The sequence below is a fragment of the Nothobranchius furzeri genome, chromosome 1 (assembly GCF_043380555.1).
Source record: "Nothobranchius furzeri strain GRZ-AD chromosome 1, NfurGRZ-RIMD1, whole genome shotgun sequence".
NCBI classification, from domain to species: Eukaryota; Metazoa; Chordata; class Actinopteri; order Cyprinodontiformes; family Nothobranchiidae; genus Nothobranchius; species Nothobranchius furzeri.
Genome location: NC_091741.1, coordinates 59,197,064 through 59,331,497, shown reverse-complemented (window position 1 = coordinate 59,331,497; position 134,434 = coordinate 59,197,064). Strand labels below are relative to the sequence as shown.

The 134,434-nt window shown below is 42.3% G+C and overlaps 11 protein-coding genes and 1 pseudogene across 16 annotated transcripts in view; 5 read left to right on the top strand and 7 right to left on the bottom strand.

The window, feature by feature from the left end:
- Positions 1 to 5,103, top strand: part of LOC107382977 (NXPE family member 3) — a 28,759-nt gene extending 23,656 nt beyond the window's left edge. For all 3 annotated transcript variants that reach the window (XM_015955366.3, XM_054739513.2, XM_070549385.1), the window contains exons 2-7: positions 1 to 102; positions 1,703 to 2,155; positions 2,316 to 2,611; positions 2,791 to 2,861; positions 3,018 to 3,215; positions 3,293 to 5,103. The exon at positions 1 to 102 is cut by the window's left edge. In XM_015955366.3, coding sequence (XP_015810852.3) covers positions 1 to 102; positions 1,703 to 2,155; positions 2,316 to 2,611; positions 2,791 to 2,861; positions 3,018 to 3,215; positions 3,293 to 3,846 — 1,674 coding nt within the window. In that variant the 3' untranslated portion in view covers positions 3,847 to 5,103. The remainder of the gene's footprint in view (positions 103 to 1,702; positions 2,156 to 2,315; positions 2,612 to 2,790; positions 2,862 to 3,017; positions 3,216 to 3,292) is intronic.
- A 793-nt stretch (positions 5,104 to 5,896) lies between these two features.
- LOC107388068 (fibrinogen-like protein 1) lies at positions 5,897 to 8,181 on the bottom strand. Of its 2 annotated transcripts, XM_015963431.3 has the most exons (7): positions 8,026 to 8,181; positions 7,891 to 7,956; positions 7,769 to 7,790; positions 7,586 to 7,671; positions 6,827 to 6,944; positions 6,500 to 6,685; positions 5,897 to 6,409 (listed from the first exon to the last, which is right to left on the bottom strand). In XM_015963431.3, exons 2-7 carry the CDS (start codon positions 7,948 to 7,950, stop codon positions 6,111 to 6,113), a joined length of 771 nt encoding a protein of 256 aa, XP_015818917.3. In that variant the 5' UTR covers positions 7,951 to 7,956; positions 8,026 to 8,181; the 3' UTR covers positions 5,897 to 6,110. The 2 variants fall into 2 exon arrangements, with proteins under 2 accessions (XP_015818917.3, XP_015818926.3); XM_015963440.3 differs by lacking the exon at positions 8,026 to 8,181 and having other exon boundaries at positions 7,891 to 7,976.
- A 12,767-nt stretch (positions 8,182 to 20,948) lies between these two features.
- On the bottom strand, positions 20,949 to 24,195 carry LOC107382276 (fibrinogen-like protein 1). Its single transcript, XM_054739514.2, has 7 exons — positions 23,617 to 24,195; positions 23,482 to 23,547; positions 23,360 to 23,378; positions 23,178 to 23,263; positions 21,814 to 21,931; positions 21,487 to 21,672; positions 20,949 to 21,396 (listed from the first exon to the last, which is right to left on the bottom strand). Exons 2-7 carry the CDS (start codon positions 23,539 to 23,541, stop codon positions 21,095 to 21,097), a joined length of 771 nt encoding a protein of 256 aa, XP_054595489.1. The 5' UTR covers positions 23,542 to 23,547; positions 23,617 to 24,195; the 3' UTR covers positions 20,949 to 21,094.
- A 2,396-nt stretch (positions 24,196 to 26,591) lies between these two features.
- On the bottom strand, positions 26,592 to 39,225 carry LOC107382985 (fibrinogen-like protein 1). The gene is made up of 7 exons (XM_015955379.3): positions 39,178 to 39,225; positions 39,047 to 39,103; positions 38,911 to 38,929; positions 38,574 to 38,659; positions 36,696 to 36,813; positions 29,133 to 29,318; positions 26,592 to 29,043 (listed from the first exon to the last, which is right to left on the bottom strand). The coding sequence occupies exons 2-7, from the start codon at positions 39,095 to 39,097 to the stop codon at positions 28,745 to 28,747; spliced, it is 759 nt and encodes a 252-aa protein (XP_015810865.2). The 5' UTR covers positions 39,098 to 39,103; positions 39,178 to 39,225; the 3' UTR covers positions 26,592 to 28,744.
- A 5,289-nt stretch (positions 39,226 to 44,514) lies between these two features.
- On the bottom strand, positions 44,515 to 48,863 carry LOC129160608 (fibrinogen-like protein 1). The gene is made up of 9 exons (XM_070553346.1): positions 48,688 to 48,863; positions 47,909 to 47,928; positions 47,384 to 47,445; positions 47,131 to 47,205; positions 46,453 to 46,471; positions 46,274 to 46,359; positions 45,928 to 46,045; positions 45,309 to 45,494; positions 44,515 to 45,228 (listed from the first exon to the last, which is right to left on the bottom strand). Exons 1-9 carry the CDS (start codon positions 48,861 to 48,863, stop codon positions 44,930 to 44,932), a joined length of 1,041 nt encoding a protein of 346 aa, XP_070409447.1. The 3' UTR covers positions 44,515 to 44,929.
- Positions 48,864 to 51,449: 2,586 nt separating this feature from the next.
- On the bottom strand, positions 51,450 to 55,335 carry LOC107382991 (angiopoietin-related protein 5). The gene is made up of 7 exons (XM_015955389.3): positions 55,003 to 55,335; positions 54,812 to 54,886; positions 54,695 to 54,722; positions 54,526 to 54,617; positions 54,073 to 54,190; positions 53,761 to 53,946; positions 51,450 to 52,436 (listed from the first exon to the last, which is right to left on the bottom strand). Exons 1-7 carry the CDS (start codon positions 55,006 to 55,008, stop codon positions 52,141 to 52,143), a joined length of 801 nt encoding a protein of 266 aa, XP_015810875.3. The 5' UTR covers positions 55,009 to 55,335; the 3' UTR covers positions 51,450 to 52,140.
- A 14,072-nt stretch (positions 55,336 to 69,407) lies between these two features.
- Positions 69,408 to 88,626, top strand: slc26a5 (solute carrier family 26 member 5). 2 transcript variants are annotated; one of them, XM_015955408.3, is made up of 18 exons: positions 69,408 to 69,546; positions 73,136 to 73,429; positions 76,083 to 76,222; positions 76,415 to 76,525; positions 81,725 to 81,903; positions 82,084 to 82,248; positions 82,332 to 82,567; positions 82,674 to 82,821; positions 83,438 to 83,551; positions 83,641 to 83,718; positions 83,822 to 83,917; positions 85,565 to 85,671; positions 85,778 to 85,847; positions 85,933 to 86,025; positions 86,226 to 86,330; positions 86,609 to 86,815; positions 86,921 to 86,975; positions 87,844 to 88,626. In XM_015955408.3, the coding sequence occupies exons 2-18, from the start codon at positions 73,269 to 73,271 to the stop codon at positions 87,960 to 87,962; spliced, it is 2,184 nt and encodes a 727-aa protein (XP_015810894.3). In that variant the 5' UTR covers positions 69,408 to 69,546; positions 73,136 to 73,268; the 3' UTR covers positions 87,963 to 88,626. The 2 variants fall into 2 exon arrangements, with proteins under 2 accessions (XP_015810894.3, XP_015810886.3); XM_015955400.3 differs by having other exon boundaries at positions 69,424 to 69,630.
- Positions 88,594 to 99,947, bottom strand: psmc2 (proteasome 26S subunit, ATPase 2). The gene is made up of 12 exons (XM_015955440.3): positions 99,771 to 99,947; positions 99,450 to 99,487; positions 99,261 to 99,342; positions 95,969 to 96,068; positions 95,309 to 95,440; positions 95,155 to 95,227; positions 94,990 to 95,085; positions 94,657 to 94,821; positions 94,492 to 94,579; positions 94,183 to 94,385; positions 93,980 to 94,076; positions 88,594 to 88,839 (listed from the first exon to the last, which is right to left on the bottom strand). The coding sequence occupies exons 1-12, from the start codon at positions 99,838 to 99,840 to the stop codon at positions 88,682 to 88,684; spliced, it is 1,302 nt and encodes a 433-aa protein (XP_015810926.1). The 5' UTR covers positions 99,841 to 99,947; the 3' UTR covers positions 88,594 to 88,681.
- A 210-nt stretch (positions 99,948 to 100,157) lies between these two features.
- On the top strand, positions 100,158 to 110,386 carry dnajc2 (DnaJ (Hsp40) homolog, subfamily C, member 2). The gene is made up of 16 exons (XM_015955417.3): positions 100,158 to 100,348; positions 101,780 to 101,970; positions 103,186 to 103,261; positions 103,348 to 103,446; positions 103,621 to 103,843; positions 103,938 to 104,003; positions 104,319 to 104,410; positions 104,499 to 104,620; positions 104,699 to 104,848; positions 104,930 to 105,018; positions 106,697 to 106,766; positions 106,846 to 107,024; positions 107,347 to 107,447; positions 108,113 to 108,223; positions 109,986 to 110,146; positions 110,230 to 110,386. Exons 1-16 carry the CDS (start codon positions 100,294 to 100,296, stop codon positions 110,296 to 110,298), a joined length of 1,854 nt encoding a protein of 617 aa, XP_015810903.1. The 5' UTR covers positions 100,158 to 100,293; the 3' UTR covers positions 110,299 to 110,386.
- pmpcb (peptidase, mitochondrial processing subunit beta) lies at positions 110,318 to 115,021 on the bottom strand. Its single transcript, XM_015955429.3, has 13 exons — positions 114,886 to 115,021; positions 113,896 to 114,018; positions 113,521 to 113,607; positions 113,308 to 113,437; positions 112,558 to 112,756; positions 112,403 to 112,482; positions 112,115 to 112,227; positions 111,426 to 111,569; positions 111,178 to 111,338; positions 111,007 to 111,092; positions 110,846 to 110,934; positions 110,671 to 110,746; positions 110,318 to 110,508 (listed from the first exon to the last, which is right to left on the bottom strand). The coding sequence occupies exons 1-13, from the start codon at positions 114,967 to 114,969 to the stop codon at positions 110,444 to 110,446; spliced, it is 1,437 nt and encodes a 478-aa protein (XP_015810915.3). The 5' UTR covers positions 114,970 to 115,021; the 3' UTR covers positions 110,318 to 110,443.
- Positions 115,022 to 115,117: 96 nt separating this feature from the next.
- Positions 115,118 to 117,805, top strand: phax (phosphorylated adaptor for RNA export). Of its 2 annotated transcripts, none has more exons than XM_054739516.2 (2): positions 115,118 to 115,222; positions 116,287 to 117,805. In XM_054739516.2, the coding sequence occupies exon 2, from the start codon at positions 116,299 to 116,301 to the stop codon at positions 117,514 to 117,516; it is 1,218 nt and encodes a 405-aa protein (XP_054595491.2). In that variant the 5' UTR covers positions 115,118 to 115,222; positions 116,287 to 116,298; the 3' UTR covers positions 117,517 to 117,805. The 2 variants fall into 2 exon arrangements, with proteins under 2 accessions (XP_054595491.2, XP_054595490.2); XM_054739515.2 differs by lacking the exon at positions 115,118 to 115,222 and adding an exon at positions 116,010 to 116,146.
- Positions 117,806 to 130,876: 13,071 nt separating this feature from the next.
- On the top strand, positions 130,877 to 134,019 carry LOC139068870 (uncharacterized; annotated as a pseudogene).
- The last annotated feature ends 415 nt before the right edge of the window (positions 134,020 to 134,434 follow it).

The following is a 134,434-nucleotide window of genomic DNA, read 5'->3' as shown; positions in this document are numbered from 1 at the left end:
ACTTGGAAATATGGTGCAGTCTACCTATTATTGGTGCTGGGTGTTTTAATCCTGTTGCAGCATAAAGAGTTGACTGAAATGAGGACCTTTATTCGACTAAAGGTAAGTGTCCATCACATTAATCATAACTGACCATGAATAAAATAAACTTTGAGCAAAACAGTAGCCACGTTTACATGCGCATATTTAATCAGATTGAACACCCAATCAGATCAAAAATTCTGCATGTAAACATGTCATTCGGAATAATCTGATCTGATTCGGCCCAATCGGATTGAAATTTCTATCCGATTGAGAGAGGTGGTTTATTCCGTTCATCATTCCGATTGACGTGCATGTACACAGCCATTCGGATTGTTGGGGTAAAATAATGTCCACTGTGCATGTGTGCAACAGCGAGCGGGCCTCTTCGCTGTCATTTGGACTGCCTGACTTTAAAAATGACGGCGTAATTAACGAGCGGCGGCTTTTAAATCCGATGACAAGCCGTCCCTGTTTCAGTAATATTTAATTCAGAACTTGCATTTTGTGGAAGTAAAATAAAAATCTGATTATTGCACAAATCATTCGACAAACATGTTCAAATCTGTACTGGAAACACGCAGGTTTATTGCAGGGGTCGCAGCGCACGGATCCCCGTTTCTGTCAGCTTTGAATGCAGCAGCTTCTGCAGCAGATGATGGAGACACGCTTGTAAAGAACACAGGATAATATGGGTTTTACAGACCTGATTGGTGGCTGATGTTGGGTAGGAAAACGTCCTCGGTGAAATACTCTGGACGACAGCAAAGTCCGTGTTAAAAGCACATTAACGCAGATGACCTGAGATGTGGTTCGTTAATGATGAACACAGGCTTCTAAACTTTCTGAACATCGTCTGTTATTTTGTTTGAGCAGATTTTTCTCAACAATTTCAGCTGATTGTCACATGTTATTAATAATAAGCCATAACAGAGCTCAGTAATAAAACATGAGTCTAACCCCCACCCCCCCACCCCTGCTCTGTGGCGCAGCGCAACAGCACAGCTGTCACTTCAGACCCGCGGACCAGCTTATCAAGAGGCAGAGACATAACCCTCCCTTATTTTAATCAACAATAAAATGCAGCAAAGCATATATCTGCAGTTAATTCACTGAAGAAAACGTAACTTCTATGAGCTAAATAAAAATATTAAATAGAATAAATGAATCAGGAAAGCAGGAAGAATTGTTATTTCTGTTTTTACATTTTTCATTTCGTTTCATGGCGTTTGTTTACAATTTTTCTTTCGGGAAAGGCAACTCTGTGCATGCTCGACCTGTTTAATCGGATTAAATGTTTGGTGCATATGTACGCGCGGCATGATCAGATCATTTCAGTTCATGTCCATGTGAACAGAGATTCGGAAATTCCGATCAACCAAGATTTCAATCGGATTGAGGAAATTTGGCACATGTCAACGTGGCTAGTAATTCAGTAAATCTTTTGTTAAGATCTCATTCCTTTCCACCCCAGCAGACACATTTTTACTTTTGTAAAGGGATGCACAATGTTTTATAAAACGATGAGCCCAAACATCTATTGTAACAACACAAAGTTTTATACTTAGGGTTAGGGTGGGTGGGTTAGGGTTATTAAATCCATTAATGGTCAGAATTTAGTATGTTTAGTTAAATATGTGACTTTGATTCTTGTTTTTTAATTCTCTCAACTTTTCTTTAGTTTGAAAGTAAAGTTGAGGCAACCCCTGTGTCAAAAGTAAAGAGCCCCCCGACTGTTTCCAATGACACTCACAGGCCTAGCAGTCCATGCTCCTTCCATCCACTAATCTCAAACAACGCTGTTGACCTTCTACAAGATTTAAAGTCGTGGCCCAAAACTCCACCTTTACCATCTCCCTTTTCCATGAATACAACCAGTGATCCCGCTCATAGCTACTTCACCGTTCTCCCGCGGAAAGGAGGTGGAAGTTGGCACACAGGAGAAGAACTGGAGGTCTTGATAAACATTAACGACTTTCATGGTAAGCCCAAGAAGACTGGAGGAGATGTCTTATTTGCTCGTCTGTACAGTCAAAAGCTCCATGCAGGTGTGGCAGGGCAAGTGGTTGATCATCTCAACGGTTCCTATTCTGCTTTCTTCTCTTTACTCTGGGAAGGAAGTGCACAAGTTGAGGTAATCCTAAATGATAGATGGAATTTAGCTAATAGATGATGTCTTTATGTCAAGTTAATTGTCCATCTGCAATAAATTATTAGACTTTATTTTTGATTGCAGACTCTAAAATCATGTCCGATGGTGAGTTTTACAGAAAATGTGTGTTCTGTCATCACAGGTGACCCTAGTTCACCCCAGCGAGGCAGTCACAGTGCTGCAAAAGCTAACCCAAGAGCAGCCTGACAGGATTTATTTCCAAAGCCTTTTCAGTTCAGGATCAGTCTCTCAAACTACCACCTGCAACGTGTGCCTCAATGCAACCCAGGAGAAAGTCTGCAATTACACTGACCTCAACACAGGTGAGCAGTGGTTCTGCTACAAGCCAAAGAACTTAGCCTGTGATACGAGGATGACCCATGCCAAAGGAGGATTCAAGCAAAAACTCACACCAATGGAGGAAAAACTCTTTCAAAGGCAAGTCCGATCTTCTTTCTTTGGAAAGCTTAACTAAGGATTCCGTGCACAGTTTTATAAATTAGGTCCCGGATCTTCATCCATTTCTTTGAGTAACTGTAATGTAATGTGAGTAATTGAACAGTTTGTTACTTTTATGATTTCTGAAAGGTTTTTGTTTTGTGTCTGCTTTGATTTAGGAACGTGAACATGAAAGTGTCCATTCCAGCTTTAGGACCTGCAAACATCACTGTGTTGCCAAAAATGAAAGGTAACATGTTTTTGCCGCCACCACTAAAATATAAAGCCATTGATCACTGGCACACACACACACACACACACACACACACACACACACACACACACACAGCTAAATGCCTAACCAAAACAAATCTATTAACATTTAAGCTGCCTTCTGATCAAACAGGAAGAAAAAACAAGACTCCAAAGAGTAGCCCATCTGGATATTACTACCAGGGTGAGTGGCAAGCATTGGCTGGCACGGTAGTGCAACATTTTAACAATTCCACAGCAATGAGCCAATGTCTGAAAGGGAAGGTGGTCCACCTGTATGGAGACTCCACCATCAGGCAGTGGTTTGAATACCTCAGTCACTCACTGCCAGGTAGGTGCCTTGCAGGAATGTCTGGCACCAGTCTGAATGGATCCATGCTGAATCGGTTCTCTTTGTTATTCTTTCAGATCTCAAAGAGTTTGAGCTGACATCATCAAGGCAAAATGGACCATTCATGGCTTTGAACTTTGCAGAGAACACCTTAGTGACATACCATTGCCATGGCCCTCCCATCCGTTTTGCCAGTGTCCCAGTTACTCAGCTGCGTTATGTTGCCAATGAACTGGACAGAGTCAATGGAGGCACCAACACTGTGGTTGTTCTTAGCATCTGGTCACACTTTAGCACTTTTCCTATTGAGGTTTACATCCGACGGATCCTGAGCATTAGGAAGGCAGTGATGCGGCTGCTGACTCGGGCTCCAGGAACACTGGTCGTCATCCGAACCGCAAATCCCAAACAACTATCTCTTTATGAGGCACTGACCAACAGTGACTGGTATTCACTGCAGCGTGATAAGGTTCTCAGGGCCATATTTAAAGGAGTAAATGTCAAACTGGTGGATGCCTGGGAGATGAGTCTGGCCCATGAGCTGCCACACAGCCTCCACCCACAACCTCCAATAATCAAGAATATGATTGATGTTCTTTTGTCCTACATATGTCCTGTAGCAAGAAAGTGATGGTGATGCATTCAGAACAGCATTTTAGGCCACAGAGATTTGGACAAGGTATACAGGTAACCACTGGTGCTTGATCACATGTTCTTATAGCTTAATATATGAGCATTAACAACAATGGCTTCATTGTTGTTGTCGGTAAATGTCACAACACACGTTTCTGAATACTCCTCACTGCACTAACCACATCACTTGTCAGCTGTTGTGTCTAGTGACTAAACCGGGGTTTTCTCTCAGGGTATTGTTCGGTTTAAACTCCATCAATGAGTGTTAGGAGAAAAATCTTTTCAGACACAGATTTTTTACAGAATTTCTTGATTTAGCAAAGGCCCAATTGGGGTATCTGCTGGTTTGGAATACTTTATTGGTGAATCTATTTCTTTTATTTTAATTTGTCTTTGCAGCAGGGGTGGAGTTAGAGGGTGCCTATTTGGGCTCAAGCCCCAAATATTTTCTGAAAAGCTCCAAAACTAAATTTGAAGGGTAAAAATAAAAATAACTCACATGCAGTACCAAAATCCACAAGAGATGGTGCATCAGCGTAGTCTGCATACAGCCTGCTGGAGTTACCCCCGAACAAGTCATGCTTTAGTAGCAGTCTGCAGGCTGCATCTGAGACAGGATGACGTGACACAAGTTTTGTTTTTGGGACTGAAAACCCACAAAATAATGAAAACATCAGCTGTGATTATTCTGGTTCGTGCATTTTATTTAAAATCTGTCAATAAAGTTGTGTTAGTAAGAAAACTAATGATAGCAATAATGAAGGTTTCATGGGGCGAATCCGCACAAGCTGGGATGATTATTATAAGAGTGAAAAGCTGATTCTCCCTGGGTGACTTAAGAAGTTAAAAAGAGCAAAATAACTGTAGAGGTACTAAATAAAAAAAATCTAATAAAATGACAAAAATACTTATTTGATTTTGTAAATGCATATATGGAAGATGTTTAATATTTTTTGTACTTTTTCATACTCTTCTCCCAATAAAATTAAATAAAGAAGGCTGTCTCTGAACTGTATTTAAAATGACAAAAGTAAATTTTAACTTGATGAAAATCATGAAATTTCTTAAATTGTGGTTAAACAGTAACATCTAAAAGACTAGCAAGGTGGGACCTATAAACTAATATTTAGTTGAACAGCATTTTGAGGGGATCACTCTAGCCAACTGTTTTCTGACTGAGTCAGACTTCTGCACCTGTTGTTGGGTGTTTTACCCATGTGATGAATGTACACATTAATAAAACCTTCAGATGCCAGATGTGTTTTTATGATGGTTTTATAATTTTTTTACTTTATGTAAATATTAGGACCAGCATCTTTGGATTGTCATCATGCCAGCAGCATATTCTGTTGCTGTACAATAATAACAAAGCTTTCAAATTCTAATGATTTTTGTTTAATTATATTTGAGCCTTTTTTATTTGTTTAATTTGAAGTCCCTAATTCTTTCTGGGACTGTTGTTATTTTTCTTTTTCACGAGATATTATTAAATATAAGGATTAATGTAATAAACATGGCTCAAATCTTAACATACTGTCCAAGACAGGTTTTTCTTTTCTCAGTACTGTATAGAAGCTAACATACTTCTATAAATATAACATAATTAGATGTATTTATATCATATCATTTAATAAGTGTAATCTGGTGCTTTAAAGTGGCAGTGTGTAGTTTCCTGCCGCTAGGGGGAAGTACATACATACATTTCAGGGTAGTTTTACACCACATCTTCCAAACTGTTGCTAGTTTTAAAAAAACAGTAAATGTTACCTGTGGAGCAGGAAGCATGCAACCATGGCGTGACTCCTCAGACTTTGATGGTTTTTCAGGTAAGTCCATGAGATAATGCAATGCAGATTCTAGTTTTCAGGCGCTGTACTTTCCAGATTTGCTCAGAGGCTTGCGCCTGTTGATATATTATGGCAATACAGCTTGGTCAAAAACATTTAATCTCTTCTCATTTCTGTTCTTTCACATATGTTTTGGAAAGATTTTAGCAGTTTTGTTATTAAATTTGTGTTTCTTTCTGCCTAAATGTTTTTGAACGTGGTAACGCAACTTCCGAAAGTCCTACGTCCAGCCAATCATCTAGTGTGATTCATTGACACTTTAGACCAACACAATAAACTTTTGAGGATATTTTCAATAGTTTTATTTTTGCTGGTGCTTCACAAAGTACAATTTTGCCTCAAAACATCTCAAATTCTGTGCTACAACTACGCACTTGGCTTTAAAAACAAACAAAAAGAAATATAAACCAACTCTTTACTCAGACTTGATCATCATTCTGGTGGACTTGGCTGAATAGGAATCTGGACCTCTCCAAGTCAGCCAGTGGAGGCCGGAAGACCATCCAACATTTTGACCATTAGGATGCCATTCACCGTTTAAACTAGCAGATCCACACTTGCTGTACCACCAACCACCACCGTCTATAGAGACACAATCCATTATAGCAATATCTCCAAAGATGCATGGTGAGCAGCCATCGTTGTCCCGGTCCACGGTACTGAAGCCATAACCGTTTTGGTCAATGCCTGGATAGGCGCCACGGATGGCATCACCTTTGTTCAGAAATAGAACCCATTTAGTTTACTGCTATCACAAAGACTTCCATCAGTTGTTATTTCTAAAAACTACATCATGTCCAGTACCTGCGGTTCCTCTGTATTCCCCAACCTTCAGCTTGTAGGCTGATTGCTCATCTCCAAGTTTAAAGTTCTTGTACTCAGCATAAGCATTGCCACCTTCAAAGTCCCACAGGTCCACTCTAAGTGTCCACCTCTTGGTTGTGCCCTTAGTCAGAAGATAAACCTTCTCCAGACCGAGCCAGTGGTCCTCTGACAAAAATTAAATAGAGATTCTTCATTTTATTTCCTTCTACTTTCTATCCAACTATGCAAGTACTAGTACTACTAATGTTAGCAGAATTGGTAATAATATTATTTTAACATTTGATGGTTTGAGTATTATTTACGTACTCATTGGGTTTCCAAATCCAGTTTTATATGCTGCCCAGTCTTTGTCAAAAGACAAGCTTGCTCCAGTGCGCATCTGAAACACAGTCCAGCCTCCATCTACTCGCATCTCACAGTACGCCTGAAAGGACGAGCAAAGGGGAAATGTACTATTGTAGTAACAATTATTGTGTTGTTTTATAAACTAGTAACTAAAGTAAAGGGAGGTCTTTAATCAGTAAAGTGGAAAGATCATGAACAGAGTTTGATAAACGATCTGCACTTGTAGCTCAATTCTGAGTTAGACGACTCCAAAGCTCTTTATAATACAGTCATTCATTCATTCATTCACACACTGATGGTGATAAGCTACATTGTAGTCTCATCTGTGCCGGGGCACACTGACAGAAACCAGGCTGAAGTACACAGGCACTACCGGTCCCTCCAACCACCAGCAGCAGGCAAGCTGGGTTAGGTGTTATAAAACTGTGTTTGCGTAAACTGACATTTTTGGGGACTTGAATATGTTTTTATTAACATCGTGACTGGTCTCAATGTGACTTGTTATCTGTTTGATGAAAACTAGTTTCTACAAACTGAGGTTGTTCAAACAGTTAAGGGGCTAAATATTTATACCTTTTGAGTCCCTCCAGGAAGTTGTGATGTTTTGCTCAGAAATAGAAATTTGACAGGTTTTACTGTGAGCAACAAGTAATGATCTGCAAAATCCTGGAGATACTGAGTCTGACTCTGTAAAAAGTTATGAACCTCTAAGTTAAATACCTTAAAGGGAGCACTGGCTCCAGCAGGCTGGATGTCATAAACACCGCTGTGTGCTCGTTGTGACTGTTTTCTAATCTGTGAGCAGTCTGTTTAAAAAAAACAGAGGAAGTTCAAAGTAGATTTTGATATATTACATTAAAAATTTGATCCGACTGAAAATGATATTTATAGCATGTTGCTTACCTTCAGGAAAAACTGCTCCCTGCTTTGTGAAGAAGTTAAGAAAACAGTTTAAATGTGACATTTATTCACTGTAAAAACACATTTTAACAACAGAAATAATCTAGAGATGTTCAGATATTTACCACTGAGACGTTCAGCAGAAGCATCGACACAAGGCCACAGTAGGTGAGAAGGATCCTCATTTTGACCTAAAGGAGAGTCATGTTAGCTGTTAAACCTGCAAAAACATCCAGAGTTAAGGGTCTTCACACACTTACCTGCTTGTGGGTTCAACCTTGTTTCCCAGAATGAGCTCCTGAGCAGAAGCAGCACCTTTTAAACCCTGACCAAACCGTCACACCTCAGAATAAATAAGTCAGTCCTGTCAGGTCAGACTGAGAAGCAATTCAACAACAGGCCATCCACAGTGTCCTCCCAGCCTCCCTTCTTCAAATGGGTTGTATAATAAAGTGTGACGAGTTTACTCACAAGAAACAGCAAAAACAGCATTCCAAGGCTAAAATGATACTTTATCACTCTAATGTTCATTCCTTTTGTGTTTATCTTTCTTCTGACACCGTCAGGTTTTAGTGTTTCTATTGTTATCTCAGTCCTCAGGCCAGTGTTTCTCATGTGTTACCAGGTTTAATGTGTTGTCCAATCTAACGCTGAGGTCAGAGATATGAATCTATAATCAGTGTAATGGTGGTTTTTCTGCATTATTTGACAGAATCATAGCTGATGGTGATGATCTGAACTCTTTTATTTAATATTTTCGTCAGCAGTGATATTCTGTTCTAGATCCAGTGGCTCCAGATTCCAGTATCTCACACAACAGTCCTTGGATGGTTGATTGTTTTAGGACATGTAACTTACATAATTTATCTAAAATGTTTTATTGTCTGTCTGTCTGTCTGTCTGTCTTGCCTAACTGGCAACTACATAGTGAAAATTAGGATCAGAAGACTGTCATTGTAAAACTGGAAGACCTGGTTCTCCTAAAGCAGTGTTTTTCAACCCTGGTCCTCAGCAACCCCCTTGTTGCCTCACAGCAAGGTCCTGGGCGCGCGTCCTGGGTTTGCATCCCGGTCTGAGGCCTTTTTGCGTGGGTTCCCTCTGGGTACTCCAGCTTCCTCCCACAGTCAAGAAACATGACCATCAGGTTAATTGATCTGGCTGGCTCTGTGTTGCCCTGCGATGGACTGGCAACCTGTCTGCCTGTTTGCCCATTGACTGCTGAAGATTGGTTCCAGCCCGGACACCCCCACCCCACCACCACCCCCGCCCCCCACCCCCGCGACACTGCATAAACACGCGGGTTCAGAAAATGAATGGATGGGTTTCTCTCCCATCAAAAATAGACTATCCGCTCAATTTTTAAAAGAAGAAAATACCCCATCATCACAAAACAATGCTGTTCTGTTTCCATATCTTTAGTTTTTAAAATCTATGATGTAATAAAACAAAACTCTTGGAACATACATCTCTGCCCTAACACAAAGTAGATACTGCCAGTAATGCCAGATGTGGCCTACAGAAGGCACTATTGCACCTTCCCATAGATTTTACCATTGCTAAAACAAAAAACAAACAAACAAACAAAAACCACAACCCCACCTAGATAAAAGGACAAGAAACTAAAGTACATGCAAGTTCACTCTATAAAAGGACAGACGTGGTTCCAAAAAAGGTGCAGAGTTTATTAAACAAAGGATAAGATCTCAGTAAAAAGAATAAAAGCTCTACTAAAATGTATTAAAACAAAATGCTAAAACTGCTTAAGTATCCAGGCTGAGGTTTGGGGACCAGTCAATAACTGAGAGACTGAACCCCAATAATGAAATAAAATCAAAGACAACCCAAACACTCTTGAACATTTATTCAGCCACCATCTGCAGCTTTCAAGCCTGCATGGGACACAGGAAACAGGAAATGACATACCTTTATTTTTTTTTACCAGTTACTAAAAATCTTTTATTTCCAAAAGTTTCCAGATGTTTTACAGTGCTTTTGTGAGTTTGAATCGTTCTGAAAGAATAGCGCATGAAAAATAGACTCAAAGCTTCAGCAACGCATTCCTAAATTTCTGGGACGGGTCCAAAATGTAAAACTTCATGCAACTCAATGTGGCAAATGGTAGTGCACTGAATATTTGTAGATCCTCCTTTTGCAGAAATAACAGCCTCTAACAATTCTCAGCTACCAGTAAGAGTCTGGATTCTGGTTGAAGGTATTTTGGACCATTCTTCTGTACAAAACATCTCTAGTTTATTCAGGTTTGATGGCTTCTGAGCATGGACAACTCTCTTTAATTCGCACCACAGATTTTCAATAATATTCAGGTCTGGGGACTGAGATGACCATTACAGAATGTTCTACTTGTTCCTCTGCATGAATGCCTTAGTAGATGTTGAGCAGTGTTTAGGGTCATTGTCTTGTTGAAAGATCTAGCCCTGGTGCAGCTTCAGCTTTGTCACTGATTCCTGGACATTGGTCTCCAGAATCTGCTGATATTGAGTGGAATCCATGCGTTCCTCAATTTTAACAAGATTCCCAGTCCCTGCACTGGCCAACAGCATGATGGAACCATCACCATGTTTTAACTGTAGGCAGCAGGTGTTATTCTTGAAATGCTGTCTTCTTTTTCCTCCATGGATAATGCTCCTTGTTATGCCCAAATAACTCAATTTTACTTTCACCAGTCCACACCACCTTATTCCAACATGAAGCTGGCTTGGACCCAGGGTCCAGACCAGGAAGCAGAGTCGTAGTTTAACACACCCCTCTGCAGCTTCTGTACTGTTACCCACCCACTACCCCATAGAGACAGTGTCCTGCCCACGGCCCAAATCACACAGATTAAATATCAGGCTTAATAAAGCAAATCATGGAAATCTCATAAATATTAGAGCAAATTCAACTGAGCAGAAAATTAGAAAAATTAAATGTGGGTAACTGAACATTAGCTCTATTTTTTCTAAGACTGTTAGTTAATGACTTGATTTGTGATAATCAGATTTCTTTGCTCTCTCTCAAAGAATCCTGGCTGCAGCAAGAGGACTGTGTTAGTTTAAATGAGTCGACTCCTTCTAATTATTAAAATCATATTGCTCGAAGTACAGGGCGAGGAGGAGTAGAAACCATTTTTCATTTGGACTTATTAATCAAGCCCTTACCAATTAATAGCTACAGTTCGTTTGAACATCTTATTCTTAGTTTTCCTAATCCAGATTGCAAAACTGTGAAACCACTCTTGTTTGTAGTTTTATATCATCCACCAGGCCCTTACTCTGAGTTTTTGAATCAGATCTCTGAATTTTTAATCTGATTTGGTGCTAAATACTGATAAGGTCATTGTAGTGGGGGATTTTAACATTCATATGGACGTTGAAAATGATAGCCTCAATGTAGCCTTTTGTTGAGAAGCAACATGTTTTCTTTAAACTAAAGAGTGTTCATGCAGGAATGCAATCTGTGTTAAACATGAATTTGTTTGTTAACCTCAGGAGGTGTCCTCTGTGGCAACCATTTTGAAACAGCTGCCTTTATATAGTGAAATGCCTGAGTGGACTGAGGTGATTGACCGACCTGAATTGGAGGGGGGGTCGGAGAGTATATAGGTGGACTGCTGGGTGTGGCAAGGGTTCTTTCTCTTTGAAAGTGACAGAGACTGGAAGAGAGTTGGATGGGTGGCCATTTTGAATAGTGCTGGGATTTTCTGATTTTGTTTTTTTTGGACCAGAGGATATTAAATTGGTTTTCCTTGTTTATCAACCAAGACATCATGTTTATTTTGTCCTCACTACACTTCATTGTGTAACACCTTTAGTAATATCTGGAACGCTTTGAACTGGCGTTAGAGATGACGTGGCATAGTTTTATACTTCGAATGTTATGGTTTATAGTCGAATGAAAAGTTGAAGGGTTACCAAACACCATCAAAACCACGCCTCCGTATGATCTGTCAGATTCTGATTGGATCAGTGAAAGTAATTTGTCATGTCTTTTAACGCTACGTGAAATCAGTCCTGTTGGAACATTTAAAGTCATAGTACCTTTATAATCTATAGGATTATAATAAAGTAATTAATATTTTGATTTCACAGATCGGTCACATCTTATATATTGACTAACACTTTGCTTGATTAGCTAATTAAAATAGAGTTATTTGAGTAATTAAAAGAAAAGAATCCATTCTTCATTCTTCTGTTGTCTCTGAGTGAATACGAAGCTGTTATCTAATCCCTGCATTAAAAAGTTCCAATCTTCTGGTTTAATTAACCTTACAGATCCATAAGGTGGATTTCATATTTCCTATGGAATCCGACGCCTTATGGCTTATTAAATAACATGTAATTTAATTCATTACAGAATGGTGAGCCTAGCCAGATATTTGTACATTTTGGACACTTCTTACTCATTTGGAGACATTTTTAGACAGTAAAACACTAAGGCCCTGTCCACACATAGCCGGGGATCTGCCAAAACGTAGATATTTTTCTACATTTTGGCCTGTCATCCACACGAAAACTGAGTTTTTTCACACCAAAACGGATCTTTTTAAAAACTCCGGCCAAAGTGAAGATCTGCGTTTTCTCCATTTTGGGTGTCTGCCTGTGGACAGACAAAACCGGAGTTTGAAGGTTCGCAACGTCACTTTCCGCGACAAAAAAATGCTGACATCACGTGTGCAACCTGTGTTTACACTAGCCGACAGCATGGATGCCCTCAGAGCTGCGCTCGTTTTATCAATTGTCCAAGCGCTTTTTGCTTGTTTGTTTTTGCAAGTGGAATTACTGCTCCCTGCGGAAGACCACAGACGAAGGACGAGGTTAAGAACGGGGGAAGTACTGCCGCCTACAGGTCTGGCATGTTCTTAACAACGTATTTATCCGGGTACGTGTGGACAGAGTTTTTATTTAAAACGAGGTGGTGTGGATGCAAGTTTTTGGAGGGGCGGATATTCGTTTAAAAAAAAACCCGGCTACGTGTGGACTAGGCCTAAAACTGATGTATCTGGTTGAAAACGGGACAATCTCGTACTGCGACTAGAGTGCAGCATGTCCATTTAAAACAAAAGGGGGGTAACACTGTTCACCTCCCACAAGGAGGCACTGATTCATCTCTCTTCATCTAAGTCTGGGTCATACACAGCCATTTTGATTCCATCTAAAGCCATTGGGGTTTCTAGCAACGAATGGATTTTTTCCTGCTGCCATCTGAAATGTAAATATATGTTTAAATATGTTTTTGGAGTGATTTGTGACACTGTGTGATAACTTGTGAAACAGAGATAGAGATCTCCACCGGGAGTTCGCTTCCAGATCGCCGATTTAAACGGTGATCAGACATGTATTGTCCCAACAGTCCATGACACTATGGAGAACAAACACATCACACTTATCACGTAAAAAAACGAGAAGAAAAAAAAACACTGCACCATACCATCACAGCCCAACCAAAAGATGTGAGGCCGGCAAAAGTGCAGCCCGTAAACATTTGGAAGTATACTGTGTACCCACAGCATGTTCTGTTCCGGGTAATAAGGCAAAGACTGTATGTAATAACAAAATGGTGTACCCAATGTATCATAAGTGAATACTTTAGGTTTTCTACAGTCACGCTTGGGTCTTTGAGTCACTCCATGGGCAGGTTCATCGAAAGAAGACATAAAAGGCGAGTGAGAAGAAGGAACCTCAAGACGCTGAACCTCAACATGACCAATGTCATCTTCGAATGGTTCCTCAACCTGACCAATGTCATCTTTGGACAGTTGGTCAGCTTCTGTAGCTCCAGGTTCTGCCCTCCTCAACTCGTCCACAGGCCCATTGTATTCCTGGTGGGCCGGTCCCGAGGTCTCAGCTGGCTGCAGAGAATCAGAGTTTGAATGCGGACAAGGAACCGGATAATACTCATTGTCCTCGTCGGAGTCGGCCTCTGGTGTCTCAGATGACCTGGCAGAGTTTGTTTGCTTTGGCTGAGACCGCAAGGAAGTTTTCAATGGCAAATAGTCGCATGGCAGTAAGAGATTTCGATGCAAAGTTCCAGACCTGCCTTTTCCCTTCTCAGGTTTCAGTTCATAAACAGGAATGTCTTTACTCACTTGATGGACAACTGCATGAATAACATCCTCCCAATGGTTTCTCAGTTTGTCTATCCCCCCACGTGGAGTCAAGTTCCTAACTAAAACGCGATCATGCATAAACCAGTTTATTCAGGGAGTCTGTCCAGTTACCCTTCTGTTTCTCAGTGAACGTTTTCAACATCTGAATCAAAGTCCGGTTAAATCGCTCAACTTGCCCGTTTCCCTGTGGGTGATAAGGGCTGGTTCTTGACCCTGTAACCCCAGTATTTCTGCAGTTGTGCAAAAAGCTGATTCTCAAACTCACCACCTTGGTCGTGGTGAATTCTCTGGGGAAACCCAAACTTCAAAGCATAGTCATTAAAGATTTTGTCTGCTGTCGTTTTACTAGACTTGTTTGTGGTGGCATAAGCCTGGGTAAAATGTGTGAAGTGGTCCACAATAAGTACATACTCATAGCCACCTCCTCTCTATCCCTTGGTGGCCCATTTCATTATGCTGTTCTTTTAACACAATCACTTTTGTGGTAGCACTAGTTGTCTTCTGTGTGTTGTCTACCCCCCCCCCCCCCCCCGTCACCAAAGCACAGTTTATCCCACTCCCTGAAAAGACACACAAGCTGTGGACACAGTTGCTTCAGCTCTGTACCTGAGAGTTTTTTCTCTTCCAAGTTGTATTTAATAAACTCTCCAATAATGGGATTAGTCTCCTGGTCTTGTTTGATTTGTCCTACAGTTAATGGAGCTATAGACATGTTCATTGACCCTGTGGCACATTCAACTGAAATACCCATAGACCAGGCTGCACTAACCTCATCCTGATGGTCGACAGCTTGTGTGGCTGCACCCCGAGCATCATTTGACATTTCTTTTGAACATTCATGTAAGTCTCCATGTCTAAAGGCATTCTAGACAGACTATCTGCATCGATGTTTTCTCCACCTGGACGGTACTTTACTGTAAAGTGGAAATCAGCAAGTTCTGTAACCCACCTACATCCTGTGGCATTCAGCTTAGCTGGTGACAGAACATAAGTTAGAGGGTTGTCACTAAAAGCGGAAAACAAGGGGGCATAGTACAAGTAATCACAAAATTTTTCCATGATTGACCATTTAAGAGCCAAGAATTCCAACTTGCCCGAATGTAAGTTATACATTTTCGGCTGCAGTTAGAGTTCTGGATCCATAAGCTATAACCCGAAGCTTGCCATTTTGCTTTTGATACAATACAGCTCCTAGCCCCTGGTTGGAGGCATCTGTATGTAAAAAAAAAAAAAAAGGGTTGTGTAAAGTCCGGAAAATCAAGAACAGGAGGCTTAACTAAACAGTCTATTAACTGTTCTAAGACTAACTGATGCTCTGCACTCCATCGAATAGGAGTACTCGAAGGCACACTGATGGTCTGTTGTTTTTTTCCTTTTTGAATGTGTTGTAAAGTCTCAGTCTGTGAAGGGAATTTAAGCAGGTCATACAATGGGCTAGCAATACAGGAGAAATCCTTAATGTATTGCCGGTAGTAGCTTAACAGTCCAACAGTTCTGGGCTGTTTACTTTTCAGAGCTTGTACTGCTACTGTGTCTGCTGGGTCTATTTTATTTCCCTCAGCAGAAACAATCCTACTGAGGCATCTTACCTCTGATTTGAAATTGTCAAATTTATGTGCTTTGAATTTTATGCCATGGTCTCTTAGTCAACATAATACTCTCCTGACATCCTCAACGTGTTCCTCAAAGGATCGAGTGAACACGAGAATGTCGTCAAGATAGGGAACACATATCTCGTCCTGCAGACCCTCCAGGCATTGCTCCATATTTCGCTGGAATGCAGCTGGTGTGTTCATTAGGCCAAAGGGAATCCTAATCCACTCGTACAGGCCCCAGGGGGTCATGAAGGCAGTTAGATGTCTACTATGTTTGGACATAAACCCCTGGTGATATGCCTTGCCTTGGTCCAGCAGGGAGAAGATGGTGTTACCCCCAAGTTGTCCATTGCATCCTATACTCGGGGTATTGGGTGCCGGTCAGGGTGTGTCTTACGGTTCAGCTCTCTATAATCAATGCATAAGCACAACAAACCATCTTTTTTTCTCACACAGACTACAGGGAATGAATAGGAGAACGTAGACATTTCCACCCATCCCTGTGCTATCAAGTCATGTAAGTAGTCCTTCATCTCCCTATACAAGGGCTTAGGTACAGACTGATATGTTTTTGAAACAGACTCTGTGTCCTTTAATAAGATGTCCATTTGCAAGCTCTCCACACATCCTATGTCATCATCTGTTAGTGAAAATGATGAACATTCCTCTCTTAACATCTGCTGAACAATATTTTTTTCATTTTCATCCAGATGAGACAAGTCAACAGGGGGGTCCCATTGTTCACTGGTGGTGCATTCTGTAGTATTCTGAACCAAAATCTTATTTACTGCATTAAACTGGATGTCTCTATTGAAAATGTCAGAAGGGTAGACAGACCCCACTGATTGCACAGATCCCACAAGGGTTCGCCCTGGCAATGAGATATCATGGCCGGCAGGGTTTTGTGCACTAAGAAAGGTCTTAGGGTGGACACCCCCCCCCATCCCCCCCCCCCCATCCCCCCCCCCCCCCCCCCCCCCCCCCCCCCCCGGAGACTAATGTCTCACAAAAGTCTAGGCCATCTGGCCACTGAGGGTTTTCACAAGGCTCAAAAATCAGAGCAATGTTGTCTTCAGATGCTTTAGTCTGCACCTTACGTTCAATAAGCGCTGAACTCTGGCTGGGCACAGTCACTTTGTTTGTTGTGTTTATGTTATACTCAAGATTTTGCCCCATAGTAACTGCTTTTATGAACGTTGCAGCTTTTTTTCTCTTCAGATGTGGGAAAACTAATGTCACTGCACTCAAAAGTTTATCTTTTTCCCCTGAGTAATTCCCATCTTTTGTATTTTCTGAAACCAAGTGCTCGATAACATTGAACCCTATTATTGGGCACTGCTGCTGGTTACCCTTAAGCACTAAAACAGGTATCAATAACTCAGTCATTAGCTAGAAGTTTGAATGGTATCTCAACCCAACCCACATATGGCATCTCAGTACCATTGGCTGCTTCGATCTGAAGGTGTTCAATTGAGCTGATAAGTTCGCTTACATCTCTCACTGGTACATCAGGTAAGTTAGTGTCTTTCCATAACTCATCTATAGCACAAACCTGTGAACCTGAGACCCAAAGTGCATCAACCCTTTTGTTACCTAAAATGCACTTAATAAGACACTTTCTCCCAACTAACTGCTTGACAGATGGTATTTTATTTTCTTTACCCCGTTTGGCTCTGACTGATTTTTGGGAGATCCCCTTACTCCTGTGATGAACTCTACCACAGGTGTAGGGTTTACATTTAAGTTTGTGTACGGCCCAGTGCTCCTCCTGGCATCTTCTGGAACAGTAAAAGGTACTCTTGCATGCAGAGCAACATTTTAAGTTCTGATTTGTGCTTTCTAAGGTATGATTATCACAACACTGGGACCTATCAGAGCCACTGGTCACCCCATGTCCCTTTGGAGTGACCCCTTCTAGTTTAAAGGCCTACCTCGAGTTGGTTTCACTGACCTCTGGGCTTTACAACTTGCCTGAAAATGCTCACTGCTGCCACATCTAAAACAGTGTGGACAAAATTCTTCACCCGCTTGGATGGAAGCATAACACCTGGGTTGGGGGCGAGGCACGTGGTAACGTTGAGGGGCGAAACGCTGTTGGAACTGGGCAGTGCCTCCCATTGGTGCAGGGCTGAGTGCTGGGTAGTATGGAGCCTGAAGAGCTGTTTGGGGGTGGAAGTGTTGAGCGGATAAGTCTGGTTGATATGAAGGATGAGGTGCAAAGGTGGGTGTTGAGTAGTGGTTCCCAGGCCCTCCGCTGGTGGGTTGCGTCATGGACTTCTGCATTGAGTCTCTGATTTGTGACACCTCAGCTCGCAGGTCTTTTAAGAGCACCATCTCGGATCACATCTCTTTAATCTCTGACAGCAAATCAGGAGACAGAGTAGCTGCGCTTTGCTTTTGGACAGCCTTTTTCTCCGCTTGAGCTGTGATGTCACTGAGGTACACAGCATTCACTGTGTTCACTCGTGGAAAAACAGTAGGTTTCCTCTTATATTGTCGTTCCTTTTCATTTGCACATGCTATATTCACTTTCTCCAACAAAACTTCATCTGAGATGGTGGTCTGGAGGAGGTAGGGCTGCATGTTACTCTTCACATTATCACTCTGCAGGCCTGTCAGGATGGTGTGCATAAATAAACTTTGAACCAAGGCAGGATTGTATTTGAGACTCGAATCAGCTTCTTGTAATGCAAAGAGTATCTTATGACGAAGGTCCATAACTCTCAAGAGGAAGTTTTGTGGGGTTTCCTTACTATTCCGAACTTCTGATGAAAGCTGCTTATATAGTTCAGTGGCTCATCTATCTTGGTAATGAGACCTAAGGATCCTCCGCAGGGCGGGGAGGGTTAAATCAAGCTTGCCATCGAGGTAACTTCTTAGCTGCAGCCCTGGTGTGATGGCACGTATCACCACATCAATTATTTCCTCTTCAGGGTAGCCTTTATTTAGTCCATTTTCAATTTGTCTGGCCAAACTGGAAAATATGAGTCTGTCCTTCTGTCCAGGTTCCCCTATTTGACCTGATATTTTAAAATCTTTGCGCCACATGAAATAATCTGATGGTGCAGCAGCCCAATTTTGCATTGGTGTGCTCTGTAAGGTCAATTTCCCACCGAAAAGCTGATGCATAGCTTCCTCTTTAGCTTGAAGTGTGGTCTGAAGTGTTTTTACTTTTTCCTGCAGACTGTCTCTCTCTTTATCCCCTTCACCTGCCAGGTCTGGCTCTGTCTTGGTACCTTCAATTAAGTCCTTTATACAGAGCAAATAGGACAGTTCCTCATCTTCCAGCTCAGCCAGCTCTGCTTTTTCCACTTGACTTATGATGAGCGTGATTAGCTGGCCTGCCAGTTGTTATTTTTTCAGTCCTAGCATTTGTAGATCACTGCATATTTTTAGCAGTTGTTGCATGTTAAGTTGGTACAAAGCACCTTTAATTTCTAGTTGTAACTCTTCCTGCTCAGACTTCATTTTCGTTGGAAGAGTCGGCATATAACAGTTCACTGTAGGTTTCTATCAGCTTTGTGGTACGGTGCTGCCCCCCCTTGGTGGGGAAATGGCGTACCAGAGATACAACCTGCTGAACTGGTCACAGAGTCACGGCGCACGTCGACAACACCTCTTCTGTCCTGGATTTGATGAGGGATATTCAGTTCGAGTTTCCACTCACAGTTGGCATAATTTCCTCTGACCGAATATCCCAGCGGTGCCTCCAAATGTTGGAGGCACCGCTGGTAATCTGAGAGAGGTAAGTGGTTGCTTGTGAGCTAAACTAAGAAACTGAGATGCAGCACATGTCTATGCTCCATTTTGTTTTATTCAAAAGAACCCAGGAACTTCTCTGCGCAGGCGCAAAATACAGCTTTTTGTCCAGCCAAAAGTAATCGATCACACAATCATCGAGCGCCCAGTACTCTGTGAGATAAACGGCAAAAATAACATGTATTTATACTTAAGTACTGTATTTCTCTATTCTATGCAATAACAACCATGACAACAATAATTATAAAATATTGTATGGCTCCTTTTTAACAGTATAAACTGGTCTCTTGAACATATACCTTTTTGTAGCCTATAATCTGTCACATGTGGAGTAACCAGGTAGGTAGGTTTTAACTGCAGCAAATCTGCAATGCCTGCCTCCAGAGGGTTAAATGGTCTCTCAGTCTAAGTTGGATTACTGAAATAAATTGACTTTTGCACCATATTCAAATTTAAAGAGTTTCACCCATAAAACATTGCAAGAAGCTAGTCTCCTCTTATTGGGATGTATTGGCTTCAGGAGGAAACGCCAAAGAGCGTTAACAATGCACTCATCCTTTGTTTAATGTCCTGAAATGTTGAAGTAAGTTTTAATCATCTGTTGGGTGCCTGTTTGACATTGTTACGGCTGCCAGCCTCGCCATTGGGATGCAGGAGCCAGGATCACCCAGCCCTGGTGATCAAGCCTGACACCGCCCCTCCTCCTCCTCTCTTCCAGGCTGCTGAGGAGCACAGCTGATCTGAATCCCACACCTGGGATAAAAAGGCTGTGCCTTCAGCAGTCTGGGAGGCAGCAGTGCAGGGGTTCTGCTGTCCTCCAGGCCTCAGTTTGGTTTCAACCCCTTTGGGGCCATTCCCATCTGTACCGGGTTGGCCCAGGCCGGGTAGCCCCAGTCGGCCCAAGCCTGGCCCGGTTGATTCCACACATCCTTGCCTTAAGCCCATGTGGGCTGATTCTACCCACCAATCAGATGCGTGCTCTAATGGAAGGTGTGAATTTGCTGTCAGCAGTGGGTGTGTTGGCCCTGGTCGGCCTGAAGCAGACCCCCTCAAGAAGAGGGCTGAGAATGAGCCTTGGTTGGCCCGGAAAAATACCAGGCCACCCAGATATGTAAACAACTTACGCTACCCGGCCCGGGCCGACCCGGTACAGATGGGAATGGACCATTAGTTTGAGATGAGTTAACTTTAAGGTTTTAACTCAGAGTTATGAGCTTTTAAAAGGGTGAAGCATTAGAGGGTCCAGAGGGATCTTTTGATGTTGTTGATTAAAAGGTTAACTTGGTTTGATGCAATTTTATTGACTCTGGTTTTAAACACTTTCTGTGTTGGTAAAACTTTTACAATAAGTTTTTACCAGGTGTTTTAAGTCAGATTGTTTTAGACTTTTATCAACTTGTGGATTTTAAAAACACCTTCTGTTTGATAGAACTTTTAATATAAGTTTTAACCAGGTGTTTTAATAGTTGGTAATTTGTGTAATTTTAACCTTTTTGAGAGTTTTTTTGTTTTGCATCATCTTAATGCTTGCCATGTGTTTGCTCTTGTTTTTAGAACATTTTACAACAATTAAAACCATTTTAACTCCACTGTCGTATTTCTTATGTTACCCCCTCCTTCACATTTTAACATCTCCTGTCGGGGACGTAACAGACATCAATAACTTTTACAGCTTGTCTGAGTATTGCTAGAACACTGGACACATTAGACCAACACAATAAACTTGAGGATATTTCCAAAAGTTTTATTTTTGCTGGTGCTTCACAAAGTACAATTTAGCCTCAAAACACCTCCGATTCTGTGCTACGATGTACTTGGCTTTAAAAACAAACAAAAAGAAATAACTCAATTCAATATCAAACTAAGTCATTACTCAGACTTGATCATCATTCTGGTGGACTTGGCTGAATAGGAATCTGGACCTCTCCACGTCAGCCAGTGGAGGCCGGAAGCCCATCCGATGTTTTGACCATTAGGATGCCATTCACCATTTAAACTAGCAGATCCACACTTGCTGTACCACCAACCACCACCGTCTATAGAGACACAATCCATTATAGCAATATCTCCAAACATGATGCACGGTGAGCAGCCGTCATTGTCCCGGTCCACGGTACTGAAGCCATAACCGTTTTGGTCAATGCCTGGATAGGCGCCACGGATGGCATCACCTTTGTTCAGAAATAGAACCCATTTAGTTTTCTGCTATCACAAAGACTTCCATCAGTTGTTATTTCTAAAAACTACATCATGTCCAGTACCTGCGGTTCCACTGTATTCCCCAACCTTCAGTTTGTAGGCTGATTGCTCATTTCCAAGTTTAAAGTTCTTGTACTCAGCATAAGCATTGCCACCTTCAAAGTCCCACAGGTCCACTCTCAGAGTCCACCTCTTGGTTGTGCCCTTAGTCAGAAGATAAACCTTCTCCAGACCGAGCCAGTGGTCCTCTGACAAAAATTAAATAGAGATTCTTCATTTTATTTCCTTCTACTTTCTATCCAACTATGCAAGTACTAGTACTACTAATGTTAGCAGAATTGGTAATAATATTATTTTAACATTTGATGGTTTGAGTATTATTTACATACTCATTGGGTTTCCAAATCCAGTTTTATATGCTGCCCAGTCTTTGTCAAAAGACAAGCTTGCTCCAGTGCGCATCTGAAACACAGTCCAGCCTCCATCTACTCGCATCTCACAGTACGCCTGAAAGGACGAGCAAAGGGGAAATGCACTATTGTAGTAACAATTATTGTGTTGTTTTATAAACTAGTAACTAAAGTAAAGGGAGGTCTTTAATCAGTAAAGTGGAAAGATCATGAACAGAGTTTGATAAACGATCTGCACTTGTAGCTCAATTCTGAGTCAGACGACTCCAAAACTCTTTATAATACAGTCATTCATTCATTCATTCACACACTGATGTGATAAGCTACATTGTAGTCCCATCTGTGCCGGGGCACACTGACAGAAACCAGGCTGAAGTACACAGGCACTACCGGTCCCTCCAACCACCATCAGCAGGCAAGCTGGGTTAGGTGTTATAAAACTGTGTTTGCGTAAACTGACATTTTTGGGGACTTGAATATGTTTTTATTAACATCGTGACTGGTCTCAATGTGACTTGTTATCTGTTTGATGAAAACTAGTTTCTACAAACTGAGGTTGTTCAAACAGTTAAGGGCAGGGGCGGCGTTAGGCCCGGCTACTTGGGCTGAAGCCCCGGATGTTTCATGAAAAGCCCCGGATCTAAATCGCGGAAGTAACATGCAGTACCAAAGTCCAACAGAGAGGGAGCAGCTGGCAGTAGTTTGTATACAGCCTGCCTGAGCCTCCACCACTGAAGAAGAAGCCCTTCAGCAGCTGGCTTCTTCTGCAGTGCCTGGTTTCTTCTACACTCTCTGAAACGCATGAGTGAAGATGGACATAAGGACGTTTTTAGACCAAAAGTACGGCGACAGAACCCCAGCTTTGATGAGACGGGTGTTGACTCAGGTTTTTGAGTCTTATTTGAAAATATTTGTTGTGCTGCTGGTTTGCCTAAAGTTAGCTTATCAGTTAAAGTTGTTGGAGAAAGAAAGGGAATATTTGCTATCATCTCACACTAAACACTAACAGGAACAATACTCTGACCTGAAAATGCTTAATATGTAGCATCAGATTAAAAATTATGAGGTGCAAGACAAATATATATGATGTTGACTAGTGCGTGTCACGTGTGTGTGTGTGTGCACGCGTGTGTGTTAAGCCCCGGATCTTCTTCAGTCCTAAATCCGCCCCTGGTTAAGGGGCTAAATATTTATACCTTTTGAGTCCCTCCAGGAAGTTGTGATGTTTTGCTCAGAAATAGAAATTTGACAGGTTTTTCTGTGAGCAACAAGTAATGATCTGCAAAATCCTGGAGATACTGAGTCTGACTCTGTAAAAAGTTATGAACCTCTAAGTTAAATACCTTAAAGGGAGCACTGGCTCCAGCAGGCTGGATGTCATAAACACCGCTGCGTGCTCGTTGTGACTGTTTTCTAATCTGTGAGCAGTCTGTTAAAAAAAACAGAGGAAGTTCAAAGTAGATTTTGATATATTACATTAAAAATTTGATCCGACTGAAAATGATAATTATAGCATGTGTCTTACCTTCAGGAATATCTGCTCCCTGATTTGTGAAGAAGTTAAGAAAACAGTTTAAATGTGACATTTATTCACTGTAAAAACACATTTTAACAACAGAAATAATCTAGAGATGTTCAGATATTTACCACTGAGACGTTCAGCAGAAGCATCGACACAAGGCCACAGTAGGTGAGAAGGATCCTCATTTTGACCTAAAGGAGAGTCATGTTAGCTGTTAAACCTGCAAAAACATCCAGAGTTAAGGGTCTTCACACACTTACCTGCTTGTGGGTTCAACCTTGTTTCCCAGAATGAGCTCCTGAGCAGAAGCAGCACCTTTTAAACCCTGACCAAACCGGCACACCTCAGAATAAATAAGTCAGTCCTGTCAGGTCAGACTGAGAAACAATTCAACAACAGGCCATCCACAGTGTCCTCCCAGCCTCCCTTCTTCAAATGGGTTGTATAATAAAGTGTGATGAGTTTACTCACTAGAAACAGCAAAAACAGCATTCCAATGCTAAAAATGATACTTTATCACTCTAATATTCATTCCTTTTGTGTTTGTCTGTCATCTGAAACAGACAGGTTTTAGTGTTTCTGTTGTTATCTCAGTCCTCAGGATCCTGTCCTGCATGCTTTCCATGTTTCTGCTTTAGCACACCTGATTCAACCATTTGTATTGCCTGCTCGGGAGCACATCAAGGGCTTCAAATGCCAGTTGATCACTCATTCAAGTCAGGAGTATTGCCGCAGGAAAACACTGGTGTTTGAAAAGGCAACATGGAAAACAATAGGCAGTCATGTTTCTCAATTGTTTCAGGGTTTAGGTTGTTGTCCAATCTAAGGTTGATTGTTTCCTCATTGAGGTCAGAGTGATACGTCATTAATCAGTCTAATGGTGGTTTTTCTGCATTATTTGACAGAAGCATAGCTGATGGCGCTGCCGTCGTTAGGTCCGTTTTAGGGGGGCTTCAGCCCCCCTAAAATAATCACAAGCCCCCCTATCATTTTGGTTTATTTTATTTTTTCAGTTAACTTTTTTTTATTTGTTCACATCTACATGCTCAACACAATCACGACACGTGTAGTTGGTACATGAGTTTTTTTTTGTCTGAAACAGAAATAATAATTAATGAATATAAAACTACACCGTCGCACACAGGAAGTATCAAGAAAGGACTTCCTCCCCTTAAGCCCGGCAGCTTTGTTGACAAGTCAGGGGCAGGGGTTATACAGCAAAACCTTTATATCGATGAGCAAACCCTGCTCAGCGCTCTTGTAAGTCACTCAACATCACATTAGGGTAAGACAGCAATAGCAGCACTCCGTTAATATTTCAAGGTTATAGTTCAGACGAGAGAGGAAAATGTTACCGCACCGACATGCTAATGCTAACTCCGCTAGCATGTTTACATGCCGCAAACCATAATGAAAAGCCGCGCCATAGTTAAATGGTCGGAAAACTCCCCTGAAGTGACGTGATTAACGAGCCAGCCAGTTCATTGAGTGACTTAGTGCCACCAACTTGAGCGTACAGTAATGAGTCTGCACAAACAGAACCTGCTCTGCGCTTGTGTGCAGGAGCTACAGCCCTCTGTGGGCTCAACTCTGTCTCTGCGCATGCAAATCTCCCTGCTCTCCTCAACAAGTAGCCTCTCCAACAGTCAATCACAGACAGTTCTGTTTTATCCAATCAAAGCATGTCTAGGAAATACTGCTTTACAGAAAAACACCCATTTAACAGCTAATTGAACTGCTTTCTGCTGCTGGTTAGCTACCAGTCACCATCCACTGCCTGCAAGATACTTTGTTGTAATTCATGTGTCATGATTAGAGTGACCATATTTGACTTCCAGAAAAGACACATTGCCCATTCCTAAAACTGTTAAATTGCACTATTTTCAGTTAAAGAGGACTTTTAATTTCAACATATAAAGTGTTTCTTTTCTGTTTGGTCAGACATAAATGATCCCTTGATGTGTAAAAAGAAGTGAACAGTGGAAATGTCCCAGGAAAAGAGGAGGGTTAATCAACCTAAGTAAATATAATTATATAAAGTCCTCTTTATCTGAAAAAAGTGCAATTTTCCTGGCAGTATTTCCTGGACATGCTTTGATTGCATAATGGAGAGCTGTCTGATTGGCTGACGGAGAGGCTACATTGCTATGTAAATTGCAAATTGAGCAACAACAGGGAGATTTGTGCAGGCAGAGACGGAGTTGAGCATGCAGAGAGAGGGCTGCATATGACTGCAGAGCAGGTTGTGCTCCTGCTGATTGATCAATGCACGCTCCAGTTGGTGGCACAAAAATCACTCCACACTACAAACCTGAATCAGAATATGGCCGAATGCGTATATTATTGACCATTTTTCTATATTATATATTTTTTCTATAATATATATATTATACTATAGGTACATATATGTATCTATAATATAGTAAACAGCCAGTTTTATAATGTCACATATATTCAAAAGCTACATCAAAACATATATTAAAACCTATATGTTTATATGAATTCTTTCCATGTGGGTTGTCAATTGCTTAATATTTCCTATGTTTACCTATGGGAAAGAAAGGAGATATTGTACTCATCTAACTTTAACATAAATTTTGGCAGCTTAATGTGACGTTATGGAAAATGCCATCATCATGAGCAACCAAACATAGGCTATATTAGGCTAACAGTTGTCCATATTCTGTACCATCTATCCACCAATGGCTGTTTCAATTATTGTGAGTGAAAACTAAATGGCATAGTAGCATTTTTTTTGGCATTAGAAATTGAAAATGTTTTTCAATGTGTTGGCTAGATGGATATACGAAGACTTTTTTAAGAGAGTGAGTGAGGAACAGGAGAGAGACCAGGTGGTTGATGCTGAGGAGATCTGCATGGTCAAGGTCAGTGATCTACAGCGACAACAGGGGCGAGCGCACCGTTATGAGCATTTACCTGAGCACAAAGTTCCCAAGCAAAATTGAACAGTTTTCTATTTAGGAGTGAACAGGTAAGAGACCTTGAGAAAAAAAACCTATAATAATCATGTGACCTGCAACCTTATGTCAAGTTGTATCTGTATAGTTGACTTTCTGTATTATAAGTTCTACTACTTGCTGGATATTTTCATATATACTGTTATTTTGTCTTGTAATAGTTAATTATATACTCCTTTATTCCATATCATAGCAGTGTTATTCATATATTAAAACTGTCAACTGCACACTTATTTGGCAGAATAAAAGTTTGACAATTATTCATTTGTTCTTTATTGTCACATTTCAGTAACATTTATAATTAAACAAGTTGTAATTAAACAAATTAAATAAATGACTACAACATTTCCCCCTGTTAAGTGCAGTAGACTGAAATGAATAGCTTTATTTGGAAATATAACATATCAAATTTTTAATGGACTTACATAAAATCTTTCTTCAACATAGACCCCACTAATTAACTGATTAAGTGTTATTTTTTATAAAAAGAAGAGAGAAAATGCACAAAAGTAGGAAAGGAAAGGAAAGTGATAAAATAATAGGTTTTGTTAGATTTTCTTCAGATAATGAATTAATTGACAAAGTTTTTGCAGGGTGTGACAAAAAACGTTCGAGGTCAAGCTCCTGGGGCTAAGCCCCCCCTATATCTCAATCCTAGTGACGTCCATGGCTGATGGTGATGCTTGGATGGTTGATTGTTTCAGGACATATAGTTAAAAGGCTTTGGGAATAAACTCACATGTGACCATGTTTGAGGAACTTATCTTCAAATATAAAAATGGACAATTTACTTTTCTCAACTCAAAAATTTTGTTTGCTACAGTGATCAGTCATGCATTTGTTCTCAAGGTCTGACTGAAACGACTTGCTTGCATTCTCTGAGAATAAAATCAGAATTATCAGGGTATTTTTTTATCCACATCCATTCCCTAATCTCTATCCACATTCCTCCCCTTCCTAGTGTTTCTTTACAATACTAAACCTTCAGGACATCTGTGTCAGTCTGATGAACATGAAAATGGTTTCATGCATGTCAAAATTCTCCTTAAAATCTAAAATGTTTTTTGTTTGTTTGTTTGTCTATCTTGCCTAATGGGCAGCTGTCATTGTAGAACTGGAAGACCTGGTAATCGTGTGACTTCGTGTGACATCTCATTAATCACACCTTACTGTTTGAAGTACAAACCAGGGAACTATTTTAAAAAGTATATTTAGTAAAATAAAAATGTAGAGCTCATCTGAAAACCATAAAATGTAAATTATTCATTTATACATGCCTTCCTGAACGGATCATCTAACTGATACAATCAGATGTGGCCTCTCCAGTTTTGAGGTAAATTCTTTGTCTTTGTTATTCTTAGGTGTGTTGGGTTTGCCTCAGGAGATTGTCCTTTGATGCTGAAATAGCACAACCTGTTCAACCTGATCGCCATGTTTGTGTCATCATAGAATTAGAGCTGGGTTTTTTGGGGGGGGGGAGGGGGGGGGGGTCTGACACTGAAAAGAGCAGATACAGGTGATACTTGAAAAATGTGAATTTTGTGCAAAAGCTAATTTATTTCAGGAATTCTACTTAAAATGAGTTACTAATGTGTGTGATAGACTCACTACATACAAGGTGAGATATTTCAAGTCTTTATTTGTTAACGATTTTGATAGTTATGGTTTACTGTTTATGAAAACCCCAAATTCAAAATCCCAGACAATTACCCGGCTTTTCCACTGGATGTGTAAGAAGCATATAATGTAATCTGCACTTGACTTTTATTTAGAAAGTTTCTGGATCTTTCTCAGTGCTTTTACGTTTGACTTCCTGTCTGGTCTAATCTGAAAAGCAGAGTTTCAATCATTCTGGAATTGATTGACTGGCAACATGTCCAGGATATCTCCTGCCTCTCGCCCAAAGACTTGTTGGATAAGGACATTAGCTTCACTCCTTTCTAGCACCACTTCCATGGATAAATTGTTGCGAATGAATGAATATTTGGGAGTAAAAAAGGTTTATGAACTTAAAAAGCAAAAATAAAAAAGTCTGACAATTTTCAAAAGTTTATGGAAATTTTTAAATATTTACAAATATTGATAAATTAAAGATAAGATGTCAAACCAACTCTTTGTGAACAATAATAACAAATCAAGCCAAATGAAAAAGATGATAGTGCAAGAAGCTAGCACACTCATTTGAGCATCTAAAGGTTGAAATTCTAATTAGTTCAATCAATTCTTTGTTTAATGTCTGCCTGAATCATTAAACACATTTTAATCATTTTTGGGTGCCTGTCTTAAGTACTTCTAGAGGTTTATGTCCAATAATTGTATTGTCATTGCTGTTTCATGAACTACAATCTTGCCCGCATACTCTTCTATATTTTTGCAGCAACATGTTTAAGACTGATGACATTCAACCAGTTCAGTACTCAGACCTGATCATCATCCTGGTGGCCTTGGCTGAATAACGAGCATGTTTCCAGGTTTCCCAGTGGAGGCCAGAAGACCACCCAATGTGTTCACCAAAATGATGCCATTCACCATTTAAACTAGCTGATCCACATTGGCTGTACCACCAACCACCACCCTCTGAAGAGACGCAATGTCGTATGGCAATGTTGTCAAAGATGCAAGGTGAGCAGCCGTCGTTGTCCCGGTCAAACGTGCTGAAGCCGTAACCGTTTTGGTCAATGCCTAGATGGGCACCACGGATGGCATCACCTTTGTGCAGAAAAAGAACCCATTTAGAATCCAGCTTTGAGAGAGACTTTGGTGTCTGTTATTTCAATGAACAATAAAATCTCCAGTACCTGCGGTTCCTCTGTATTTCCCAACTTGCAAGCTGTAGGCTGATTGCTCATCTCCAAGTCTGAAGTTCCTGTATTCAGCATAAGCATTGCCACCTTCAAAATCCCACAGGTCCACTCTCAGAGTCCACATCCTGGTTGTGTCCTTAGTCAGATTATAAACCTTCTCCAGACCTAGCCAGTGGTCCTCTGAGAACAGCAGAGCACAACCAATGAATAAAATTAAATGGTAATTGTTTAATCCCCTTTTGTAGATAAGTAAAGTGAGGAAAATGTATTTACATAGTGTATTTCAAGATAAAAAAAAGAAAACACAAGTTGCTTGAGAAAGAAATCAGGAGAGACAGAAATAAATAGAAATTGTTGAAAAAAAGAAGAGAAAAGACAGCCTGTACAGATAGCATTTGAAGGAGACCACTGAGTCCACTGATCAGCGTCCTGACACAAGATGAGTAGCAGAGGGTGGCCAAAGAAAAAGTCTTTTCATAGGTGGAAAAATACATAAGTAAAGTACACAAGCAAGGGTCTGTGCAGAAGTATCTTTAGTGCAGTGTTTGTGAAAACACGTCGGACATTACCGGCGTGTTTTAATATTGTCCGACAAAAACTTTTAAATCGTCGGACATTATGACCGACTTGCATCTTCTCTGATCTTGCCAAAATAAAATAAAACTCCTGAAAACCACAAATGAACTGTTGATAATTTGCTCTGAATCTGTAACACAGGCATTATTTTCAATAATCCATCAGAGATCGTCTCTGGTCTCTGCAGCAGCTGCCCGCAGGAGCGCTTCTTCCGAACATTTTAATAGATCTGCGCATGGCGGCGGTGCACTGGAAGCTTTAAGCAGCTGTATTACAAACTTTAGGCAACTTAAGATAATTTCTTTTTATTGTGATATTTGTGCTGAACTAAAATGTCAGACAGATTGACTCAACAGCAGTTTATTAGAGTGGTTTAACAAACAGCTGAGATAAACCCGCATCTCCAACCTTCAGTTTCACTCTTCAGCCTAAGTAGCACTGGCTACACCAATCACAATAACTCCGTATGAACCATTACAACTTTTAGAAACATTTTCATATCTTTTCTGATGCTTTGGCGTTTTACATTAATTTCTAATACTTATGTGATGATCTCTAATAATTTCTTGATAAATTCTGTAGATTTGTTATCTTAGCAGAGGAACTGTCTCATCCTCATTTTCAGGTGTGGCTCAAAAGTTTTCGCAAACACTAAGTGTGGGCAAGTCATTGTCAGACTCGAAGACTGGTTTCGGGAGTACGAGCTTTACTAGAGACTGCTGGCTGCAAGCGGTGCTGGAAAGGCTGACAGAAGGATGAGGTCTGAGTTAGACAGATGGAGGTTAAGCTTTATTAGCTTCTGAATACTCTGATCATGGAACACGGTGGAACGATGACTGAGTGAAGAGCCGGTGTGGCGTCTTCCATATATAGACATGGATGACGCAGGTGCAACGTGGAGGGAATCCCCGCGAGGGGCATGCTGGGTAATGTGGTCCGAGACAGAAGCCGGTCAGCTGGGAGAGCCCGGCCTGGGGGCTTGGACTCTGACAGGACCCCCGGTCCAGGGACGGCTCCCGAAGTCCCCGGGCCACCTCGGTGGGCCCAGAAGTCCGAGATGAGGGCAGGGTCCAAGATGGAGCGGGCCGGCTCCCAGGAGCGTTCCTCGGGGCCGTAGTCCGCCCAATCCACAAGGTACTGCCAACCCCGACCCCGGCGGCGAGCGTCCAGAATGCGCCGGACGGTGTAGATGGGCTCACCGTCGAGGAAGCGGGCCGGCGGAGGCGCTGGAGCCCGAGGCGGCAGGAGTGAGGATCCCACATAAGGCTTGAGCCGGGAGGTGTGGAAGGTGGGATGGACGCGAAGGCTTGTGGGCAGCCGCTGCCGGTACGTGTCCGGGTTGATGACCTTCTGCATGGGATAGGGTCCGAGGAACCGGGGAGCAAGCTTCCTGGAACTGGCACGGACCCGGAGGCCTGCCGTGGACACCCAGACCCTGTCCCCTGGAGCATAGGAGGGGCCCGGGCGGTGCCGGCGGAGGTGTTGGTGGGAGTAACGGGCGTTGGCCCGGGTGATGGAGGCCCGCGTCTTGATCCATGCATTCTTGCAGCGTCTCACCAGGGATTGAGCGGCCGGCACCGCAACTTCGGGTTCCTGGTGGGCAAAGACCGGAGGCTGGTAGCCATAGCAGACCTCGAAAGGGGACATCTGAGTGGCCGAGGAGGTGTGGAGATTATGAGACAGCTCTGCCCAGAGGAGGTACTTAGGCCACTGCGAGGGCTGGGTGAGACAAAGCAGCGGAGGTACCAGCCCAACTGTTGGTTTGCCCGCTCCGTTTGACCGTTGGTCTGTGGGTGGTAGCCCGAAGACAGGCTGACAGAAGCTCCCACTAGATGGCAGAAGGCTTTCCAGAAACGGGCCGTGAACTGGGGACCATGATCCGAGACCACGTCGACCGGGAACCCGTGGAGACGCACCACGTTCTCCAGAAACAGTTCTGCAGTGCGTCGGGCCGAGGGGAGGCCCGGGAGGGCGATAAAGTGAACAGCCTTGGAAAACCGGTCAGTGACCGTCAGGATGGTGTCGAGGTCGTTGACCGGCGGGAGACCCGTGACAAAGTCCAGCCCCATATGGGACCAGGGGCGGCTGGGCACCGGAAGAGGTCTGAGGGTGCCAACCGGAGCCTGTGTGGATGCCTTAGAGCGGGCGCAGACGTCACAGGCGCTCGTGAATTCCTTAACGTCCCTCTCCATATGTGGCCACCATAGAGCCCGTTTAAGGAACCTGAGAGTCCGAGAGAAGCCTGCATGACCAGACAGGCGTGATGAGTGGGCCCAGGCCAACGCCTCACTGCGACAGGCCGAGGGGACGTAGAGCCGACCGGCGGGGGGTCTCTGGCGGCGCTGGGTCACCCCGGAGGGCGTTTTGGATGGCGTCCTCCAACGGCCACCCAAGGTGGGCCACAAAACGGTGCTCCAGGAGGATGGGCGCCGGCTCGGACGTGGGCGCTGAATGGGTGAACTGGCGGGAGAGGGCGTCCGCCTTCTGGTTCTTTGTCCCGGGGCGATAGGCGAGATGGAACTCCTAGGGTTCGAAGAAGAGGGCCCAGCGTGCCTGGCAAGGATTTAACTGCTTGGCGGACCATATGTGGGTTAGGTTCTGGTGGTCAGTCCAGATGGTAAATGGCTGAGTGGTGCCCAGAAGCCACTGCCTCCATTCCTCCAACGCCCATTTTATGGCCAGCAGTTCACGATCCCCCACGCTGTACTGCTGCTGGGTGGTGGAGAACTTCCTGGATAAGTAGGTGCAGGGATGTAGCCTGTCGTCGGGGCCGCCTTGGGACAGGATGGCGCCGGCGCCGACATCCGAGGCGTCGACCTTGACCACAAAAGTGACTGCCTGGTCCGGGTGGCGCATGATAGGAGCCGATGTGAAACGAGCGACTAGGTAGTGGAAGGCTCGAACGGCGTCTGGGGTGAGCCGGAACGGTTGACCAGGAGGGCTCGGTCGGGTGAGAGAAGTGAGAGGTGCTACGATAGTGCTAAAGTCTTTGATAAATCGACGGTAGAAGTTGCAGAAACCCAGAAAGCTCTGCAGTTGCTTTAGGCTGGTAGGTAGGGGCCAGTCCTTAACCGCCTGGACTTTCTGAGGGTCCATGGTTAGACCTTGATCCGAAATCAGGTAGCCCAGGAATGAAACGGACCGCTGGTGGAAGGAGCACTTCTCGGGCTTGCAGAACAGGTTGTTGTCCAGGAGCCGGGTCAGGACATCGCGAACATGGTGGTGGTGTTCAGCCTCTGACTTGGAGTATATCAGGATGTCGTCCAGGTAGGCAAACACCCACCGTCCCAACATGTCACGGAGGACATCATTGATGAAGCGTTGGAAAACGGCGGGGCTATTGCACAGTCCGAAGGGCATAACCTGGTACTCCCAGTGACCGGTGGGGGTGATGAACGCCGTCTTCCACTCATCTCCAGCTTTGATACGGACCAGGTTGTAGGCGCTTCGGAGGTCCAGCTTGGTGAAAATCCGCGCCTGGGAGATGGCATCCAGGGCGGACGTGAGGAGCGGCAGAGGATGGCGATCTCTGACTGTGATCTTGTTCAGTCCTCTATGGTTGATAAAGGGGCGGAGATCACCCTCCTCTTTCCTCACAAAGAAGAAGCCTGCGGCACCTGGGGACGACGAGGGTCGGATGAAACCTGGCCGGAGGGCCTGGTCGATATAGTCCTCCATAGCTCTGGACTCGGCGGGGGAGAGAGAAAAAAGGCGCCCCCGGGGTGGACTGGTTCCTGGCTGGAGCTTGACCTCCATGTCGTATGGACGGTGAGGCGGCAGTGCGGTGGCTCGCTGCTTATCGAACACCACGGCCAGATCCCGATAGGGCGGTGGCAGATTGGGTGGCGCAGAACCGGAGCCACCTTCCGGGCAGTCAGGTCGAGGTGGAGGAGGAGAGAGGTGGGTCCGGCACTGGACCCCCCATTCCAGAAGGAGAGCTTGGGACCAGGAGATCCGTGTGTTGTGGAGGCGGAGCCAGGGAAACCCCAGGATTAGAGGAGAGGAGGGAGCACGTATAATCAGGAAATGGAGGGTCTCCCGGTGGCTCTGGACTGTCATCTGGAGAGACTGCGTTCGGTTCTGTACAGGGTAAGGCTGGAGGGGCCTGCCTTCCACCGTGGTCACTGGTACAACCCTCTCCAACGGGGTAGTGGGGATCCGTAGGCGTTCAGCCAGATCCACATCCATTAAATTGTCAGCGGCCCCCGAGTCCACCAGCGCGTGCATCTGGAGTGAGGTCTCGCCATATTGGAGGGTGAGGTGCAGAAGGAGCCGATTGGAAAGGGCAGGGGTTGGAGGTGACCCAGGCTGAGCAACCCCGAGACTCAGTGGGTTCCTTCGTTTCCCGAACGGAGGGGGCAGTTCATGCGTCTGTGGTCAGGGGAACCACAATAGGCGCAGAGGCCCTCGCACCACCGTCGCTGTCTCTCCTCCGGAGGAAGGTGGCCCAGTTGCATGGGCTCTTCAGTGGCAACGGGTCCGGGAGTAGGCGTGGGGGGACGAGGAAAAAGTCCAGGCGCCCTGGATGGGCGAATGAGAGTCTTGGGCCGAACCAAAACCCGCTGATCCATGCGCAACGCCAGATCCACAACTTCATCCAGGGTCTGGGGTAGCTCCTTTCCCGCCATCTCATCCCGGATGTAGGTGGCCAGTCCCTCCAAGAAGACGGCTTGAAGGGCAGAGTCATCCCACCGCAGCTTGGCGGAGATGGTGCGGAACTCCGATGCATATGCGCACACAGAGCGCTCCTTCTGGCGGAGTTTTAGGAGTCGTGTCTCTGCCCCCATTTCGCTGCAGGGTGGAACAAAAGTCTTTCTGAGGGCGGCCACGAATGCAGCGTAGTCGTTGCACTCCGGTGATTTGGAGTTGTAGAGCGCAGCGGCCCACTCTGCCGCGCGTCCGGAGAGCAGGGAGGTGAGCTGTGCCACCCGAGAGCGCGCAGTGGGGAAGCGTCCTGGGTGGCACTCGAACTGCATGTTGAGGGTAGCAAGCAGACCGTCTGGACTCCCCGTCTCTCCATTCCACTTCTCCGGGAGACTGAAGTGTGGCTCTCCCGTCGGTGGAGTGAGGGATTGCAACTGGAGCGCATGAACCTGCTGCTGGAGTGCCGTGACGGCAGTAGACATCTGCAGGGAGAGATCAGTCTGGGAGTTCAGCTTGGTGTTAAGCCGGTCGACCAGGGCGTGGAGCTGAACGTTCTCGCTAACAACCTGCTCAAACTTCCTCTTCATCTGCTCGAACTCCGCTGGATTAATGGACTCAGTCATCCTGTCAGACTTGAAGACTGGTTTCGGGAGTACGAGTTTTATTAGAGACTGCTGGCTGCAAGCGGTGCTGGAAAGGCTGACGGAAGGATGAGGTCTGAATTAGACAGGTGGAGGTTAAGCTGTATTAGCTTCTGAATACTCTGATCATGGAACACGGTGGAACGATGACTGAGTGAAGAACTGGTGTGGCGTCTTCCATATATAGACATGGATGACGCAGGTGCAACGTGGAGGGAATCCCCGCGAGGGGCATGCTGGGTAATGTGGTCCGAGACAGAAGCCGGTCAGCTGGGAGAGCCCGGCCTGGGGGCTTGGACTCTGACAGTTATGGGTGAGAAGATGTTGGCATAACTTATTTTTATTTATTAGGAATACTTAATTGAAAATAATCTTAACTTATTTGTGAAGCCCCACTCAAGCTAGCTTAATTTCAAAGATGAAGAAAATGCAAAATTAAAAGCTGCCAAAAAACAAATAAATAAATACTGAAATGAAAGCAAAACTGGATAGAGGCGAGTAATATGTTGTGGACAGTCCTAATAATAAGGTGAAGTTGGACGTGCAGCAGAACTTTTCAATTGTCAGTAAATAACAAAAATAATATAATAATTTTATTGTGTCTAGGTCCAGGTCCTGGGTCAGGATGCAGATTTTAATCAGCAAGCTGGTCTGAGTTTGACTTGAAGATAAATACAGGTACCAGGTCAGGTTTGGAAATCATCATAAATGAGACTCTTTGATCTCAGGCTCGAGGAGAGAGAGAGAGTGGCGTGATGTGGGTTTGTTCGGAGGACTTGGTCAGAAGCCGAGTACAGGCATTCTGAACCACCTGTAGACGGTTCAGGGAGGTTCTGCTCAGACACGTGAAAAGAGAGTTACAGTAGTCTAAGCGTGAGGAGATGAAGGTGTGGATAACTGTCTCAAGTTCAGAGCGGGACAGAATGGGACTCAGCTCAGCAATGTTCCTGAGATGGAAGAAGGAAGAGCAAACAAGAGAACTGACATGAGAATCCAGGGTGAGAGCTGGGTCAAAGGTCACGTCAAAGATTCCTGACAGAGGGTTTGGTGTGAGAAGCAAGCTGACCAAGAGAGTCTCTGACTTTGGGAACCAGCTTGTCTGGGGCACAGATGAGGATCTCAGTCTTATAATAATAATGCATTGAACTTATATAGCACTTTTCTAGACACCCAAAGACGCTTTCACACACTCTCACATTCACACACTGCTAGTGATGATAAGCTACTTGTAGCCACAGCCACCCTGGGGAGGTCTGACAGAGGCGAGGCTGCCATTTGACGCCGTCGGCCCCTCTGACCACCATTAACACAAGCAAGTTGGGTGAAGTGTCTTGCCCAAGGACACAACAGCAGGATACCCCTGACAGGAGCTGGAATCGAACCCATGACCCTCCGATCATGAGGCAACCCACTCTACCACCTGAGCTACTGCTGCCCCTATCTTCATTCAACTGTAGAAAGCTCCCAGCCATCCAGGTTTTAATAGAGTTGGAGACGGCCACAGTGAAGGAACGCTCAAACAGACACAAGGAAAACCACTCCATTACAGTTCTCAGCTGCAGCTGTCGAACAATGCTTACTACCACCACTAATAATAATAATAATAAGAAGAAGAAGAAGAAGAAGAAGAAGAAGAAGAAGAAGAGGAAGAAGAATGGTCATTTAAAATTTGATGGCTCGAATTTTATTTACATACCGGCTGGATTTCCAAATCCGTTTTTATACGCGTGCCATTCTCTGTCAAAAGACAAGCTTGCTCCGGTGCGCATTTGAAATACAGTCCAGCCTCCATCTATTCGCATCTCACAGTAAACCTGAAAAGCCAGAAAATATATTGTTTTAGTGTTGTAACTACGTTTGTTTTCAAACTAGCAGAGTTTGTTACAATGGCTTTGTGAAACAGGTACCTGTGTAGAGGATAGTTGAGATAATCTGAGGTGAGTTTCTCTGGAAAGATCATGAACAGTTGAGCCACTTTTACGCTTTGGTCAGCTCGGCCTGGGCCAGGTAGGTACAGCCCCCCCCCCCCCCCCCCCCCAGACACACACACAGTCGGCTGTGTTTACACTGCCTTCTCAGGACTGTGGCCGGGGTTTTACTCCTAAGAGCCATAAGTCAGTGAAACAATAGTTGTGAGCAGCGTTGCTTGCACAACGCTTCCTACTCTTCTTACTGCTCACACAGTCAGTTATCACTGTTGGACCCGCAGAAGGTGTTTACCCCCATTTTATCCTGATGCTACGTGAATCGCTCAGTCAGGAAGCCGCTGCTGGCTGATTCTACAAGCACCATGTAGAGGCATCCTCTAGTCTGGTCAGAGGGACTGGTGGTGCCTGTGCCTGGAAGGCTGGCCCCCGTCAGAGAGTCCCTAGGCTGCTGTGGCCACACTGTAGCAGCTTTTATAAGACCGTGCTTGGACCATTACCCAGCTACATCTGTAACGTAATCTCAGGGAGAAGTGTAACTTCTCACAGTCTGCGTGTGCAGTCTTTGTATTTTATGTGCTCCCACCGAACTGGGCAAAAGGGCTTTTGTTCATTCTGCTCCTTCTGCGTGGAACAGGCTGCAGGAAAACTGGAAATTACCAAGTTTATCTCCTTGAACACATTTAAAACCAGACTGAGAACCCTTGAGGCGGATCCCCTGTGCTGTTACTGCTTTCTGTAACTTTGAGCATAACATGTCTGTGTAACTGAAAAATTTTGTAACTGTAACTTTTGCTGACTCTTAGCCAGGACTCCCTTGAAAATGAGGTTTTTAATCTCAATGGGCCTTCCTGGTTAAATGAAGAATAAATAAAAACATAAAGAATGTGGACTCAGTAACATTACCCAGCCCAGACCAAGCTGACCCGAGTGTTATTTGTTATAATGGTGATGGCTCATGAAAACCACAAATTCATATCCTTAAACAATTAGAATATTGTAAAAAGGTTCAATATTCTAGACTCAAGGTGTCACACTCTAATCAACTAACGAATCTAGCACACCTGCAAAGGGTTCTTCTCAAGCCTAAGTTGAATTACTGAAATAAATGGACTTTTGCACCACATTCAAATTTTTCGAGTTTCACTTGTCAAAGACAAATACATAAAATCATAAAACAAGGACTTCACTGATGTTAAAGATCACAAGGGCAGGAGATGCTGGAGTTTCTTCTTGTTCAGACATTTAAAGATCCCGTAACAATAATCTGAACAGGAAGAGATAAATGCAAGGATTATATCTAACTCTCTCAGGAAGCAGTTCCCTTTTGAAATTCCTGCAAAACAATTCTTGACTAGTTGAGCTGTGTGACGTTGCAGTGTCAATAAGGAACACCTCACGAACAGAGATCTAGACCTGATGAGCCCATAATACCCAGGTGGTTTTTACTTGAATCTCATTCTTAGGGGTAAAAATTAGTCGTAATTGTGCTGTCTGTTTTTGTTGTCGAAAAATGTACGCAGCTCTGCGTCTTTGTGACTTTCACCAGACATATGCAGAAGCACAATGAGAGCTTTTAGGCGGCAACACTTAGACGAAACAACTACAGAATCAGATTCTGTCAAAAGGTTATGAAACTCTTTAAATACCTCAAAGGGAGCGCTGGCTCCAGCCGGCTGGATGTCATAAATGCCGCTGCATGCTCGTTTTTGCTGTCGTATAATCTGTGAACAGTCTGGTTTCAAAAGAAAAGAGAGGAAGATCAAACTGCATTATGCTATATTACAGACAATATGTTAACATAATAATAATAATAATAATAATAATAATAATAATAATAATAATAATGATGATGATGATGATGATGATGATAATAATAATAATAATAATAATAATAATGATGATGATGATGATGATGATGATGATGATGATGATGATGATAATAATAATAATAATAATAATAGTAATAATAGTAATTCTCCTTACCATTTGGAAAACACGCTCCCTGTTTTTCAAAAAGTAAGAAAACAGTTGGAGAGTGACACATTATTGACCAACGTTCCACCAGAAATCATAATTAATTTGCATGTCTTGAATATTTTAAAGATGTTTTAATATTTACCCCAGCCATCACTGAGACGCCCAGCAGAAGCATCGACACAAGGATTTTCATTTTGACCTAAAAGAGTTGTATTATCAATAAAACATAAAAAACCTGCTAAAACAACCAGGGTTAAGGGTCTTCACACTTACCTGCTTGTGGGTTGAACCTTGACTCCCAGTTTACGCTCTTGAGCAGAAGCAGCACCTTTTAAACCCTGAGCAAACCGCCACACCTCAGAATAAATCTGTCACGCCAGACGACGAAACAGTTCAACAAGAGAGCCACCTCCCAATGTCCCCTTTAACTGGGTTGAAGTGTGATGTTGTTACTCGCCAGGAAGAGCAGCAAAATAAATACATGAATAAATTATTCCAAGGCTATAGAAAGGGAATACTAATCATATTCATTGGTTTTGTGTTTATCTCCCATCTGTCACAGCGTGACGTTTTGGTCTTCCTATTGTTTTTTTTTTTCTTCAGTTTTTAGTCAGTTCTGTCTTCATTCCTGTGTTTAGGGTTTTGTCCAATCTCGATCTGGTTCTTCAATGAGATCAGAGAGATGTATCATTAATCGGTCTACAGTTGGTGGTTTTTCTGCATTATTTGACCGAAACTTAGTTCATGCTGATGATCCGAATTCATGCATTTAATCTTTTAATCAGCAGTGATGTTCTGATTTAGATGCAGTGGCTCCAGATTCCAGAATCTCACATAATAAATAGTGCTCGGATGGTTGATTGTTTCAGGACATATAGTTAAGTTAAGAGGTTTCAAAAAGAAACTCACTTAACTTTGTACCCTAACCCTACATTTCCAGGACATCTGTGTCTGTCTGAAAGAAGTAAAAACCAGAATCTGAATCAGAAGGGTTTTATTGCCTTATGTGCGAAAAATCACGACATGAGAAAATTGCTGTGGTACTTGGTGCAAAAAGAAATATAAGAATAACAGATATGTAAATATAGCAAGTACAAATACAATCATGATAAAATCATAATATAAAGTGGCAATAATTAGAGAAAGGGCTACCACCTTCATGTCGTGTCAGAATTCTCTGTCACTCTTTTTTGTTTTGTTTTTTATTGCCTAATTGGTTTCTACATGCATACTAAGGCTAGAATATTGTCATTGTAAAACTAGACAACCTGTAATAAACACAAAAGCTGGCTTTAGGAATTAGTGTTATCTTGACGCCCAAGCCCAGCCCATTTAACACACATTTTAATCATGTACCTAAAACCTCTTGTTTGCAGGAAAACAAACCAGAATAACAAAACTTTAAAGACAATCTCACAATTCATATCTTGTTGTTTGGAATAGACATCAAGCACCAATTTTTTAAAGCTCAGTACTGGGATCATCATGTCACAATGGGCTGAAAGGCTATTGAATAAAAGTGAGGCATGATGCACTCCCATGATCATAACAGAGTGAAATTCCTCAGGGGTGAGAGGTACACGCCTGCTGAAAGTGGTGGGCATGTTTATGCGACCATATAAATAGTACTGTTTGTTTGGGAATCTGACCCTGAAATTAGACACTGCAAATTATGTGCAACAGCAATGAAGAAATAAACAGGTTCACAAAACATCCACCTGGGTGGGTGTATCAGGGTTTGGCAGAATCTAAACAAGCATGGCAGAGGAGGAGTGTGCAGCTTGCTTCCATCATATTGCTTTCTGATTGGCCACATGTCATATTGAACAGGTAGCAAGCTTGTTTGTCCCCGAAAAGACATTCTAACTTGTTTGAAAGCCCACATTTATGTTTGGAGCAGTCCCGACACCCTACCAAGCAGACCAGAGTGCTCTAAACAGACCACAAACGGTAGGAATTTCTGATAAGATCATCTTTAGAACCATTACAGTAATCTTGCACATCTTTAAGAATGTCCAAATATCAGGAATAAGACTCTAAAACCTGCTTTCTGAAGCTCAACTGGGATGTGGGCAACTTTTAGTTTGAAGAAATGGTGCGTTGGTATATTTTTTCCCCTCATGAACAACCTACAATGCATTAATCCCTATTAAAGACCACTGCAAATGTATTGATAAAAATGGGTCAGTCACTCCTTTAAGGCCAGAAATATGTTTTAAGCTTGCATGATTTTCATTCATATGTTGAATGAAGTTAAATATCCTTGAAAAGCTGAACCCACCATCAAGACAATTGCAGTTCAGCAGGAAAAACCAAACACTTGTTGACTGTACATCACAGCATTATCAGAAGCAAAACATACATTGATGATGTTAAAAGACGTTTTGTTTTCATTATTGCCCAAATCAGCATTATCTATTTTGCTTGTGTTTGTTTGTCTGTTAAAGAAAAATAACATCTTAAAACCATCTAGATGGGTTTTAATGAAACTCTAGATCAGTGATTCCCAACCACGGTCTGTGCCCCTTCGAGCAGGGGATCTTTAGAGATTGCAGAGGGTCCCCACAATTTTATTTGTAAAGATTACATTATGAAAATCCCAATAAAACACCAAATAGTAAAATACAAATACTGTATAAAGTTTGTGATGAATCACTTTTAATGTGTGTCTGTGGGAAGGAGTCAGGGTTGGGGGTCCTGGCTTGTTCTTGGGCATAATCAAGAGGGGCCTAAAGAAAAAAAAACTGTTGGGAACTACTGCTCTAGATGAGCATCTACTGGATGCCTTTACATTGAGTTTAACTGCCTTCCTAATGAAAAACATGGTTGTGTTTTTAGTTAGGCAGCACGACTTCTGACAAAGTCAGATAGGTGCACTCATATCACTCCTATACTTGCAAATCTACACTGGCTTCCAGTTTTTTTTACCGGGTTCAGTTTAAGATCTTGCTTTTTGTTTAAATCTTTTCATGACCTGGCTCCCTTCTATCTCCCAGAGTTACTCACCATTCATGTACAAAACCATTCATGAAGTGGTCAAGACAGGTACTTGGTACTTACACTTGATGCTTTGTGTAGCCAACGATGAAGACACACAGGCTGCCATGGTGACCTTTTAACAGATCTAAGAAAAAAATGTAATAAAAAAATGAAACTTAAAAACTCCCAGACCTCATTTCATGATTGCTAATCAGCTATGGCTGATTTATTGTTTGGATCACAGTGAGTTGCACTAATTCTAATATATTTTTATTTCTATTGTACATACATACATTTTAATTATTATTTTCACATGACTGTTATCAGGCTCTCGTGTTCTGGTTCTCATGATAATTCTGTTTCTTCCAGTAAGTTATCTTGTGCTTACTTCATCTGTATAATGTCTCTTTACTTTTGGTGAATTGTGCTGAGTCCAGAATAAAGGCTACTTGGCTTTACAAGATACAAACAAGTATTAAGTTTTAGAAATATATGAAATGAATTTAGCCTGCTAATTTATCCCAAATACTGATAACTATCGTATTTTACGGACTATTAATTGCACTTTTTTCATAGTCTGGCCGGTCCTGTGACTTATATTCCAGAGCGACTGATATACCAAATTATGTAGGCTATACCGCGCTGCTGCGGGCCGGCTCCGGACCAGGAATGAGCTCCCCTGCCCCGCTGGGAATAAAAAACACACAGCCATCACCTGCTGGAGCCTGTGGCACACCGTTACACACCTGATCCAGCCCAGGAGTGAGCTCCCCTGACCAGCAGGGAACTAAAAACACACAGCCATCACCTGCTGGAGACTGTGGCGCGCAGCTGCGGGCTGGATCCGACCCAGGTTTTAGCTCACCTGCCCCGCAGGGAATTAAAAATACGCAGCCATCACCTGCCGGAGCCTGTTATGTGCCGTTGCGCACTGGATCCGGCCCAGGTTTCAGCTCCTCTGCCCCGCCATCACCTGCTGCAGCCCGTGGCGCACTGCTGCGGGCCGGCTCCGACCCAGGAATGAGCTCCCCTGTCCCGCTGGGAGGGTTTCAAACACCGCCATCCTCTGCTGGAGACCGTGGGGCGCTGCTGCGCCCGCGTTGTTTATTCTGTTATTGTTACCGATACTTGTCTTGCAATGTGAAATGCTTGGTCTCGGATTTTGTAAGAAAAATAATAAAATATCCCCCCAAAATGTGACTAATAGTCCAGTGCAACTTATATATGTTCTTTTCTTCTTCATTATACATTTTATGTGTGGTGCGACTTATAGTCCGGAATCTACGGTACGTTAAAAATATTGAAAACTTGCTAAAAGCTAAATATATTTTCATTAAGGAAATAACTTATAAACTTAACGATTTAATACTTTTTTATTCACAGAAAGGTAGTTTTCATCAAAAAGTGCCGCAAACCTCCACACAAACTCCGTGTGAGCTTCAGGTCGCTGGTGTTCCACAGAGTTAGCTCCGGTTGTAGCTAGGTAGCTACCTCCATTAGCTTAGCTCCCACCTCCGCGTTAGCTTTGGGTTAGCTTCAGGTTAGCTTGTAACTAGTTCAACCGGGTGTCGTCATTTGATCCCAGCCTTACAGCCCCACCCACAGCTCCACCTCTCTTCCCTTTTGTGGAATTGTCTGGGCTTGATGGAACCTGTGACACATTCAAAATGGCGGTGGTGGCCACCTCCCATTTTTCCTCAAAAACGTGTTATTGGAGTCTTTGGAAACCCATTGTCCATATATATATATATGTATATGTCGATGGGTGAGACAGTCTCCTTCTATCGCCCGTTTTAAATCATGGCTAAAGGTTCACTTTTTAAATGTAGCTTTTGGCTGTGACATTTTTTGGTGTGTGTTATTGTACTACCACTGTCTTTTCTCCCTGTTGTTTGTCCTCTTTTAAGAGCTTTAACTACCCTGTTTTAATTGTTTTGTACAGCACTTTGGTCAGCTGACATGTCAAGTGGTAAAGTGCTATAGAAATAAAATTGACTTGATGTGACTAGGTGTGAGAATTCAAGTGAAACTATGCAGCACAACTCAACTTGGATGTTTATTGTAGCTCTTCTCATGAGCCTGCTTGCAGTTTACAACAAAAACTTTCCTTTCACAATAAAACATGCTACACCACATCTGATAATAGCCAATCTTATCGTGTGTATTATGACAACCTTCATTCTGTTGACATGTTTAAAGTTGTTTTCCACACTGCCTGGCCTTGGTTAGATAAAGAGGTAACGAGGAGATCTCACCACTTTGAGTATTCGGTGTGAATGGGTTCTGGGTCATAAAGATAAACAAAAAGGAATCAAAATTGTTTGGAAAGTTATCAAAGTGTGTGTGTGTGTGTGTGTGTGTGTGTGTGTGTGTGTGTGTGTGTGTGTGTGTGTGTGTGTGTGTGTGTGTGTGTGCTTGTTTGTAACCAATAAACATTAGCCTCAGATAGAAATCAGATTTGCCTAACAGAGGCTTGGCTTCACATTCAGTGCATCAACTAATTTGTGAGAGTTAGCAAAAAAAACAAGTTATCTAGGGTTTAAAGAAGCTGTCGTCATCATCACCAAGTGTGTGCAGCACAGGCTGTTTTCAGGGTGGATCAGGTCCTGCATGGACATTATAATTGTTTGACCTGAATTTAAGACAGCAGAGATGACTGATTAAGTTGCAACTTTTATTTATTCTCATATCATTTTCTGTGGTACAGTACAAGGTACAGCTGCAGGATGCAGGTTTTCATCAAATATGTATCCCACCATTTTTAAATAGCTTGTGCCTACAATAGCATACAACTCAAATTTCTGTTAAGGATTTTTGTTTTGATGATGATATTTGATGATGATGATACACACACAGCAATGTAATGTAGCAGGAACACTGGTGATGATATGATTATTAGCGGCCAGCAATTGGAAAGCCTGGAGGAATCGATAAAGCTGGTTTAATTATAAAAAGTAGCCTCCCAAAACATCTGAGCCTGCACCGCAACAACAAAATTGATCAGCGGACACTGGCAGCTGAAGTCTTAAACCCAATAAAGAGACTTTCACTCAGGCCTGATCATCATTCTGGTGGCTTTAAATGAAGATGTTTTAGGAGTTTTCCAAGTGGTCCATCGAAGGCCTGAAGACCAACTTGTGTGGTCCCCAGAAGAATACCAGTCACCGTTCAGACTGGCAGAGCCACACTTGCTGTACCACCAACCACCACCCTGTAACATAATACACTCTTCTACAAGAATGTCGTAGAAGAGGCAGGGAGAGCAGCCGTCGTTGTCCCGGTCCAGGGTGCTGAAGCCAAAGCCATTTTCATCCATATCTGGAGAGATTCCCCGGATGGCATCACCTGAAGGAAGATAAAAAAGGTTTTAGAAATATAAATAATGTTTAAATGTTCAGAAGTTCAGCAATTCAGTGAAAGAGTACCTGCAGTTCCTCTGTATTTTCCAACCTGCAGTTTGTAAGATGTTTGCTCATCTCCAAGTCTGAAGTTCCTGTACTCAGCATACGCAGTGTTTCCTTCAGTGTCCCACAGGTCCACTCTCAGAGTCCACTTCTTGGTTTCATCCTTAGTCAGAAGATAAACCTTCTCCAGACCGAGCCAGTGGTCATCTGAAGGAGAAGAGAACTTTGGGTTGTTTTCTGCAGATTAGGCTGGAATAAATAAATTATAAATCCTCTAGTTTAGTCAAAGCAAATGCAACAACACTTTCTCATTTGTTCCTGAAATCTCATCTTGTCTTTCTTTTACCAAAATGCAAGGAAAAAAGGTTTCTGCTTGTGCAGGTTACCAACGCATCTCTCAAACCACTGGGTGGGTAAAATAATTATAGTATTGCACTTCTGTAAAGTGCTTTTCTAAGACAGAAGACTCCAAAGCACTCTACACTGCAATCCTTCTCACTCTGGTGAGGAGGAAAGCAAAGCTGCCACTTTATCAGCACCTCCGGTCCCTCCGACCACCACCACCAGGCAAGCAGGGTGAAGTGTCTGGCCAAGGAAACAAACGGATTATTATTATTATTATTTTTACATATTTACATACATGCCAAGGATCCAAAACCAAATCTGTATTCAGCCCATCTTCTGTTGAAGGGCAGCAGTCCTCCAGTCCGTTTCTGAATCACTATCCAGCCTTCAGCTGAACGCATCTCACAGAACACCTGAAGAGGAAGTCCAAAAAAACGCTCATGTCAGATGTGCTTTTTTATTTATCTATATTTTTTGACCAATAAAACAATAAAGCAGCTTGCATGTATTTCAAAAGAACAGAAAAGACATTTCTGTCACATCATGAAAAGTTTCCAAGTCTAAAAAAGTGCTGAAGATTTTCAGGAAGCTGAAACTCGATTTGTTTAAGATAAAACTTAAGGAACTTGTAAGTTTGTTACCTTCAAACGATTGTTGACACCAACAGGCTGGAGGTCATAAAGTCCACTGGGTGATTGTGGTGACTGAGTCCTTATCTGTGTGCAGTCTGTAAGCAAAGTTAATAAAAAAGACCTAAATATTAAACAGAGTATTTAAACTTGTTTATTTAAAGAACTTGTAACAGTCGAATGCATCTTACCTGCAGGAAGAGCTGATGTCTGCTATTAAGAAAAAGTTATAAAAATGGTTTAACCCTCTGAAGGCAGGCGTTGCAGATTAGCAACAGTTAAAACCTACCTACCTGGTTACTCCACATATTTATTTCATGAGCATTTTTTAACTCAGAAGTACCCCTGAAGGACTTAGTTGTTCGTCCTTTTATCAAAACTTAATTTGAGCCTGAGAGGGTTAACATTTCCATTTTAACACATTAAAACAGCAGGTGTTATGTAGGACTTTGATTTCAGCGATAAAGGAAACATGGATAGAATTGCTGGATTTGACAAGTAAAATGGAACATCTGGTGAAATGATGAATATGGTGGAGCTGAATGGACACAATCAGTCTGTGGTTTTTAGATGTGAAGAACAAGAAAACGTTCTATAGGCAGCCATGACCTGATATGCTTTCCAGCACAAAACAGTCAGCAAAACACCACAGCACTCAGCAAACAAGCCTGCATCCATGGGGGTGTCTACACAAGGACATTTTAAAAAGAGCCGGGATTGAAACATCAACCTTCTGACAGGTATGAAGATATGTAATGCCAGATCTGAATCAAATCTAAACGTTTCATGAGAGTTTAAATCTAAAACACAAGACTTAATAACTAAAAGTTTGATTTTTAGAATAGAAAAAGAGAATTTTGTACATTTACCTCAGCTTGGGCTGAAATGCTCAACAGAAGCATCGATACGAGTCCACAACAGGAAAGCAGACCCTTCATTTTCTCCTGTTTAAGACACACACGTCTGCATCAATGGGTTATTGTCATTGCTCAGGCAATAACTCCTGAGGACTGGAAGACTTAGGAAACAACATAGTTCTTATACAAGGTGTCAGACAAGCACATGAAAAAAGCTAAAGTCAGAAATGGATCTTTTCTTTGGGGTCTTCCGTGAAACACATACCTGCTTTGTGGGTAAACTTATCCCAGTTTTAGCTGCTGGGAAGAAGCAGCACCTTTTAAACCCTAACCAAACCACCACACATTTGACCTTTGTCACCCCTCACAAGAAACAGCTGAACAACACAGGTCATCTACAGTGACCTCCCAACATCCCCTCACGCAAGTTAGACAGGTCTGCTTAAAAATAACTCCCAGTTATTCCAGAAACATCAACGTTTTAAATCTTTTACATGTCTACATTTTTGCCTTCAAGCTACGAACTACCAACTAAATTTTGTTATGCATGATGAAAGTAAAAAGTTCCTGCATTTTAATGTAGCAGAAACAAAATTAAAAAGTGAGCAGTTTTCGTATAAACATTGAATCGTTGGCTTGTACTGGACAACCTTTGAGATGGAATTTTCTTTAAGAAATAAAGTGACGAGAAAACAGTCCTTTAAATATTGATGCTGTAGCAGGAGAGAGAGCTCAGCAGCAGCTCTGAGTTACAAGTCACCAAACATCCCTTGTATGCATGGACTCACACCCCATGGAGCACCAGGCTGTCTTGAAAACAAAAAAAAGATAACGTGTCACAAGTTCCTTTAACCAGCAGCACTTCTGTCAACATATCTGCCTTCTGTTCACACAAGCTGCAGGATAGAAAATCTCAAATTGATTTAGCACCATTACAACAAGCAAAATAAACCATCAAGGTTCAAGATACTTCAGTGCAAGTCATGCTAAAATAAGGTGGTTTTTTAAAGAAATGTTACCATAAAGTTCAAATCTCGTTAGCTGTATGCTACAATTCTGCATCTGACCCAACCTGGAACAGTAAGCTGCAGCAGTGGCTATGCTTGGGAACTGGTTGGTAACTACACCATGTTCATAAACTGTTTCGAAAAAAGTAATTCAGGCTCTTTTTGCAGTAACAAAATCACAAAGCCATGAATTTTCTTGTGGGTTTTGTGCTCCAGCTTTCTCTGGTAGACCAAAAACCATACCATACCACATTTATATATTTAAAAACAGCATGTCAGCTGACCAAAGTGCTTGAACACAGAAAGAGGGCAATGTAAAAAGAGACAAAAGAGCAGTAATACCAATGATAAAATGAGCACTCACAATCATAGTATATACAACAGGCTGATATAACATAAAATCAAGAATGCAACCCAAATTGCAAAAACATAAAAAAGGGGTTGCAATAACAAGATAAACACAACAGAATAAGAGCAAAACAGTGATTAAACAGTTAAAGGAAGTAACTACAATTCAGGGACAAAGTTTGCTAATTAAAATTTCAACGTCCAAAAGCCATACTGAGAGTAGAAGTCATTCCAAAGCTTAGGAACAGCTAAAGCAAAGATCTGCTCTCCAAGGCAGGGCCGGCCTGAGCCTTTGTGGGGCCCTAAACAAGTTTCTTGGGGCCCCAATACCAACAAGTCAACACCAGATGATTCATCTAATTCATCTAAGCTGTACCTTTTGTGTAACATGCCCAGTATTATTAGCATATTTTGTAATTAGCTTACATCAAACTTGTGTTATTGTGGATATTGATTTTTTTTATTCAATTAAATTAAATTCAAGTTTATTTATAAAGCGCCAAATCACAACAAGAGTCGTCTCAAGGCACTTCACATAGTAAACATTCCAATGCAGGTCAGTTCATTAGGCCCAATCAGTAAAAAGTTTCCTAAATAAGGAACCCAGCAGATTGCATAAACTCACTGACTAGTGTCATTGACTTTACAGCAATCCTCATACTAAGCAAGCATTTAGCGACAGTGGAGAGGAAAACTCCCTTTTAACAGGAAGAAACCTCCAGAAGATTCTGGCTCAGTATAAGTGGCCCTCCGCCACGACTCACTGAGGATCAAGAAGACAAAGCAGACACAAACATACCAACACACACACACACACACACACACACACACACACACACACACACACACACACACACACACACACACACACACACACACACACACACACACACGCACGCACGCACGCATGCACGCACGCACGCACACACACACACCAAGTAGTGTTTCTATGGTTACATTGTGATTTCTTAGTAAATATTCTATTTGGTGAGAGATAAACTTTATTGTATTTATCCTAGTGAATCTATAATTAAACGGGTAAACTAGTAGTAGCACATTCAATGTCAAAGAAAGTAAAATGTTATTATCAGGAGAGGGAGAATTTTTAAATGGTTAGCAACAGTGTTCGGCCCCCTCCATGAGGCTACCACAGCTCAGCAGAACACCATTGTAGGTTCTTCTGAGGAGATAAACAGAGAAAAAATAAAGTTAACAGCTGAAACAGCGGGAAATAATACAGTTTAAAAGCTAATTGTAGAAGAAAGTAGTAGAGTGTGGAAAGTGGCCAGTATATCCTCCAGCAGTTTAAGCCTATAGCAGCATAACTACAGAGATAACTCTGGAAAACCTAGCCTTTTTAGATGGAGGCATGTTGGAGGCAGGGCAAGGAAAAGCCGTCTTTACCGACTGTACACTCCACCTCCCTCTACTTCCCCTCTTGTCCAGATTTGGGCTAACATCAGATTTTAACCATAGGCCCTATCAAATTTAAATGTTTTAAGCCTAGTCTTAAAAGTAGACAAGGTGTCTGCCTCACGGACTAAAGCTTGGAGCTGGTTTCACAAGAGAGGAGCCTGATAGATAAAATATTTGCCTCCCGTCCTACTATTTTAAGTTTATTGGAGCAGCGAACCAACATAAATGGTCCAATTAATTTGCATTTTAAAATCAAGAGTGTTATTTAAGTGTGGTACATTAATTCAGCTATAGAAACATCAGTAGACAAACACCGAATTCACAGTAAAAATATTAGGTTTACTATCTTTTGTTCTTAAAATTTGAAACATGAGTAAAGAGTGCTGCACTACAAAATAAAACCATATGACACTACAGAAAACAATACAGATACATTGTTTTTATTTTTTCATGTGAATTAGTATTTAGTTGGTATTTAAATTTATTAAAACATCTTTTACTCATGTCACCCTGTGCTCTTGGGACCCCCCGGCTATGTGAGGTCCTAAAGCAGTCCCTTATGGCGCTTACACATTAGTGTCGGCACGGGCTTTCTCCTTTCATCATAAAATGGATTTGACAGCACAGTCGTGAAACTGACCAACACTCTAGTGTGATCCTCAGTTGAAAGGAAGTTGTGCTGGATGTTCAAGAGCAAACTAGGAACCACCAAGACTCAAGCTTACCATGAACTGGGACATGCTGGACACCAGTGTCTCTGTCTTCAGTTGGACATCAGCATGCACAAAGGCCAAGGCACAGTCCCAAATCTCTCACTTTCACACTTGTGCCCCTCAGTTGTGTGTTCCCATTCAGTGGTGATAGTTCGATTGGTGTTCCAATTCTCAAGTGTGAACCTCGGCCCCGCCCCCTTTTCACCCTTGATCTGCACTTTACCGAAGCCAGCACTGATGGGGACTTTGGCAAAGGGATTACCCACAATCCACTGCTGCTTGGGAATTTTAAGGAGGCAGAGAAAAGGCATCATCATTTCTGAAGTTGCAGAAATACAAAATATGCTCAATATTTTTAATCATATTTTTAATAATTTAAATCTTTTTTTATATCTTTTGTTTTTGTGAAGCGCCTCGTGATTTTTATCTTGATAGGCGCTATATAAAAAATTGTTTTCTTTCTGTCCCTTTTATTTTCATAATGGTTTACTAAGCACTCAAAGCCTGCATGCACTTCCACCAAGTGCACTTTATAGAGGAGTGTAGGCTGCAGTGTGAATATTAGCGCTGGGCCTAGGAATCATCAAGACTCAAGCTTACCATGAACTGGACACCAGTGTCTCAGTCTTCAGTTGGACATCAGCATGCACAAAGAATAAGAAGTTCTTTAGCCACAGTGACTAGCATGCTCAAAGCTAGGCTTTCAAACATACTACACCAACTGTCATGCATGGTGGTGGTTGCATCATGGTATGTGAAAGTATTAATTTTGGCCAAATCATAAAGTTATATCAAAGAGTTTGTGATTAGCTTGGATAACAATGTATCATATAATGAAAATTAGTCATTTTAAACTTGCATTTTTATTATGAGGCATGCAACAATATACAGCAATGTCCAAGTGATGCAAAAATAAAAAATAAAAATGGTTGAACAAGCATTGAGCAGATCTACAAACGCCTTCGTATGCCAAAGGATGAAGTCTTACTCAAAGGCAATGATCAGAGTACATCATTAAACTGATAATTGTGTACAGGTCAGACTAAAAACATGGTCCTAAAAACACAACTAAAAATACAAAATCTTTGCTTAATGGACCAAAAGAGTAACTGATGAAATTACCTGGATTTTGTATCTAAGTGATCAGAAAACATCTTCCCCGCCATTTTAAAAAGAAAATAAAAGTTCAAATGGAACACAGAGTTACAGGAGAACAGGTGAGAATACTTGAAGCACAGGTTGTGGTGGAAACAATGCAAGATTGCAGAAAAACGAACTTACAAAGAAATTAAGTCTCTTTTAATAACAAACTAGCCTTCAAGAACCTCAGGATCTGCACAACAAATTTCTTTGAAATCTGAGGAACAACGTCCATCAACAGAAGGAGATTTTAATGGACAGGTGGGGTGAAAACACCCAAGAATAATAATTCTGGTTTTACTCATCCTCCATTAAGTATTTTTTCAGCATTTTTTTTTAAATAAGAAAAAGGCAGATATGACCTGGGTGTCTAAAAAAAAACAAAATAGGAAGAGACTTTAGCCAGACTTGATCATCATTCTGGTGGCCTTGGCTGAATAAGGAGCATGTTTCCATGTGAGCCAATGGAGGCCGGAAGCCCAGCCAACGTGCTGACCAGAAGGATGCCAGTCGCCGTTTAGATTAGCAGATCCACACTTGCTGAACCACCAACCACCACCCTCCAAAGCGGCGCAATTCCGTACAGCGATGTCGCCAAAAATGCACGGTGAGCAGCCGTCATGGTCTCGGTCAGTGGTGCTGAAGCCATGGCCATTTTGGTTGATGCCTGGATTGGCGCCACGGATGGCATCACCTTTAGGAAAAGTTAAAAAAAATTAGGTCCCACCCATCAAACAATCAATGGCACAATTACGTGCAGATCATATCTGTATTGTGTTTGTCGGTCCAAGACTGGTTCTGTAGGATGTGCAAACTAGGTCTTTGTGCAGTGGGCAGTTTTCAGAAGGTTTAAAGTGCGAGTAACACCTAACTTAACTTTTTTTTTTTTTTTTTTTTTTTTTTTTGCTGATAACCTGTATAGATGAGTGTCTAACGGTGTTGTACACATGTGCAATCATTGGTGTGGCAGTTTAGTGCAACTTATTTTAAATTTAATATTTCAGCCCAAACCCGTAATTATATCTCCATCTTCAGGTTAAAACTGCTCCACATTGAATTAGAATCAGCCACAGCTGATGGCTATGCTGAATAAGATGACGTTGTCTGCAAATTACTACATGGTTGCACTGCACTAGACTCCAGCTGAGGCAGCCACACCTCCATCTCACTCAGCCACTCACCTGCCAAGATGACACATTACAGCTCAAAGCCGCTCGCCTCCTTAAAAAAAAAAAGACGTCCTCCCCCTTTCTCCTGGTGATCGCCGTGGACATGAAATCCTGCAGAATGCTGCAGTATCTCTGTCTGCTCTTCTCCTGAGCGGTAAGTCTACTGTGTCTGCGTGCTTGCATGCACACGCGCGTGTGTGCACGCTAATTGACAACTCGTTTTTTCTCTGGGAAACTCCAACAACGCAAACGGAGCGGTTGAGGCATCAATCACTGCCTCAGTGCAGCTCTCGGTCTGCCAGGTGACGCCTATTTTAGAAGAGTTTTTCCCAACAGGAAGTGTGGATGAAATAAGTCTCTACCCATGCAGTGACTCCTGCTTTAAATTTTCTTTTTTTTACTAAAACAAACCAAGTGGAGCAGCAACACCTCACCCTGAACTGGACTAAATCTGAGTCAAGTGTGACAAAATGTCACAAACACAAATCTAGATAGCATTATACTCATCACACGGATTGAGGTGGATTACGTTTTCCACTAATCACAATTTACCAACATAATTATAATCTAATAATCATGTGCTATTAGAAAACCAAAGAGCTGTTCACTCTCTGTTCGTAGCTCCAAAAAGAGCATCAAGCTGAAAATTAGCAGTTGCAACAGACTTATGTACGTACTGATCAGAGCTTGCTGGTGCCAATAAATAGTTATTGTGTGGCAGTATGACGCGGTACTTAGATCCAGTCAAAGACCATCTAATTACACACAGAGCTGAATAATCTGACCAGTGTCGAGGGCTGTGATGACAGAAGTGGAAAATATAAAATAACTAGTTATGCACTGGCATACCTGCGTTTCCTCTGTATTTTCCAACGTTCAGTTTGTAAGCATTCTTCTCATGTCCTAGTCTGAAGTTGTTGTATTCAGCAAATGCGGTGCCACCTTCATGGTCCCACAGGTCCACCCTTAAAGTCCACTTCTTGGATTTGTTCTTGGTCATAACAAAAACATTATTAAGACCAAGCCAGTGGTCCTCTGAGGAAATGAGCAGAGCACAGGGAATAAGATCCACATATAAGCCACTTTCATTTATAAAATCTAAAATCTAGTTTTTTTTTTGTTTTGTTTTTTTGCACAACAGCTATGAATGATCGTACATACTATTCAAATCTCCAAATCCATTTTTATAAGCTGCCCATTTCCTGTTGAAGGACACCTGTCTTCCAGTGCGTCTCTGAAACACAGTCCAGCCTCCATCTGGAAGCATCTCACAGTGCACCTGAACAGAAGGCCATACAAGCATGTATCAGTCTTGGCTGCATTTATACTAGCTGTTAGCGCATCAATCCTGAACAACTCCATTTCCCTGATCAGAAGCCATTTAAGAAAGTTTTATAGTAATTTTCACACAGAAATGCTTCAAAATGGCTGAGATAGTGATAAATATCAAATGGCAAATAGAAAGTGACCTCGCCCCTCCGGTGAGATGTGGTTGTTTAAAAGATCTATGCTTCAGCAGAATTCCATCATCCTCCATCCATCTGATGAATTCACTTCTCTAGCTCTGACTGATGTTTCAAACATTAAGTGAGTTAAGAGCGACAGGTCTGTTACCTTGAAACTTGCTTTGACTCCAGCAGGTCTGATCACATAAACTCCACTAGTTGCTTCTGGAGATCTAGCTTTAATTTGGCTGCAGTCCGTTCCTGATGGTTAAACCAACACAGGTAAGAGTGAGAAGAGATCCAAACACCACGTCAGGCAGTAACTTCAGCTTCCTTACCTTGAACAGAATCCACTTTTGGCTTTTTCTGAAAGCAAAAACAGTTTTTACATGAGATTTTATGTAAAAAAAAACACTTTAAATGTTCTTAAGTAAGACATTTTAATCCTTATTTACCAAAGCTTGAGCTGAATGGCTCAAAAACAGGATTAAAATCAGCCCAGCGTAACCAAACACACCCTTCATTTTGACCTAAATGTGACAAATACCAATAAGAATTTAAACAAACAGAAGCACAATGAACATTTAGCACAAAACCTTCAGTAAGATTTTAAGATCTTCAGTAATCTTCTTCTTCGGACACCTACCTGCATGTTGACCGAACTTTGTGTCTCAGTTCAAACTCCACAACGGAACCAACGCCTTTAACAAGGCAGCACTCATCCAGCTACCACGCCTCCCACGGCAGTTACGAGAAGTGTTCCGCGTTGAGCTCAGACTAAATATCAACACTAACTGAAACATCACTCCAGTTTCCCAGCTGTGGCCAGATTAACAGCACAGAAGCTCTTATGTGCTGCGTGATCTCCAAGTAAACAGCATTTGAAGGTATGTTGGAGAACATGACATCACCAGGTCTACATAGCTGACGTCCAGTTAAAATCTTAGTTTAGTTTAATGTCTCACACCAGCAGATGACTGGGAGAGATCTTCCACTGTTAGGCGTTTTCCCTCTGATTCCAACCAGCTTCATTGTGTTCACCTGTGAAGGTGTGTGTAGCAGGCACCTTCACACCATAGGAGTATCTTTAGGGTTACCTTTTCTAATAAAACCCTTTATTTGTTTAAAATGTTTGTCTGACTCAAAGCTTTGTGTCCTCACCCACAAATTGGCAATTTTAAGATGCACACAAGCAGAGGTCTCATTTGTTCTCATATATTTATAAAATGATGGGTTACTATAAATTTACCTAAAGCTGTTATTTCTAAAACTCTTTTTACATTTTTATTGTGTTACGTGCTGTCATACAAGCGTTGTACAATAAGACATCTAATGATAAGCTGCTATTTAATTTTGTTGCTATTTTTTGAATCATGTATAATGTTGCTTTTTTAAATTTATGTGTGGCTGGCATTAGGGTATGTCTTTTTCCAGGTCAGGGATGAGGTCCTGTCCTAAGTTGAGGAGCTTAAGTATCTCGGGGCCTTGTTCACGAGTGAGGGAAAAATGGATAACAAGATCGACACATGGATTGGTGCAGCATCTGCAGCGATGTGGGTGTTGTACCAGTGAGTCAAGGTGAAGAGAGAGCTGAGCTGGAAGGTGAAGCTCTTAATTTACCGGTCGATCTTTGTTCCTACCTTTGGGTAGTGATTGAAAGAACGAGATCGCAGATACAAGCAACCAAAATGAGTTTTCTTCGCAGGGTGTCTGGGCTCTTCCTTAGAGATAGGGTGAGAAGCTTGGTCATCCGGGAGGGGCTCAGAGTAGACCCACTGTTCCTCCACATCGAGAGGAGCCTGTTGAGGTGGCTCAGGCATCCGATTATGATTTCTCCCTGGTGAGGTTCTCTGGGAGAAGACCCAGGGCACGCTGGAGGGACAATGTCTCACGGCTGGCCAGAGAACACCTTGGGATTTTCCCAGAAGAGCTGGCCCAAATGGCTGGGTAGAGGGAAGTCTGGGCCTCCCTAGGCTGCTGTCCCCGCAACCCAACTCCAGAAAAGCACATGGAGCCTCTTTGTTCCTTTTTGGGTAGCACTTTGGTCAGCTGTCATGCTGTTGTGTGTTCCCCCCGTGTGCTGTCGGAGTTCCTCAGTCTAAAAACGAGTTGTAAACGAGCGTGTGCACACTCGCACGTGCACACAAGCACGCACTCACACAAGACCTACCGCTCAGGAGAAAAGCAGACACAGATTCTGCAGCATTCTGGAGGATTTCCTGTTAACCAAGATCATTAGATGAAAGGGAGAGGAGGGCATTTTTTTTCAGGGAGGCGAGCGGCTCAGAGAGCCAATGTGTCATATCGGCAGGTGAATGGCTGAGTGAGATGGAGGTGCGCCTGCCTCACCTGGAGACCAGTGCAGTGCAGCCACGTAGTAATTTGCTGACATTGTCACGTTTTTCAGCTTAGCCATCAGCCACAGCTGATCCTAAATAAATGTGGAGCAGAGTTTTAACCTGAAGATGGAGATATAATTACAGTTTTGGGCTGAAATATTAAATTTAAAGTAAGTTGCACTAAACTGCCACACTAATGATTACACATTTGTACAGCACCATTAGACACTCATTGTGCAGGTTATCAGCAAAATAAAAGTTAATTTAGGCGTCACTTGCTCTCCATGTTCATAAATGTCCACTGTCTCTTTAAAAAGAAACTTCTACTTCACTGATTAAACATTCACCCTTACAGTGGCCTAAAATCACTACTAATGTAAATGTTTATCACAGTTTTGTAGGCATCAGCTTCCCACAGTTCTGACCAGAATCAAGCACATAGAGAATGGATGATTAGTTGCCTTTAAAAGGAACGGGGTCAGATTTAAACAGATTTGACAAATCTTATGTGACTACTTCATCACAACATTAATCTTCTACCAAATCAGACTTTGTGAAGAAGCTGCATATAACTTAAACAAAAGACCCAATAATCAACATGTATCAGAAGACTTAATGGAAACAAAGAGGTTAATATTGTGGATGGACAGCCTCTTAAGAGGAATCTCCTCACACAGAATGAAAACCCTGATGTTTAAGCCTTCATACGTCATTCTGACAACAGATGGTGTTAACAACAATCTTCACAGATAGACACAACCTCCCAAAAATTGCTGATGTTCTGGGTTCACACACTCACCCATAACAACATTAAACCTAAATAAAGTTTAGCTACATGCCTGCAAAGATGCTGATTCCTTTGAACTGATCAAACTTGCCTTTCCATTAGAAAATAAATATGAATGAATGATAAATGACCCGCACTTGTACAGTGCCTCTCAGAGTAAGGACTCCAAAGCGCTTTACACTACAGTGTATCATTCATCCATTCACACACACATTCACACACAGATGGTAATGAGCTACGATGTAGCCACAGCTGCCCTGGGGCGCACTGACAGAGGCGCCCCAGGGCAGCTGTACAGAATGTAAAATAAATAAATAAAAATATGAAGAAATCACATTGTATAATTTGTAAAGAATTTATTTATTTTGCACTGCTGGACATAAGTATTTGAACACCTGGCAATCAGCAAGAATTCTGGCTCTCAAAGACCTGTTACGCTGCCTTTAAGAAGTCCACCTCTACTCCACTTAGTAATCTTAATTAATAGCACCTGTCTGATCTCTTTAAAGACACCTATCCACCCCACAGTCAGTCAGACTCCAGATACTACCATGGGCAAGACCAAGGAGCTGTCAAAAGAAACCAGAGACAAAATCGTGGACCTGCAGTTTGCCAATGACCATCTGGATGATCCAGAGGAGGAATGGGAGAAAGTCATGTGGTCAGATGAGACCAAAGTAGAACTTTTTGGTCTAAACTTCACTTGCTGTGTTTGGAGGAAAAAGGAAGAGTTGCATCCAAAGATCACCTTCCCTACTGTGAAGCATGGGGGTGGAAACATCGTGCTTTGGGCGTGCTTTTCTGTGAAGGGGACAGGACGACTGCACTGTATTAAGGAGAGGATGAACGGGGCCATGTATTGTGACATTTTGAGCAACAACCTCCTTTCCTCAGTCAGAGCATTGAAGAGTGGCTGGGTCTTCCAACATGACAATAACCTGAAGCACACAGCCAGGATAACCAAGGAGGAAACGCATATCAAGGTTCTGGAGTGGCCTAGCCAGTCTCCAGACCTAAATCCAATCAAAAATCTTTGGAGTGAGTTAACACCGTGTTGCTCAGCACCAGCCCTGACAGTTCAAGAGAAGATCTGTGTGGGGGAGTGGGCCAAAATCCCTGTTGCAGTATGTGCAAACCTGGTCAAGAACTACAGGAAACGTTTGATCTCTGTAATTGCAAACAAAGCATTCTGTACCAAATATTAATACTGATTTTCTCAGGTGTTCAAATACTTATGTGCAGCAGTGCAAAACAATTAAATTCTTTACAAATCATACAATGTGATTTCCTGATATTTTAATTAATTTATTTTTTTACATTCCGTCCCTCACAGTGGGAATGCTCCTATAATGTGAATTTCAGACCCCTCCATGATTTCTAAGTGGGAGAACTTGCAAAATCGCAAGGTGTTCAAATACTCATGTTCCTCACTGTATCTAAAAATATGTCCTGTTCCTCACACTGTTCTCTGTTTGACCAGAACAGAAACACGTCAGCAACTTTGTCAGTGCTGAAATCACCATTCATCACTCAGTCTGAAGCTGCAGCTCTCCCTCGTCAGGAACTTCGATCAGAAAAGAAAACATCAGGTTGTGTTTGGGCGTTTGCCTAAGCTGCAGAATGTCTGCATATATTCATAGTTATGTTTGTTTATTTACTATTCTTAATACAGGAGTCCAGCCTGTGAATACAACAAACACAAAGGAAGTTTATTTCGTAGGCGAGGAGCAGAACTCAGGGTGATCCCCAAAAGGTCAGGCTACTCTCTGCTGACTAACACAGCTCCGACTCACGCTCAAACCTGTGATCTGATTGGCTGCTCTGCTCTTAGTGTGTTTTATGTCTCCAAACACCCCATATGTATTAGTATTGTATCATAGGGGAAAAAAAAACTAAAATGTATTTGTCTTGCTCCTTGTGTTGGAGGAGAGAGAAAAAAGACAGAAACTGACACAACAGGGCTTCTGTAGCCTGTGTTTTTATCCATAAACTTAAATCATATTTCAGTTTAATCCGTCCAGTAAGTAAAAATAAAGTGTGTAAATAATTTACAGTTTCATGAAATTATGTGCAATTTTTGCATTGGTGATCTCCTACATGAATAAAAAATAAATAAAAGTCATGGATTCGTTGAAGTAAAAAGTTTTTCTTTATATATTAGGGAAATACACAAAACTGAAGTGTTCTTGCTTTTGTCTGGATAAACTTTGATTCGAAACATTTGGGCCTGATTTTCCTCTAAGGAACTAAAACAAAGAACTTTTATCTAAAGTCTGTAACATCAAACACATGATGGCTGGCTCCAGGCATCCTTGCTGATAAAAGGTCTTGTTCAAAATTTTAGCTTAAAGATAACTCAGGCAGATGAGGATGAGACATCAGGAATATAGGGAGACGGCCTCTGTGACCCATCCATCCATCTATCCATCCATCCATTTTCTGAACCCGCTTTGTCCATGCAGGGTCGCGCGGGGGGGTCTATCGCAGGGCAACACAGAGACACACAGGACAAACAATTGTGCGCACACACACACACACACCTAAGGACAATTTAGACAGACCAATTAACCTAACAGTCATGTTTTTGGATGGTGGGAGGAAGGCGGAGTACCCGGAGAGAACCCACGCATGCACAGGGAGAACATGCAAACTCCATGCAGAAAGATCCCAGGCCGGGAAGCGAACCCAGGACCTTCTTGCTGCAAGGTAACAGCTCTAACCGCTGCGCAGCCCCCCTCTGTGACCCATGTAGATAAACTGTTTCTGCTGTCAGATTGAGATAAAAATGTTTTTTATGTTCCTGTTTCTAATCCTAAATTCATTTTACCCTTCATTATACTTTTATTTCAATCAAAAATGTGTTCCTGGTTAATAATACTGAATAAAACAAGATGCTTCCTGATCAATGTAAACAAACGAAGCTCTAAAACAACTCAGTGGGTTCATTTTTATAAAAGGCTGTGCATTTAGACAATGAAAGAAGAAATGCTTTTTATCTTTGCAACATTAATAATTGAAAATGGGTATTAACATCTCTTCTCATTTACATGTTTTCATTGAAGGATTGTTTGTGCTATTTTGCTGACCTGTGTTATAACATTTACAGTTAAATGAAACAGTGAAAATACTGACATTTTAAAAATAAAAATTTTATTGGCACAATTTAAATTGTATCTTATCGAAATAACAAAAGAAAAACCAATGATTTTTAGTTTAGATATCTTGTAAAAAAGGTCAAAGATTTTATTAAACCCTTTTTAACACTGATCTTGTAAAAGTTGTGTCTTCCCTAAATCAAAAATTAAAAAAAGGTTAGCTCTTGATTTTTGCTATTTTGCCCACATACATTTATATCTACTTTGACACCAACGACCTACATGGGACTAATAATGGCTGAACAGTCAACGTCCTCTATCCCAATGCCTGGATAGAGAGGCTCGGTGAAGTTGCCGTAGAACGTGTAAAGGTGTCTGAGGCTCCCGGAGAAGATGCAGGGTGCCACCAGGCCAGTCCATAAACACTGAAGAAGAAGAAGAAGAAGAAGAAGAAGAAGAAGAAGAAGAAGAAGAAGAAGAAGAAGAAGAAGAAGAAGAAGAAGAAGAAGAAGAAGAAGAAGAAGAAGAAGAAGAAGAAGAAGAAAAAGAAGAAAATATAATTTCTTCACTGCCACCTTATGTGAGCCAGAAGCAGGTGCAGGTATTTCCACAGACTGGTCATCGAGCTGAAAGCTGTAGTGATCCTCTGAACAGAATAGACACCAAGACTGATTTGTTTTACCAAACACAAAGATATGAGAACTTGCCCTGCGATTGATTCCCCTCATGTCAACGGCGACGTCCACCCAGCGTCCTCGCCACTCCACCCCCCAGTAGTGGCACTCATTGAGGCCTTGGAGACAAATGGGCCATTCCCATCTGTACCGGGTCGGCCCGGGCCGGGTAGCGTAGTTTGTTTACATATCTGGGTGGTCTGGTATTTTTCCGGGCCAACCAAGGCTCATTCTCAGCCCTCTTCTCGAGGGGGTCTGCTTCAGGCCGACCAGGGCCAACACACCCACTGCTGACAGCAAATTCACACCTTCCATTAGAGCAAGCCTCTGATTGGTGGGTAGAATCAGCCCACATGGGCTTAAGACAAGGATGTGTGGAATCAACCGGGCCAGGCTGGGGCCGACTGGGGCTACCCGGCCCGGGCCGACCCGGTACAGATGGGAATGGCCCAAAAGAACCTGGGAGACACTCTCAAACCTATCTGGATGACTAGGACACTGCTGGATCTCTCCTGAAATCCTCCATGGTGCAGAAACAGAGACTTGGCAGTTGTGTTGGTGTCAAAACGTCAGTGTGCAGACATCTGTGAAAACACAAATATAACCTGTTAGTAGTTTAATTTTAACAGCTGTGCTTATTTCACAGTAATATTGACATTCAGGGTCATTTTCATTTGAGAAGAAAGGTTGGAAATCATGTAAATACATAGGCTGTCACTGCCATCTGCTGGATAAATAATAACATTACAGCATGACAACCCTCAACTGAAATTTGCTTCAAACTCATCAAAAAAAATAAAATAATCAAATAAGATGCTGATCAGGACTCTTCCTGAGGCTGCAGAGCCTCTGTGACTGCCTCCTCATTTCGATATTGCAATGCTGAAATTAAACCCTTTTGACTGAATCATGGACTGCTTTCTCATTATTTTATTAAGCCTCTAAAAGAAATTCCACAACATTATTCACTATGGAAAATGAAAGCAGCTGTAATGATTCTTGAGTGCCCTTGCTGTCCATAACCAAATCTACAGAGAACACCAAAGACCTTTGTAAAATTCTTCAAAGAAGCACAATCACAATTTTATCCTGACACCATAAGAAACGGTTTTGGAAATTTGAAACAATGTTTCTCTGCCGTATACTATCATCTTAAACCTAATGTATGCCATCCACAGTGTCAACGGAAGAAAAATGCAATAATTTCAAAACTAACTCCAACCCTAAATGATCTGTTAGAAAATGCTCTGCTGTTCTCAACCACCACGTAAACTGCTTCCCTAAAGTCTCCCTAGAAAAAATAAAAGGACAATGTCATGAAAATGAAACCCTCCACCTGCCTCCTGAGCCCTTTTCCAACCACCTTGGTGAAAACCCACATTTCTGACCTTGACCCCCTCATCACTTCACTGTAAACCACTCCCTCCAAACAGGTCGTATCACTCCTGATTTTAAAAAATGCCACGGTCAGACTACTACTCATAAAACCCACATATGACCCTGGTGTGTGAAATTACAAACCCATCTCTAATCTCACATTTTTATTCAAAATATTGGAGAAGGTTTTTGTCTCCCACCTTCTGGACCCTCTCAAACAGAACAATCTGTTTGAAAAACTCCAACCTGGCTTAAACAGCTCTGCTAAAAGTCACAAATGACCTCTTTATAGCAGCTAATGCTGGCGCGCCCTCTTTTCTTATTCTTGACCTGTCTGTAGCTTTCAATACAGTTGACCACACCATCCTCCTTCATCAGCTTCACAATGCTATTGGACTCTCAGACGTAGCCTTCAGTTGGTTCAAGTCGTACCTAACAGTTTGAACAGATTAAGTCTCTCTTGGACACTCCAGATCACACTCACACCCAGTAACTTGTGGGGTCCCTCAGGTGTCTGTTCTCGGCCCGTTCCTTTTTACCCCCTACCTCCTCTCACCCGGCCAAATTATCTGTCGTCATGGCATGTATATTATACTTTAAACAACTGCTGCAGCTTCTTGTTCTTCTGTATCTCTCTCATGAACTTCAACAACAGCAGCATCAACTAAACTCAAGACATGCCTGGCCGACGGCTCAGTTGAAATGGCTTGGCATCAACTTTGGACTATTTAGACTTGGGCTTTCCATTGAGTCAAGAGCAGATAAAGGTGCACAAGTCCTTTATTTACAAAAAGCATGTATTTGTGTCTTCTTGTGCAAAGACCAAGTTTGGATGCCCTACAGAGGTGGACCGGACCGACAGACATGATCTGCATGTTCATTCAACATTGACTGTTTGCAGGGTTTGACAGTATACGGCAGACTCCCTTGTTGACTCACATCTGTAGCAATGAATATGTCATGGTACACATTGTCCACCTTGTCTTGTCACTCTGTGTTTGTTGGTTCATTGTCTTAGGTCAGCGTTGTTTTGTCTCTAGTCTCTAGTCTCTAGTCTCTAGGTCTCTGCTCAGAAGGTGAGCTTTTGGTTTTTTGGTCTGAGTTTAGTTATTAGGTTTTGGCTTTCTCCCCTTGGATTTTTGGTTATCTTCCTAAATAAAGGATTTTACTTTTTCAACCGCTCCTGCTTGTGTGTTCAGGATCTTCTGCACCTTGGGTCCAAACCTCCTGCTCTCAACGTGACAACTTATACTCAAGTATACTTGATAACATGAACTTCCAAGTACACGACTTTTTGCTAAAGCTCCCTCTCAATTGGGAAAGTACTGTATCTCTTTTTGCAGTTATGCTGATGACACTTTTTGATCAACTTAAAGAGACAGTGTGTAGTTTTTACCATCAATCTCTGGAAATGTTCATCAAACAGTTGTTGAAAATGAATGATCAATAAAATGATGTCCAGTTGTTGAAAAATATTGGCGGCATTGTACCATATAACCATAAAATCCAGATCCAAAGTACATAGGGCGCAGGTCTAGCATCTTTGGGGACGCCATATTAGATGCCATGTTTCCTTCTGGCTGGCTCAGTGTCCTGCGCCTGTCGACATCACACTAGATGATTGGCTGGATGTACGACGTACAGAAGTAGTACAGTAGTTATAGCTGAGATCTAGCTGTCTCAGATGGGAGGGGTTCGAGTTCAGAGCTGAAGTTAGATGCCCACAGCCTTTCTCTGTGACTCCACAGAACGATAGCCTGCACACATGATATTCAAATTACATTTTGTCCAATAACTCTTCATGATAAATGATATTGATAAATGTCCTGCACTTGTAGAGCATCTTTCAGAGTCATTGGACTCCAAAACACTTTACACTACAGTGTATCATTCATCCATTCACTCACACATTCACACACTGATGATGATGAGTTGCAATGTAGCCACAGCTACCCTGGGCGCACTGAAAGAGGCAAGGCTTCTGAACACAGGTGCCACCAGTCCTTCCAACCACCACCAGTAGGCAAGGTGGGATAAGTGTCTTGCCCAACCACTAAATTAGGTGAACTGGAGCTCTCTCGCCTCTGTCAGTGCGCCCCAGAGCAGCTGTGGCTACATTGTAGCTCATCACCATCAGTGTGTGAATGTGTGTGTGAATGGATGAATGAAACACTGTAGGGTAAAGCTCTTTGGAGTCCTTACTCTGAGAGGCGCTATACAAGTGCGGGTCATTTATCAATTATCATAAAACCCGCATAGCGGCACTCCAGGACTGGGATTGCTTACTACAATATAAAATTATAGATATATTTCTCAATTTAGATGTTTTATTTAGAGTCTAGTTTTTTTCTTGAGATTAAGTGTTAATTTAGATGGAAAGCCAGTTCACCTCAATATTTCCAATGCACAGTTTGGATTGGCTAATCCAGCAGACAGTATCTCCACCTTCAAGTCAAGGTCATTCTGACTCAGATCAAGCTCCTTCAGGTGAGAGCTGTTGGTGCTCAGGGCTGAGGCCACCTCAGCACAGCACTTCTGCAGGTTGTACTCATTTAACCTAAAAGATGAGAATGTTTTACTTTTTGAAGTTTTCCAGTGTAAGGCAAGTCCAGTTCCATTGTAAAGTCTTTCCAGTTAACGTCCTTGAGCGTTGAGCTAATGGAGAGTAGGGGTGAACTATGGTGATGAGCGAGTGAATGAAACAGAGCTGGTTTTGAGTGGAGCATTGTTATTCAGAAGGGTGGAGAGGTTGCTGTTGTACTGGTAGACCAGATGTAATAGGTTAAGCTCACACGCTGCCTCTCATTAGTGATAAAATGTTTTAAGATACCACTTCCCCTTCTTCAGATGCACATTTAAAACATTATTACACCCCTCTTCTGCTAATGTGTTTTCATGAAGAGGAGTTAGCTGAAAATAAGGCTAACACTAGCTCAACTCCTCATTTTAATGAGACAAAGTTTATCTCTGAAATTATAGACATGTTGGATTTGTTTCAGTCCTAAACTCTGGTAAAGAGTCTGATGTTTAAACTGCAGAGCTCTGATTGTTAACTTGATGGACTGATAGTCAGAACAAACTAACCTGAGTGTTTCTAGTTTACAGATATAGTCTCTTTGTGTCTGAGGTCATCCCACCCACTTCCTGTTTGAAGCCACAGACATTTAGCAGCCATGTTGTCAGATAGAGACAACAGCTGTTTGATGGTTAATGCATATCTTACCTAGCCTAGTGGTAGCGGTGGTTCCATTGGAACCTCCGCAGCTCCTACCAGGACTCTGGCTAGCCAATCACAGCTCTCTAGAGGGGTTTCAAACACATAAAGAGCTGTGATTGGTCCATAATGGTGGGCCAATCATAGTGTTCTATCTGCTTAGTGAACAAATCACAGAGCTTTATCCGCTTTGTGGGCCAATCAGGGCACTCTATATGCCTGGTGGGTGGGATGATGCAACAGAGTGAAACAAGAGTATGTCACATTCATTGTCCAATGGAATGCGGAGATCCTTTGAAAGACAACGGTAGAACCGCCCCACAACCGAGAGCCGTCAATGGAGCATGGCCAGACTAAATAATACATTTATTTAGTCTGGCTTGCCAGGCTTACCCCCATCAGCTTTTTGCATGAGTGCACTCAGGAACTAATTCAGCCAGTCTAACACACATAGTGGTGGGTGAAGGGCAAAAATACAGTTGTAAAGGTATTTGTTAGCCGTAACAGTATCAAATCATATTTCAGTATAATATTCTTGTTTTGACCAGACAGAAAAAGAGGCATTTTTGTGATAAAGAAGAACAGTCAGAAACTATGAATCACAGAATAACCTGCTTTGTGTAGCTGCAAGACTTTCATATACAGGAGTAGATAGAATTGTTGGTAATGAAAAGGTCACCAAGGTCACTGAAATAACAAGCAAACAAACATTTATGAAAACCAACTAATGAAAATCAGACATTGTGTTCAAATTGTGGTTTAACAAAATTTATGAAAAAATAAATATGGAAGGGACCCAAATGACTAAGTCAAATTTCTAATTTTATTGCAGAACTGTTGTGAGGAAATGAGGGGATTTCTGTAACTCTCCAGATTTCTCAGGTATAGAGGCACACTTGGCAGTTTTGCTTGCTTTTAGCACCCCCTAGTGTCCATTATTATCTCTGTGGTCAAAGCAAAAGTGAAATTAATCCCCTCGCCGCCCTTAACCGCTGAACGTCTCCTCAGTCTTCATTCGTTTCTAGAGGAGTGATTCACCACCAGATCTAACAAATCAGCTGGTTCACCATCTACAACATGCAGGAAACGTGCTGGAAGCAGATTCCAGCTCCAACATGTCAGCTCCACTGCACTCCACAACTCCCTCCACCAGCAGGTAGTGGCAGACAACTCTGAAGTTGCAATGGTGGTATTCTGGCCACAGAGGGCAGTGGGGTCTGAGTGACATTTCACCCACCCTGTTGTAAAGGGTCATCAGCACATACTGGCTCAAGAAAACTATATAAAATAATACAAATGTAGTACGCTTCCTTTTCCAGAAGTTTCAGCTTCTTCCACTGTTGTTCAGCATGATTTGGATGAGGACTCATAGGAGGCTTCTTCAGCATAATTTAGTGTCCTGTTAGAGGACCCATAACCTGTGACTGAGAACACGTTCTCTAATACGGACAGTACATTTAGCTCCAGAATGCTTTGATAGGCTTTAGATTTGACTGGACCCTGAACAGATGGGGCCTTTGGAAATCTAATGTGAGCTCTAGCCTCTGGTTCCTGTTGTCAGCTGACAGGATTGATATCTGGCAGGTTGTCTTCTGCAAGGTTACATGGTTTAGTGATGGAATCCTGCAGACCATGGTATAGGATCCAATGGCCTTTCTGTCATTCTACTGTGATCGATAACATCAACAAGACACTTTCATCCACACTACTGCTGCTGCTGGATATGTCCTGTAAACTAGATGCATGTGGGCGAAAACTTCAGTAAATCAGCAGTTTCTGAAATACTCAGACCAGCCTGTCTGGCACCAGCAACAATCAGAGCCCTCTTGATTTCTCTTTCTTCTCCATTCAATTTGGGTTTTAGCACATCATCACATCTATGCTGGGGAAGGTTCTCAGTCATCCAGGTCATGGTAATCCAAAAGGGTTCAAATGAAGTCCAGTTGCCTTCATTTTAACACTTTGGATCATCACAGATACCTAAATGTATCGAGCCGTATGTCGCAAGACTGAAATCTAGCAGTTGTATTTATCTAGCAGACAAAGCTGAACAGCTTTATTGCAGGAGATTGGGTGTTCCACAGGGTGGCGTGGCAAGACTTATGTTTGTAGCTGATCTGTAACAGAAATCAAAACAATCTGCTCCCCTTCTTACCCCCAACAGCAGGAGCAGCCACCATGAATGGTGCAGAACCACAAGAGAGCAGAGCTGGTCTTTAATCTAGCCTGTTTCTGCTGTTCAGATATTCTACTTCCCTCATGTACAACGTTTGGCTGGCCCCTACTGTGTATTTTTAGCTGCCATGTAAATGTGTCTCCACCTCGCTTGTTGAGTTCTGCGTGTGTTTATCTCACTTTGGATATTTTAAAATTTTTACTTTTTCATGGAACATTTCAATCCTGCATTATTGTAATAATAATAAAAAAGCTTTTGTTTGCTACAACTGCATCCTGTGTCCTTTGTTTAGATCACCCTTATACACTCAAGCACAGGAATGTATGAAGTCACAGCAAATGTAAACACTTTCTCAATTTGCATTTATTGATCAAGAGTCTATGAATCAGTCCAAAAAGATAGGGGAAGTGAAGAAATTTCTTAGATTTTATCTTGTGAAACTATAGAGTCTAGAGGGGCAGTGTAAAAAAATTCTCTTACAACATTCAGATGAATTTTTAACAAATATCGCCATGTATTCAAACCCTCAGTTTATGCGATTATGAGATTCATTCTTCTTTTAAAATATCTTTAGTAATATAATGTTTTTTCAAAAGTCATTTTTTCATAATAATCCAAATTAATATTGAGCCATTTTTATTAATTAATTCAGTATTATGAAAAAAATGACTTTTGAAAAAAAAACCTATATTAATAAAGACATTTTAAAAGAAGAATGAAAACTATTTCATAATATTGAGCTTAGATTTTACATAACATTCTGTTATTTCATCATTTCATTGTCAAATTAATTTTCTGTCTAGTAGAGGATTGTCTAGTATTTCTTCATGTACATATTTATGTCATAATGTCTTATTTATTTATTGAATTTTGACTACTTTTGAGTTCCATATATTTTAGGTGAAATATTGGTGAAAGAAATCGAACATGAGGAGAGCCGCGTGACCGCATCACGTCAACCGCTCTGCTCGGAGAAAACAAAGAGCCACAAAATGTAGCGAGAGCTCACTCTTTTAGCGTTTAAGCACCTGACACATCAAGAAAATGACAACAACAAAATAAAAAACAATATTGATTCACATTTTTGCTTCTCAAAATGAATCAATACTCAGAAAATACCTGAGAAGTCTGTTTTCTCTTAATAGCAGCAGCTGATTTCTTAATTTGCCACAAATTGTCTGAATTATATTACAGGACTACTAAAAGGACATTTGGAGAACTTATTTGGTAACAAATGTTAAAACAACTACCAATAAAGCTAATTAATCCTTCATCAAAGTATCTTGACTCCACCACCGTCCAAAACTGCGCATGCGTGCGCCTGTTACGACACACCGGAAGTTGTGTAGAGATCTTGCTCCAGAGTGATGCATCTTCTCAGATCTCGGATTTATCACAAGCAGTAGCTGCTGTCTGCCGTTTGCGGTCAGTAAAGGACGTTCCTCGAGTTAAAGTGTAACCATAGCGGTCACGTTATAAACCCATATTCTTCGTCATCCGCCAGCATCCACACAGAAGGAGGACGGAGGTGAGAACGCAGTCTTTTCCAGCATCTCCACGTTAGCTTGAATGCACTTAAAGCATGACGGAAACCCTCTCTTCCTGTCACGCCGTGAGTGTTGATCTGCTCACCTTGCTAGTTTTATTTTTTAAAGTAAATCTTATTTTAGTTCAGTGACACTCATATGCTGTTATACTTCAGGAATATAAACGAGCTCGCGGCTGTTTAAGTTGGCGCGTGACAGAAAACTAATGAGTGATTTTGAACACCGAGGTTTAATCCAAACACGGTGTAGCTCCATAGAGGCACCGGGTCGCTGTTAGTAACACTAAAAACATCACTTATTCGGCATCAGCCTCCCTTCAGAGCAGCATTGTTTTTTACATTCTTGTTTTGTCAGTTTCATTCAGTTCAGATAGAACGAAATAATTCAACATTATATAGTATCTTTAGAGCAAACAAAAATGAAGTTGACTTCAACAATGTGAAGGGTCTTTAATGTGATGGTTGTTTGAAGTAGTGGGGCTTTGAAATGCCACCTTAGCTTCTGGGACAGTTAGAAAAACCGGCATTTAATTTTTCTTGGCGTTTGGAAAAACATCTCCTTCTGCCCCCCCCAACCCCCCCCACCCCCCTTATTTTGACTTTCTGCCCCCTTTATTTTGGTCCAAGATCATTACTGGGCTGGCCCTATTAAAAAGGTTCTACAACCCTGCTTAGTAGACTTAATGAAGTATTTTTAAGCCAGTATAAAAATGACTGAAACACAAATTTACATATTTGGGATTATTGACCAATATCTTTGATTTAATTTATTTGTTAAGAACATCAAGATGCATTACTGTGAACATTATAATAAAGTAAAATTTTCTAGTGCAGAGAGGAGACAACCCATAGAAGCACTGATTTGATCTCATTTCAGAGAAAAATAGAACAGATCAGATGCACCTAATGAATAATAAATAAAATTACTAACAAACGCAGGAATCTGTTTCTTTTCTTCACTGTTCTGGTGCTGAAAATATCACTAATGCGGATCAAAGGAGATACACAGATTAATGCACCTCTTAATTATTATTTGGAAATTAGTGGGCGTGGTTTACATCAATACATTATTTTAAATCTGAAATTGATATGGATTGATCAGAAGTTGCTATGTGTATTGTTTATTTGAAAACTATTTACAGAGCAGCCTCAGAATTGAGATAAAATATTTTGGAGAGAGAGAGAGACCGGAGCGAAGCGGAGGCAGTGACCGACGCATGCACGAGCCGTTTTCAGCTCTGTCTTGTCCAAGCCCCCACAATGCAGCTCAAAAATTGAGGCCAACCCGGGAGTACCAAAAATTGCAGTTCCACCCTCATCCACTAGGGGCTGGTGTCAGAAGCAAGCAAATCCTCATCGACTCCATGTTAAAAATACCAATTTCACAGCAGAAATAAACATGTTTACAGCCTGGTTCCAAAACATGTTTTTTGTTTAAATGATCTAGTTTACACTCATGACAACTCTGAGGGGGGTGAATTTTTTTCTCACTCTTCTGTTTAAGTGTTAAAAGCCTAAATTTCTGTATAATTAATGAGCATCAGACCCACGTGACCGCAGAGCTAGCTCCGTGGAAAGTCCTCAGTAGAGCCTCAGTCTGGCCTGGAAACTGCTCCGGGATTTTGAGTCTGTGTTTGAGTATCCTTTTTTGGATATTTTTTGTGCAATTGTTGGACAAAATGACTTGCTGTGGCATTAATTGCACTAATAGAGCGTCCACTTCATTGTTTTTCGGTAATTAAAATTATATTTATGTATTTTAGGTCACTGCTGAGCTGAGCTTAGATTTTAACATGTACTGTTTAACCATGAAATCTAAATGTAATAGGGTAAAGCCCAGTGCATTTAACATAATGCTGCACTTTAGAAAATGGGTTGAAATATAACATGTTGGTGGAGCTGGGTTCCGACTATCGGCTTGTGGGAGACCGATGTTTTCCACCCGTTCTCCCCTCCCCGCAGCTCGGCACATCTCTGTCTGATCGCGGCTTCTGTCTGCTGCACAGGCTGCCGGCTTGTGGAGCTTTCGGGAGACCTCTGTGTTCCACCCGGTTTTACCCAGTGGTCAGCCCGGCGTATCTCTGACTCAGAAGCTCTGGTGTTGTGCACAGTTAACTCCAGTTGTAGCTAGGTTGCTACCTCCGTTAGCTTAGCTCCCACCTCCGCTTTAGCTTTGGGTTAGCTTCAGGTTAGCTTGTAGCTAGTTCGACCGGGTGTCGTCAGTTGATCCCAGCCTTACAGCCCCACCCTCAGCTCCACCTCTCTTCCCTTTTGTGGAATTGTCTGGGCTTGACGGAACCTGTGACACGGTCAAAATGGCGGTGGTGGCCACCTCCCATTTATCTTCAAAAACATGTTATTGGAGTCTATGGAAACGAATTGTCCAGTATATATGTCGATGGTCTTGTCAAATGCACCATGTACGTTACAAAAAAAGTAACTTTAAATATTAAACCGAAAAAGAGGCGTGCTGAAGAAAATCTAGGGAGTACTGAAGAAACGTGAGCAACACTGAAGCAAGCACAGATAGATCTGTTACTGTCTGTGTGTGTGTGTGTGTGTGTGTGGGTGTGGGTGTGGGTGTGGGTGTGTGTGGGTGTGGGTGGGTGTGTGTGGGTGTGTGTGGGTGTGTGTGGGTGTGGGTGGGCGGGCCGAATTGAGCTTCCGGCTGCAGAGTTTTGTGTGTAGAGAGGGGCAGGCGCTCTATGTGACTCGCCATTCACAGAGCGTGAAGGCAGTCAGTTACCCAATGAGGATTTTACTTCAGCACGATTACAGATATTTACGAGTTTTACTCGTTTCATGCTCGTATTTGTCAAAAATGCTTTATCCGTACCGGATACTAGTCTGAAATGAGTATCCGGCTAATCCCTAGTTCTCTGCCCTGCCTCTTCCTCCTTGCTGCTGTGATCACAAGCAACAAAAGAGTAGTTCCCGCTGCTTCTTTGGGAAACAGCGCAACATTTATTTATTTTTTTTAAATCTATAAAACGGGATCTTGTAGGCGTGGCGCTGGGATTTCAGCCGTGGCGGCCCGCCTATGTAAGGGAAACACTGGGGTCATTATTCTACCACCTCATAGTGCTGCTGCTACTTGTTTTAATGTCCTCACAAGCTAGGATAGGGACTGGTTTATTTTAAGGCACGCATTAAAGCTGACAGCAACACAAAATGTTTGCATGGATGCCTATCAACCTTTTCAGATCAGTTGTTTAAAGATGACATGCACTCAGAATAGCTTTTAGCTCATCAATCCAGTCTGAACTGATCTGTTTCTCCAAACTGAGATCGTTCACAGAGCTATCTACGAAAGGTGAATGGTATTTGTGCATAAACATTTTATTACACAAACAGATTTCATATAATCCAAACTATCCCTTTAACACTTTTAGTTACATATTTCAAATGTTCACATAATGTTTACTGTAAAGGTCACATGAGTTGTAATGTGCTGCTTAAAGGCAAGAAAACTGGCTGAACTTAAATCTCTTATGGTCCCAGCAGCGAGCTCACAGGCATGTTTGTTATCATTAGCCTATTGAAAGTTCATCCTGTCTTTCTTTTCTCCCAGTCTGAACAGCCGATCTACATTTCTAGCTGTTAAAGAAATGAAGATATACCAATCAGAGGGATGATGGAGAAACGACGGTTGAAGCAATAAATTACAAGAAGACTCTGACACAGTCTACACACTATTTCTCTCAATGGAACAAGAAGAAGAAGCATCGGCTCGGGAGGACGCTGGCTCACAGCTGATTCTCAGGATTGAGCGTCCGGTTTATGATGAAGCTTCCATCAGGTCTCAGCTTTTACACCAGAAAGAAAACTCCACCACCTTCTGTCAGAGGCTGGCAGGCAAGTTCAGGTGAGTCCGTTGTGAAGAAAATTGCTCTTGATGAAGTGATTCTCTTTTTGCACCACACAAAAGAAATAAAGTTAATGTTTGCATGTAAATTCTCTATTCACTGCTTTTAAATATCAATTCAGTATCATGACATGAAATAGTGCAATATTCAGTGTTTTTATATTTTCTTGCATCGCTATACTTTACTTTAGATCGTGTCCTGTCAGTTTTTCTTCTGGTTTTGTGTTTTTATTTCTCAGTGTGCTTCAGAGAGCCAGTCTGGGTTTGAATAGCTTTGTTCTTTCAATAAATTAAAAAAAAAAAAATTAAAAGCTGCAAACCAATTTTACTCAATTTATCTTTGTCTGGTGTTGAACAGTGTTTGCTGATCTGGAACCTTTAAGAGACAAAAGGCAAAAACCCAAGACATTTATTGGAGTGGGGGACTGTAAAAATTAAAATTACGTCCTCATTTGAGCAGGATATCCGTGGGTCCTTAAAAAGTCTTAAATTTGCTTTTCCAAATTTAAGGCCTTAAAAATCCTTAAAAATGACAAATAATCCTTAAATACAGTTTCCAAAGGTCTTAAATTACCAAAGACCCAATAAACAAGATTAGTTTATTTCAATTTTCATGAATTTCTATTTAGTGTTCAGCATTTTTTGTGTATGATATTGGCATAAGCGGAACCGTACACATTCAGTTGGTTGTGAAAGGGGGCTTTTTTAGATGAGCACATTAGCTGGTTAAGCTAGTGGGAGATTGCGCCATGGGGACGTGCAACTTTTATGGTAACTGGATGGTTAATCCCACATTCGCAATAGCAGGAAATTATAGTTTAAATTTAATTTTAAAAAGTAGCTTAAATTTGGTCAAACTGGCCTTAAAAAATGTCTTAAAAAGTCTTAAATGTGGCTCCCTTAAACCTGCAGATACCCTGTTTGAGTGATGCACGTTCTCATGACGGAGGAGGCATATGGCGCCACGGCCAGCAGGCTTACTTTTATCAGCACCACACCTGTCAGCTCTGGTGCTGCAGGATGAGAAACCCTGACATTTTGCTGTCTGTCTGCAGTTTCTGTGTTAATTAACATATCTTTCACTGTTGGCTGGCTCTGTGTTTTTGTTGGAAATGCCGCTGTGAACTGGGACTAACACAGACCGATGATTCGCTGTGGCGACACCTGAAGGGGAAAAAAACCGAAGGAGAAGGAGAAAGTAGTTTGTTTTGAAGGCTGCTTATCGTGCAGCTGTCTTTTCCAGCATGTTGAATGCCCAGTATGCACAAGAGGTTGTTGCCTTCACTGTCCGGTTTAATATATCACCAAAATACAGAATTTTTAGGTCTGCTGTGGACACACGTTAGCTCTGCGTTAGCCTACTAGCTAACAGCTCCATGTTATGGTGTCTGAATCCTCACTTGCTGTAAATTGTGAGGTAATGATGTTCTTTTTTTTCTTCCAAGAAACAAAGATTACTGATGTAGAAGAACTTGTTGAGGTTAAAACAAAGCCATTGTTATTCCTTTAGAAAATGTCTATCTCAGGGTCAAATAAAAAAAGTGGTATTTGTTGTTTTATAAGGTTAAATCTGATCTTTTTCACCCGATTTCGGTCTTTTGAAAATCATGAATGTTCCTGATTTCCCATCACGTGATCAGATCAGACCATCCCTACAAATAAATGTACAGCAATGGAAGGTTTAAGTTAAAGCTAAATGAGGAGTTGCTACATGATGATATAATAATGTTGACCAGGGTGGGGGGTGTCTATGAATGACAGTAATATGGTGAATGGAAAGGAAGTAAGTTTGGGTTTTTACCAATTTATGAGGACAGAAGAGGTTTGTGGTTTTCTTCTAAATGTTAATGCTCACAAGTTCAGACCCAAAAACATTTTTAAATTAAACTGAAACATGTTTGAGGCTGGTCCTTCCTAAGTGAATGACTTATTCAATTACATAGAAAATGTGACTTTTCAATTAGGGTGAAACATGTCAGTCGTTTAAATTCTACTGTCTTAAATTAACAATGTCAACCAAAATTTAAAGGGATATAAAACATTGAACTTTAATCATTATTGCTAAAGCTAAGGTGGTGACTTAAGTGCAAGTCAGAGTGAGTTAGCAAAAACAAAACTTCAGCCTTGTCACACTAATCCTTTTGTGTGGTGAGAAACAGTGAATGGAATGTTTACTACTGAGTCCTGCGTGACAGACAGCATCATGAAAGAGGCTCCATTATAGCCCTGTGGAGATGTGATGATTTACTTTACAACCAGCTTATCATGATGGGTTGTTGGAAAACAAACACTTCCTGTTTCACTCACTGTGGCGTAGAGGTATTAGCAGAATGTGACTGAATGAATATTAGTCTTGAGGGTGAGGATATCTTAAGGTAGGGCTCCGAACTTAATTACATCCATAATTAATTTTTATTTTGGCTCCAAAGAATAAAAAAAATAACGTAAACAAGAAACATCTTTTCACTCCCCGCTTTGCAAACGTGCCTTTTTTTGTCATGTTTGGTGAATGATGTGCAATTCTACCCTTTCCAAAGGCTAGGTGTTTAGTGATTTCTTTTTAAAAGCAAGTAAGCAGGGTGAAAGCAGCATGCACCATATCAAACCTCGTGTAACCAAGTAAATGAGGAATGATGACTGTCTCATTTCTTAGGTGTTCATCAGAGAAGGCCAAGGCAGTAGCTCAGAGTTTTTTGCCCATTCTGTCATGGCTGCCCTCCTATCCGGTGAAGCAGTTCCTGTTTTCAGATGTAATCTCAGGTCTCAGCACTGGGGTCGTGCAACTCCCACAAGGTCAGTACATCCTAATCTCTCATACACTGCAGTAGCTGTGAGCCAAGTTAGTGATCTGGAATTATTTAAGAGTAAATAGGTGAGAAGGGCCAGCTGTAGCCCTTCTGTTTTTGGTTCCTTGCTGCTTTTCTTTTCCAATCTCTGTGGTTTTGACGCTGTGATGCAATCACTTGGCTTTCCTCTGCTCCACAGGTCTTGCTTATGCTCTGCTGGCTGCTGTGCCTCCAGTTTATGGGCTGTACTCCTCATTCTACCCCGTTCTGCTCTATACTTTTTTTGGCACGTCCAGGCACGTATCAATAGGTAAGACATCACTCTTTTGAGACATACTGTTACCAAATTTGGTCACAAAAGACAATAAAATGTTTCATGTGAATAATAGAATTATCTCATTTGAAGTCCTGCCAGATTTTTGACTCAAATATCAAATACAGACATTTTTCCTTAAGCTCCTCCCACTTACACACATTTGGCCAGGTTTTCATACCTCCTTAGGTTAAACCAAACCACACTTGCATGCTGCACCATCTGTACAGCTGTACTTCTAACCATCAGACCCATTAATCCCAATCTCTGATATATGTTAAACACACTGCAGGCACTTTATTAGGTACACCTTGCTTGTTCAGGGTTGGACCTTTTTGCCTTCAAAACTGCTTTAATTTTGTGGCACTGACAGGTTTTATTGACCGACCGAGGCCATATACAGATGTCGCTGGTTTTTGTAAAGCTGAATCATCCCTGACCAGTGGGTCCATACCACTTCATTTTCACTAAAACTTCTTGTTCATTATGAAGTACACTCATAGTCATGCCAAGCCTGTAGGCAGCAGTAGTTCCTCAAGTATTTGGCATCTTTGCAGAAAAACATGTGTTGGAATAACCAGGTGGTGGGCAATAATTGTTCTTAACGTTGTTCTTTACCTGCGATGTTCTAGAGCGGTAACTGAACTTGTAAAAACAAGGAAGTGAGTGTAAGCACAGGTCACATATGTGATGTCAGTCAGAACATATATTTCCTGGACAGTGACATTGCAAAACCTAAACCCCAAGTTCTTTACATCCACCCTCAAATGGTGACAACAGATAATATACAAATATCCACTTATATCCACTAGTTTTTGAAAGAATAGTTTTTGGTGCTCCACCATATCTATCTAACCTTCTAGCCTGATGTGTTCCATCATGGCCGCTTAGGTCTACTCTTGGACTTTTGGAAGTTCCAATGGTAAATCGGGTCACTAGAGGAGAGCGAACTTTTTCATTTCTTGGACCTAAATTATGGAACGATTTCCGCTGGAGGTTAGACAAGCTCTGTCATCGGATGGGTTTAAGAGTAGATTAAAGACCCAATTCTGTTCTTTAGCTTTTCTATAGGACTTGGGGGGGAGTCTGGTTTTATTTAGTGTATTTTATTGTCTACTGCTATTGTCTGGGTATGATACAGTTTTATAATTTTATAAATTTTACTAGTTGTATTGTTATGTTTACTTTTTGTAATTTTGATGAAACTGCTAAACGCTGGTGTGTTTTTAATTGTATCATGTACAGAACGTTGGGCATGAAAAGTGTCAGAAGGTGCTTTATAATTAAACGATGATGCCATTTCTTCACTTTCATGTGGATGACAGGAGGCCAAGTTGTAGAAAAGTATTTTCATATTATGGTACACCCAGCTACGTGTTTCCATGGCCTGACATGGGGACTGTGGAGGCCGTCGTCATGGTTTGAGATGATTCCCTTAAATCTTCTTGATGCTGATGCTCAGTAACTAATGAAGCAGCCTGCGTGTTTACTATGTGGACCACCAGTAGTGGCACACATTGGTTGTAGCTTACATTTCAGAAAGCTAGATTAATCTCAGAAAATTTATTTATTGTAGAGTCTATATCCTTTATAAAGTCGTTTTCAGCCAATAACAAATTTCTTAGACTGGACTAAGGTCTGGACTCAGTGGTGGTCAGTCCATGTGTTACTGGAGCCATTAGGATTCTGGCATTGTCCTCAGGGAAGGCAAACCCAGCCTGTTGGGAAATCCTGGTCATTTATTGCATTTAGGTGGTCAGATAATATCATTATTTTTTTATTTTTTTGTGCCAGAACATTTTTTAAATCCTGACTCGACCAGCTGAAGCAAAGCCGATCAAACAAGAGACAGATTTCTACAAGATACTTGTTACTCACCACGGTTTATTGTGCACTCTGCAGTTCTTAACTAAACTTCAGTTCCAGCAGGCCGTTGTTTTATTTGTTTGATACCTGATGTTGTTTTGAGAAGGAGAAGCTACTTACTATGTCAGTCTGAGTTATACGTCTTGTTGGTAGTTGAAACTTTCACCACTTCAGTACATTTCTGGTCCAAAGGCTTATATTTTATGAAACGAAAGTGACTGTAGCTTTGTTTTTGGCTTGGTCCTGTAGCGACGCTAGAGGGGAGTCCGAGGGTGTAACAGTAGATAGATCAGATCATGTTCCTAGATCTGGGTCTGTGGGGAACTGCTGCTTAGAGCCTGGTGGGTATAACACCTGTTAAAAAAAGTGGCCCAGTAAGCTGCTGTGGTTACTCAGTTTACATATTTGAATGCTTTTACTTGTAAAGGCTGACTGTTTGAATTCAAATCAGGTTTTGCTACACTGACTGTTTGCTTGTGAACGTCCCTTGGGTAATAACTCCTTGATACAACCTGGAAGCTTTTAGGCAGATTTTGTGTTTTAGGGAAATAAAATCAGAATCAGCTCTTCTAAATCCGAGACCATGGTCTTGAATCGGAAAAGGGTAGAATGCCTTCTCCGGGTCAGGGACGAGGTCCTGCCCCAAGTGGAGGAGCTTAAATACTCAGGGTCTTGTTCACGAGTGAGGGAAAGATGGAGCGTGAGATCGATAGGCGGATTGGCGCTGCATCTGCAGTGATGCGGGCGTTGTACCGGTTTGTCGTGGTGAAGAAAGAGCTGAACCAGAAGGCAAAGCTCTCGATTTACCGGTCGATCTACGTTCCTACCTTCACCTGTGGTCATGAGCTTTGGGTAGTGATCGAAAGAACAAGATTGCAGATTCAAGTGGCTGAAATGAGTTTTCTCTGAGGGTGTCTGGGATCTATCCCTTAGAGATAGAGTGAGAAGCTATCAGGGAGGGGCTCTGAGTAGATCTGCTGCTGCTCCACATCGAGAGGAGCCAGTTGAGGTGGTTCGGGTATCTGGTCAGATAGCCTAAAGAACGCCTCCCTGGTGAGGTTTTCCAGGCACGTCCAACCAGGAGGAGGCCTAAAGGTAGACCCAGGACACGCTGGAGGGACTATGTCTCTCACCTGGCCAGGGAACGCCTTGGGATCCCCCCGGAGGAGCTGGCCCAAGTGGCTGGGGAGAGGGAAGTCTGGGCCTCTCGACTTGGGCTACTGCCCCTGTGACCTGACTCCGGATAAGTGGAAGAATGGATAGAAATAAAATGTAGGCTGTTGGTTTGGGGGATAAAGTTATCCAGCAGATAAAAGACTTATTTTTGTTTTTGGCTTTTTAAATGAAAATGTTTCTGAAAATTACTTCTAGTGCTGCTATTTTACTTTTCTGTGTAAAGTCAAATTGATGATGTAGTTGTCATCTGCTATAAAATATATTGGGCAGTATAGATAAAAATAGACATTATTAGTCTCACATTCACTTGCTAAGGCAGTGCTAACACTTAGAAATAGGAAACAATAATACAAGCAAATACACAAGGACATTAGGCTGTTACCGTAACCTTCAGCAATCAAAAAGTAAAAAAAAATAGAGTAAAAGTAGAAAATTGAGTTTCAAAGAGGAAACGGCATAAAAGACAGAGACATAAATGTGCATCTGGATATTGCACAGGTATTTCACATGCACTGAATATAGCTGCAGGTTGTCAGATGATTAGATCATATAACCTTTAGCATGTGTCTGATCCTGGGCCAAGTGCTTCTGGGGAGCATGTTCTTTTACGCTGACAGGTTTAAAAGTCACCTGAACGTGTTCTTCTTTGACTTAATAAGTCTGGGAAAGAGGAGTCTTGTGGTTTTTTAATCCACGCTGGCAGGCTTAGTTTCTAATCTTCATTACTGCATTGTGCTGTTAAATAAAAGGGTGTTACGCAGACGGGTACCAGAACCGTTAAAAGCCTCTAGACCACCACATCACACAAAAATACCAGTTTGTTAGACAGGATTATAAGTGTAAGAATTAAAATAAAAAAACAGCTGTGAGCCATGCCCTCAGCCAACATGATGGGTGGTATTATGAAGTAAACACTCTGTCTTCTCAGATGTCAGTTGCCAAATGGGAGTAACAAACTACCACAACCTTTTAAAACAGAAGAGCTGGTCAAAACCAAACTGAAAAGCAACAGGAAGCTGTGAGACGCTCCTCTCTGCGGGTTTCCCCAGATAAATAACAGTTTGGAAATTACACCAGAAGTTCAGGAGGACGGTGTGAGAGGAAGGACTGGGCAGCTGTTCAAGTGGAGAGCGTGTCCTTTTCCCTCAGAGATATGTGGACTTGGCTGATTCACTTGAAGGCCATGACCTCCGTATTTCCACTGGAAATCACACACAAACATGAGATAAGTAGGACTAAGGTGAAGCGCCTTCCTGTCTGTTTGGGTTTGTGTGCCGACCACCACAGATTAGAGACCAAGACACAGACCTGAAAACTGTGATGTTCCTGTGCAAGGCTAATCATTATCAGGGTTTCCCCTAGCGCTTTATAAGCCTGGTGGGCCACCAGGCCAGGCAACCCACCCCACGCTCCGGCTCCGCCGGGCTTAGCAGGTTTTCTGGAGGTAACCCGGCATTATGTTTGTTTAAATGTTAACATTTCGCTGAAAGGTTGTACGAGAAGATTTTCAAATGTGACGAACACTGAAGTGAGCTTTGACGGGTTTTGTCTTTTTTATTTTGGTGGTTGACTGGAGTGTGTGGACTCCTGTAATGTTCACATGCTAATACTGAATACAAGTGCACAGTGGAGGAGACACTCGTCTGCATCAGTGTTAATAAAAATGAGTTATGATGAAGGGAGTCTGGTGGACACGCAACACTTTTGAGATTTGTCCATGAGATAAAGACGTGGAGCTGAACATTTCAGAGGTATTTACCACATCCATACAAGAATTCAATAACATTTTATAAAGGCTTTTTTGAACTGGCTGACATTAAAGTCTGGCCTCTACCCAACAAGGGACAGGTTTAGTATCCACTCTGTTACTGTTTCTCCTCTTTCTAATTAACATTGGTCCTAAATCCAGCTTGTGGCCTTTCCATACAGCCTGGTGCTTAGTGTAATCATTACCAACAATGGCATGCTGGGTTCAGACTGGCACAGACCGGTCTAAAAACTATATTTAGACACGGGCATCAGGAAAAATCATTCTCACACTTTAGGTGCATAGATTCAGTGTTATACTTTAAGTGATTAGTCTGACGGGAACCTGGATGGATTGATTACAAACAACCACCATTAAAGTGGTGTGTTTGTGTTTCTAACCTGCAGGTACCTTTGCCGTTATAAGTCTGATGATTGGGGGGGTTGCAGTGAGGGAAGCCCCAGAATCCCAGTTTCTATATCCTGTCAATGGTTCAAACTCGTCGGTGGTCTTGAACAAGGATGCTTGTGATGCCAGGAGGGTCCAGGTGGTCGCGGTGCTCACTACTCTCGTGGGAATCATCCAGGTCAGTCTGGGAACAGCCCAAGCTTTCACCTCTTAAATCTGCCTTCAGCTCCAGAGTGGCTGTTATTTAGCTCCAGGATCAAAGAATGCAGTCAGAATTTCTCACGCTCCCAAAATGACTGTTTATCTGAAGCAGCAGGATGTCCAAGTCACTGTTGATGTTTAATTTATTTCCTTTTAGATGATCTTTGGCCTTCTCAGGTTCGGCTTTGTGTCCGTCTACCTCACAGAGCCTCTGGTGCGAGGCTTTACCACAGCAGCAGCCATGCATGTAGTCATCTCCCAGCTCAAGTACTTCCTGGGGGTGAAAACGAAGCGTTTCTCGGGGCCCCTCTCTGCTATTTATGTGAGTCTGTAGACAACTAGTTTTCTTTCTAGTGAAGTTTACTTTGACACGTCATCCCACTTTCATTTCTTCTGCCACTGCAGTCTGTCATAGCAGTATTCAGTCAAATCACCAAGACCAACATTCCCAGTCTCCTCCTGGGCCTGGTGTGCCTCGTGTTCCTGTACGGAATCAAGGTTCTCAACGAGCGCTTCAAGAAGAGGCTGCTTGTGCCCATCCCCGGGGAGATTATTGTGGTTATCGTGTCAACTGGGGTCTCTTTTGGTTTATCCTTGGCAGAGACACATGAAGTAGATGTGGTTGGAAAGATACCAACAGGGTAAGTGTTAACATCAACTGGTAAAAGGAACCATCACGATACCTCTGCCCAAAATATTGACTCACTGGGTTGGATGTGATGAAAGTGTTTGTTTTTGTCTTCTCAGGCTTCGCCCTCCCACTGTCCCAGAGTTCTCTCTGATTCCCAAGTTGATTCCAGATGCTTTTGCTGTGGCCATCGTAGGATTCTCAATGACCATCTCACTAGCCAAGATCTTTGCCCTGAAGCACGGCTACAGCGTGGATGGAAACCAGGTGAGGCAGAGCGTGTGGGGAGTAGATACTAGATACTGACACAGTGTACTGTAGTTTTTCAAAGCTTCTAAGGTTTAGTGTAGAATTTACCATCTACTCAAGCATAGTTCAAATGTTTTTTATTTGTTCTTTATTTAAGCAGGAAGGTCCCATTGAGATTTAAAACCTTATTTTCAACAGAGTCCTGGCCAAGAAAAAGATAGTTACAAAATTACTCAGTTACAGTTACATACAAAAGTATACCCCTATCCCTAATAGCAGGGTGGTTGTGTGGCGCTGTAGCTTCACTAAACTGTTGAAGACACATTAAAACCTGATCTTTTATCCTGTGCTGATTCATAAAGAGAGCTTCATTCTAATCGGAGAGCTGTGAGCACTTCTCTAAAGATTTTAATCATAAAACCAGTATCCTGTTGTCAGTGGCTTCCTGGAGAATAGATAAAAAGCTGGTTAATAAGTGCTTGCTATAATAGTCGGAGCATCAGTCTCTGCTGTGACTTCAGTAGAACCTCTTCTGTAAGATAGCTGTTTAATGGGACTTCTTAGAGTTGTGTACACACTCTGTGTCTAACAAGCTGCAGATCAGATCAGACTTGTTTACTGATGTTTCCTTCAGGAGCTGATCGCCCTTGGCCTGTGCAACTTTATAGGTTCCTTCTTTCAGACCTTTGCCGTCACTTCCTCCATGTCGAGGAGCCTGGTGCAGGAGAGCACCGGAGGGAAGACGCAGGTGGGACAGACACTACCTCACTGCTGTACAGCTGGACATAGACTTATGGAATGATGTCTACATATGTCTCTCTGGATGTCTTTATTCAGATTGCAGGGCTGTTGTCGTCTCTCGTAGTGCTGCTGGTGGTGGTAGCCATTGGTTTCGTCTTCCAGCCGCTCCCTCAGGTGGGTGGGGTTGTGGGGGTGTTGATGCAGACTCTGACAGGCTTCTGAAAGGTGACGCTGAAGCATCTTTGCTCTCTTTTGAGTTTGTTCTGCTGTTTTTCAGACGGCGCTTGCTGCCATCATCATGGTCAACTTGATTGGGATGTTCAAGCAGTTCAGAGATATTCCCAACCTCTGGAGGACCAGCAAGATCGAGTTGGTCAGTTGATTCATTGCTCCTGAAGTCAGACATGTTGTTTGTCTCCATTACAATCTCCTTCTCTTCAAGGTTGTGATTCAGTGTTATCATAAGTCTGTGTGTAAGTGGACTGAGGTCCAGCCAGCTCGTGTGTGTGTGTGTGTGTGTGTGTGTGTGTGTGTGTGTGTGTGTGTGTGTGTGTGTGTGTGTGTGTGTGTGTGTGTGTGTGTGTGTGTGTGTGTGTGTGTGTGTGTGTGTGTGTGTGTGTGTGTGTGTGTGTGTGTCTCTCTCTCTCCCTGGTCTTGGAGGATTTGTCTGTCTACCATGTTCTGATGGAAAAAGATTAAGTAAACTGTCATACAAGTCACATGGCGGGTGAAAAACCAGCGTAAGTCAGTTGAGTCACTTCCTTTTTATTGGTTCCTTCTTTTGGTTTCTATAAAAACTTCACATCCCTGCTTCGAACACTGATTCATACACATATTTTATTTGTTTAAACTCAGTTTGACCTTCAGTCCTTTACCGACTCGTTTTTCTGGCCTTGTTAACATGATTGTTTAGTCTGCTGGTGTCTTGGGTCCTGATGCTGCGACCTCAGCCATCTAAAGCTCAACGACTGAATAAAACATGAAATATTTGTGTTTTTTAAAATAATTATTCCCTTCTGGAAAATGAAAGAACGTGCTGCAGAAGGATGACAACATCAGGTTCACACAGGTAGGCAAAACGGAGAGAGTCCAGAGCAGATTTACCTTGGGTCCATGATGGGTCGGATAACTAAAATCTTTATGACATGTGACAGAGTCACCGGTCCGGAGTGTGTAAGGTACAAAGTACCTTTTCTTGCAGCAGACTCAGGATACCAGACAGCTTGGAAGTCCAGAACTAAGGACCTGGGGGCTGATCAAGTCTCTTCAGCTGCAGGGCGGTGTTGTGAACAGGGAGGGGGGAGGATGTGGGATGAGTGGTGGTGGGGGTGATCTAGCAGTGGTCCAGAGCTGAACCTGTTGAAGAACAGACCCAGGTAGTTGGTTCTGTCCAGACACCACCCTGCTGCTGACAGTCTTTAATGCTGTCCCTCAACCCTGCCCACACTTCTTTGATGCTCTGATTTTAGGAATCTTTGCATCTTTTCAGATCCACGGTTAATCTTGCAGAGTCTTCTTACACTCATCTTTGATACTGGAGCTAAAGTTCCTCTTTTTCTGTCTGAAGGAGCTACAGGTCACTGCTGAGCCAAGGCTCGTTACCGGGGCAACAGTAACCATCCTGGTTGGGATGACTTGAGTCCTGGCAGAAGTTGGTATAATCTATTATACAGTCGGTGATGAAAGTGATGCCTGCCTGATAACGGGTTATCTGAAAAGGTCGTTTACTTTAAAGTTTAGGTTTTAAATTTATAAATGGTGAAGGAGGCTTCTGTAACTGAGCCCGGTCCATGCCTGTGACGAGCTCTATATGTCAGAACCAGAACCTACATTCAACCCGGAGCTGGTGAGAGATTCAGAGCCCTGATTAGTCTAAAGCTGCAGCAGCGTACTTCTCAACCTGCACCCATCTGCAGACTACTGCAGGGATCCGGATGTGATGCTGTGAAGGCGTGTTGCTTTAGGAGTTTTCCCGTATCTGTGCAGTTAAATGTGTCCTCTTTCTTTTTTCCCTCCTCAGGCCATCTGGCTGGTGTCCTTTACAGCATCTGTACTCTTGGGTCTGGACTATGGGCTCCTGGCTGCCATCGCATTCGCCATAATAACTGTCATCTACAGAACTCAGAGGTACAGCTGACGGCTCGCGTCATTTTAGTTGTGTCACCAAGGAAAATGATCAGTGAAATATAGAAATGTTCAAGTTGTTTTTGTTGGTTTTCTTTTTGTTTTGCAGCCCTAGAAGTTCCATCCTCGGTCACGTTTCCAACACGGGACTGTACTACGATGTGAACGAGTACGAAGAGGTGAGTCTGGGAGGAGAGGACAGGTGGGAGCTAACGGGTTCTCAGGTCCTGAAATCTGTTTGTGGTCTGTATGTTTTATTCCCAGGCATCAGAATACGAAGGGATTAAGATTTTCCACTCCAACTCCTCCATCTACTTCGCTAACAGCGACCTTTATGTTAGCAAACTCAAGGAAAAGGTAACCCTAACGCCATGTCTGTGGATGTGGGAAAAGGAAACATTAGCTGCACCTTTTGTCCTCAGGGCTGCTGTTAAAACACCACAAAAGCTAGTCTTCTCTGCAGCTGTTGTGGGAAACATGTGGATGTGAAAACAACATTAGCTGTTGTGTAAATATCCCACACATTAGGATCAAAATGTTCTCACTCATCTCCACAGACGGGATTAAATCCAGAGCAGCTGCAAGAAGCAAGAAAAGCCCTAAAAAAGCAGAAGAAAAAGGCAGAAAAAGACCAAAACTCTCCTCTGAAGGTCTGCGCTAAGGTGAGTCTTCTGTTTCTGTTTACTCCGTGTGTCTGTCTTTATTGACAGAGCAAACTCAGCTCTACTGCATGCCGTGGATTTGTATTTCAGCACGTTCCTCTCCTGTGTGGACTCATGTAAAATTCCTGAGTCAATAAAAAATTGTTATGCAACCCAAAGACATCAGAAGTGTTTCTGTGCCTCTAAATGAAAAGGCTGTAAAATAAAGAGACATAATAGTTAAGATCATGTATTAACTCGCAGCTGTTTCCATAAATAACTTTTATGACCCACTTTAGTACAAGGACAAGACGGTGACCCACGAGGTTGTTCCTCAGACTGAAGAGGCACGGGAGCAGAGGAACGGCGAACTGGAGGACAAACGCAGCGAGTCCACCTCTGAGGAGGCCGTCTTCCTGGAACCCCTCAGCCCGGTCCGCTCCATCATCCTGGACTGGACCACTGCCAGCTTCATTGACTCAGTGGGAGCCAAAGCCATCAAACAGGTTTGACTTTCAGATTACATCTCACTTCCTGTTTGTGCTACAGTGTCAGTTTAGGACAAGTTTAAATATTAGTGAACATTTAATAACACCAGACTGTTTCTGCAGGTCATTAAGGAGTACGCAGCCGTGGATGTTCGGGTGGTCATCGCCGGATGCAACAGTGAGTGAAAACATCTACAGGCACATTCTGTTGGAATGTTTTCTATGTGTAGAAATATCTTCATAGTAGACGTGTTGTTCTTTTAGCTTATTATCCTGATTTGTATTTGTTCATCAGACTGAACGTCTTTTAAAGAAATTTTTATTTTAAAAAGATGTTCTAAAATAGTTTTAGTTGTTTAGCTTTTAGAAGGCTTGCTAGCTTCGATTAGCATCCAAAACATTTTTGCTCTGGGATTCTTTGTAGCGTCTGCAACAGGGAACCTTCAACATGGACACAGGTAAACTAGGATCAGCTCTAACAAGCAGGGATAGAGCGATATTTCTGGTGGCTGATATTTAACATTTTTTATTTATAATCCTGAAAAACACTTTAAAACATTGTCATCACACATTTCTGTTTTTCTGTTACGTATTTAATACTTTTACTGACTTGTTTAACTTTAGTTACATGTTTTATTGTACCGTGCACAACATTAAGAGTGAAGTGTTTTAGATGCAGAGTTCAAAGCCTGATTCAGTTTCAGAAATGCTGCACGCCCACTGTTAATAGTTTGGCGTGCAAATAAGAGAGCATTTCTAAACATGGATCGTGACTATCTTCCATTGGCTGACCATGACCTCCATATGTTGGCTGTGGTATCAGCAACAGAAAAACTCATGTTGGCGGTGTGCCAAACACACTTCCTGGTGACAGCAAGCTTCTCACAGGTCCGACACACATAACTAAAGTCACACAAGAGCATCTGAGAATGAAACACGGGGCTGAGCTGATCTTAGTCCTGTTGAACAGCTGAGGTCAAATCTGGAAACGTGTTCGTTTTTGTTTGTGAGGCTGTTGTGTCTGATCCTGTGTTTGCTTCTTTAAGGAAACCTTCTGGCTGAACTGGACTCCCTACAGTTTTTCACAGGAGACATGAACACAAGCATGGTGTTCCCCACAGTCCACGATGCGGTTCTTCACTGCCAGAACTCCAGCTCCAGATGAAGCCTGATCACAGGAGGGGTCATGACCTGGGCAACTGAACAACCAGGCTGTAGGAACGGAGAACTTGTGTGTCGGCTTCACAGCCAGCAAGAGGACAATCGTTCATATTGAACAGGTTATTTTAGCACTGGTAGATGCTTCTTTCCTCTACTCCCAAGAGTCTGGAGTCATCTAAAATATCTCCAAGTGTTAGATGACCAGCTGTCCCAGGAGCCTTACTCGCCCACATCCTCTTGCAGTCGAGAATCGAGTATTTAAAGTTGCACTTCCATTGCCTTTTTGTAGTTCTGGGGTTTTCACTGCCTGGCAGAGATTTTATGCTAGCTGCTACAGCTCGTCTAGACAACGATGCAATAATCATTTCTGGAGTTCAGGTTGGGGTCTTGATGCATCTGACACTGATCATTTCTATCATGGTACCTAACGTCTATGGTTACTGAATAAATGTGCCGTACTGAAGGTTTATTTTTAAACTGGTTACATGTCGTTGTGTATTTAAGTTGGAAAAGATCACAACATATTTTCTAGTGTCATGTCTGTTACTGCGCTGCTGCTTTAGAGTGCAAACCTTTCTACTGAAACTTTGGTGTAATGCCAACTTAAAAAGTGGTTCATGTAAAACTCAAGAGACTTACATTTGGAATAAACTTTATTTTTAAGTGGACAAAAATGGAAAACATTTGTGTGTTTTAGACAGTGAACTTCTACATCAGAAACACTCAGTTGTAGGTCATGTATCTTGGGGTGGCGCTGAACTTGGCATAAGATTTGATGACCTTGTTCACGGCCTCCAGGAAGTCCTTCTCTGTGGCGATCTTCCTGCGAGCCCTGATGGCGAACATACCCGCCTCCGTGCACACGCTTCGGATCTCCGCGCCTGTTGGCAAACACGAGATGTGAGCGCTGTATGACGCAAAGTAAAACGGGTTTCATGCTTTTTATCATCATTGGCCTGACTCATCAAGGGTCACCCACTCCTTACTGATTAAATAATTGCATCGTGCTGCGTTTGGGATGACGTCACACCTGAGTTAACTTTTCCAGCTTCCAGGACTAAACAAACAGCAGGCTGCACAAAACACCTTGTTTAAACAGACTGGATGATAAAGTGTTATTGGTTTATGTCTGTAAGACTTCTCACGTTAATGAGAAAAATATCAAAATGTTACGGAGACTGAAATACTGATCCTAGGAAAAGAATGTTTGTTTTTTTAAGTATTTTAGAACTTGAATTAAAAACATTTTAGGTTTCAGAGGCATCACTGTGCTTATGTGAACCCTACTCACTACTGGGAAGGTTAACCTTTTAAAACCCAATAGAATCAAATATTTAGAGAAAGTCACCCTAATGGGACAGGAGGTTGAGCGAGTTGTCCAGTAAAAGGAAAGTTGCAGGTTTGATGCTGGCTCCGACCAAAGAATGCACCTGTTGTGTCCTTGGGCAAGACACCTTGCCTGCTAGTGTTCAGAGGGACCGGTGGCGCCAGTGCTCGGCAGCCTCGCCTGTCAGTGCGCCCCAGAGCAGCTGTAGCTACATCGTAGCTCATCCCCACCTGTGTGTAAATGTGTGTGTGAGGTATAGAACCCCAAGGCTGTCCAATACAGGCCATTTACAGTTTAATGCAACACTGCCCCCTGGTGGCCTCAGACCAGAACCACACTTAATGCAAACATTTATGAATGTCATCACAGCTGGTATATTATGAGGGGAGCAGGGGCCATCTCTTTTGGTTTAGAGTGTTACTATTAAAAAGTTTGTAAAGGAAAACAGACACGGATTTGAGATGCTCACAACAAGTCTCAAAGCACTTCACTTAGAAAACATTCCAATACAGGTCAGTTTATTAGGCCAATCAGTAAAAAGTTTCCTATATAAGGAACCCAGAAAATTGGATCGAGTCACTGACTAGTGTCAGAGTCTTTACAGCAATCCTCACAGAAGCACACGATGTTACTAAAACCTGAGAAGTGATAAATAAACATAAGTTAAGAATCTTAAAGTGAGAGTCAAGGCATGGGTGGAGACGTATTTCATCCACACTTCCCGTTAGGAAAACACTTCTGAAAGAGGCATCTCCTGGCAGACAGACAGAGCGGCACTGAGGCAGTGGTAGATCTCAACCTCCTGCGTGTGCTGTCGGGAGTTTCTCAATCTGAAAACGATTTGTTAACGAGCATGTGCACCCAAGCACACACTCACACAAGACTTACAGCTCAGGATTAAAGCAGACACAGATTCTGCAGCATTCTGGAGGATTTCCTGTTAACCACGATCATTAGATGAAAATGCAGAGGAGGGCAATTTTTCAAGGAGGCGAGCGGCTCAGAGAGCCAGCGTGTCATATTGGCAGGTGAGTGGCTGAGCCAGGTGGAGGTGCGGCTGCCTCACCTGGAGACCAGTGCAGTGCAGCCACGTAGTACTTTGCTGAAAATGTCACGTTTTTCATCTTGGCCATAAACCACAGCTGGTTCTACATAAATGTGGAGCAGAGTTTTTAACCTGAAGATGGAGATATAATTATGGTTTTGGTCTGAAATATTAAATTTAGAGTAAGTTGCACAAAACTGCCACACTAATGACGACACATGTGTACAGCACCAATGGATACTCATCTATACGGGTTATCAGCAAAAAAAAAAAGTTAATTTAGACGTTACTTGCTCTTTAAGTTCACCAAGCAAAGCTTCATTCTTTTAAACCTAATTAAACCGTATCTGGGAATAATAGCATTAAACAAACGAGGCATATCTGAGGGTCTAGGTTTTTAAGGCCTTAAACTGTTAAATCTAAACAACCACACAGTAAACTGTTATTCTCTTGTCTCGTCTTCTTCCGCCTATCCGGGTCGCGGGGGCAGCATTCCAACTAGGGAGTTCCAGACCGTCCTCTCCTCGGCTACCTCCACCAGCCAGTGTTGCCAACTCAGCGACTTTGTCACTGTTCCTAACGACTTTTTGACCCCCCCGCAACGACTTTTTTTTTCCAAAAAGCACCTAGCGACAAACCTAGCGACATTTCTCAGGACCCGTTGCTACTTTCTGTAGAACTTTCTTGTAGATATTCCCCACAGATTAGCAACAAAGAAACCATTTGCACTCTGAACCGTTCTACCGGGAGTAAGGAAAGAGAACGACAATCTGCACATGTGCACGAGAACTGACCAATCATAAACCGTTTTCGGCCGGGCTGATTCGCCGAAAGGTGCAGCTGCAGAGCTGCAGGCTCACGCTTCTACTAGAGACGGCGCAGGCGTCAACCTGCCATCTCTGGTTCTGCAGCCGTCAGACACTTTGGCTTTTCCTGCATTTGGCAAATACAGTCATCGGGAGTTTCAACTACCGTCCCGTTTACACGCGCAGCTCTGTGGCTCATCTGAATTTCCTTCAGTGACACAGGGATGGTGCTCGGTGCGCCGCTATTATCACGATGGAGAGAATACACAACAGAGGTGTAAAAAAACTGCTTTTTAGGAAAATGTCTGAGAATGAGGAGCGCAGGAGGTCTGAGGTATATCCTACAACAGAACTGTTTGGATCACCACACCATATCTGTCTTAATGCCACTTTATTGATACTTTTGGAATTTATTGTACTTTTGGAATTTATTGTACATATCAAAGCAATTTGGGCCATTTTAATCATACTAATTAATAACATTAACACATAACACAGTTTTTATTTTTCTCCCTTTTAGTCTTATCTATCTATCTATCTATCTAATGCTATGGAGAAAATGAATGCTAAAGTGGAGTGATGACGCCATTAATATGTAAATTAGCACGTGACGTCATCTGGCGACATCTACCGACTTTTGGGGGAACTTCAGCTCCTTTCAGTCAAAAACAGTTGGCAACACTGCCACCAGCTCCTCCGGTAGGACCCCAAGGCATTCCTGGGCCAGATTGGAGCTGTACTTTCTCCAACATGTCCTGGGTCGACCAGGGGCCCCCTGCCGGCAGGACATGATTGAAACACCTCCCTAGGGAGGCGTCCAGGAGGCATCCTGACAAGATGCAGGGTTTCACTTACATAGGCGTAACAGTGGCGGCCCACCACGGCTGAAATCCCAGCGCCACGCCTACAAGATCCCAAGTTTTATTGATTTTTTTTTCCTTTTTTTGCACTGTTTCCCGAAGAAGAAGCGGGAACTACCCTGTTGTTGCTTGTGATCACAGCCGGCAGGCAGCAAGGAGGAGGAGGAGGAGGCAGGGCAGGGTGGTTACAGCTAGGGATGAGCCGGATACTCGTTTCAGACGAGTATCTGGTACAGATAAAGCATTTTTGATGAATAAGAGCATGAAACGAGTAAAACTCGTAAATCTCTGTAATCGTGCTGAAGGAAAATCCTCATTGGGCAACTGCCTTCACGCTCTGTGATTGGTCAGTTACATAGAGCACCCGTCCCTCCCTACACACAAAACTCTGCAGCCGGGAGCTCAGTCTGGCCCATCCACACACACAGACAGTAACGGATCTCTGTGATTGCTTCACTGTTGCTCACGTTTCTTCAGTGCTCCCTAGGTTTACTTCAGCTCGCCTCTTTTTCGGTTGAATATTTAAAGTTACTTTTTTCGTAACGTACGTGGTGCATTTGACAAGACCGAGCTGAAAACGGCTCGTGCGCGCGTCGGTCACTGCCTCCGCTCCGGTCGGGTTTTTTTATTTATTATTTTAACCCTCTCTCCCTCTCTCTCTCACACACACACCTCAATCAACATTGTTTTGTTTAACTGTGTGGGGGGGAAATGCCAACAACGTTAGGAAAAAATCTGTTTAATCAAATATATAAAAAAAAAAAAAAAAGTTGTGTCTGGTTGTAGTATTTCATATTTCCTAGTTCTTACTGCATGAGTTCAGATGTATTAATCCATGCACTCACATATTCATGTTCTGATTTTACTGAAAAACTTGTTCTGTAGTTCCTTTACTATTGTGATCAAAAATATTTTATCTAAATTCTGAGGCTGCTCTGTAAATAGTTTAAATAAACAATACATATAGCAACTTCTGATCAATCCATATCAATTTCAGATTTAAAATAATGTATTGATGTAAACCACACCCATTAATTTCCAAATAATTAAGGTGCATTCATCTGTGTATCTCCTTTGATTCGCATTAGTGATATTTTCAGCACCAGAACAATGAAGTTTGTTAGTAATTTTATTTATTAGGTGCATCTGACCTGTTCTATTTGTCTCTGAAATGAGATCAAATCAGTGCTTCTACGGGTTGTCTCCTCTCTGCACTAGAAAATTTTACTTTATTATAATGTTCACAGTAATGCATCTTGATGTTCTTAACAAATAAATTAAATCAAAGATATTGGTCAATAATGCCAAATATGTAAATTTGTGTTTCAGTCATTTTCATACTGGCTCAAAAATACTTCATTAAGTCTACTAAGCAGGGGTGTAGAACGTTTTTAATAGGGCCAGCCCAGTAATGATCTTGGACCAAAATAAAGGGGGCAAAAGGAGATGTTTTTCCAGACGCCAAGAAAAATTAAATGCCAAATCACCCCCTGCAAAGTGTGTCACTGAGAGTTTAAAACAAAAATAATTCTTGTGCAAATATTGGTGTATTCACCTTTAATACTAGTTAATAAAATGTAGCAGTTGCTGGATTGGTGCAGTTCAAAGTGGAGTGCATCAAATAAAACAATATCAACATAAAGGTGAGACGTGTCATAATTTCTAATTTAAACAAATAAACTGCGTATTACATTAGAACGTAAAAGCAGGTGGGCATCGGTGGGACGCTCGGGAGGAGCTGAGTGTTTTAGTGCATTCAGGCTTCATTTAGATGTGTACACTTCAAATTTAAAATTCTTGAAACTGAGAAGTATAAAAAATTAGGTGGAAAAGAAAAAAGCTCCTTAAACCACCTAAGGGTTTGCTGCTGATGGTCGATACATTCATCCAGTCATCCATCTAAAACAACTAGGTATTCTGTAATCATTACCAGGAGGTAGGACAGAACCGTTTCTACAGTAGACAGATGGGGATGAGTCTTACCGGTGCTGTTGGGGCAGAGGCGGGCCAAAAGCTCAAAACGAATATCTCTCTCTACGCTCATGGAGCGGGCATGGATCTTAAAGATGTGGGTGCGACCCTGGAACACATAACAGAAGGGGTGAGCTCATTTCTCATGAGAGAAAAGAAATTATCTCAAAAAGTTTTTGGATTCACAGAAGAAATAACTTGTTTTATGATCTCACCTCCAGATCAGGCAGACTGAACTCAATCTTCCTGTCCAGACGTCCCGGTCGCATCAGGGCCGGGTCCAGAGTGTCGGGTCTGTTGGTGGCCATCAGAACTTTGATGTTGCCTCGAGGGTCGAAGCCGTCTAGCTGGTTGATGAGCTCCAGCATGGTCCTCTGGACCTCGTTGTCGCCACCAGCGCCGTCATCAAAGCGAGCACCTGGCAGGTTCAAAAACAGAAGATGGCTCGAAAAACAGCCTTTTGGACAAAACTAGCTGCAAAAACGAAGGATTTGTGAGAATCACAGCACAGATAAGATCCTTACCTCCGATAGCATCGATTTCATCAAAAAAAATCAGGCAAGCCTTCTTAGTCCTGGCCATCTCGAACAGCTCGCGGACCATCCTGGCTCCCTGGAAACACAAACAGAGTCAGGAACGAAAACTTTTCACGCTAACTGCCCCCCTGCCGCCGCCGGAGGAGGACTCACCTCTCCCACATACTTCTGCACCAGCTCAGAGCCGATGACTCTGATGAAGCAGGCGTCAGTTCGGTTGGCCACAGCTCGGGCACACAGGGTCTTTCCGGTGCCGGGGGGACCAAACAGCAGCACTCCTTTAGGAGGCTCAATACCCAGGTTAACAAATCTCTCAGGCTGGTGGAGAGAGGACAGATATGTTAGCTCACCTCTGATGAAGAAAGAATGCCTAAATGAAATGAAAAGCTCCGTTTACAGGGCACAGATTGTTTTGTGGTTAACCACGTTGTTTATAAAGCCGAGTTTAGTTTCACACCCAGACCCGAGTACGGCTGTCAAACTCACATGAAGCAGAGGAGTTTCAACCACTTCCCTCAGCTTCTCGATCTGCTCCTTACATCCACCAACATCGCTGTAAGTCACATCAGGCTTCTCCTCCACCTACAAAGACCCCGTCAGTCACTGCTTTTTACACCAGACATACTTCTATATAATCGTTTACACACACACCTGCATCATGGTGACGGTGGGGTCGATTTTCGGAGGCAATGGGATGTGGATCTGGTATTTGTTGCGGTCAACCCTTGAGAGACAGAAGGAACACTGTGTTTATCAGACTGCAGGAACGAATCTTTAAAACAACTGCAGCTTTTTTATGCCTTACCCGACTCTCATGCCCTCCTCTATGTCAGTCGGAGCCACCTGGTCACTCAGATCCACCACAAACTTAGCAAACTGTTTGACATTGATGATGTATTTGGGGTCTTCAGAGTCTGCATTGATGATCTTGGTGCATCTGATTGAACAACAGGGAAAATTCACAAAAGAACAGAGTTCACATTTTAGCAACTGAAGCCGCATAAAAAACACGACAATTTTTTAAACAATGAGACATTTCACCCACATTTGACAGAAGGGTCATAACATTATAAGATGCCTTTGGTTAGCTAGCTTAACTTATTCCATCTAAAACCAGCAGCACTGACACTGGTTACCAGATTACTAAGTGAACTGATGCCTCTGATTAAAACTGACTAGAGCTGACACACAAGTCATCTGCTCAGATCATCGAGGCAAGTTGGTCACATCAAAGAGGAAAACAGAAAACATCAGAGCATTAATATGAATACACTGAATCAAGCGTTATGGTGTACTGATTTACTCCAAATAGTTGGTAACCATGGTAACAGTCACGTAATTAACTAGTTTTGTAACACTGAGCCATAAGTTATCCCCAGATTACAGTTTTGAGCTCCCGTAAACAAACTACATTTAGAAATAAAAAAAAAATCTTAGTACCTTTAACAACGAACGACTTGCTTACCTCGCTACCTGTAACGGCTGTTCACTCTGCAGGGTCTGCTTGTCAGCAGCCAGATCCCAGAGGGCTGGTGGAGCCAAGCCTGTGTCCGACTCCTTGATGCCTGCCAAATTCAAAATGCACAACATATAATTCAATGTGAATCCTCTTCAGCAGGGTATAGGGCAGGGATCTCAAAATTCAAGACTTTTTAGGACCTTGTAAAAACAAAAATTTTATAAAGACTATCGCAATAAACTAATCGTATAAGCTTTTTAAATACTGCATCGCTTCATTTTCCACTTCAGCAATTAAGACTTTACTAAACTGATTTAAGACTTTTTAAGGGTCTTAATTTTCCTTAAATCAAAGTCAAGAACCCGTGGATGCCCTGCATAGTGTTATTTTAACAGTCTCACTGGAAATTACCATCATGGTTGAGAACATGGGATGGCCATCACACACAGAAAATCAGAAACAAACGATCATCAAACACAACTATAATATGAAAATTGACACCTTTTGTGGATAAATGAAAATATACTAACGAGTCAGATCCACATCAGATGCAGTGGAAATAAATCTAGTTTGGATGTTGATGTTTAATTGTTATTTTTGATATGATGGCCTCACTGTTGCAGGCTGGATGATCTGGCCCAGATGTTGTGTAGTCTAGTGCCACAGGGCAGGGGTAAAAAGAGGTGTTGTGATGGGTGAGGGAGGTCCTGCCGAATGTCGTTGCCTTTTTGACACACTGATCTTTGTAGAGGTCTACTAGGGCTGGGAGTGGGGTACAAATTATCCTCTCTGCAGCTCTCACTACTCACTGCACTTCTCTGTAATAAGTAAAGTGACTAGTTTTCCTTAGAATCATATCAGACTAATCTGATATAAGGAGATCAGAGCACACATGGACTTAAGAGTCATGAATCATGTAACTGCTCACATGTTTTTCTTAATCATATATTTTGTAGCCTGGCAAGCCATACTAAATAATTCTTTAATTTAGGGCTGCTCAATTAATCGAATTTTAATCACGATTACGATCTGAGTTTTGAACGATTATAAAAAACATAACAAGCCGATTATTTGCTCCTCCCGCTTGCGCTGCCCTAAGTTGCAAATGAAGCGCTCCTCACAGTGTTGCCAACTTAGCGACTTTGACGCTATTTCTAGCAGCTTTTCAGACCCCCTTCTTGACTTTTTAATCCTAAAAGTACCTAGCGAACATCTCAGAAACATCTCTGCTAACCCTTAGCTACTTTCTGGATAACTGTCGTCGACATTTCCTGCAGGTTAGCTAAACACTCCGCCTGTGCTCCGGACCGTTCTTCACAACATTAGGAAAGGGAATGATGCAGTGATGTGTCGGTCGCTAAAGACAGCTCTCGGAGCCGGCTCCTTGTTGGATTAACCAGAGTGAGTGACACACACACCGCACCTGCGGTCTCCTGAGCAGCTAAAAACAGCTAAATGTGCGCGTGCGGCGTGCTAAACACACGTGCAGCTTGCCCGATTGTGTGAGACCGGGGTGGGGGGGTGGGGGGTGCAGCTGTGGTCGGGACAATTATTACATTAACTGATGGGCCTGTAAATAAATAGTTTATAAATAAGGTAGAAATAAGTTCCTCACGCTGATAACTAATCTCTCTGAGGACACAGTGCTACAGCACCTTGACACGACTCAATAAATGTTATGCAACATTTTGTGAACATCAGTTCATTTGCATTTATTTGTTATAAATGCCACTGTATAATTCTTGCTGTCAGTATTTGCAAGATATTGGTATTTGGGTCTGTACTGGTTAGACTTACATGAGTTAAACCAAGGTCTACAGCCCTTGGGTCATAGACTATGAGCTATAAGTATATTGGTCCTTTTATCCTGGGAATCAGGAGTTCTTTTAGTGATCATCTTGTTTCTTATTTTTGTCCTGATTGTGCCCTGAGCAGTTTTATGACTGAATAAAAACAAATAAAATCAACATAAATTGAAAAATCGTCCTAAATAATCGTGATCTCAATTTCAGTCACCATAATCGTGATTATTATTTTTGCCATAATCGAGCAGCCCTACTTTAATTTAAACTTTACAAAACAAGAATTAGGTCTAGTTCACTGGGCTATAAATACTGCTTTCATTTTATGACAAATCCAAAATGTTCACTCCTTGGTTTATGACCAAAAACAGCAAACAATAAAAGCTCTTGTCATCTTTCTGTATCAACTTTAAAAAATCTTACAAGAAAACTACAATCTAAGAACTATTGCCCTCACATTTCCCAAGGGTTTATCAAAGATCAAATGAAGGGACTCTTCAGCACTTCACAAAGTAAATAAAAACTGCCGTCAAGCCAGCCCTCCGTCAATTTTTATGGGCACAACTACAAGAGAAATAACGGTGTCCTCTTTTGAGTCTTTCAAACTAAAATCACACTTCTAGGATGTGTGTCTGAACGTGCTAATGAACACTTTCTGTACGTGTTAAATTTTGTCTAATATAAAACTGTGTTTTTAATGATTTTATCTATTAAAAAATACTTTAAAGAAAAATAATGAAAACGATTTAAATACAATTTTATGTAACATTGTGTGCAAGATAAAACTGCATTGTTAATGATTTGATCTATTTAAAAAAACTTTTACTTAAAAGAATGAACACGATTTAAACGTTTTTGTGTGTGTACATTTGTGTGCAAGATAAAACTGCATTTAATGATTATATTTATTTAAAAATACTTTAAATTAAAAGAATAAACACAAATTAAAAGTAATATTTTTGCTAAATGGTGGGCAACATAAAACAGATCGAGTACTATATCCTCCCCCAAGTTCTTAAAGATATGATTTGGTATTTCAAAATATCGTATCAAAGTTGGCTCCAAAAACAATTTTGGCTATTCAATGGTTAATTTCTCAAAAACTGTCTGATTGTGCAACATCATTCCACATCACTCCTAAAGTACACATCAAGTACTACATCCTCCCCGACTTTGACAAAAATCAGATGTGGCATTTCAAAATGAAATAAATTCTGGAAGTTGTGCAAATGCAGGGATGGGAGTAGATATTCTGCTGGGGTGGGGCTGGGTTGGTGCCCTCGGACTCCATGGGGCTCTGCGATGCTGCTGCTTTGGACCCTGGCAAGATAAACTGGGGTCTCCATGCTCCATTTCTCTTGTTGCGCCCGTAAAAATCGAAGGAGGGCTTGCTTGACACTCGTTTCCGAACGGAGGGCTGGCTTGACGGCAGTAAATAAAAGATGGGCTATATTTTCGCTGCCACGCTGTGAAATGTTTCTGGTTTCGGCACAAACCTGTCAGCTCATTGATCTTTTTGAGAAGCTGCTGAATATCATCCTCCACCTGTTTAATCTGCCTGGAGTAGGTGCTCTGACCCTGGTGAGACACAGCAAACAGCAACTCAATGGAAATAATCCCAAACGCAAGACAAAAGCCGTTCAAAAACGTCCACAATTAGCACGCATTCGTCAGGTAATACTTACATATGTTTTGAGCAGAGCGATGTCCCCTTCATCCAACGCTGTAGTGGAAATAAATAAGCACAGGATGATTTTGCTTTATTCTAACGGCGTAGCTGAATCGCTGACACAACCGCTGAACTAACAGGACAGGTAGTATGAACTGATTTAAGAGTTATAATGGGTGAATCATATGTACATTAAAGAATTACATAGTACGATAATCCATAGAGGGTGCTTACATATTAAGTTAGGAAAAAGCTAACATCTGCTATGTAGCTAGCTAATGTCGACGTTTTCTTACGTTTATTACGTGTTTTTAAAATAGGGATATTTTAAACGTACCTCGGATAGGTGCATCTTCCTTTTCTTCTTCTTTAATCTTTCTTTGGTCGTCTCCCAAATAATCCGGCATCTTTAATAAAGGTATACACTAATTTGTTAAGAAGAAACAGGAGCCGCTAAACAGCACAATTACGCAGCAGCTTTGAATTTCCGTTACTGGCCGGAAATAGAAGTCGGAACTAAATACTTGTGGTATTTCATTTGTTTCTTTTTGTGAAGATGATTTAATGGTATTGGCAATATAACTTAATAAAATTTAAACCACTGACTTATATTTTACTTTTTAATTCATTTGACTTAGTTTCCACAAATAGTCTAAAGCACGTGCGGAACGCTTAATTCGGAACTACCAGAAGCATACGGAGTTCTCAGTAGCGACACCGGTGAACGCGTTCTCGGATTGGCACTTGCACAGTGAGGCCCATGTGGACCTTCAATGAGCGGGCCACAAACTTCTGCACTTTAGCGGGTTTTCATTAGATAATTGTTCCCGGTAATTGTCTGCTTGTGACCTTTTCCCAACATGCTGCTAGAAGCGACGGACGGTGACGAGACGGTGGTGTTTAAGGCGGCCGCCGGTAAGCAGCTACGAAGGCTACAGCTAGCAGAGCTACTTATGTTACTGCTGTTAATAACGCTAATTTAAAACTCACATTTAGGGGTTTAATATGCGTAGGTTTTGGTGAAAGTTAGAAAAAATGTAATTAATAATAGTTCAGAACGATTTCGGTAGCGTTGCATAATTTAGCTAAAACCTGGTTTTGTAATTTGTTCACTTCTGATTAAATCTTAACTGCCAGTTCTAAATTAAGTCTGTCTTAGATGGATGTCTTATTAACAGAAACGTCATAAAAGATCCAAATAAAAGCTGGTGTTCCTGCTGAAATAGGTTGTATTTGTTTTTTACCAGAGGACACAAATACTTTTTGCTTTTTTGGTGACAGAAACTCTTTGAGTTTTCTGATCTGTGATCAGATGCTTTACAATTAATCCCAAAGTTCAATTTTACTATGAAAATTAACCTCGTACACAAACATCCTTCAGAAACTCCTCCCAACCATCCACTAACAGTAGTGATGAATGTGATGGGCTTCATGGAGAGGAAACTCCCCAGACTGATCCCATCGAGAACTTGAGTCTTCAAGAGGCAGCTGGATCAACAACACATCATGAGCTGGTTGTGAATTTTCAGCTGCCATCAATCAGGAGTTGGACCAGACACTGATCAACAGCATCTCAGAGTTAATTGCAGAGATTTTTTAAAACGATGCTAACATTGACTCTGAATAAATGGAAAATAATTGTGAATGAAACCTTTTAAAAAGTCTGAAATGCCTGTGATGATACTCCCGTAACCATAGAAACATCCTAAAAAGAATCTAAAAATACTGAAGCAGCAGACTTTGTGGTAAACACTTCAGTCATTCTCGAAAGCGTGTGTCTCAGCTGTTCGTGCTGCAGTGGTTCTAGTTTGTTCTTGTTGAATTCTAGCAGCATGTCTTACAAAACTGAACATTTGTTGCCAAGATGTAATAACAAGTTAATAGATATGCTAACTGCTTTGTAACACTCAAAATCATCATTACATGTTAAATGAGCCTTATTAAGGTAGAGAAAGAGAGCTTTTACATAAATTGGCATTTCAACCCTTTTATAACTTGATAATTGAAAGAAATGCCAGAGAATTTTGTATTTTCTGCAAGTGGCCTGAGCCAAAGATGTTTTATTATTTAGTTGTTTAAAAGTAATAATTGATATAAATCTCTTGTAGTGCTTGGATCCTCCACTAGAGGGCAGGCGTTTTGGATTCAATACATCATGTTTTTATTGAAAGTACCAACTGAGGTGTTAAATTCATTGTGTCAAATATACAGTTGTTAGAGTAAACGAAAAAATAAACAAATACGTGCTTATCACCTCACTTTTTACTAACACTACATTTGCTTTAAGTGTTTCTAAAACATTGACTTGAGTTGTGTGTACGCTTGTGTTTTTTCTGTGTTTTTCAGCATCGATTCAGGTTCTGGTGGAGCCGGTGGGGCGGTGGTTCGAGGCGTACATCAGGAGGAGAAACAGGAACCTTTCAGCCTCTTTCCAGGAGCTGGAGGAGGAGGAGTCATCCTCGGAGGAGGAGGATGATGAGGAGTTTCAGCTTCAGGAGCATCCCATGCTCCGAACACTTGATCCTAAAGATTGGAAGGTACTTGCTGTTTTTGCTGTTATTTCTTAAATCTCTCCTATTTATAGTGTGTTTATTCATTTTATTTTATCCTTTGACAAAAATGTTCTGTTAAGTCAGTCCAGAGAATCATTAAATCAGCTTTAAATTTACTGTTGGCACTTTTAAAGAGGTCCTTAACTCATGTTGTTATTATATTTTCTGTAGTCTCTAGTAGGATAAATGATAGATGACCCGCACTTGTATAGCACCTCACGGAGTAAGGACTCCAAAGCGTTTTACACTACAGTGTATCATTCATCCCAGGGTTTCCCTTACATAGGCGTAGCCGTGGCGGGGCGCCACGGCTGAAATCCCACCGCCACGCCTATAAGATCCCAAGTTTGTTTTTTTTGCGCTGTTTCCCGAAGAAGCAGTGGGAACTAGTATGTTGTCGCTTGTGATCACAGCCGGCGGGCAGCAAGGAGGAGCAGGCAGGGCAAGGTGAAGTTACAGCATAAGTTACTGAGTTTAAAATTAGAAAGGTAGCAGTGGATATAATGCTTTTGCTTTACATGTTTCAATAGCATTAAGATAAACGAGTGTTGACGATCTTGACAGGGTTTCCTCCAGTGCTTACTAGGCCAGGTTCTCCTCCCCCCACCAGGCTAAGCATCACTTATTCATGTACAATTTATTCATTTTTTCAAGTCTGACTTTAACTGCATCTAATACTGTATTACGGCGTGAGCGCAACAGCGACAACTTAAGATCGATGTGTGAGCAGCGTGAGAGGCCGGGTGTTTTCATCTGAACCCTTAAAACCTCCAGCAGGCTACGCTGCACTAATAATTGGAGGATGTGGTGTTGTGGTAGGCTAAATCCATTTTACAGCATTTACACTGGACTACGTTTTCCGCCTTACGATGTGAAAAATGGTCCCACACCTTTCACATTTTCTGGTTTTTTCGCACTCCACCGGGGTCCACGTTGTCCGCCTTGGCTTAAGAGAAAGTGAAGTTACATTCGCTACTCGCGTGTGCATTCAGTGCAGTGTGTGTGTGCGTCACTTATTTCAGTCCGGGTGAAACATGACCCCGGGCGATTGCTAAGCCATGAATTAATTAAACATGAATTAAACGAATCCTCGAGGCAGAGAATTTGACTCGAGGATTTTTTTGTACTCGAATGAAGTCAGTTACGTCTCAAACTGATTGTCCTGACCTGACTTGTGATCAAACGTGATTTTCTTCTCAGAATCAGGATCACTACGCCGTCCTCGGACTCCCACACTTGAGGTACAAAGCAACACAGAGACAAATCAAAGCTGCCCGTAAGTGTTTCTCCTTCGCTGCCTTCCACTAATCCGTTCTCCGGTCGATCCCGACTGTTTCATGGAAATGATCCGTGTCCCTGCAGACAAAGCCATTGTGCTGAAGCACCATCCTGACAAAAGGAAAGCTGCTGGAGAACAAATTGTTGAAGGGGACAATGACTACTTCACCTGTATAACTAAAGGTACAGAATATTATATAATGTCATCACTTGACTATTTAGATGGAAATGAAGTTCACTGTGCCACGGTTGATAAATTGGAGAAATGGTTTTTAATTCCGTGCCTGTTGAAGAAACCGCTTCTCCAGTTTACCTTTTGTAGCTCCTAAACTCTTTGTTTGGTATTTTGGACTGCAGCTATTGAAATCCTGTCTGATCCCGTTAAAAGAAGAGCCTTCGACAGCGTCGATCCCACCTTTGACAATGCCGTGCCTTCCAAGAGTGAAGGCAAAGAGAACTTTTTTGAGGTATTTTCTCCCGTATTCGAAAGAAACGCCAGATGGTCATCCAAAAAGCTCGTCCCCTATCTCGGAACGGCTGAGTCTTCTTTTGAAGAAGTGGACAGTTTCTACTCGTTTTGGTAAGTGGAGACCCTTTTAATTATTAATTTCAAAGGAGAAAAAAAAATCTGGATTGAAGACAAGCGGATCATCTCGGTTATTTTACTGTTAAAGGTACAACTTTGACTCGTGGAGGGAGTTCTCTTACTTGGACGAAGAGGAAAAGGAAAAGGCTGAATGGTGAGTTGGACATTAGTCCTGTTGAAGATCACGGTGAAGGACGACAGTTAAGGGTTGGTCTCAGCCTTCCTGCAAATGGCCGTCCTAACTTCTGCGTGTGAACACTCTTCACTGATCTCTGGTTATTATCTGTTACACACTGCTGTTGGCTGGAGTCACACGTAAACAGTGTCTATAAACAGCAGTGGTATACAATGAGTCTGCAGTCATTATTGAACTGATAAACCATCATCATAAGGTGTAACAACAGCCATGTTTGGTCAAGTTTTCATTCGCTCTTTCACGTTTGGACTTACGGTAACTTTTCTCTGGCAGTCGAGATGAAAGGAGGTGGATCGAAAAGCAGAACCGAGCCTCCAGAGCTCAGAGGAAGAAGGAGGAGATGAACAGAATACGCACGCTAGTTGGTAAAGTCCTCCAGCTGCCACAAACTCATCACCAGTCTTTATTATACGCGTGAACGTGATCATAGATGCTGCTTCTGCTTCTCTGCAGATTCGGCCTATGGCTGTGACCCTAGAATAAAGAAATTCAAGGAAGAAGAAAAAGCCAGGAAAGAGTCTGAGAAGAAAGCAAAAGTTGAAGCCAAGAAGAAGGAGCAGGAGGAGAAGGAGAGGGTAAGTGGAGCAGCTGGGAGACTCAACTGGTGCTTCACGCTGATGGATAAAGACTCACCGACCTTTTCCTGCTTACAGGCACGGCAGGCAGAGCTGGAGACGGCGCGTTTAGCAAAACAGAAGGAGGAGGAGGAGGCCAGGCAGGCAGCACAGCTGGCAAAGAAGGAGAAGGAGGTCCAGAAGAAAGCCATCAAGAAGGAGAGGCAGAAACTCAGAACCACCTGCAAGGTTAACTCTCAGACACTTCCTGTAACATGGTCCAGCGTCGTTCCTCTGAGATGTCATCACACGTCTCCTCTGTCTCCACAGAACTGGAATTACTTTGCTGACAATGAAGCGGAGAGCGTGAAGATGATGGAGGAGGTGGAGAAGCTCTGTGACCGTCTGGAGCTGACCAGGTCGGTTCTGGAGCAGAAATCTTTTTTCTTTTTAACAAGTTCAACATATCAAATCCAGTGTTTACAATTTTATAACAAAATCTTTTGACCCCATTAGAATTAAATACATTTTAGACAAAAGAATAAAGTTTTCTTAAAAATAGGTATTAAAAATAAAATTTGCACTCATAAATAAAAGAAACAAGAGCCAACATGTTTACATGTGTACAAATATTATAATACATTCATACTAGTTTTAAAGTGACAGTGTGTATTTTCCCTGGCGATAGGTAAATACCTAAATCATTGCAAACAGGCAGCATTTTATGGCGCTTACACATTAGCGTCGGCACGGTCTGGGTTTGGTCGGGCTGGATGGCGTGAGTTTGGACTGGTACGGGTGGTGTAGTGTTCAAATATAAACCTGAGGGACTTCTCAGGAATGCAGAAATCCCCGAGCCTGTGGGCGGCGCTTAATACGCTCCATAAGGTAAACAAAAGGCAGACATGAGCTGTGTTACTTTTGGAGACTCTGAACCACATGAATCCCTGGGAGCTCAACCTCCAGCAAAATGACAAGCATCAGGCGCCCTTTCATCACTGGCAACGAGTGAAGGGGTAAATTCAATTCAATTCAAAGATACTTTATTGCTCCCAGAGGGAAATTAAGAGTTTCAGTACACACAATTCTGAGATCAGGCATACATGGGCAAGACACATGACAAGAATTGGTGACTGTGGTCATTCGCAGCCCGAGTCGTGCTACCTCAATAGAGAACAGAGGGCTTACATGAGGATTGGATCAGGTGGAGGGAAAAAAAAGGTACATCAGAGTTTCCCTCCACAGGGAGGGCAGCTTTGCTCTGCAAAAAAGCACCTCAGACAGAAATGCAACAGACTTCAGACATTACACAACATTAGTGTCCACTAGGTGGGGTGGTAGGGTTTTGGGACTCTCCACACGTCAGCAGCAGCAGCCGCGATAAGCAGCGCTCTTCACCTCAGTCTGGAGGGGGGGGGGGGGTCATTGGGTTTACAGAGCACAGTGACTCCTGGAACGATTCAGCGGCCTTCACAGCTCGCAGTCCCGCCCAGGCTGGGATAGGCAGACACAGTTGCCATGGCGACAGCAGCATTCCACATTTCTTCTGAGGGAAGTATTTGTTTCAGCCTCACAGGCTCAAGGGCACCAGATTCAGATAAGAAAAATGTGTAAAACAACTATGTTTATGAATGAGGAGAGTTTTGTAATCACTTGTTACAAATCAGTAAATGTGCTTTGTCCTCACGGGCTCCCGTAGAAGGAAACCAGGCATCTAAAATGGCGTCACCCAGAGACTTAGACCTGCTCCCATGTAATTTAGACCCGTTTTTATGGTTATGTTACAAAGCCGCCATTATTTTTCAACAACTTGGCATCATTTAATTCATTTTCAACATTTTGATGGATAATTTCAGAAATTAAAGGTAAAAACTACACATTGTCACTTTAAATGTAACATTTTTTCTAAATCATGGCTACCATTTCTTTAATAGAAACACCAAAAAGCACAAATGTTGCACCGCTTCCAGAGGAGTTTAACTTTCATATGACAATAGTTTTATTTTAATAAGCAATCATCTTCCTAGTAGTAGAAATTCTAAAAATGTACATGTTTATTTTTAAGTTGGAGATGTGACGTGTGACTGTTTATTTCAGTTTGCAGTCCTTGAATGAAATCCTGACCTCAGGCTCAAAAGAAGAGAGCAAAGCTGCAGTTGAGAAGCAGGTAAGTAAGGTGGTACTTTACATTTATTGCACCATTTTACCGTTTCCGCCCTTATAATCGTCACTTCCTGATGCTTCAGGTGCAGGAGGTGAACGCCCTGCTGCAGAAGGAGAAGGAAGCCGAGGTCCAGGCCAGGCAGGCAGCTCGCAACGCGGAGCATGCCAGCGGAGGAGGAGGAGGGGGGAAGGGATGGAACGAGGATGACCTCCAGCTGCTCATCAAAGCTGTTAACCTGTTCCCTGCTGGAACCAACGCCAGGTAGGCTCGCTGGATGAATGTGTGTGTGTGTGTGTGTGTGTGTGTGTGTGTGTGTGTGTGTGTGTGTGTGTGTGTGTGTGTGTGTGTGTGTGTGTGTGTGTGTGTGTGTGTGTGTGGTACTATATCCTAAAACAAAAGACTTTTTTGTTTTTTTACATCATTGCATGTGTTTCTACAGAAAATCTGTTCCGTGTTGTTTATCTAGAGCATTTTTCACTTTTTTCTTTCATTGGCAGATTTTAACAAGGTTAATCAAGACTCCCTGTTTGGCTTATTAAAAATGAGACTAATATGATCATGTAACTGTTTTTGTTTTTGTCAGATGGGAAGTTATTGCCAATTACATGAACTTGCACTCCACCAGCGGCCTGAAGAGAACGGCCAAAGATGTCATCAACAAAGCCAAGAATCTTCAGAAACTTGGTGCAACATCTCCGTCGCTTTGGTCAATGATGAATCACCTTTATTGGATGTTATTACTCATCAAGTCAGAACAAATGCTGCATTTAGTTCTCCTCTTCAACCAAAAACACACAGGAATGATGGCTGTGACTCAGCAAAATAAGAGCATCATACGTACACAGAAGACACGACACTCGAGGGCTTACTGTGGGCTACATTATGATCCGTTTTTATTAATCAGTGTTCCATCCCTACAGGCTCTAGTCATGAATTTTGATAGATTAAACTAATGAAAATTTCTCATAGTTCTTACAGTTTGTCTGGTTTATCTGGACTTTGTTTTAAGGAAGCTGCAGATCAGGCAACTTGAAACACGTAGTGATCAGTTAAACTCAAACATCTACGTCACCAATCAATAATACGAAGGAAGTGTTGACAGGCAGCACAGCTATAAAAGCAGAGAAATGTAGCTATGGGTGCCCTAATGTTCAAACAGGAAGTCGGTGAACACAAATGTGTATTTTTTTTCCCTCAGGAGTGTTGGAAATTGAAGTGTATGGAAAAATACCTCACCACCACCGAGAGCTCTTGACACATACCAAACTGGATGATATTTTTGTTTTCATTTGTAATTCTAGCCTCCAAACCTCCTGGGTAAAGATTAAGTGACTCTCTCATGTTTTCAGATCCACTACAGAAAGACGAGATAAACAAAAAAGCCTTTGAGAAGTTCAAAAAGGAGCACACGTCCGTGCCGCCCTCCATAGACAATGCTCTGCCCTCAGAGAGGTTCGACGGTGAGTGTTGGGAGACTTCCACATTTTTCATCATCTCTGTTTGTCCAGTGTCTGAAATCTGTGGTTCAGGGGCTTCAGGTGGTTCCTCGGCCCCTCAGAAGTGGCTCTTTGTAGCTCTGATCCGGTGACATAACCTAGAGAATTTGAATGTAAAACTGAATGGCTTTGTAAAGGAGCTGTGGCATTTACCTCTGACAGTTGCCAGATGACAGTTGGACCTGGTCCCACTGTGATTACTCATTAGTGTCACGGGTTTTCTCTAAGGAGGCAATTAGGGCTACAGCTGTCAGCAGAACAGAAGATAAACAACAGACAGGAACTGACCCCCCCAACCACGCTGAGTTTCTCTATGGAAACGAGCTGTTAAAAAGCGTGCGCATGCACACACACATCTCAGTCGGATGAGTGAACAGGGAGACTAAAGCAAGCCGGAGTGTTTTCTTGAGTGTTATCTTTTTAGTGTTTTTCTGCATCTTATTTAAATTTGACAATTTAGCTTAAAACCATCATAATTGCGCCCACTTCAGGTTAAAACTCTGCTCTACATGCTGTCTGGCACCGACTAAAGCCTGATTCATGATTCTCCGTCAGCTCCGCAAGGGACAGACAGGCACGGGTTGACGGAAGCATTTTGCTCTCATACTTCTCCGTCTCCTGGAGAGTGTTGCAAAGCAATTCCCCGGCAGGACAACAGAGGGCGTAGCGCTGTTCTGTGGTATCCTGTCATGTATCCGGTCCAAGATAGTGTGTTTATATTGTTTTTTGTATATAAGAGACTTTTTAACACAGACAAATTTGTCTCTCATCCTCCTCCACCTCTTCATGCACTCACCACCTGTAAACCCACGTTTCCGTCCACAAATAAAACGCTTGCTGCACATCTTTTCACTCCTCCAGTCACGGGGAATTAAACGTTCATATTTTAGTTTTTTCGCGAGGTATTCTTCAAGCTTCTCCGTGTCTGCCGCTTGTTATTCTCGGCTCTCTTTGTTTTTGAGGGTGCAATGGTGGGGGTGGAGACAACAGTGGTGCCCTGACCAATCACAAGCTTGCGTTCTCCGTCTCGTTCGACGGATGTTTAAAAAAGTGGGCTAGACTCCGTACGTACTTGCGTGCCTGCTGGGGCCCTACGCAAGGACGGATAATGGTGTTGCGTGTCTCCACACTGACGCAGACGGAGAAGCATGAATCAGCCTTAAGCGCCGCTCTGTTGGTCCGCCAGTCCACGCCCCCTTTCGGTGCATTTTTCTAACAGGAAGTGTGGATGAGTGAGACACTGACAGGGAAGTAGCTTGCTCTTTAAACTCCAATTTAAAAGTAATGTCTTGATTTTCTAAAAGTTTAAGTAAATTCTAATTGTCAGTCATAACGTTTTTGCATTTTTCCTTCAGAACAGTAGAAACTCTTTCATCCATGTCCGTTTACGGCTGCATTTTGTCATTTAAGTTGATGAAAATGAACTTTTTGCACCAGTTAGCTTGTCGACAGTCCCAGCCTTGAGTATTTGCAACCTTCAAACAACCTAGTTCTGAATAAAGTCTGTCACTTCAATTTCTGCTACAATCAACACTTTTTAATTTCACCACTTTTAAGATTTAAAACCCATGAGCCCATCAGCCTGATTAGAACTAAACGCTGTTTCTTCAAACTGAGGCTGTTCAAAGAGCTGTTGACACAAACTGACTTAAAACATGCCAGAAAATGTTTGAGAGCAGTATTTGGGCAGAATGCCAAGTATGATGTCACTATTTTTTCACTCCAGCTTCTAGTGGGGAAGGTAACGCCAACCCCTGGACCACAGAGGAACAGAAGCTTCTGGAACAGGCCCTGAAGACCTACCCGGTCAGCACACCAGAGCGGTGGGAGAAGATAGCTGCTGCAGTCCCCGGACGAACCAAGAAAGACTGTATGAAGAGATACAAGGTGAGCCGAGGCTTACTACGTGAGACAGAACAGAGCTGGATCTCTGACAGCAGCTGTCTAACACATCTGCGTTTGTCCCACAGGAACTGGTGGAGATGGTCAAAGCCAAGAAAGCTGTTCAGGAACAAGTGGCAGCCAAGAATAAAAAATGACAAGAGCCACAAACAACGATAGAATCTGTCTTATTTTAATGTTATTGTGTTATTCTTTATTTTATAATAAAAAAGACTAAAGACAAGACTTAAATATTGTTTTTCCTTCTTTATGCTGTACAGTTATCATTTCTGAGGGTTCTGCTTAAGTTTTCATCCAGAACATCCCACTGCGGATCTGGCTGTAGTCGGGCAGTTGCTCGATTGGACCTGAGGAAAGAAATGATTACATTTAGGTTTTTCTGGCTCAAGGTTGATTAGAAACGACTGACATCGATGGCAAAAACCTGCTCATTGTAACCATCTGGAGAGAGAAAAGCTTCAACATCAGAATTTAGGAAGCTTGCCTACAAACTCCTCAGTGGAACATACCAACAGCTGCAATAGCCGGGGCCCTGTTGTAGATGTATTTGGTGCACACCTCCTTGATGGTGTTGGCATCAATGGCCTGTTGAGAGATTCACATTACAACACGGTGTTAACGGTTCTGGATACGTCACCGGGAACCAAAATGTGGAGTTAGTCGAGCTTATTCAGATCCACACACATCAATCCGGGCCTCCAGTTCATGCAGCGGGATCCTGCGACTGTAGCACAGCATCTGTCTGCCGATGTCCTCGCAGATGGGGGTGGACCCTGCAGAAAACGGGTCTACATTGGCACCAGAACCCACACACAACCACGTGATTCACCGTCATGCTGCCTTACCATCCAGATGCAGGAGCATGTTGGTCTTGAGCAGGTTCTTGGCCCGAGCCACCTCGGCTTCTGTCACACTCGTACAGAGAGACATCCTGATGGGAGGAGCACAGTGTGTGTGTGTGTTTCATTTATTTGCACAGTTATAGAAACCGATGAGCTTCGCTGGTGTGCTCTCACCACTCCCTCTGAGTGAAGTGCATCATGTCGCTGATGGTCCCAGGCTCACACACCATGTACAACCCCCACAGGCCCGTGTCCGTGTAGCAGGTGTTGAAGGACTGGAAGCTGTGGCACAGGTTTCCCTGACAGGCCATCTGAGCCAGTTTACTAGACAGATTCTGAGTTCAGAGGAAACAACCGAGATGACGCACCGAGTAGAAAAGGAGTCGGTGTTAAGAGAGAGGAGAGGATTCCTCCGTACTCACCACGCCTCCACCAAACGAGCGGTCCCAGTTTCCAATCAGTGTGTTGGCCACCATCAGGGGGATGGTGTCTGGGTGAGACCAGCCCACCGCTTCCACAGCGATGGCAATGTAAGCCAGGGGCATTTTGTCATCACGCACACGAATCTGAAACACAAGCAGAGCATTTCTAAAGGGATCGGAGCTAAGAGACAACTAAAGTCTCAACAGAAAATCACAAAAGGCTGTTTTACATAAGTATTACAGGAGTTCTCTCTCTGTTGGACACTAACAAGATTTTCAGCTGCTACAGCAAAATAAATGAACACACATGTAACAGTTGATAATCTGCAGGATTAAAACAAGACACAGCAGCACGCCGCTCAGATGTCACAGAATAACTACAGCCTGTGGCCACCATGCTCTGCAACTCCTCTGTTAGAAGTTGTGTGTAATTTCATTTTGTATTAATGCTGCAGGAGAATGAATGAAACTGCTACAGGAGGGGTGACCTCATAGGACATATCTGGATCTGACTGAACAGACCTGGGATTTTCTTATTAACTGGTGTTTTCTCCTCACTAGCTGATGGCCATAGTTCATTTTTTTCTCTCCAAAACTGAAGATGGCTTAGAGAATTTAAACATTTACATTTTTTTAAAAGGTTTCCCTCACTTATGACACCCAGTGATGCTGAATGCTCGTATTCCTACCTCACTTCCTGTGAAGTGACACAGTGGCAGAGCTGGAGCTTCACCCTGGTTCCTGCTGGGAAGTTTTCCAAAGTGGTACCTGGCCAAACTGATGAGCTCATCGTGACAAACCCCTGATTAGAAACAGAAGGTAGACTCACATCAGCATCAGAATAACCAAACCGACTTCATGAGGAACTGATCCATGCTTAATCTGAACTCAGCTCTGCATCATCAGTGGGACCGTGTGTGTTTCTCTACATTAGACCTGATTCTAATCCAGCACAGGAGAAGAATAACAGCTCACACCTCCGGCAGCAGCCAGAACTATCCTGGGTCCTCTGTAGTGGGTGGTGATGTACTCCACCAGGTCTCCTCTGTTGATCGTCCTGCATCACAAACAAACAAAGATAAACAGTTGCTTCAACCAGACGAGGGAAAGTAGGAAAGCAGCTGGATCTCACTTGATGTTCTCCGTGGGGCCGAGGATGGTCCTGCCCAGTGCTGTAGACTGGTAAGCTGTGGCGTGCAGGTAATCAAACACCACCTCCTGCAGATTGGTCTCCACTTCCTGCATCTCTCTGAGGATCACGCCGCGCTCCCGTTCGATCTCCGCTTCACCGAGTGTGCTGTTCTGAATGATGTCAGCCAGGATTTCAACAGCTAGGAGGCGGAAAACAGTTTTTTATCACAAAACTGGATGGCGAATGGTTTGGAATACAAATGTATGTTATTGTGTTAATGCAAAGACAGCATGAATAAAGGCTGAGATAGTAGAATGCTGCAATGTTATATAATTACAAAGTAACTATCACCATGGCAACCGACAATGTGAACTAAATCTGCTCTTGGCAGGTTTTAAGCAACATGGCTTCACTTTCTTTTGAAGTCCAATTAAGATGAGAACAGGATTTCCTCGATTATATCATGTGATCTTTTCCCACCTAGACTAGATTTGATTTATCTTTATTTTAAAAGCAGATGTGGTTAATTGGGACATTGAGCTCCATTGATCAGGCCTTTTCACATCAGGATGAGGACAATCCCAGTTGACTGAACTAATCAAGCATTCTGGAATCAAACACATCAACAGTTTGTTGAACTTTCTGGAGCTCTCTTGTTGCAGCATTACTCGTGTGAGCTGCTACTAGAAAAGTAGTATAGCTGCAGACCAAAACTTCCATTTTCGTCAGGTCGATGCTCTTGGTCTGTACCTCGTGGGAGATCCTTTGAGAACGCTTTGGCATAGTAGACCGTCTGCTCCCGGGATGTGTACGCGTTCAGATGAGCTCCCATGTTCTCTATCTCCAACTCCAGGTCCAGCTGAGAGCGTTTCCTGGTGCCCTGCAGCACGCAAACATTCAAATGAACATTTCCTCTTCCAGATAAACACACAGATTAAATATTCACAGCTGCAGCCTTCTCACCTTAAATGCCATGTGCTCCAAGAAGTGTGCTGTGCCGTTATTCCTCTCATTCTCATAGCGACTGCCAGCATCTATCCACAGCCCCACCTGAAAGAAACCACTTATCAATGTTCTCTCCACCGGTCCTTGTGAGAGGCCTTTTCAGCATGAGGGGCTCAAACTTTGAAAAGAAAACAGATTTTACAACATAATCCTCCAGCTTACATCTGATGCATGACTAGGGTGAAGCTATGGTGACTGAATCATGGTGGTGGGATAACTATCCAGTACTCTGATCCAGTATTGACAAAAAAAACTGTAAATTTAATGGCTGGATGTTTAAAGTACATGGTTGCTGTTTGACCCACATGCTGTTCATTTAGGATTTGAACTTACTGTGCACGTAGTAAGGCCGGAGTCCTCTGAAGCCACCCGCAGTCCGTTTTCTAAAGTAGTAACTTTAGTTTCTGGGACATTTAGCGCCACCTGGTGGGCAGCCCGAGTAGCCAACAGCCGCCGCTACAGTCACAAAATCAGCAAGTCAGTATGAGTCTTCAGAGTTAGACCAGCTGCTGTTAATCAGTACTAGTTAACTACATAGCATTGTTGTTATACTGACGGAGGGTGTTTCTCAATGTCAAGGCGCCTTGCGAGGCGATGTCTTGCGAGGCGCCTTGCTTACGAGGACACTGTCCTTCCTTGATCAAAGAAATCGGTTAAATGGAAGAACAAACGGAGAACACACGCCTCGGTAGAACATCCAGCTTCTAGTGGGGAAGGTCATTGGAACCGATTGGAACACGTCTTGGCGGCTCCTGATGGCGTATCTCCTAGGCAACCGGGGCGGGGCCAAGACATCAAGACAAGGTTCCTTGACGTTGAGAAACAATACCCGCTATTTCACTCCAACCAAACATAAGGATTTATCACAGTTAGCCTGTAGCGGCTATGTTAAACAGTGAGCCGGCTAAAACCTAGTTTCAAGCGTCCTGTAGACAATATATGATAAATGACCCGCACTTGTGTAGCGCCTCTCACAGTAAGGACTCCAAAGCATTTTACACTACAGTGTATCATTCATCCATTCACACACACACACACACACATTCACACACTGATGGTGATGAGCTACGATGTAGCCACAGCTGCCCTGGGGCGCACTGACAGAGGTGAGGCTGCCGAGCACAGGCGCCACCGGACCCTCCGACCACCACCAGCAGGCAACGTGGGTTAAGTGTCTTGCCCAAGGACACAACAGCAGAATTCTCTGTCCGGAGCCGGGATCGAACCTGCAACCTTCCGATTACTGGACAACCCGCTCAACCTGTTGAACTACTGCTGCCCAATAAACCATGATCGATTAAAATCGATTTTAATCATTCTTACCCCGCTGAGATAATTACTCTTGAGTAAGTTTCTTTGTAAAATAATTCTCCCCGCAGATGTGAGAAGATGAAATGACGCTGCCATATTGTTTATTTGTAAATGTGCGCATGCGTGCGTCACGCAACTTCCGCTACGGACAAGGAAGAGAAGGTGGTGCTTTGGTTCTTTAAAAAATAAAAGCAGTTGCTTTGAGAAATACTAATGTTTCTTAGAACCCGGAACTCAATAATTTATATTTGACAGTGGCACTCACGTGGTATATGTAATATTGGAGATCTGTGTAAAGATGGAAACTTTATGTCTTACGAGGATCTAACCCATACTTACAAATTGCAAGGTAAAGGACATTTTTGGAAATACCTCCAAATGAGACATTGTGTGACTTCTAAATTTAAGGAAGTTCCTGAGAATGATATTTTAGGTTATATTAAAATGCCACGTGACCGCCACACTGCTTCGGTGTTTTATAAACTGTTTAATCATGGTTTAAGTGGGGAGTCTTTAGGCATTAAACTACTTTGGCAGCGGGACTTGGAAACAGAATACACAAATGAAAAATGGCTAAATGTCTTATCAGACAGTGGTAAATATGTGAAAGAGGCTAGAAGTAAATTTATACAGTACAAGGTGTTGCATAGATACTACCATACTCCTACCAGGTTGCATAGAATTTTGTTTTTGTATGTTCTTGTACGTTATAAAAAATCTGAAGATAATAAAAACTTTAATTATAAAGAAATAATTTATATTTGGACGAAATTACATTGACGTATAAATAAATGCGTTTTAATGACCCCCCCCCCCCCCCCACACACACACACACACACACACACACATACATTTGTAAACATGCTACATTTAACATATAATATTTTGGCCCATGTTTAGTATGTTGACAATGCTAGTAAGTGTACACCTGCATAGTGACACTGTATTAAAATCCTTGAAACTTGGGGAGTTTTCTGAGATCATATTACATAGGAAAGCAATATTCTTGATTTTAGGACATATAATAAATAACACAACAGATAAAATGCCAAAAATTACGCATCCACAACCACAATATGTAAAATGCGTAGTTGTAGTTTTATTTTGAAACGTTCTGACAGTTCCCAGGCGGAAGTGGCGCTTTAGCCAGCGCCAATTCACCTCTGGCTCTTTCGTAAGTTGGTGCGTTCGTTAATCGTTGCGTTGAGGAGTCGCCAAGCTGATTTAAACTACATTCGCCTGCGGAATAGAGCTTTCTATCGGGCTCTTTAAGGTGTTCATTGCATTATTTTGTGGCCGGCCTTAGCATTGAGTTTGTTAGCCGCTAACGTGCTGTGGAGTTAGCTATGAGTAACCCGAACTTCAGAGACAAAGGTGTTGATAACAGCCTCTGTTGTTGGCTCTGACTTCCAGGTAGGCTACCGAATGGCCGAACTGATGGACGGTGACTTGGAAGATGGAGAAATCTCTGGGTCCAACTCGGACACCGAAATGGGAACGGCTGCAGCAGAACCTGACCGAACCGAGGCTTCCTCGGCTTTTAGCGGGCAGTCCTTTCAGCAACGAGCCGCCACCCGGCCGCCTGCCGCCCCATACCGAAGCTCCGCTAAGGCGGTGGAGTCCAGCGACAGTGATCCGGATTCTTCAGACGAGGATTCGGCCATGTGGCGCCGAAAGAGACAGAAAGTGTCTGGAGCTCCACAGCAGCCTGCAGGGTCTGCTCTGCCTGGTCCGAGGCCCGTGCCCGCCCCGGGTGCGCTTGGAAGTCGCAAGGTAAACAATATTTGGGGTTCCGTGGTCCAGGAGCAGTGCCAGGATGCCATCACCTCAGAGCTAGGCATCTTTGGTATGGAGGGTGTCAGCATGTCCAGCAGAAGTGTGGAGACTTATAACTTTGTTCTAGCCCGAAAGATGATGGAGAAGGAGAGAGAGATGGAGAAGCAGTCAAAGCAGGGAGAAGAGGAGACCATGCTAGATGCTGAACTGGAGGCCTACATGAAGGGCCGGGGTTCACAAGAGAAGGCAGGGAATGATGTTAAGAGGAAAAGACCCGCCAAAGAAAGACTTGGCGCCATAGCTGAGATGGACATCAAGGGTCGATTTGAAATCACTGAAGACGACCCCGAGGACAAGGTGGTGGACGAGATTACATACAGACTGCAGGAGCCTAAAAAAGATCTGATAGAGCGAGTTGTTCGCGTTATTGGATCACAAAAAGCCATAGAACTGCTGGGTGAGACCGCCACACTGGAGGAAAACGGTGGTGTTTACACTATGGATGGCAGCAGGCGGAGGACTCCCGGTGGAGTATTCCTCAACCTGCTGAAGAACACGCCCAGCGTCTCCAAGTCCCAGATCAGGAAGATATTTTTTGAGGAACATCAGAAAGATTACAAGAGCAAGAAGGCAGCGCAGAAGAGGAGGCGGCATGAGCTGGCTAAGAAGATGAAGCAGGCCATCGGCACTCTGAACCTGCATGAGCATGACGACGTCTCCAGGGAAACCTTTGCTAGTGATACTAACGAGGCCTTGGAATCTCTGGAGGAGGCTGCAGAGGAAGAGGAGGCGGGTCAGGAGGAGGTTGCTGTGGGAACCGAGGAGACGGCGGTGGTCTATAACTCGACAGACCTGGAGGTTTTCTGAACACATCCCTGTGTGTGATCATAGAAAACCAGAACTGAGATGAAAAAGGAGCACTGAAAACTAAAGGAGTCATTGAAGTCACACTGTTTGTTTGTATTCCATTTTTTATTTACCTTTAGAAATAAAAGAAACATTAATGCTAACAAATGAAAAATACTCTGTTTGTGTTCAAAATTATATCCTGGATCTGAATTTAAAAAAATCTTTGCTGATTTCAGTATATAAAGAGGTATTGTGTTAGTGTGTCATTGCAGGACAAATAAAAGAACTGTTGAAGAAAAATGTTCAGTAAAGCAGGAAGTCTTGCTTCTGTGATTCTGTCATGCAGAAAGAAAGGTTTCTAACAGCAACACGCAGGTTTGGTCCCAGACAGATCAGAATAACCCCTCTCCCATGACAGCTTTTGCAGTGCAGACTTTTGTCCACTAGATGACAGCAACACTAAATGTTTAAGGTGCTGCTTTTGGATGAACCACATTTACGGCTATTACAGTATAACAAAACATACTATACATACTTTTATATTTTTCTTTCATTTTTTTCCTCCAATTTTTAATTTACGATGGTTTTTGATCATTTTTTATTGTCCTTGTAAAGTGCCTCATGGTTTTTATCTTAGGCCCTTTATAAAAAATAGTTTCTTCATAAAATAAATGCATACTTCGACACTATCTGGACATCAATAAGGCCTGAGTGATGTAAAGTAGAATTTAATAAGTCGTTTAGTCTTTTTCCATCATCGTATTTATCCTTTATTGTTTTCAGTGCTGCATGTGTAACACTTAACAGTTCAAACACTCCTGCACTAAACATCAGTTTCTGATTGAATCTGGCTTCTGGTTCAGACATTTCAACATTACTCTTAACGGCTCCTTTTGTTTCCATATAAAAAAAAGGTTAGTGGACAAAAACTACAGAATCTTGTGTCCTCTCTGGAATAATAGTGATAAGAAATAAAATTATGATTTACATTATTTTTGTTTTAATTGGAGCAGCAAAAATGGGCTTCAGCAAAAATATATAGCAAACATTTTTTTGAACAAATTTAGAAAATAGCAAAAAAGTCCCTTTTTTGTGGCTCAAGAAACAGCTTATTTTCGGGAATGTGGAAAAAAGTTTTTATTAATTTTTTATCTGAAAACGAGTGCCATAATAAGAAATACACAACAGCCTTCTCTGTCAGGGGCTGCAGCAGCAATCGGAGTACAAAACATTTAATCAATCCTTTATTTTTGGTGGGACACGGGCGGATTTAGGACTGAAGAAGATCCGGGGCTTAACACACACACACGCGTGCGCGTGACACGCACTAGTCAACATCATATACTGTATATTTGTCTTGTACCACATAATTTTTAATCTGAAGCTACATATTAAGCATTTTCAGGGCAGAGTATTGTTCCTGTTAGTGTTTAGTGTGAGATGATAGTAAATATTCCCTTTCTTTCTCCAACAACTTTACCTGATAGTAAGCTAACTTTAGGCAAACCAGCAGCACAACAAATATTTTCAAATAAGACTCACAAACCTGAGTCAACACCAGTCTCATCAAAGCTGGGGTTCTGTCGTTGTACTTTTTGTCTAAAAAACGTCCTTATGTCCATCTTCACTCATGCGTTTCAGGCAGAGAGTGTAGAAGAAGCCGGCTGCTGAAAGGCTTCTTCAGTGGTGGAGGCTCAGGCAGGCTGTATCCAGACTACTGCCAGCTGCTCCCTCTCTGTTGGACTTTGGTACTGCATGTTACTTCCACGATCCGGGGCTTTTCATAAAACATTCGGGGCTTGAGCCCAAGTAGCCGGGCCTAACGTCGCCCCTGGTGGGACATGGACTAACTGACATCATGAAATCTGGTTTTTATTAAATTTCATCAGCAAATTGAAGCTGGTCTTTTCCTTCCCATTTTGCTAGTTGTGGTGCTTTAACCTTCTATTTTTTAATATATATAATTTTTAGAAGGAACAACACCCTAGTGAACATTTTTAACCCATCTGCTTTAACCAAGTTTAAACTACAGGTTTTTATAAATGGCCTGTATGTAAAGCGCCATCTACATTCCGCCCAAGGCGCATTACAACACAATCAGTCATTCACCCATTCACACGCTGGTGGGGATGAGCTACGATGTGGCCACAGCTGCCCTGGGACACACTGACAGAGGCGAGGCTGTTGAGCACTGGCTCCACCAGTCCGTCCGACCACCACCAGCAGGCAAGGTAGTTAAGCGTCTTGCCCAAGGACACAACAGCAGCATTCTCTGGTCGGAGCTGGGATTGAACTTTCAACCTTCCGATTACTGAACAACCTGCTCTACCTCCTGGGCTGCTGCTGTCCCATTAGGGAAATTTTCTCAAAATATTTCATTCTATTGGGTTTTAAAAGCTTAACCTTCCCAATCGTGAGGTGGGGAAAACTGCTGTATTATGTCAAATTTAACTCAACAATCAAATATCCTATTTGCCAACAGCTGCATATAAATAAAAATAAAATATATCCAGATGTCCCACAGGTCTTAGGGGGCGAATGGAAGCATTTACTGTGGATTTGAGTCTGAATCACCTTGGAAATGATCGTTATCTCTGCTCATGGCAACCACGTGAAAGCTAACGTGGCAGAATGGTTCCAGATGTCTTTGTGGACATGTCACCTCCAATAACCCGCAGCTGTTCACGTCATAATCATGATAGCACAAGTAGGTTTAAAGAAAGGTGAGGAGAACACACTTCTTGACAGTTTTGCTGGTTCTCTGCTGCCCTTCGAACAGAAAAGAATACTTTCATTTTTCATTTGAATGGTAAAGATGATCAAAGCAGCATTATCGAAGAAGTGTGTGTGGCGAAGGAGGTGACTGATGCTCTGCCTTGTCTTATTCATATGAATTTTTTTCCAGCTGTCTCTGGTCTCAGGACCTCTGTGTCTGTCACCTGGCAACAAGTTTGTTGCCAGGATACAACACGCTGTTTCTCATTTCCATTGGATCAAACAGGATCCGAAGTGAAAGGCTTGTATCCGTTGAAGGGTTGCAGCATGTCAGCTTTCAGAGATGCTTTCAATAAATATGAATGTCTGTTCTGGTGGTCATGCTTCCAGAGGCACCACACATCTTTGAAGTTTTAGCCAATTATCCGGTTCATGTATGACACAGATGTCACAGATCATCAAAGCAGACAAAGCTGCAAAGTCCTCTGTTCTCTAATGGTCCCACCATCCGAAGGCAAACACAACAAGTTGGTAAAGGGGATGTACAACATTCTTCAGTGGGTTTTTAGAGCACATTTGGATTTATTACAGGATTTGTCTCTTCCAGTCACAATAGTTGTCGTATAATCATTCCATCTGGAGAAAAGGGCGGTTCCAAAATCATCAATTCATTGTGGATGTACGTTCATGTTCATGATTACTCAATGTGGAGTTCTACTCTGCACTAGTTTTAAATAAGACTGCAGTTCTTTTCTCTCCCTCTCAGAGTTACATGTTCTCTGAGCTGCAGCATGTGGACCAAAGAAGAGCAGCAAACGTGAGTTAGGTTGATGATGATGATGATGATGATGATGATTATAGTATTATTAAGAGCCAGGGACTCAGTGCGTTCACTAGTTCAAGGTGCAGGCAGCTCTGACTGAGACAAGAAGAGACTGAACAAGCTAGTTCACAAAGCTACCTCGGTTCTGAGCTGCCCACTTCCACAACTTCCCATGTGTGAAAGGGGGATGCTGGGGATGATGACCACCATCTTAACAAAAACTCCTCCCACCTACCATATTCCACTGTGGAGACCATGGACAGCTCCTTCAGAGGCAAACTGAGACATCTCAGATGTAAAACAGAATGCTACCATAGGTCATTCACCCCCTCTGCAGTAAGTGTATTACTCCTCAGCTTAACTGGTACTGGCATTATCCTGGTACACAATAACACCAATGCAATATTCAGCATGTGTTCAATACTTGTGCAATACCGGATTTAACTCGCAAGTCTGCATAATGTTGGAACCCAAGTTCTTTTCTTTTTTTTTTGTTGTGGTTTTTAGTGATTGAAACTTACAATACTAGCTTATTGCTTATGCGTATATACACGTGCCTTTGTTCTGTTTCCTCAAATTATTCTCTTAAGTGTTTGTGCTGCTGTAACAAGTGAATTTCCCCACTGTGGGATCAATAAGGTCTATTCTATTCTAAAACAAGGTAAACAAGTTGGTAGCACAAAAGAGACAACGGTTCACATGCATTAAAGGGACTATATGGAAGTTTGACAGCCAAAACATGTATAGAAAAAATAAATTTCTTCTTCATACATTCTCCTGCAATGCCCTGGTCCTGTAGAACGAGCCCTGGCATTTTTACCGTGATTGCCTGTTTTTCTGTAAAATCACAGAAAAAGAGAGCTGCTCAGCTCGGACTCTCATGCAGAAGTCTTGGGTTTGATTCTGGATGTGAACATAGTTTATTTAGAGTGTATTTTTTACATTAATGGTATATTTTTTACAGTAAGATGCCCAAATTTTAATTTGAGACTCGCCAAACAGCATTGAATTCACAGGTAAAAAAGATGTGGGTTCAACTTTCATTTTGGAACAATTTTTCAAGCAAGGGAAGGGAATGATCTGAGCATGCAGGAGGACTGACCCATCATAAACCTTTGTCGGCTGTGCTGAAGAGAAAGGTACAGAACCAAATTATTTAATTAATTAGCTGCGTGTTCTCCTGTCCTCTGTCCTCCGGGCCACACACACACACACACACACACACACACACACACACACACACACACACACACACACACACACACACACACACACACACACACACACACACACACACAAACACACGGGACTGTCTCAGCTGTTATTTTCGTTAAGGAGTGTGCACGTATAGCATGCGCGCCTCGTGCACGAGCCTACTATTGAAGCTGCCGTTACGCTTTTGGCCTGAGGGGGCAATCGCAAGCATAAAAATTCAAAACTCTGCAAAGTCCCTTTAAAAAAGAACATTTAATAAAGGTGAAATATAAAAACCCTAACAGTCTACCTTTGAGTTGTGGCTCATTTGTTATGATGATGCTGAAATAATACCAACAGGAAGTTTGTTTCCATGTGGGAGCAGCTGACTGAGCCCTTAAAAGGCCCAACTAATGAGTTTAAATCGCAGAAGAATTACAGAGGTGATTAACAAGTGAGCAAACCATTTCTTTTTTGATCGTCATGGGGAATGGGACAAATAAATGGACTAGGTTGGAGCACAACTTATTAGAGGTGCATATTGTGGGCAAAAAAAGTCAGTATTGAACATCGTTGATAATCTTCAAAATATGTTTTCCTATTAACATTTTTCACATTCTATTCTGTCCAAAATGGACTTTCCCTACAAGACTACTAGGGTCTAAAGCATCTTTTACAGTACCTGAAATAAAGGTTTCATGTGGAAAGAATCAGTGTTTTCGTTTGTTAACGTAAAATGTAAAAGTTTAATATTCATTACATACTGGAAAATATGGTGTAAAAATATTGTTTTATTATTGTTGATGATGACGACAACAATGATGGTTCAAGATTCAAGACAACTTTATTAATCCCTGAAGGACAATTTGAGTCAGCATTGTGAAGCAGCAGACACTAAAATCTCTAGGCTATAAAACTTAATCACTTTACATATTCATAAAACCTATATATGCATTCACCTGAAGATGAAGATGAAGATGATGATTTCAATGGTGATGTTGATGGTGATGATAACAATGATGATGACGACGATGAAGATGATGGTAGTGATGACGATGATGATGGTGGTGGCGACGACAACGAAGACGACGACGATAGCTGTACAAAGTTGCTGAATATTGGCAGGAAGTGGAACACAATGTCATATACGCCGATCCAGAGCATCCCAAACACGCTCAATGGGTGACATGTCTGGTGAGTATGCTGGCCATGCGAGAACTGGGACGTTTTCAGCTTCCAGGCATTGAGTACAGATCCTTGAAGTATGGGGCCATGCGTTATCATGCTGCAACATGAGGTGATAGTCATGGATTAAAGGCACAACAATGGGCCTCAGGATTTCTTTTGAATACTTCTGTGCATTCACATTGCCATTAATAAAATGCACGTGTTAACTGTCCATAACATACATCTGCCCATACCAGTACCCCACCGCCACCATGGGCCACTTGTTTTGCAACATTGTCATCAGCAACCCGCTCACCCACATGACGCCACACACGCAGTCTGCCATCTGACCTAAACAGTAAAAACCGGGAGTCATCTGTGAACAAAACGCCTCTCAAATGTGCCAAATGTGAGTGTTTACCCTCTCAGTTTGGATACGATGATAGACTACAGTCAGGTCCAGACCCCAATGAGATGAGGACAACGAGCATACGAGCATGCAGATGATCTTTGCTGAGACAGTTTCTGACAGTTTGTGCAGAAATTCTCTGGTAATGCAAACCGATTGTTGCTGCAGCTGTGCAGGTCCCTGGTCTCAGGTGATCCTGGAGGTGGACATGCTGGATGTGAAGGTCCTGGGCTGGTGTGGTCATAAGTGGTCTGCAGTTGTGGGGCCAGTTGGATGTACTGCCAAATTCTCTGAAACACCTTTAGAGACTGCTTATAGTAGAGACATGAACATTCATTTCACGGGCAACAGTTCTGGTAGACGTTCCTGCAGTCAGTATGCTGATTGCACGCTCCATCAAAGGTTGTGACATCTGTGGCATTGAGCTGTTTGATCAAACTGCACATGCCAGGGTGGCCTTTTGTTGTAGGCAGTCTAAGGCACAACTGTACATTATTCATGCTGTCTAATCAGCCCCTTGATTTGCCACACCTGTGAGGTGGGATGGATTATCTTGGCAAAGGAAAAGTGCTCACTAACACACATGTAGACAGATTTCAGAACAGTATTTGAGAGTCATGGGCGTTTTATATATGTAGAAAAAGTTTCAGATGTTTAAGTTCAGCTCATGAAAAATGGGTGCAAAACCAAAAGTGTTGTGTTTGTACTTTTGTGCATTTTCCAAGTAGTGTTCCTTTGGCTACATTGTGATTTCTTAGTAACTACTCTATTTAGTAAGAGATAAACATCATTATCTTTATCATAGTGAATCTATAATTAATTCAACAGGTGAACTACAAGTCGCACATTTCATGATGGTGATGGTGATGAGGATGATGATGGTGGTGGTGGTGATTGTGGTCATGGTGATGATGATGATGGTGGTGGTGGTGGTGGTTGTGGTGATGGTGGTCACGGTAGTCATGATGATGATGATGATGATGATGGTGGTCATGTGATGGTGGTCATGGTGATGATGATGACGATGGTGGTCATGGTGATGGTGATGATGATGATCATGGTGGTGGTGATGGTGGTCATGGTGATGGTGATGATGATGATCATGGTGGTGGTGATGGTGGTCATGGTGATGGTGATGATGATAATTTCATTTCTCAGCACTGCATAACTGAATATTTAGCAGTTCTCACAGCGCTCATGCTCTTCTACAGGCACACAGAAAAAATGTGGTTTCATAGACTAACATGGGACATGTCCTCATGTACTAGAGACACATTTGACCATGAAAGTTTTCTCTGCAAACGTTTATCTGAAAACAGAAAAATCTAATTCTCAGATTTTTTTCCAACAATACATGTATGAGGTCTCTTTCACATGGATTTCTCACTTAGGCTGTCCCATGTCACAGCAGTGCTGGCCTGCTGTGCCAAATGTTCACCCTTTTATTGGAGTTGTGCCATTCATGCTTGGTGCTCTGAAGGATTACAGTCCCAAATATTGCTAGCATAGTTGGCTGCTAACCCACAGCTAAAAACATCACCCACGTCACGCCAAAAGGAACATTTCTGAAAGGGGAATGCTGCAGAAGATGCCAGTTCTAGTTTATCGAAGGCTGAAAAGACCAGTTGTATTGTTTCAGCTGCACAAAGACATGGCAGCATAATTATGATTTAAGTGTTTTATTTTGCTCCCTGTTCTCCACATTGCAGCTGACGCTAACAGAGAGATACCTTTAATGTGCTCTCGGTTCCTTCTTGGGTTACTTTTGGGCTTTGTGCAACAGTCAGTGGTTTCTCAGGTGTTTTACCAGACTCAAACAGAGCACTTCCCAAGCGTCTATAAACTTGCTTTATGAATGCTTCACCTGTGACTTCTTCGAGATTGTTTTCAGAGAAATTGGCACATACTTGCTAATTAGATGTAAATGTTAATTTGTTCTTCATTTGTATTAATCTGTACAAAAATGGTGTGTGTTCTTCTGTGTGTATGTTTATTATCATGACCTGGTTTGAAGATGTACTGAGAGCACCTTGAATAGATTTTTTTTCACAGAACCAACAGCAGTTAGAGAAATCTGAAGGAGACGGCTGCAGGCTTTTTGATTTGACAAACTGTAGCAAAAACAACCAAGACTTTATTGTAGCTCAGTATTCCTGTCCTTAACAAAAATACCAGTTTTTATTTTCACAAAAAGAATTTCAGAGTCACAAGGTGAAACACAAATGTCTGATCCTCATTTTGCAATTCAGGTATGCTTGTGTGCAATCAAAACGACATCATCAAGCTGCATACCTTTGGTCTTGTACCAGAGTGATGTGCTCAGCCAGCCTGAGTTCCTTTGAGGTTTCCCTAGCAAGCTGCTGTCCCACAGCTGCCTCAGTCGAGCATCTGTTGGCCCAAAGGGAAAAGAACTTCTCAAGCCTAAATCTTCAGAAACTGCTTTAAGCTACAGTTAGCGCTGTGGTTATTTTTTACTTCCTTGTTCCATTCATAGTGGTGCTGTTTTACATTCTCCATGGATAAGCTGACAATCAGGATGAGCTGCACAGAAGAAGATGTCGGCCTGACTCATCTATCAAAACTATGGAATGTAACCTACTGCTTTCTTCTACAATCTGCTCTTTAACTGTATTATTTTCTGCAATTTCAGCTGTTAACTTTATTTTCTCTCTAAGTGTTTTTCACCCCAGAAGAAGCTACAACGATGTTCTGCTGAGCTGTGGTGGCCTCATGGAGGGGGCCATCGTCTAGCACACTGAAGCTAACCACTTAAACATTCTCCCTCTCCTGATAATGGCTTTTTGCTTTCCTTGACGTTGGACGTGTCACTGCTAGTTTACCCATTTAATTAGAGATCCACTAGGATAAATACAATAAAGTTGATCTCACCAAATAGAATATTTACTAAGAAATCACAATATAACTATAGACACATTACGTGTGTGTGTGTGTGTGTGTGTGTGTGTGTGTGTGTGTGTGTGTGTGTGTGTGTGTGTGTGTGTGTGTGTGTGTGTGTGTGTGTGTGTGTGTGTGTGTGTGTGTGTGTCTGCTCTGTCTTCTCGATCCCCAGTGAGTCGTGGAGGATGGCTGCTTATACTGAGCCAGGATTCTCTGGAGGTTTCTTCCTGTTAAAAGGGAGTTTTCCTCTCCACTATCGCTGCATGCTTGCTTAGTATGAGGATTGCTGTACTTGATGCATTTTGCTGGGTTCCTTATATAGGAAACATTATTTCTGATTGGCTTAATGAACTGACCTGAATTGGAATGTTTATTTTGTGAAGTGCCTTGAGACGACTTTTGTCGTGATTTGGCGCTATATAAATAAACTTGAATTGAATTGAAACCTTAATTAAAAAAAACTAAAAACACTCTGATATTTATAGAGTTTCTAATATAATGTAAGATGATTATAATGGAGTAAAATACTGAAGGTAATAATAATATAAGTTAGTAACATTTAATGCTTTATTCAAACATTCCAAGTTTTTTTCTATTTATTTTAAATGTGTTTTAATTTAAGTTCAGTGATTTATTTCATTGTGGATAAGTGTTGAACAGAGTCACAATCTTCAAGGACTCTTGGGATTGTTTGATAGGTGATGTCTTTAACTAGCTTTTATTTTGAAAGGCTACATCTGTTTCATAGAAAGTTTGGTTAGAACATTAGCTAAATTTGTTTTTTTTATTTTTCAACATTTAAATGTGCCAAATATACTTAAATTTCACCCTGAATATAAAAAATTAACCTAGTGTACTTAAAAGTGTCTCTTAATATTTCAATGAATGCATTTAAATTTTATTCTAAATAGTTCAAATGACACATCCAAATTTCTTCTATACATTTAAATAAAGTCAGGTCCATAAATATCGGGACATTGACACAATGCTAACATTTTTGGCTCTATACACCACCACAATGGATATCAAATGAAACAAACAAGATGTGCTTTAACTGCAGACTGTCAGCTTTTATTTGAGGGTATTTACATCCATATCAGGTGAACGGTGTAGGAATTACAACAGTTTGCACATGTGCCTCCCACTTGTTAAGGGACCAAAAGTAATGTGACAATTGGCTTCTCAGCTGTTTCATGGCCAGGTGTGTGTTATTCCCTCATTATCCCAATTACAATGAGCAGATAAAAGGTCCAGAGTTCATTTCAAGTGTGCTATTTGCATTTGGAATCTGTTGCTGTCAGCTGTCAAGATGAGATCCAAAGAGCTGTCACTATCAGTGAAGCAAGCCACCATTAGGCTGAAAAAACAAAAGAAACCTATCAGAGAATAGCAAAAACATTAGGTGTGGCCAAAACAACAGTTTGGAACATTCTCATAAAGAAAGAACGCACTGGTGAGCTCAGCAACACCAAAAGACCCGGAAGACTGCGGAAAACTGTGGTGAATAACCGAAGAATCCTTTCCCTGGTGAAGAAAACACCCTTCAAGTTGGCCAGATCAAGAACACTCTCCAGGAGGTAGGTGTATCTGTATGGCGTTTAAAGCGTGCCACAACCCGTGCACGCGCATTGGGTCCACAGCGTGCGTGTGAACGGGACTCGCGAGCGCAAATATACATGGCAGCGCGCGTGTGAACGGGACTCGCGAGCGGAAATATACATGGCGAGAGGTCATTTGTGCACTGAGAGGGAGCAAACTGTGTCTGTGAGCACACAAGGATGTGCACAAGTGACAAACCTGCGTGCGCGCGTTGTCAACGAGCACACGGCAGAGGAAAACGTGCCCGCGCGGCAGCCTCTGTGCGCGCTCGGCAGCCTCTCTGCGCGCTCGGTTTCTGACTCCTGCTCGCTCGGCTGTAAGGGCTTTTGGCACTCTGGAGGCGTGGCCTGTGGCAGATGTTCTCTGTCCTCTGATTGGTTAGTTCACCCCGCACTTTACCCTCTATCTATATAAAAAAGTCTGATATTCAGTAGTTGCTGGTATAGCTCAGCTGGGAGAGCGGGTGTCTCTCGCCCCGGAGGATCCAGGTTCGAGTCTGGCCAAGGAAAATGCAGTAGCTGTCATGTTAATTTTTCTTAATTTCAGGTATTTTACAGTTGTGACCGTTCAACTGTCATTAAACGTCCGAATGTTTGCTGGGCAGTGTTTTAAAAAGTGCACATAAGCTAGATGGTTTTAACCATATAAAATTACATTTTTTGTGATACTAGAAAAATACATACTGAAATAAATCTACTGGTTGAAAACTTTATGACTGTGATTGTACAATATATGACTCACTAATACACTGCAAACTCCCTTAGAGAGAGAGAGAGAGAGAGAGAGAGAGAGAGAGAGAGAGAGAGAGAGAGAGAGAGAGAGAGAGAGAGAAAAAAAAGTTCTTGCCTCATTAATGTATTGTTTATTTTTTTCAGTATTTAATTGACAAATTATCCTTTCAAATAATTTATTGATGAGTTACATAATTGTCCATTTAGAATTGTTGAATGGACTGAGTAAAGTTTGGTGCACTTTATATATTTCAAAACATGTTTTTTTTATTTTAATGATGCATATAAATAATTTAAATGTTAATTTAATGAAATATTTCTATTTTTTCATTACCTCACCCTTGTTTTGACAAAAACATAACCTTGCTGGATAATATCATGCAGAAACTATTTGTTCACAGTACATGGCTCAGTGAGGATCTGTGTAAAGGAGGAGATACTCAGAAATCTGTCTGCAGATTGTTACAACCCAGACAGGAAGTGGTGGGCTGTAATAAGAAAGGAGACCAAACAGAGGAGTGGGGGTTCAACAACTCATTTATTTAACTAAAGTAAGGATTTACTAAAGCAAGTTAGTGAACAGAAAATGGCCAGTGAGGACTCTCCACCACACAGGAGAGACCCAGTGAAAGCAGAAAAACAGTAGGCTTTGTAGGCAGCACCACACCCTGAGCCCAGGTGCCTCCAAGGCTGCTTAACGAGCTGCCTACAACAGAAGAAAAACACAATTAAACACAAATGAAAACCCAATGAGACGGTGGGGGCATCACAACACGTTCAGGACTACCCAAACACCAGTAATTCTTGACTGCACTGATCTGCTTTAGTAAATCCTTACTTTGGTTAAATAAATCAGTTGTTGAACCCCCACTCCTCTGTTTGGTCTCCTTTCTTATTACAGCCCACCAATTCCAGTCTGGGTTGTAACAATCTGCAGACAGATTTCTGAGCATCTCCTCCTTTGGTATACAGATCCTCACTGAGCCAAGTACTGTGAACAAATAGTTTCTCCGTGATATTATCCAGCAAGGTCTTGTTTTTGTCAAAACAAGGGTGAGGTAATGAAGAAATAGAAATATTTCAATAAATTAACATTAAAATTATTTATATGCATAATAAAAAAAACATGTTTTGAAATATATAAAGTGCACCAAACTTGACTCAGTCCATTCAACAATTCTAAATGGACAATTATGTAACTCATCAATTAATTATTTGAAAGGATAATTTGTCATTTAAATGCTGAAAAAAATAAACAATACATTAATGAGGCAAGAACTTTTTAAACTTGAACATACCTACACCCACAAGTCTATTTTTACCTGGTTAAAACCATCTAGCTTATGTGCACTTTTTAAAACACTGCCCAGCAAACATTCGGACATTTAATGACAGTTGAACGGTCACAACTGTAAAATAATATCACAGGAATTAGGAAAGAATAATATGACATCAACTCTATGTTACTTGGCCGGACTCGAACCTGGATCCTCCAGAGTGAGAGTCGCCCGCTCTCCCAGCTGAGCTATGCCAGCAACTGCTGAATATCAGATTTTTTTATATAGATAGCTAGAAAGTAAAGTGCGGGGTAAACTAACCAATCAGAGGATAGGGAAGATCTGCCACAGGCCACGCCTCCAGAGTGCCAAAACTCCTCACAGCCGAGCGAGCGGAATTAGAAACCGAGCGCGCAGAGGCTGCCGAGCACGCAGAGGCTGCCGAGCGCGCAGAGAGGCTGCCGCGCGCGCACGTTTTCCTCTGCCGTGTGCTCGTTGGCAACGCGCGCACGCAGGTTTGTAACTTGTGCACATCCTTGTGCACTCACAGACACAGTTTGCTCCCTCTCAGTGCACAAATGACCTCTCGCCATGTATATTTGCGCTCGCGAGTCCCGTTCACACGCGCGCTGTGGACCCAATGCGCGTGCACGGGTTGTGGCACGCTTTAAACGCGATATATCTGTGTCAAAGTCAACAATCAAGACAAGACTCCCACCAGTGTGAATACAGAGGGTTCACCACAAGATGTAAACCATTGGTGAGCCCTAAAAACAGGAAGGCCAGATTAGAGTTTGCCAAACAACATCTAAAAAAGCCTTCACAGTTCTGGAACAACATCTATGGACAGATGAGACCAAGATCAACTTGTACCAGAGTGATGGGAAGAGAGGGAGACGGAAAGGCACTGCTCATGATCCTAAGCATACCACCTCATCAGTGAAGCATGGTGCTGGAAGTGTCATGGCGTGGACATGTATGGCTGCCAGTGGAACTGGTTCTCTTGTATTTAATGATGCCGTGACTGCTGACAAAAGCAGCACGATGAATTCTGAAGTGTTTTGGGCAATATTATCTGCTCATATTCAGCCAAATGCCTCAGAACTCATTGGACGGCGCTTCACAGTGCAGATGAACAATGACCCAAAGCATACTGCAAAAGCAACCAAAGAGTTTTTGAAGGGAAATAAGTGGACTGTTTTGCAATGGCCAAGTCAATCACCTGACCTGAATCCGATTGAGCATGCATTTCACTTGCTGAAGACAAAACTTAAGGGAAAATGCTCCCGGAACAAGCAGGAACTGAAGACTGTTGCAGTACCCAGCATCTACGGTCTTCCCAAGATCCACAAGGAAGGTATCCCTCTCAGACCCATTGTCAGTAGCATAAATTCAGTCACCTACAACATCGCAAAACACCTTACTACTATCCTTGCACCTCTGGTGGGGGACACCCCACACCACATCAAAAACTCCACCGACTTCACTGACAAGGTCCAGAAACTTACCCTGGATCCAGATGAAACCATGGTGTCCTTTGACGCAGTCTCCCTCTTCACTTGCATACCCACTACGGAGGCAGTGGAGACTGTCAGAAAACGACTACAAGAAGACAGCACCTTGGAGGACAGGACCAACTTCACACCAGATCAGATTTGCACACTGTTAGACCTCTGCCTCACCACTACATATTTCAAATACAACGAAGGTTTCTACAGACAAAAACATGGCTGCGCCATGGGCTCCCCCGTGTCACCTATTGTAGCCAACCTTTACATGGAGGAAGTGGAAAGAAAGGCTCTTGGCTCTTTTAAAGGGAGAGCACCCAGCCACTGGTACAGATATGTGGATGACACCTGGGTCAAAATCAAAACACAAGAAGTGGAATCCTTCACTACGCACATCAATGCCGTGGACAAAAACATCAAGTTCACCAGGGAAAACATAAAGGACAACTGCTTGCCTTTCCTGGACTGCGCTGTGCACCTTGAAGAAAATGGCAACCTCAACATTGAAGTGTACCGGAAGCCCACACACACAGACTAGTACCTCCTCTTCGACTCACATCACCCTCTGGAACACAAACTTAGAGTAATCAAGACCTTACACCACCGGGCAGAACATGTTCCCTCTAAGCCGGAAGGGAAAAAGAAGGAACACACACATATAAAGGAATCACTTAAAACATGTGGCTATCCTAATTGGGCGTTTATAAAGTCAGCAAAGATGCACAGAAAAGAAGACCAGACACCAGCGAGGGAGGAAAAGAAAGACAGACGCAACAACCTTGTCATCCCCTATGTAGCCGGTGTATCAGAGAAACTCAGGAGGGTTTTCTCCAAACACAACATACCAGTGTACTTCAGGCCCAGCAACACACTCAGACAGAAACTGGTTCACCCGAAAGACAAAACAACTAAACACAAACTGAACAATGTGGTGTATGCTGTACAGTGCAGCGAGGAATGCCCAGACCTCTACATCGGAGAAACCAAACAGCCACTTCACAAGCGCATGGCACAACATAGAAGAGCCACCTCCACGGGACAGGACTCAGCAGTTCATTTGCATCTAAAGGACAAAGGTCACTCTTTCGAGGACGCCAACGTTCACATTTTGGACAGAGAGGACAGATGGTTTGAAAGAGGAGTAAAGGAAGCCATTTATGTCCACTGTGAGCAACCATCTTTGAACAGAGGCAGTGGTTTACGACACCAACTGTCTGCCATCTATAATCCAGTTTTGAGATCCCTTCCCAGATGCCTCAACACCCATGCATATCCTGGGCCATCTGACCTCAGGAATTCACATGATAGGGTGGGGCCAGGCTTCACAATGAGCTCACCCAAAACTCTGGCTGAATAGGACCCACACCCACCCTCACACCTTGGCTCATGTGTTTATGTAGAAGATCATCAGGGGGTCTTTTGTTCCCTCTTCGGGGGAAACTCCCACTGGGTTTAAATCTGGGACTCTCCACCATTTGACCTTAGAACTGAAGAAGCCTCTCGGATGAGAGGTGAAACGTCTTATAAGAACACAAAGAAGTCAAGATGCTTTTCTTTCAAAGTTTAAATTACATGTTTGAATTTAAATCTATTTGCCGAGGTTGCATGCTTTCTGCCCCACAGGTAACAACATTTATCGTAATGTTTTTTTCAATCTAGCGTTTTAAGGTGTAATATGTAAAGAATGTGAATGAAATCCTGTGGTCAGCTTTGGGTACTGCAGTCCATTTTTCCAAACAAAACTCACTTTCTCACTAATGCTCCCTGAGTCTCGTGGCTGTTGCCAGTTACAGATCGGCACCAGAAGATTCTAGATGATGAGCAAAAACAAGTCATGCACGGTGAGTTGATGAGTAGATAAGTATATTGCCATATCTAGTGTTGGCACTTTTGGGTGTTTTATGGCAGTGAGCACTAACTACACTTATCAGTATGCCTCCAGCATTAGAGGAAGTGCACTTGTGTGCATCTTGCTGTTATTGTTTTGGATGTGTTTAAACATTAATATGTATCATTTTAATTTCTTAAATAAGCATGGTTAAATTCTGACTTTACTTCATTTCAATGTTATACAGATGAAACTTAAATTATTAGAATACTTTGTGTGGATGGATGGATGGAAATCAGACTTAGAGACCACATAAAGGCCCAGGAACCATTTCCAGGTGTCTTGGTCTAATTAGCTGATGTGACACTTTACATATAGAATGTTTAACCTTTTCACAATATTCTAATTGTCTGAGATTTTGAATGTGGAGTTTTCATCGGCTGTAAGCCATAATCATGACTATTGTAACAAATATAGGCTTAAAATAATTGACTCTGCATGTAATGAGTCTATCTCATATATTAGTTTCACCTTTTAATTTGAATTACTGACCTTTTGCACCATATTCTAGATTTTCACGTTTCAACAGTCAACTAAATATTTGTTCAAATGATCAGTGGTATTTAGAAATATATCACTTTACAATCAGCACCCCATACATTATACAGATATGTCATTTACATTACTGCACTGGTTTGTAATTTTCTCCTTTTTTGTTTACACACAAAAAAAGCAAAAGATGTTTATTATTATGAACTAAAAATAGAGTTGTTTTTAGATCATGTTC

Bases quoted from the DNA above. Each gene is read 5' to 3' on its own strand.
- dnajc2 (XM_015955417.3), top strand. From the start codon at position 100,294: ATGCTGCTAGAAGCGACGGACGGTGACGAGACGGTGGTGTTTAAGGCG. The intron at 103,844-103,937 runs GTAAGTGGAGAC...TTACTGTTAAAG, and splicing joins GACAGTTTCTACTCGTTTTG to GTACAACTTTGACTCGTGGA. The intron at 104,411-104,498 runs GTAAAGTCCTCC...GCTTCTCTGCAG, and splicing joins CAGAATACGCACGCTAGTTG to ATTCGGCCTATGGCTGTGAC.
- LOC107388068 (XM_015963431.3), bottom strand. From the start codon at position 7,950: ATGAGGATCCTTCTCACCTACTGTGGCCTTGTGTCGATGCTTCTGCTG. The intron at 6,945-7,585 runs GTATTTAACTTA...TCGTCCTTTCAG, and splicing joins GAGCCAGTGCTCCCTTTAAG to GCGTACTGTGAGATGCGAGT. The intron at 6,410-6,499 runs GTACTGGACATG...TTCTGAACAAAG, and splicing joins GGAATACAGAGGAACCGCAG to GTGATGCCATCCGTGGCGCC.
- psmc2 (XM_015955440.3), bottom strand. From the start codon at position 99,840: ATGCCGGATTATTTGGGAGACGACCAAAGAAAGATTAAAGAAGAAGAA. The intron at 94,580-94,656 runs GTGAGTCCTCCT...TTGTGTTTCCAG, and splicing joins TGCAGAAGTATGTGGGAGAG to GGAGCCAGGATGGTCCGCGA. The intron at 94,386-94,491 runs GTAAGGATCTTA...TGAACCTGCCAG, and splicing joins TGAAATCGATGCTATCGGAG to GTGCTCGCTTTGATGACGGC.
- LOC129160608 (XM_070553346.1), bottom strand. From the start codon at position 48,863: ATGTTACACAAAAGGTACAGCTTAGATGAATTAGATGAATCATCTGGT. The intron at 47,446-47,908 runs GTGTGAGTCCAT...TGGTTTGGTTAG, and splicing joins ACAGCCTGGTGCTCCATGGG to GGTTTAAAAGGTGCTGCTTC. The intron at 46,046-46,273 runs GTAACAAACTTA...CTTCCTCTTCAG, and splicing joins GTGTCAACAATCGTTTGAAG to GTGTTCTGTGAGATGCGTTC.
- LOC107382276 (XM_054739514.2), bottom strand. From the start codon at position 23,541: ATGAGGATCCTTCTCACCTACTGTGGCCTTGTGTCGATGCTTCTGCTG. The intron at 21,932-23,177 runs GTATTTAACTTA...TCGTCCTTTCAG, and splicing joins GAGCCAGTGCTCCCTTTAAG to GCGTACTGTGAGATGCGAGT. The intron at 21,673-21,813 runs GTATGTAAATAA...AATTTTTGTCAG, and splicing joins TGGATTTGGAAACCCAATGA to AGGACCACTGGCTCGGTCTG.
- LOC107382985 (XM_015955379.3), bottom strand. From the start codon at position 39,097: ATGAAAATCCTTGTGTCGATGCTTCTGCTGGGCGTCTCAGTGATGGCT. The intron at 36,814-38,573 runs GTATTTAAAGAG...CTGGCTTTTCAG, and splicing joins GAGCCAGCGCTCCCTTTGAG to GTTTACTGTGAGATGCGAAT. The intron at 29,319-36,695 runs GTATGTAAATAA...TGCTGTTCTCAG, and splicing joins CGGATTTGGAAATCCAGCCG to AGGACCACTGGCTAGGTCTG.
- phax (XM_054739516.2), top strand. From the start codon at position 116,299: ATGGCCGAACTGATGGACGGTGACTTGGAAGATGGAGAAATCTCTGGG.
- slc26a5 (XM_015955408.3), top strand. From the start codon at position 73,269: ATGGAACAAGAAGAAGAAGCATCGGCTCGGGAGGACGCTGGCTCACAG. The intron at 76,526-81,724 runs GTAAGACATCAC...TCTAACCTGCAG, and splicing joins GTCCAGGCACGTATCAATAG to GTACCTTTGCCGTTATAAGT. The intron at 85,672-85,777 runs GTACAGCTGACG...TTTGTTTTGCAG, and splicing joins GTCATCTACAGAACTCAGAG to CCCTAGAAGTTCCATCCTCG.
- LOC107382991 (XM_015955389.3), bottom strand. The intron at 54,723-54,811 runs GTAAATAAGGAT...TTTTGCTTTCAG, and splicing joins GCCATTCAGCTCAAGCTTTG to AAAAAGCCAAAAGTGGATTC. The intron at 54,618-54,694 runs GTAAGGAAGCTG...TTTAACCATCAG, and splicing joins AAAAGTGGATTCTGTTCAAG to GAACGGACTGCAGCCAAATT.
- pmpcb (XM_015955429.3), bottom strand. From the start codon at position 114,969: ATGGCAGCGTCATTTCATCTTCTCACATCTGCGGGGAGAATTATTTTA. The intron at 113,438-113,520 runs GTGAGAAGGCTG...TGCGTGCTGCAG, and splicing joins TGGAGCACATGGCATTTAAG to GGCACCAGGAAACGCTCTCA. The intron at 110,935-111,006 runs GTAAGGCAGCAT...CGTTTTCTGCAG, and splicing joins CATGCTCCTGCATCTGGATG to GGTCCACCCCCATCTGCGAG.